Genomic DNA, 143061 nt, shown 5'->3' on the forward strand with positions numbered 1-143061 from the left:
GCTACCCCCAACTGCTGAATTTCTCGTCAAGAACATGAAGGAACAAATCCTGGAAAGCTAAATTGTCATCATTTGTATATTGCAAGGCATTTAAGAGGAAAAAAAAAAACCAGAAAATCAATCGGAAAAGTATCAGAATCAGCAAGTTTAATAATGAGAGGTTATGAAATACAGATGCAGATTTCAGGGCTAAACCTGTTAAACAGTTTCGATTCATTTCAAAGAATTGGCAGTTCCCGTCCTGGAACAGGTTCCAAAAGTTGGTGAATTAGTTGCTTTCTCTACACCGGCACATGCAAGTACACCTCTAGCATTCCTGAAATTTGGTATCATCCTCAAACACCAGCCACGGCACTTTGCAAGGGTTATCAGCAATCCTCTCTTCTGTGTATTCACAAGAGTATGCACCGAGTGTCCTGTGACTGGGGGGAGGTACCAACCCAAGAGCCAAGCAAAGTGGGCAGCCAGATTGGGCCTGTGGAAAGAGGAAGTGGACAGGGCCTGAAGGCAGGGCTAAGTGGAGGAGGGGGGACGAACGCCAGGGTGGGCTTCACAAGCCTGGCACGTCTGATGTCCACGCAGTTTCCGGCAGAGGCTGACTACCTATGTGCTTCCACGGCTGCCTGCGCAGGTGCACGCTGCAGCTGAATGTCCTTTCTCATTTGCTCTGACGGCATGCATGCGTGTCGGCATGTGTGAGCGTAGGGGTGACATATGGGTAGATGTTCAGGATTCATGACCACGGAACACAGGAAGCAAAAAGGCTCCCCTTATTAGAAACTCATAACCCCTTCTCCTTGTTTACTCCATATTTGTTCTTAATGAGCTGTTATTTCCGTGAATGCATTTTGGAAATGGGAGAATTTTTAATAAAAGAGGGCAGAGTGACAGAGAGGGAGGGAGACACAGAGAATTAAATGAAGCTGGTTCTCTCTCCAGACGCCTGTCACAGCTGAGGCTAGGAGGCCAGGTCAAAGCCAGAATCAGCAACTTCATCAGGGTCTCCCACCTGAGTAGCAGGAACCTAAGTACTTGGGTCACCACCTGCTGCCTCCCGGGCACATTGTTCCAGGTGGCAGGCTAACCTGCTATGCCACAACACCTGCACTGGGCACTTGTGGCAAGGCTGCTGGCACTCCTTCAGTGTGTGAGACAACCCTGCACAGTGACCTGTCTTGTACCATTTTCAATGTATTGTCCTTTAATGGAAATATTTTTGTGTGTGTAAAAAATGCAGGCTTGGACTTGAACATCATTTTTGTATTTCACAGAGTAATTCTTAGCACAGTTTAATACACTGGAATTATGGTCCCTAAATACAACTTACTAAGACTATATTCTGTTCTTAGAACTTTATGCAATGTAATTATTTTGCAAAATCATGTTACCAAGAGCTTGGCTGCTTAGGGGGCCTGGTCAGATTTTTTCTTTTTTTTTTTTTTAAATCCTGCTGCTCAGGCCACACTCAGTGTGGGGTCTAGCAGTAGGAGGTTTTTTTTTTCTTTATATATATATATATTTATTTTTTGACAGGCAGAGTGGACAGTGAGAGAGACAGACAGAGAGAAAGGTCTTCCTTTGCCGTTGGTTCACCCTCCAATGACCGCGCTGATCCGATGGCAGGAGCCAGGTACTTATCCTGGTCTCCCATGGGGTGCAGGGCCCAAGCACTTGGGCCATCCTCCACTGCACTCCCTGGCCACAGCAGAGAGCTGGCCTGGAAGAGGGGCAACCGGGACAGAATCCGGTGCCCCGACCGGGACTAGAACCCGGTGTGCTGGCGCCACAAGGCGGAGGATTAGCCTAGTGAGCCGTGGCACCGGCTAGATTTTCTATTTATTGCATTGCTGATGATGCCACATATGGGTTCAAGTATATAACTGCACCACAGGATCTCCTGGGTAGTCCTGCCCCAAATATGTACACACCAGATTTTATCATAAGTTACTTTTATGCTGTATGACATTATATTTGGACTTGTCAGTTTCTTCAAAATTACATAGATAGGTTATTTATAATTTTTCATTTCAGCAGTTAACCACAAACTTTGGAAAAGAGGACTGAGGCAAAGAGGTGGGTGGGGCTGAGGGACAAGGTGGCAGAATTTAAATGGTCTCAAAAGCAATGTTGGTGGCCATTTCAAGGACCATTGAGGCGATAGTTTGCAATCTAAAAAAACGGGCAGCATTACAGCTAGGTGGGTTTAGCTGCCACCTGGAGATTCCAGCATCCCACATGGGAGTCCCTGGGATGGAAGCACTTGCCTCTACTTCTGGTCCAGCTCCCTGCTAATGTGCATTCTGAGAGAGAGCAGATGATGGCCTAAGTATTTGGGTCCCTCACCCAGATGGAGTTCCTGGCTCTTGCCTTTCACCTGGCCCATGCCCCAGCTGTTGTGAGCATTAGGGGAGTGAATCAGCGGATGGAAGAGGTCATGGACACTCTCTCACTCTCGCTCGCTCGCTCTCTCTTTGGGTCTCTCCTCCTCTGTCACTCTTTCAAATAAATAAAAAGCTTTAAAAAAAAGTTCAAAATAAATAACACTACAGTTCTGGTTTAAGTATTTAGAAGATTTTTTTAAAAAAATTCTACTTCCACATCCATCTTTTACCTTTAAGAAGGTGATCAGCAGGAAGAGGAAAATTAATGACTGGGAATAAGCTTCAGTTTCATTTGTTTTAATTTTCTCAGGAGTCCTCCAAAAGAACAAAGAACTTTTTTTAAAGTTCACTTCTACGACCAAAATTAGTTCAAAGCTTTAAAATCTCACATGCATGCTTTGTTGAAATGTATGAAGCACTAAGGCCACAAGACTCTGTGGAAATGCCATTCTTTAGTAAAACACTCACATTCGCTTTCCAGCGCTCTCTAAATGTCAACTCCTAATCCTCATCACTTCTTCTGGAAACTTTTAATTAGGTTATCTTCTCAGGAGCTTATGGCTGTGCTTTCTGTGCCATGTCACTATCTTCTGCACTGACTTTAAGCTCACGGAGGGCAAGGACCATGATCTGGTTCATCCCTGTTCGGCCTTTCCCAGGAGCTGAATAAATATTTAGTGATTCATGAAGAACCAGTATCCCTGGTTTTGCCACTTACTGGCCATATGGTCTTGGGCTAGACAGTTATCCAAGTTCTGTTTCTTGTGTGAACTGGGGTGACAGCACTGATATCACAGAATATCTAAGTTTACCCTCACCTTGTAGCTTCCTCCATGTCCCATTATCCCAGGTCTGTCCTGTTCAATCTGGGCAACTCTCTAAAATCTAGAACCATCCTGTAAATTTGAAACGTCATGGACACCTAATGAATCAATGCATAGGAGTCAATATTAGTTGATATTTTTGCTACTACTAATAATTATTCAGTGTCCAACAGGAATAACCAAAATATCATGCTACCAATAAGGCAATGCTTTGAAACAGATGCAAAATTATGTAAAAAATAAGAGTTAATTTTGAAGGGCCAGGAAAGGCTACAGAAGTGGCTTTCACTCTGCCTAAAGATGGACAGGATCCTACCCCTGGAGAAAGACATTCTAGCACTGAACCAACATCTTCTAACAGATTTGCACTTTAATTACAAGAATGTGGTCCTAATGCCACTGGGAGCTCTTGGTCAGTTCCACCTCTTCCTCCCCAGTGAACTTTCTGTTTTCCGCTCCTCAGCCCCTCCAAGAAACCCCTGTCCCTGCATTTGTAGTAGATGGCTTCCTTCCTTCCTTAGGAAAAAAAAAAAAAAAAAAAAAAAAAAAAAAAAAAAAAAAACCAACAAGATCAGCGGGCATGAACTATGAACTCATGACAAGCAATTTAACTATAATGTTTACTGGAAGTACAATCAAAGCCCAATAAAATGCTCTCATTTTTTGTGTGAACAGCATTTTTCAATGCCCCAGAACTGGTGGATGAAACACTGTGTGGCTCGTCTCCTTGTGGGCAGCTATCCTGCAGAGCAGCCAGGTGGGCCTGCGGCCTGCCTCTACCTTGAGCTCCCCCGGCTTCTTCTCCTCAGAGGACTTGCAGCGGGTGATTTCCTGCAGTTTCTGCTCCAGGGGCTCCAGGCACTTCTGCAGTTTTTCCTGGAGGGTGGAGAAGGAGCGAGAGAGGTGATATCTGGGGTCGGATATTATTCAGAGGTTAACTCATTTGTTTGCTCCCTGTCCACCTTCCATTCTTTCTCCCTGCCTGTCATTTGAGTGTTAACTGCCTACTACTGATTGTTCTTCCTGCCCCCAACCTATCTCCACCATCTTTCCTGATCACTCAACTTCCCTCTCGCTGATCTATGACAGGCGTCCACCTGTCACCACCTCTATGTCCTTCCCCAACTCTGTCCATTTTATTACTCAGGCAATTGCCTATTAGAGTTGAGGATCCCTTTTGTACACTGATACCTTTCTTTACCTCTGTCTTCCCACCCAAATCTAACCATCTACAAATACAAGACACTCCATTACTTATACTGTCAATTACGTGAAATCTGATTCCCAAGATTTCATTAACATTAAGCAAAGTATGTGACAGAGTGGTAAGACATTAAAATCTCTAGTTCCTATTACTCAAACAGGTATCCCATGCCCCAGCAGTGAGTTAAACCAGATGCCACGTTCACTATCTGGGAGATGTGAATGACAGACTGGTTCAGCTTAGTCTGGTGATTTTATTAGTCCCAGCAGATGTCACCTACTCCCAGTATCAATGGAAAACAAACAGCATTCCGAACAGGATGGCAGCACGAAGAAACCAGATTTCTTTTTGGTTTTTCTTAAGTCTGATCTTTCCCACTGGTTTCATGCATTTATGAAAAATATGGCATATTCCAAAACCACATATACTGACATTTACCCGTACAACTCAAATGCGTGGCAAAACTTGGAAAGAAATTTTGGGGTCCTTCTCAAAACTGCTCTGCATGTAAAGGACGACTGACCGGACACTTAAAAAAGCTAACATACAACCCCCAGTCTGTTGTCTCTCCTCTGCAAACTCTTATTAGAAATAGGGGCCAGCACTGTGGTGTAGTGGGCAAAGCTGCCACCTGCAGTACCAGCATCTCCCATATGGGCGCTAGTTCGAGACCCGGATGCTCCACTTCTGATCCAGCTCTCTGCTGCGGCCTGGGAAAGCAGTAGAGGATGGCCCAAGTCCTTGGGCCCCTGCACCCAAGTGGGAGACCCAGAAGAAGCTCCTGGCTCCTGGCTCAGATTGGACCAGCTCTGGCTGTTGTGGCCAGCTGGGGAGTGAACCAGTGGATGGAAGACCTCTCTCTCTCTCTGCCTCTCTGTAGCTCTGCCTTAAAATAATCAATCAATCTTAAAAACAAAAACAAAAAAAGGAAACAGGGCTCCCTGTAACTACTGTCCAGCCTGCTCCTCCTAATAACCCACGCTTCTTGAATCTCAGGACCAGCAGTTGCAGACCCACGTATCCTGGGTATGTAGCTCCGAGGGGAGGGGCAGACACAACCTTGCCCCCAGAAGTGTACAGCTCTCTCCGCAGGGAGGGTCTCACTCTGACACTTCCCTTCCTTTCCCTGCTTCGGCATCAGGGCCGGCTGCCCACCTTGTACTCCTGGGTGGCGTCATCCAGCGGCACAACAGTGTGGGCCCGGTGTGTGTGGGAAATTGCACATATCAAACACACGGCCTCCTGGTCCTCATAGCAGAAAAGGCTGAGGGCCTCATGGTGCTGGGGGCAGAGGCTCTCATCCCGGATCTTCCGCTTGACGGCCTGGAGCTGCTTCGCAATTTCGACCATACTGCCTAGCTGCCGATTGGGCCGCAGACTGCGGTAGCGCGAGGTTTTCCGACACACAGGACAAGGGAAGTCCCTCTCTAGGTCCTCCCACCAGCGGGTAATGCAAGCTTTGCAGAAGTTGTGTCCGCACTCGATGATGACCGGGTCCTTCAGGTACTCCAGGCACACAGAGCAGCTTGCTTCGACCTGCAAGTTCTCCAGAGCTGCAGCTGTGGAGGCTGCAGAGCTCCCGGCCTCCAGCAGACTTGTCTCTGCCATTATTTGACTTGTGGATGCGAAGCCGACAGAGAGAAGAAACATATTAGCTGGAGGTTTAACTTTTTTTTGCATCCCCTACCTTACATCTGCCCTCAGGTTAAAAACTGACTCCAGATTTAGCCCTTTCTATGCAACATCTTCTCCTAAAATTAGCCTTTTGTTTCTCTATTTCTAAAACTCCCAGTCATCAACTTATTTTTTTTTTCTCTTTAGAAAACTGACACAACTCCCGGTGTCTCTTGTCTCTTACCTCTGTATTCTTTCCAGAGACAGAGCTTCCCTTTAATTATAGCCCATCAGACTTGAATCTTAGAACTAATAGCTCCAGTCCAACATATCCCAGTGTGACACATCTTTTCTAACAGATGAGAGGAGTTTCTAGAGTGAAAACTGTCATTTAAATTCAAAGTCTTGGGCCGGCGCCGCGGCTCAATAGGCTAATCCTCCGCCTAGCGGCGCCGGCACACCGGGTTCTAGTCCCGGTCGGGGCGCCGGATTCTGTCCCGGTTGCCCCTCTTCCAGGCCAGCCCTCTGCTGTGGCCAGGGAGTGCAGTGGAGGATGGCCCAGGTGCTTGGGCCCTGCACCCCATGGGAGACCAGGAAAAAGCACCTGGCTCCTGGCTCCTGCCATCGGATCAGCGCGGTGCGCCGGCCGCAGCGCGCCGGCCGCGGCGGCCATTGGAGGGTGAACCAACGGCAAAGGAAGACCTTTCTCTCTGTCTCTCTCTCTCACTGTCCACTCTGCCTGTCAAAAAAATAAAAATAAAAAATAAAAAAAAAAAAAAATAAAATAAAATAAATTCAAAGTCTTAATGAAGACTTTTTTTTTTTTGACAGGCAGAGTGGACAGTGAGAAAGACAGGGAGAAAGGGCTTCCTTTGCCATTGGTTCACCCTCCAATGGCCGCCGCAGCCAGCACACTGCAGCCGGCGCACCACACCTATCCAAAGGCAGGAGCCAGGTGCTTCTCCTGGTCTCCCATGGGGTGCAGGGCCCAGGCACTTGGGCCATCCTCCACTGCACTCCATGGCCACAGCAGAGAGCTGGCCTGGAAGAGGGGCAACTGGGACAGAACCCGGTGTGCCGGCGCCGGTGCCGCAAGGTGGAGGATTAGCCTATTGAGCCCCGGAGCCGGCCATGAAGACTTCTTAAGTTATGTATATTTTAGAGTTTAATGTTACAGAAGTATTTCATAATAGTCCACTGGAGCCCAAGCTTGATTCTTTGCCACTCTCACGGGGTAATAAATTTAATGAGTGAGGCAAATGTGGCAATCTCCTTTTTTCAGGAAAATTTGAAATCATTCTTTTGTCAGACAAGCCCAGAGGAAGTGTGCTCCCTCTTGAAATGTTTCACACATCTCATTGCTATCTGTTTGAATTTGGAATCTGCAACTCCATGAGGTGTATATTACTGAGTCCAGACCTATACGTTCTTGAAACGAGAGCTGACAAGTCTGAATATTCAGCGGGGACTGGAGCCTTTCAAAGTAGCTACTGAGGGGCTGGTGCTGTGGTGAAGCGGGTAAAGCTGCTGCCTGCAGTGCCAGCATCCCATATGGGGGTTAGTTCAAGTCCTGGCTGCTCCACTTCCAATCCAGCTCTCTGCTGTGGCCTGAGAAAGCAGTAGAAGATGGCCCAAGTAGCCCTTGGGCCCCTGCACCTGAGTGGGACTGGGAAGAAGCTCCTGGCTCCCGATTGGCCCAGGTTTGGCTGTCATGACCATCTGGGGAGTGAACCAGCGGATGGGAGACTTTTTCTCTCTGTCTCTCCGTAACTCTGCCTTTCAAATAAATAAAAATAAATCTTTAAAACAAATAGCTACTGATAACTACTTCTTTTGAAGTGGTTAGGAATTAGAGGGGAAAAGAGGCAATCAAGTGATTGCATCCGGGAGATTTACCCCAACAGAAAGCTGCTCCATTCTAGACTTAAGACGGCAACATTTTCATCTACAGGTAAGTTGGTTTCCCTACACCCATAATCCTTTCTACATCCCCCCCAGGCCCCACCCTAAGGGACTTAAGAAATTGGGTAGGCCTGTCTGCTGAGAGAAGTGGCCCTGTAATGGGTTAGGTTAACGATTTTTTCCTGCCTATGCTGATGATAAAAAGTGCTTAATTTGGAGTGGACGCTGGTAACTTATTTGCACCTGAACTTCCTCCCTCCACATGGGGGCGGGGGGAAGTTCCATCAGATTTTTTTTTCTCTACCTATGAGAACGCGACTTTGACCAGTGACCCTGCCCCTTCCCCAGTCTTCGAGAAATTCTGTAGCCTCCTCACCTGTGAAGAGCTGAATTGTATGCACAGTTAGGGACCAGGATGGATCTACACGGGCCAAGAAGTGATGCGAACGAAAAACGGGCAAACGGGTAGGGAAAAATGGAGCCGACTCGGAGCTACAGCCGCAGTGAGGCCTTGGATGCCTCTGAGCATCCTTCCTCTCCCTCCATTCCTCGTGTCTCCGTACAAGGGCAAACTTCAGGGACGTCCGCTTTTCGCTTCCATCGCCGTTCCAGGTCCCACCTGGCGTCCCTCTCCCGAGCGGCGTCCGAAACTCCGTCCCCCTCGCGTCTCCATCTTCTCCCGCCAGATCTGGGGCAGGGGCATCGGCCAGGAGCGGAGAGGAGACGTCGTGGTCGGCGTGGCAGGGAGGGACGCGTGTCCAGGTGAGGAAGAGGTGTGGCGTGGAGGTGGGATGCTGGCCGCTAGGACGCAGCCGAGTTGCGCCCGGGAAGGCGAGAGGCAGCGGGCCGGGGGAACCGCGGGGTAGCCAAGCAACGCCGGACGCGCTGACGTCGCCGGGGCGGCCGGGCGCCCGCCCGGGCCCAGGCGGGCGGAGGCGCGGGGGGCCGGTGACGCAGTCGCGGGGCGCTGGGACGCGGCGTGCGGAGCTGGCCGGCGGGCGCAGGCCCCCGGCCCCCGGCGCGGCGGCGGGGCGGCACCTACCTTCCCGGCTTGCGGGTCCGGGAGTGCGGGGCGCCGAGCCGCCGGAGCGCTTCCTGCCTCCTGCCTCCTCCCCGCGCCCCCGCCCCGCGGCGCGACACACAATACTCGCCGGAAGCGGAAGCCGCTGCGCTCCGGGACGCGAGTCAGCGCCGGTGTCCGGGGGTCGGCGGGCGGCTGCGGGAGGGCCTGGCGGGGCCGGCGCGGAGCACCGGCGGGCGGAGTCCGCGGCACGGAGCCCCCCGCGGCGGCGGCAGGTGGCTGAGGCGGCGGCGGCCGGGTGACCCGGGGAGCCCTTCGCGGGACGAGGGCTGCGCATGCGCGCGGTGCGGCGCCGAGAGCCCATGGCCGGCGGGGTGGCCCGCGCTGCTGTGCGGTCGGGGGCTGCGGGCCCGGGCTGTGCGGGGGCTGTGCGGGTCTGGGAGTCGCCGAGGCGGGCCGTCGGCTTTCAGCCACGCTTTTCCCTCTCTTCGGGCGGCTCGCGGGGAGACGGCGGCTCGCGGAGGCTGCGGCCAGTTACGTGGCGGCCCCGCAAGTCTCCGCCGCACGTCACTTCCGACCGGTCGAGGTGTAGCCTTTGACTGGTGCGAGGGTTAGGTGAGTTCTCGCCGCCGCGGCGGGCCTCAGCGGCTGCTTGCCCTGGCCCTGCCTGCGAGCCCTTTGGACATTCTCCCCCTCCCTCCCCGGGGCGGCGGCCTCGCGAGCTGGCGCCGCGACGCCGCTGCTGGCCTTGCGGTCGGGTAAACACTGGCTAAACAAACCGGGGGACAGCCAAGGAGCCTGCTTTGCGCCTTTGGAGCCGGGACCTTCGCGTCTCTCCGTGGTGCTTGTGTGGGGACTTGAGGGTTTTGTTTCATCGTCCCATGCTCGCCTGCTGCTGGACGCTTTGCAGATGTGCGAGTTTGCAGGGAGGGGGAAGTGAGGTGATGAGTCCGGCCAAGGGACTGGTCAGGGAGGGGTCATGGGACTGGCAGGGCTGTGACCCTGCGGGTAGAACGGGTAGCTCGCCTCCCTCCTGGCCCCCAACACGAGGCATACAGAATGGTGATTGAACGAGATGAGAGGAAGTGGTCTGACACCATGCGGGATTTAAATTCTCATCCCGGGCGCCAGGGACTCTTTTTCTGCAGGAAATGCGATCAAGCATCGGAGAGTTAAGCTGAAGTTTGCAACTCCTGCAGTCCAGGTTGGAGCCCCAGCGTTGGATTCGTTCTGATCCAGCTCCCTGAAAATGTGCCTGGAAAAGCAGAAAGAGATGGCCCAGTCCCTGACCCCTCCCACCCATGTGGGAGAGACTAGGATAGAGTTCCGGGATCCTGGCTTTCCATCAGCTCCGCCCCAGCCTTTGAGGCCACTGGGGGGTTTGAACCAGCAGATGGAAGATCCCTTTCTCTGCCCCGCCTTCCCTCTGTGTCAAAATGTTGCAGGAGTTGCAACAAAATGTTACAGGTTGTCAATGTTGAAGGATTGGCAGTGGGCGTGTGCCTCTTCAATGGCTTGGTAGGTGTCTTGCCCAAGAAATGTGGCAGATTCTTCATTTTGCTGGATTCTTCTTCTTTTTTTTAAGATTTATTTTCCTATTCGAGTGGCAGAATTACAGAGAGAGAGAGACAGAAAAAGGAAGAGGTTCGCTCCCCAAATGGCAGCAACGGCCAGAGCTGGGCCCACGCAAAGCCAGGGCCCAAGCACTTGGGCCATCTTGCACTGCTTTCCCAGGCCCCAGCAGAGAGCTGGATGGGAGGATGAGCAGCCGGGTCGGAAGCGGCGCTGCAGGCAGAGACTTGACCTGTTCCGCCGCAGTGCGGGCGGCTGACTGGGTTCTTCAGACGTGTCAGGGTTCGCCTAGTACAGCGCTCTGTGTTGTAACTCTTCGTGTTGCAGCTCTCTGTGTTACAGCCTCTCCTCTGCAGCTGGGTCACTGCTTGTCTCTGCGGGATGTGTCAAGTGTTGCAGTCTTCTGGGTTACAGCTTCTCTCTGCTGGGTTCTTAGTCTTGTGACCATAAAGAACGAGGCACATGGACAAAGAAGAGTGAGGCAAGAAGCTTTATTGAAAGAAGCAGAGAAACTTGTGTGGCAGCCAGGACGGCCTGCCCTATAAGGGGCTGCCTGCCTTGGGCGGCCATATTTCTGATTTTTGTCTATATTCTAATTCTCTCATCTTTTTCTTGCACTAACATCATAGATTTTCTTTTGTTGACTTCATAGTATTTTCTGAAAGCTAACAAGTCAGATATCTCCATTGTAATTTTTTATGCTTGTTTTTGGGCATGTATATTGTGTAAACTCTGAAATTCCCCCCCCCCTTTTTTTTACTATATTCTCAAAGGAAGAGCCACTATTGTGATTCTAAGTGGGAAAGTATTAAGTAAATAATTTGGGTGGAGTTGGCATTTTTTTTAAAAAGATTTTTTAAATTTATTTGAAAGGGAGAGTTACAGAGAGAAGGATCTTCCATCTGCTGGTTCACTCCCCAAATGGTTGCAATGACTAGAGCTGGGCTGATGTGAAGCCAGGAGCTTCTTCCAGATCTCCCACGTGGGTGCAGGAGCCCAAAGAGTTGGACCATCTTCTGCTTTCCCAGGTGCATTAGCAGGGAGCTGTATCACAAGTGGAGTAGCCAGAACCCTAACTATTGCCCATATGGGGTGCTGGTGCCACAGGTGACGGCTTTACCTGCTATGTCACAACGCCAGCATTTTTAATATTGTCTTCCCATCCAAGAATGGTTTGCATTGTTCAGTTCTTATTCAATAAGATTTTACAATTTTTTCCATATAGACTCTTATCATTTTTGTTTAACTTACATTCATGATACATGTGGGATGAGTTCTCCACATTTAGGATCCCTGTCCCTTTCCTGTAGTGATGATCAATGAAAATTTTTTCCGGGGGCCAGCGCTGTGGCCTAGTAAAGCTAAGCCTGCACCTGCAGTGCTGGCATCCCATAGGGGTACTGGTTCTAGTCCCAGCTGCTCCACTTCCAATCCAGCTCTCTGCTACGTCCTGGGAAAGCTGTGGAAGATGGCCCAAGTCCTTGGGCCCTTGCGCCTGCGTGGGAGACCCAGAAGAAGCTCCTGGCCCCTGGCTTCTGGCTGTGGATTGGCCCAGTCCTGCCATTGCGGCCATTTGGGGAGTGAACCAGCAGATGGAAGGCCTTTCTGTCTCTCCCTCTCTGCCTGTAACTCCACCTCTCAAATCAAGCAGCGGGAGGAGGAATTTTCATTTTACTTCACAGCCTCTTGGCTATGAAACGTGGAGGAAGAGGGTGGGGACGCAGCTTCACAGGGAGAGCAGGCGCAGGCGCAGGCTCGGCAGCCGCTCAGTGTTCCACTGCCGTGCTTTTCTGCCCCTTGTTCTAGAGCCTCTGCTGTTGTATCACACTGATCTTCTAGCACGTCGTGATTTTCTGAGTTGTTCTCTTCCTTTTTCCTCAGCATGTTTCAGTCTTTAATTAACTCATTTATTAAGAGGGTAAGCCACTAACTTTTCAAAAGATAATTTTCATAGTGTCATTTACGGTCCTAAATGTGGACAGACAGATCCTGAGTGTGCATTTTGTTGCTCGTTAATTGAAAGTTGAATTCTCATGTATGGAAGAGATTACTTCTGTTTGTCACTAGCAAGGAGAGGAAACTTGTCTCTGTGCCAATCACTTATTTGTTGGGATTTTAGGGGAGCAATAGATAACATCCCTTTTTCTCCCTGCCACTTTAGAACTAGAAGGAGATACAGGAGTCAAGACAGAGTAGAATCTCACCTGCTTTGTGAGACTATGATCTGAGGAAATAGCCAGAAACCGCTCATTGACCTGTTTGCTTCCCCTTGAATGGAGCTTGCACCAGCCCTCTCCCCAGCCCCATCAGAACTTGCCATCAAGCCCCCGTATGGCTGGGGATGCAGGAGAAATGCAGATTTGAAGAGAAAAAGGGTAAGGAGCCAGGCCAAAATTTTTTTCCTTAAAGATTTATTTATGAGGCTTGTCCTGCAAGGCCACACTGTCGGCAAGAGCAGGGTGATGGTGTTCTTCCCATGGGAAGCATGGGGACAGGCTTCAGTAACATGTCCAACTTTATTCACAGCCACGTACACTGTTAAAGGGCAGGCAGAAGGGGCGTAACTAACTTGGGACAGAACTGACACTGGTGCCGATATGACTTTCTAATCAGCTTGAAGGTAGCTCTCCTGGTGGACCTGGGCCATACCCGGTAGCAGTTTACCTGATTGGCAGAAGGCAGAGGTGGGGTGAAACGTGCCTGGGGGTCCTGCCGCCTGCCAGCAGTCAGGCTAACTGCATGGGCTAGGCAGGCAGCCTCACAGGATCACCCAGTTCTTTACTTGAAAGGCAGAGAGTTACAGAGAGGTAGAGGTGGAAAGAAAGAGGTCTTCCATCCACTGGTTTACTCCCTAAATTGCTTCAATGGCCAGAGCTGCATCGATCCAAAGCCAGGAGCCAGGAGCTGCTTCTGGGTCTCCTATGTGGGTTCAGGGGCCCAAGGACTTGGATCATCCTCCACCACCTTCCCAGGCCATAGCAGAGAGCTGGTTCAGAAGTGGAGCAGCCAGGACTCGAACCAGTGCCCACATGGGATGCTGGCATTGTAGGCGGTGGCTTCTCCACCATGGTGCCGGCCCCTCTTTTAAGTTTTTATGTATTTGAAAGGGAGAGACAGAATCAGATACAAATCTTCCATATGTTGGCTCACTTCTTGAATGCCTGCAACATCCAAGACCTACCTGGACCTCAGTCTGGGTTTCTTTTCTCAACACATAACTGCTGTAACAAATAGCTACTAGTATTAGAAGCCACCACAGATTTACTGTTTACAGCCTGGTCTTTAGTTCAGACAGCAGGCAAACTCAAGTTACTGAATAGTGTTGAGGAAAATATTAAACAGTTGCCTTAATAACACTGGAGATTTTCAGTGTGCATTGCTAAAAGGGAGCTTGTGGTGATCTTGGCCATGGAGTGTGATGCTGAAAGTGGAATTTAGAATGCTTTACTTAGTAATTGATTTCCAAATGGATAGCAGACCAAAAAAAAAAAAAAAAAAAAAAAAGAATAGATGTAGGGATATTGGAGAATAAATAGTTGCTCAATGTGAAATGAAGGAATGCCTGGATTAGATTAATTACACATGAGAAGTCCAGGGAAGCCAGGCCTAATGCTGTGCTAAGCCAGAAGAACCGTGTGGCTGTGAACAGGACCAGGCTCTCCAGAGAGAGATGTTGGAAGGCGGTGGCCCTGTGGGTCCACCCTGCTCTGCCTGTCCTCCCTCCCTGTGGGAGGTGATTGTGTGTAGGGTTGGAGACCAGCTGATAGGCAAGCATTTTATTTAGTCAGAAGCACGGTGAGTGGGAGGGCACATGTAGAATGAGAGGATAAACTATAGACATAAACACCTGTAGAGTAATCTTAATGATGCGAGTACAGAGGATACTCCATGGTGCAATGAAAAATACGAGATTGGAAGTCAGACGTCAAAAGTTCAAATCTAGAAGTCCTACTGTTTACTGGTTATATAGCTTTGGCATTTTTCATCCATAAACTATGTAGAAAGTCATAAAAGTTATTTTCTGTAAAGGGATTGTCTAGTTAATTCCAGGTTTATAATGTGAAAGGTATTTGTAAATAGTTTGATATGAGTTCCTAAGATAACCTGTCACTTTGTTATATGTATTTTATTTCCTTTAGGCTGACTGCAGTGTCCAAGATGCATGAAGGGAATCACTTCCAGGTTATGTCTATTTCTTCTGGAAAATAAGGCTTGAGTACAAAGGTGGCACCAAATAAATCAAGAATGAAAGCCTCAACAAATGTTTAACAAGAGGGGTGGAGTTTTTCTGTGTTGTGTTGAGAATCCATCCTTGTGTTTAGTCAACTGGAGTGTGTACATGGACTTTTTTTTTGGAAAGATTTATTTTATTTATTTAAAAGACAGAGTTACAGAGAGAGGTAGAGCCAGAGAGAGGTCTTCCATCTGCTGGTTCACTCCCCAGTTGGCTGCAACAGCCAGAGCTGTGCTTATCTGAAGCCAGGAGTTTCTTCTGGGTCTCCCACATGGGTGCAGGGGCCCAAGGATTTGGGCCATCTTCTACTTTTCCAGGCCACAGCGGAGAGCTGGATAGGAAGTGGAGCAGCCAAGTCTCAAACCGGCGCCCATATGGGATGCTTGCACTGCAGGCGGCAGCTTTACCTGCTACACCACAGTGCTGGCCCATACATGGACTTTTGATAGTGCTTCCTGCCTTTAGCCAATAGGACAGTTTACTCCTCCAACACCTGACGTAGGTGAAAATTCAGGAATTTGTTGGGGTCGATATTCTGATAAGGTTGTATCTTCTTCCCTCTGAGGATGATTTGTTTACAGTCTTCGCTCCCTGCACATGTGGGTACAAGATATCTGGCAAAGTCAGAAAAGCCTGCTATAGATTTTGTCTCCAAATCCAAGAATTGATCCTTTGCAAGGTTATACTGCTTTTATGAGTATTTGAAAATAAAAAAGAGGTGGTGGTAGAAGAGATTGCAGGTTATCTCTGTTTCTTGTCCTCCTCTTCTCTCATAAAAGAATTTTTAGCTGGGTACATGGCCGACTAAAATAAAAGTTAGCCTGCCGTGGCTGTGTGATTGCCAGTGAGGGTGAGCAGAGATGCTGCGTGCAGCGTCTGGCTCTGGCTCATGCCCCTCCCCACTTTGCTGCTGCCTGGCCTGAACATGTGGTGGGGAGCCATCTGGGACCAAGTGGATGTGGATGTGAGCAATTCCTTGGGTAGGAATTTCCGAACTTTGCTGCACATTAGAATTACCCCAGGGAGCTTTCAAAAGTCCCAGTGCCCAGGCTACCCCCTGTACTGATCAAATGAGAATGTTTGGGAGTGGGAGCCAGGAATCAGTGTTTGTTTGTTTTTTTTTTTTTTTTAAGCTTTATTTGCAAGGCAGAGTTACACATAGTTACACAGAGAGAGGAGAGGCAGAGGCAGAGGGGTGGGGTTTCTTCCATCTGATGGTTCACTCCCCCAATTGGCCACAACGGCTGGAGCTGCACTAGTCTGAAGCCAGGAGTCAGGAGCTTCTTCCAGGTCTCTCACATGGGTGCAGGGGCCCAAGCACTTGTGCCATCTTCTACTGCTTTCCTAGGCCATAGCAGAGAGCTGGATTGGAAGTGGAGCAGCTGGGTCTGGAACCGGTGCCTGTATGGGATGCCAGTGCTTCAGACCAGGGTGTTAACCCACTGTGCCTCAGTGCTGGCCCCAGGATCAGTTTTTTTTTTTTTTTTTTTACAGAGTGGACTGTGAGAGAAAGAGAGAGAGAAAGGGCTTCCTTTTGCTGTTGGTTCACCCTCCAATGGCCGCCACGGCCGGCGTGCTGAGGCCAGCGCACCGCGCTGATCCGATGGCAGGAGCCAGGTACTTATCCTGGTCTCCCATGGGGTGCAGGCCCAAGCACTTGGACCATCCTCCATTGTACTCCCTGGCCACAGCAGAGAGCTGGCCTGGAAGAGGGGCAATCGGGACAGAATCCAGTGCCCTGACCGGGACTAGAACCCGGTGTGCTGGCGCCGCTAGGCGGAGAATTAGCCTATTGAGCCGCGGCGCCGGCCAGGATCAGTGTTTTTAAAAAGTGTCCCAGTGGTTTCATTATGCCGCAGTTTGGGAATCACTGCCTCTGGGATTGCAGGGTGAAAGCATTGAAGAAGTCTGTGTTGCTGACAGTGGACCGGTCTAGGGACTGTGTGCAGCAAGGCCATCACATGTCTGAGAACTGGACTTGAGCTTCTGTAAGCCCATTGTTTGCAGTCTCTCCTCCAGCAACTGAACCTAAATGCCTATCGGTGTATAAATTCATATGTCTGTGTACCAGGGTGAGTTCCTGTCTTCAAAGCTGACCACCTGCAGTTCACAGGATAGTGTTGTTTCCATGTTGTTCTAGTTTCCAGGAGACCATTCACATACGGGCTCAGAAGTTTTTTTTTGAGATGCTCTGGCAGTAACTACTTAGCACTTTAAGTTTACCCACGTTGTTACATGTATCATTAGTTCATTCCTTTTTGTTGCCGAGTAGTTTTCCATTGTAGATATTGCCACAGTGTTTACACATTCACCAGTGGAGGGCTATTATGAGTAAAGCCGTTAGTATTGTGAGCCTGAGTGTTTAGTTCTCTTGCGTAAATGCCTAGGAGTAGAATTGCTGGGTTATCTCAGTATATATTTACATTTAGAAGAAACTGTCCAAAGTGTCTGTCCTGTTTTATGTTCCTGCCAGCAGTGTATGACAGTTCTAGTTTGTTCTATCTATGCCACATGTGGTCATGTCAAGTTTTCTGTTTTACCATTTTAGTTGGTGTGTAGAGTGCTTGTTTACCATTCATATATCTAGTTTGATAAATGTTCAGACTTTTGCCTTTTTTATTTAAAAAATGATTTTTCTTTTTTTTTATGACTGAGTTTTGCGAATGCATATAAATTCTGGATGTGATACATGTTTTGCATATATTGTCCATGGCTTGTCCTTGCATTCTTTTGAGAGTATCTTTCAGAGTATCCCCCTCTCCCCCTCCCCTTCCCCCTCTACCTCTCTCCCTCCCCCTCCCTCCCTTCCTCCCTCCCTCTCTCTCTCTCTCTCTAACTCTGCCTTTCAAATAGAAAAATTAATCTTAAACTATCTTATGAAGAGCAGGTTTTAATTTTGGAAATTTCATTTATGATTTTTTTCTTTTATGAATAATGTTTTTGGTACAGTATCTAAGAAGTTGCTTTCCAGTCTTTTTTTTTTATATATAGATTTATTTATTTATTTGAAACAGACTAAGTGAGCTTCCGTCTGCTGGCTCATTCCCCAGTTGGCTTCAATGGCTAGAGCTGCGCCGATCTGAAGCCAGGAGCCAGGAGCTTCCTCCAGGTCTCCCACATGGGTGTAGGGGCCCAAGAACTTGGGCCATTTTCTACTGCTTTCCCAGGCTATAGTAGAGAGCTGGATCAGAAGTGGAGCAGCCAGGATTCAAACCAGCACCCATTTGGGATGCTGGCTATGCCACAGCACCAGCCCCTGTGAGGGGTATTGATCAGTAGAGCTATCTTTTCTTGCATTTGTCTTGTCCTATTTTGTATCAGGGTAATATGAGGGTCTTTGAGGAAGTTCATAGAAAGTGTCCATTGGGGGCAGTGTTCTGGTGAGGTGGGTTAAGCTGCCACCTGTGATCTGGCATTCCATATGAGCACCAGTTTGAGTCCTGGCAGCTCCCCTTCCAATCCAGCTCCCTGCTAATGCATATGGGAAGGAGCAGAAGATAGCCCTAGTACTTCGGCCCCTGGCACCCACATTGGAGACTCAGATGGAGTTCGAAACTCCTGGCTTCTGTCTGGCCCAGCTCTACCTGTTGGCAGCCATTTGGAGAGTGAGTCAGCAGATGGAAGATCTCCCTCCCTCCCTCCCTCCCTCCCTCTCTCTCTCTCTCTCTCTCTCTCTCTCTCTCTTTTTCTTTGTAACTCTGATTTTCAAATAAATAAATCTTTTAAAAAATGTATACTATGAAAAAACTACATGTGGATTTCAAAACTTTGGGCGCCAAAATAAACTTACCTTTTATTCTATTTTTTTTCCCAGAAACCTTTTATTTAAGGTATACAAACTTCATGCATTTAATAAATACAAATTTAGGAATGTAGTGATTCTTCTCACCCTACCCACCCACCCTTTTTCCTCCTCCCTCTTCTATTCCCATTCTTATTTTTTACTAAGATCTATTTTAAATTAACTTCATATACATAAGATTAATCTTACACCAAGTACAGAGTTCAACAAATAGTATTAAAAATAAGATAAAACAAAACTGTTCCTCTAACGAGTACTCAAACAGTATATTTCACTTTGTGTTTCTATGGGGGTGCAAACAGTTGAAATCTTTACTTAATGTATACTAAACTGATCTTCTGTAAAAAAAAAAAAATTATCAATTCCCAACTTGACTCTCACTGGGATTAAACATGACAATAGGTCTGATCTGATTTCATCATCATTTAAAAAAAATCATCTATTATTTTTCACTTTATGTTTCTGTGTGGGAGCAAACTGTTGAAATCCTTACTTAATGTATACTAAGCTGATCTTCTGTATATTAAGATAATCGAAAATGAATCTTGATGTGAATGGAAGGGGAGAGGGAGTGGGAAAGGGGAGGGTTGTGGGTGGGAGGGACGGTATGGGGGGGAAGCCATTGTAATCCATAAGTCGCACTTTGGAAATTTATATTCATTAAATAAAAGATAAAAAAAAAAGAAAATCATATGATCAAAATCAATAAATGCAAAAAAGTAAAAAAAAACCAAAAAAAACAAAAAACAAAAAAAACACTGTTCCTCAACAGTCCAGACAAGGGCTGCTCAAAGTCATCCCATGTCAAAGTGTCAATTTCACCTCTATAGATTACCTCTTAGGTTCTCTGTTAGTTACCACAGGTCAGGGAGAACATATGGTATTTGTCCTTTTGGGACTGGCTTATTTCACTAAGTATAATGTTTTCCAGTTGCATCCATTTTGTTGCAAATGATGAGATTTCTATCTCTCTTTTTTTTAACAGCTGTGTAGTATTCCAGGTGTACATATCCCATAATTTCTTTATCCAGTCTTCAGTTGATGGACATCTGGGTTGAATTCAGTCTTTTTTTTTTTTTTTTTTTGACAGGCAGAGTGGACAGTGAGAGAGAGAGACAGAGAGAAAGGGCTTCCTTTGCCATTGGTTCACCCTCCAGTGGCTGCTGCCCCTGCGCACCGCGCTGATCTGAAGGCAGGAGCCAGGTTCTTATCCTGGTCTCCCATGGGGTGCAGGGCCCAAGCACTTGGGCCATCCTCCACTGCACTCCCTGGCCACAGCAAAGAGCTGGCCTGGAAGAGGGGCAACCGGGACAGAATCCGGCACCCCGACTGAGACTAGAACCCAGGGTGCCGGTGCCGCAGGTGGAGGATTAGCCTATTGAGCTGCGGCGCAGGCCTGAATTCAATCTTAGCTATTGTGAATTGAGCTGCAATCAACATGGGAGTACAGATAACTCATATGGTGATTTCATTTCCCTTGGGTAAATTCCCAGGAGTGGGATGGGTGGGTCATATGATAGGTCTATATTCAGATTTCTGAGGTATCTCCATACTGTCTTCCACAGTGGCTGTACCAGTTTATGTTCCCATACACTTAACTTTTAAATACATTTTTTTTCCATAAAAATTTTTGAAGAACCTTAGTATTACCTCCATTTTCTGGAGGAGATTGTGTAGACTTGGTATTACTTCTTCCTTCAGCCTTAGAATTCAAAGGGAAACCTCTTCCGTCTATTATGTTGCCATCTCCTCTCCTTTAGCTCTGTGTCACAGGGCGGTGTTCTTTCGTCTTCTGCCCTGTCCCTCCCCCACCTGAGTGTGCTGTGGAGCAAAGTGCAAGTAGGAAGTAGCTCCCCTTTTATCTGTGGCTGGTGTGCTGTCCTTCAGCAGTTCACAGATAATTTCAGCCTGGTGCGTCTGACCCCTCTGCTTGGTGGTGCCGCGTTCCGCAGTGCTTCGCCTCCGGTGACTTGGTGCTGAAGTTGTGCCTCTGGCAGTGTGTGTCTGTCTATCTGGATTTCAGATTGCTTGGATAGCTTTCTGATGGGGTTAAGGAGAGTAATGATTATGAGGATAATTTGGCTTTTTCTTATTAGGACCTTATCAGTGATCTTTCCAGCACTTTCTACATCAAAAGTAGAAGCCAAAAGTCAAAACTGGTGTGTTCTGCCATATTTATCATGTTTATCAGTAAAGGGCTTTACTCCATGGAAACAGATATTTCCGAGTCTGAATGATGAAGAGTGTCTTCATATTCTAAGACATGGTGGCTGTGGAGTTACCAGTGCTGCCAGCTTTCTTGAGTGATAGACATTGTACCTTTTATTTATGTTCTCTGAGGCTTTAGTGTCATGAGTCAGACATTGCCTCAGGCAGTTATTTTAAGGTTTCTTGCAAGGTTTATGCCTCATTTTAAATTCCTTGGTCCTTGGCTAGACAGGTTTTCTCATTCCTGGGCTAATCTTGTGGCTGAATTTGAATCAGTCTCCAAATGACGAGTTTTCAGATGCCCTCTGCTGACTTCCCAGACCTTGAGTAGGGATGTGGCCCTTGGGAGTGTGTGTCATGGTGATGACGTCCTTATCCTTAGTTTTTGTTCTAGTCCCAAAGAGGCTCTACTGGGACACATTCCCAAGCTGGTCTTTACCTTGTTAGTCTCTCATGCTCTGACGTCTTCTAAATGACTGAGAAGTTGCAAGGTTTGATCTCAGTGGCGGGAGGGGCCAGCATGTCGGCACTCTTTACTGTTCTGGAAAGAACATGTGAGACCAGAGTGAGAGATCTGTGACAGGAGGCAGTGAAGTGGTTATGGGGAAAAACATGAGCTGTTCCTGATTTGGTCCTATCAGGGTGAGCCGTTGTCTGACAGTTTTCAGAATTGCTCCTCTGAGCTTCCTCATTTCCCAGTCTTTGCTGGTTAAACTGGAGGCTTGATGCTTAGGTACTCACAGTACTGTGGTCCTTTATGCAGCCCAGACCAATTTATCCTTGACAGTGTAGTTTGCTTTCTCTCTGGTTTGGTCAACAATGTGGGGAGTCATCCTGGTAGATATCCTACTTCTAGTTGCTAGCTTCTCCTATCCTAGTTGATCTTCCATATTTAAACCAGAAATAACACCCTATAATTGCTGCTTAACAGCCTTAATAACTGCTTTTTGTCTGGTAAGCCCAAATATAGTCTTTCATCATTCTGATTAAAGGACCACTACTTGCTTTGCCATGGTGATGGCCAACATTACTATTATTACATTTATTCCTGTTGAATCCAGATGCAGCTTTAGATATTTTCATTATGCTGTGTTCCAAGCAGCCACAAATAATTAGGAGTTGGCTGGTAACATGAAACCTGTGTTGGTTTGGGTTCCCCAAGAAGCAGAGTCTGAGACAAGCATATGAGTGCAGATAGTTTATTTTGGAAGTTATCCCAGAAAATGTCCCAGTTGTTACTGTGGATACCCACATGTGTGTCCCACTAGAGGACTGAAGACCAAGATACTCAGAGGTGCAGCAACCAAGAGATGAGGAAGCTGGAGTCTTTGCGTACCACTCGTTGGCTGAGGTCTGCTTGTTGGGGGTATGAAGCATTTCCTGTTTGTTCTTGGTGCAGGCTAAGGTTGTGGTGTCAGCCAGTGAGACGGTTGCAGGGAGAGCAGTCTGCAGCAGAGGTGCATGCCCAAGGCGGGCCATGCTCCATGGGCAGATGCCTTGTGCAGTTAGCTGGTTTAATGCCCTGCCACCACCTTCCTGAAGTGTTGAGTAATTTTGAACAAGGGACCCCCAAGTTCTGTTTTTCACTAGATTCTACAAAAAATAGCTAGACCGCGCTGTAGCAGGTAGGGAACATTTGGCCCACAGGCCGTATAAGACCCACAAAATCACTCAGTTGGTCTGGCCCTGCCAAGGCAACCACAGGTGGGACCTACAATTCACTAAATCTGTAGCAGGCTGATTTTTATTGATAATTTTTTATGACCCATGATTGATGTCATAAATATCCAAATGGCCTTTGGCAGAAAAAAGGTTCCTCACCCTGCTTGGTAAGGGAATGTGAGTAGGGCTTCAGTTGCTTCTGTTAAAAACCAGTATCATATTTATCATACTTGTAAATTTTAAAATAGAGGCTATTCGTTTTTTTTTTTTTTTGTTTGTTTGTTTTTTTGTTTTTTTGACAGGCAGAGTTAGAGAGAGAGAGACAGAGAGAAAGGTCTTCCTTCCATTAGTTCACCCCCCAAATGGCCACCATGGCTGGCGCACCACGCCAATCCAAAGCCAGGAGCCAGGTGCTTCCTCCTGGTCTCCCATGCAGGTGCAGGGCCCAAGCACTTGGGCCATCCTCCACTGCCTTCCTGGGCCACAGCAGAGAGCTGGCCTGGAAGAGGAGCAACCGGGACTAGAACCGGCACCCCAACCAGGACTAGAACCTGGAGTGCCAGTGCTGCAGGATTAGCCTAGTGAGCCAGCCAAAATAGAGGCTATTCTATGCCTGTTGTCCAGGACTACACTTACCATGGGATGTGCTCAATGAATGTTTTAAATGATTACATTTTGTTTCCTGTTTTTGTTTTTGACAAATGAAAGTCTCATTGAAGTGAGAACCCCAGGGTCCTCATCTCCAGTCCTTCCTCCTAGCTACCCATCCTCACTGGGTTCTACTCCTGCTTCTGTCTCCCTTCATGTACTTGTGACGTGGGTGTCACAACCTTTGAGCTGGAAGGGAACAAAGGCAGACATGTCCTAGTGTGGGTAAAGGATTGGAATTGAACTTGCTGCCGAAGGATGGTGGAGGCAGGAAGAAATCTTTCATAGGGAGTATATTGTAGGCAGGAACGTGGCAGGTAGAAGAATACTTGGGATTTGTGGGCTATGTTAAAGGGTCTTATGTTAGTTGCTTCTTGCTCTGTTTTCCTTGAAGATTGGTGATTGAAAACAGTGAACATTTCTCTCACAGTCTGTGAGTTAGCAATCTGGAAGTGGCTTAGATGAGTAGCTCAAGCTCAGTGTCTTTATGGCATGGCGGTGGCATCTCCAGAGTAGTGACTTAAAGAGAGAGCATAAAGAAAGCGACAGTGTTCTCTCTCTCTCTCTCTCTCTCTCTCTCTCGTGTGTGTGTGTGTGTGTTTACTTATGTGAAAGGCAGAGTTACAGAGCTGGGCTGATCCAAAGCCAGGAGCTTCTTATGGGTCTCCTGTGTAGGTGCAGGGCCCCAAGGAGTTGAGCTGCCTTCTGCTGCTTTCCCAGTTGCATCAGCAGGGAGCTAGATCAGAAGTAGAGCAGCTGGGATTTGAACCGGTGCCCATGTGGGACTCTGGCATTGCATGCAGTGGCTCTTCCTACTACGCCACAACACGGGCCTGCTACGATGTTCTTTATAACCTAGTCTCAGAGATCACATACCATCATTTCTGCCTTATTCTGTTTGTTAGAAGTGTGTCATTAAGAGCCCACCTCAAAGGGAGGGAAATTAGGCTCTGTTTATTTCAAGGGAAGAGCACCAAAGAATTTGTAGATATATGGGAAGATGGCCACTGAGTTTAAAAGATTACACTTGGTATGTGTGCGGCCTTTGGAAGTAAATTCCCATGCACTTTACCTGTGAAGTTGCTGATTTGATTTGCATTGTTTAGTCACCCTTTCCATTTGATGATACAGTAAGCAGGGTTAATAACTATCCTTTTTTGTCTGAGAAGATAAAAAAGGACCCCAAACCTTAGAGTGGACAAATATGGAAGGAAAATATGTGAGTGTACTATCAAGGGGATATGGTAGTAGTTTTCACTTTTTTTGTTTTTAAAGGTTTATTTATTTGAAAGTCAGTTACAGAGAGGGAAGGATAAACAGATCCAGGGCCAATGCTGGCATCCATGTGGATGCTAGTTCAAGCCTCTAAGGCTAGCTTTTCACCAGGACTGACACAGGTCTTTACGAATGCTGTGTTCAATGCCCAGCAAATTACGAGACTTCTAGTCTGGCTACCACTGACTATATCACATGCAGACACCACCCCCGTGCAGTGTATCTCTGGATGCCGTTCCCTATGGTCCTTCGGCTCACTGTTTCTCTGTTCTTGGATGGTTTTCTTACACTAAGGAGCCGCAGAGATGAGAGTTACAGACTTCCAGTGCTCCCCCCACCCCGGCTGTCTTCTCTGTGTGTCTCTACCTTGCGTGTTCTCACTGTCCCACCTTCTCCCCTTTCACTTTGTCCCCTCCACTCAGTGAAACTGCTGGGCCATGTTAGAGCTCCTTCTCCCCGGGCTGTGTCCCAGGAGCAGTGTCCAGAAGGAAGCTGGGCTCTTTGCATACATCATTTATGTGGACCATTACATTCCTTGGTTGCCAGCTTTTTTCATTCTGTTTCCCAATTCAGTTTAATCACTTGTTAATAATTTATTTGGTACCAAAGAAGTACAGTGTAATAAGAAAAGAAGCATCTGTTAGAAAAACAGCTCAAGGGGCTGGAGCTGTGGTGTAGCAATGCTGGCATCCCATCCCATGTGGGCACTGGTTCGAGTCCTGGCTGCTCCACTTTGATCCAGCTCTCTACTATGGCCTGGGAAAGCAGTGAAAGATGGCTCAAGTCCTTGGATCCCTGCACCTGCATGGGAAACCCCGAAGAAGCTCCTGGCTCCTTGCTTTGGATCAGTGCAATTCTGGCTGTTGGCTCCATCTGGGGAATGAACCAGTGGTTGGAAGACCTCTCTCTCTGTCTCTTTGTAACTCTGCCTTTCAAATAAGTAAATAAGCATTTTTTATAAAAGAAAGGTATCACCAAAAAGAAGCCAGACAACTTGGCCTCGCCGCTTTCATTGCCCTTCTTCTCTTGGGGAGCACAGTCTCTGGGACTCTGAGTTCAGTGTCTGAGTATCTTTTTTTTAATATGATTATCTGAATTTGTAGTGGTTAAGGCACAAGAATAAATCTACTCTATGTTATTCTGTCATGGCCCCAAAGCAAAAGTCAGTAGACTGAATTCTTTTTTTTTTTTAATTTATTTTTATTTTTTTTTATTTTTGACAGGCAGAGTGGACAGTGAGAGAGAGAGAGAGAGAGAGAGAAAGGTCTTCCTTTGCCGTTGGTTCACCCTGCAATGGGCGCCACGGCCGGCGCGCTGCGGCCGGCGCACCGCACTGATCCGATGGCAGGAGCCAGGAGCCAGGTGCTTTTCCTGGTCTCCCATGGGGTGCAGGGCCCAAGCACTTGGGCCATCCTCCACTGCACTCCCTGGCCACAGCAGAGAGCTGGCCTGGAAGAGGGGCAACCGGGACAGAATCCGGCACCCCGACCGGGACTAGAACCCGGTGTGCCAGCACCGCAAGGTGGAGGATTAGCCTAGTGAGCCGCGGCGCCGGCAGTAGACTGAATTCTTAATTCAAATTGTTATAATTTTACTTTCTAAAATTAAATTTGATTCTTGAAAAATAACTAGAAAATTTTTAGTTTCCTGTGTTTTGTAACCATTTTCAAATTTTGTCATATTTTCTTTATACATAGTACTGGTTATGTAATTTTCTCTTTCATGATGCAAATATTGATGTTTTATGAAATTCTTCACTGTTCCATCAGTGTGAGAACTGGTAGAAACAACAGTGAAATATTGGCTATTTTACACTTCGTATCCACTTACTGCTCTGAACTGCTCTTTCTGCATTTACAGTGCTTTGTGTTAATCCTTTGACATGGGTTAAATATGGATTTTTGTTTCTTCCAATTTTTGGGCTATAAATCCAGGACAATTGTAAAGCAAAATCATAGTTTAAGGTTACTTTGGGCCCAACCAAATTATAAAACCAGTTTGGGCAACATATCTGCGTGATTGCTGACTGGTGTTTGGAAATTCTCAAAAAACAGTTGTTTGCTTTTTTTCCTCTTTCAGAGTAACTTTCCTGACGGTCTTGTGTGTGGTATGAAACATCCCTTTTCTGACTGTAAAGAAATGCCCCGGGTTTGTTGGGCACAGAATCTCTCCCAGGTTCTCCCTACAGAAACTGTCTCTGAAGACTGTCCTGTGTGTGCTGGACCCCACACACCTAAGAAAACCGAGACTGACGTGTCTGCAGATTTAGCAGATGCCCCAGGGTAAAGGCAAGTTTCTTCCCCGGAGTCCTGCCTGTGTTTGTATTTTGGCTTAGAGGATTATACTCTTGCTTGTACTTTTATACTTTTGGATACATTTTACATTTTTTTTTTAAAAAAGATTTATTTGACAGGAAGAGTTACAGAGAGAGAGAAAGAACAAGAACTTCCATCCACTGGTTTACTCCCCAAATGGCTGCAGCGGCCAGAGCTGGGCCCATGCTGAAGCCAGGAGCCAGGAGCTTCTTCCAGGTCTACCATACAGGTGCAAGGGCCCAAGGACTTGGGCCACCTTCTGCTGCTTTCCCAGGTACATTAGCAGGAAGCTGAATCAGAAGTGAAGCATTTGGGGGCCGGCGCTGTGGCGCAGAGGGTTAATGCCCTGGCCTGAAGCACTGGCATCCCGTATGGGCGCCAATTCTAGTCCCAGCTGCTCCTCTTCCGATCCAGCTCTCTGCTATGGCCTGGGAAAGCAGTAGAAGATGGCCCAAGTCCTTGGGCCCTGCACCTACATGGGAGACCTGGAAGAAGCTCCTGGCTCCTGGCTTTGGATCAGCACAGCTCCATCCGTTGCGGCCTTCTGGGGAGTGAACCAGTGGATGGAAGACATCTCTCTCTATCTCTACCTCTTTCTGTAACTCTATCTTTCAAATAAATAAATTAAAAAAAAAAAAAAAAGTGAAGCGGTTGGGTCTTGAACTGGTGCCCATTTGGGATGCCAGCACTGTAGGTGGAGGCTTAACCTGCTGTGCCTCAGTGCTGGCCCCACTTTTTTACATTTTATCTCAGAATTTTCCAAGTTGTTTTTATTAGGAGTCCTACGACTCAGTCTCCCACATTACTGGAAATGGAATCCCCATTAACTCCTGATTAATTCCTGCATTTAACCTGACACTAGGATCGCTGCTGGGATGCAGCACCATCTACTTGGCCAGTGCTGCTCTAAGTGTACTCTGTGGGCTAATGGTGGTCTGTGGCCCGGTTCTAACCATTCCTCAGTAAGATCCATACAGAAACTGGGAGTGAGGGTGAGCCAGTGAACTCTGCCTTTTCTCGGACTGGTAATAAGCAGAGATGCTCCATTTTGTGTCATGTCCTTTGGTCATCAACTGTTGATTAATGAGTTTGAATATCATGGCCTCTAAATTAGGATGGTTTTCATTTTTATTTTTAAAATTTCTATTTGAAAGGCAGAGGGAAAAGAGAAGAGGGGGAGAGAGAGAGATTCTCTGGTTCACTTCCCTGTAACAGCTGGGGCTGGGCCAGACCAAAGCCAGGAGCTGGGAACTTAATGCATGTCTCCCATGTGGATGGCAGGGACCTAAGTACTTGAGCCATTAGCTTCCAGCTCCTAGGATGTGTGTATTAGTGGGAAGCTGGAATTTGGAGTACAGCTAGGGCTCAGACCTTGGTACTCTGATAGGGGATGTGGGCACTGCACAAAATGCCCATCCCAAAGATGGCTTTTTAGAGTTTTGTGGGCAGTTAGATAAAACTGATGAAGTCATAGATGCTCTGCCTAGAAATATGTGCATGTATAGCAAAATATAAAGGTATGTGTTACACAGATTTTCTTAATTATTATAAACCAGTGTGTTTTTAAAAAATTTATTTTATTTGAAATAGAAGATATTCCATCCATTGGTTCACTCTTCAAATGGCCACAACATTCAGGACTAGGCTAGGCTGAAGTCAGAACGTAGGAACTCTTATCAGGGTCTCCCACGTAGGGAGTAGGGACCCAAGTATTTGGGCCATCACCTTCTGCCTCCTGGTGCATAAACTGAAGTAAACAAAGGCTGGACTGAAAAAAACACAAGGGAGTAAGTTGAGTCATTTGTTAATCATTCAACCAGTCTCAGATCACTATTCCAGGAATTGTGTTATTTTTCTGTCCCTCAGCACCTGAACTGCTTCCTGCATTAAGGATATTCCACACTTGCATAGCCTTGGTGGGAGGCAGGAACCAGTTCTGTCCATGGAAAAGGAAAGTTCTCTTTCCCCAGCATTAGTGCAGTTGCCACTACATGAGGCTTGGGCTCTCCCAGTCACATGATCCATCACCTGCCAGGCTCTGATCAGGATGGGATGCAAAATGCCTCTTAAGATGGCGCTGAATGGGGCTGGTGCTATGGTGTAATGGGTTGAGCCTTTGCGTGCTGCACCGGCATCTCATATGGATGCTAGTTTGAGTCCTGGTTGCTCCACTTCTGATCCAACTCTCCTGCTAATGGATGGACTGGGAAGGCAGTGGAAGATGGCCCAAGTGCTTGGGCCCTTGCACTCATATGGGAGACCCGGAAGAAGCTCCTGGCTCCTGGCTTCAGATCATTCCAGCTCTGGTTGTTGCAGCTATTTGGGGGTGTGAACCAGTGGATGGAAGACTTCTCTCTCTATCTCTCCCTCTCTCTCTAACTCTGCTTCTCAAATAAATGAAATTTTTTTTTTTAATGGCATAAACGTTGGGGCCAGTGTTGTGGCATAGAAGGTTAAGCCTCTGCCATCCCATGTGGGTGCTGGTTCAAGTCCAGCTGCTTTACTTCTGATTCAGCTCCCTGCTAGTGGCCTGGGAAAGCAGTGGAAGATGGCCTAAGAGCTTGGGCCCCAAACCTGAATGGGATACCCAGAGGAAGTTCCTGGTGTCAGATTGGCCCAGCTCCAGCTGTTGCGGCCATTTGGGGGGTGAGCCAGCAGATGGAGGACATGTCATTCTAACTCTGCCTCTCAAGTTTCAAATAAATGAGTGTCAGTAGTGACTGCGTGCCAAGCCACAGGGTCCATGTCCAGCTTTATGGTGTCAGCCGTAGGGGAAGTAGTACCTGTGTGGGACTTGATCTAGGGTAGACTTGTGGATTCTGTTCCTGGCTGTGTAGCCAGTCTTGAGCTTAGTCCTGTGTGACATATATGCACACATGTGTATGTAAATTCCTTATGTTTGGGGCCGGTGCTGTGGCACAGCAGGTTAACGTCCTGGCCTGAAGTGCCAGTATCCCATAAGGGTGCTGGTTCTAGTCCCGGCTGCTCCTCTTCTGATCCAGCTCTCTGCTATGGCCTGGAATAGCAGTGAAAGATGGCCCAAGTCTTTGGGCTCGTGCACCCACATGGGAGACCTAGAAGAAGCTCCTGGGTCCTGGCTTCAGATCAGTGCATCTTCTATCTGCTGGCTCACTCCCCAAATGGCTGTTGCGACCAATTGGAAAGTGAACCACCAGATGGAAGACCTCTCTCTCTCTGCCTCTCCTCTCTCTGTGTAACTCTTTCAAATAAATAAATAAATCTTTAAAAAAATTCCTTTATGTTTAAATTAGAAAACCTTGCATTCCATCATTTAAGAAGTGAGTGATAAATCTGTGTGGGGAGTAGATTCAGAAAGCAGCATTGAGAGTTTTATACTGAGCTGAGAGTCCTGTCCTATATCTTCCATCTGACTAAATCTGTCTCTCAGTAGAGGAAGTGATACGTATCTCCCAGCGTCATGCCTCATAATCAGCTAAATAGACTCTCCCTTTCCCTGGAACAAACAAGACTGTAATGTGGATTTAAGACCCGTCTTCCCCTGGGCATTTGGTGGTCACTGACCTCAGTGGTTCCCAATCTGGTGGGGCACCAGGATTGCTGCTGCATTTGTTATAAAGCATCCAGGTCTCTAAGCAGATCCACCATCTCAAGTATTGCACACAAGACCAAGGACTGCTTATTTACAGGCCTTATGGGGGAGGCTGACGCACAGATATGGGAGTTCTGGTCACTGTTCTTGCTACCTAACCATGTGGTCTGAAGACCAGCAGCGTCAGCAGCAGTCATGTCCTAGATGCAGAATCTCCTGTTCAATTACAGACCGTCTGAGCCTTACGTACCGTCCAGACGTACCAGCTCTGCAGCAACACTGGAGGTCCAGGGCTCATTCCTTGTTCTTTTTCTCTGACAGCCAGTCACTCCGTTTTTGTGGCATCACCCCTCATTTATTTCCCTGGCTCACACATTTCTCCTCGATGTCCCCAAACTTCTCTGTCCAGCTGCCAGTCCAACCACTTCAGCTGCAGTTCTGTAGACGTCTTGGCGTCCGCGTCTCTGCACTGAAGGCTGGCACTGTGCCCTCCTCACCTGTGCACCTGCTGCAGCCTTCCACCTCTCCACTCAGGGCAACTCTGCCTTCCTGATGACACAGTGTCACTTTTCACACCTGTATCTCAAACCCTTGGTTCAGTCTGTTAGAAAACTCATCTCAGAGTCTGTAGAATACCACTTCCTGGTGTGTCCAGTGCTCACAGCCCAGCTGAAGTACCTGACATCTCCAGCCTGGAGCTGGAGTCCTGAACTGCTTCCTTATCATTTCCCTCCTGCCTCACCCCCCACTATTCCTGTGGGGAGCAATTCGGACTAGACTAAGTTACTGGAATTAAGACTTATTCTATGCATCTGCTCTCCCACAATATGGCGCTGGGAGAGAAGAAAACAGCTTTTACACAGCTGCCTCCAGTTCAACCAATAAACTGTAGGACTTGCTCCTGATTGGAGAGCAGCGTACTCGGCGTGTGGGCAGCCGAGTTGGGATTGGCAGAGGAGGACTATAAAGGAGGAGAGAGACAACATGCACCAGGAACATCTAAGGGGAACATCTAAGGGAACACCTGTGCAGCCCCCGAGAGAACCGGCCGGCGGTGTGCCGCTCCCCTGCGGAAGTGGGGAATGTGGCCAGGGGGAACTGCCCTTCCACGGAGGTGGAAGGGACAGTAGCCAACCCGGGAAGAATCAGCAGCAAACCCGGGGAGGGCCGAGCAGACGAAAGAACAGCGCAGGGTCCTGTGTCGTTCCTCCACGAAGAGGGGGAGCGACAATTCCCACAGCACGTAATTCTAACAAGTATTTTATTTACTCTGAGTTTATCTGTCTCTTCACATTGGCAGACATAATCCCCAAGACTGGCCTGTTTTTAGTTCACTGATCTAGAGATAAATAGTGTGGTGCACATAGTGCTCAACAGATATACTTGAATGATCAGTTTAGAGCACCCCCACCACCACCACCACACACTGTCAGAATTTTTTAAGATTGATTTGAGAGGCAGAGTTAGGGAGAGACAGAGGTCTTCCATCTGCTGGTTCACTCCCCAAATGGCCGCAACAACCAGAGCTGGACTGATTTGAAACTAGGATCCAGGAGCTTCTTTTGGGTCTCCCATGCAGGTGCAGGGGCCCAAGGACTTGAACCATCAAATACTGCTTTCCCAGGCAATCAGCAGGGAACTGGTTCAGAAGTGGAGCAGCCAGGACTTGAACTGATGCCCATATGGGGAGCTGGTGCCACAGGCGGAGGCTTAGCCTACATGTCACAGCGTTTCTTGATGGAAGTAACCTCAGAGCAAATGCTTTGTGGCAGCTACAGAACAGTGTGCTGTCACATAGACGACTGCTCTCACATGGGAGTCCGTGCCGCCTGTACTTTACTCATAAGTGCTGTGCTCCCTTTTTCTCTCGGCTTTTGGTTTCCAGTCCTGCACAGCTCAACACATGATGACATTTCTGTCTTGGGAAAAGATATCCTAGCCTTATGAGCTCCATCTTCCAACCAAATATAAATAAAGATTGGAGTCTGCTGTATAAGTCCATGATTTTTGATTTGAACTGTATGGGTGTGAAGAGGGCATAGGTGAACAAACAAAATAGAAACTTAACAGCAGTTTATTAAGGTGAGAAGTTATGGGATCTTTCCTCTTTGCTATCCTACAGTCTGGATCCTTGAAAAAGATTGGGGAAGAAACAGAATAACAGTTGAGCGAATGGTCCAGAAGGAGGGCAAGAGTTTGATGGGTCTGAAAATCCATCTCGTGGTATCACAGACCCTCCCTCTGCAGGGGCAGACTGGGCCGCGGCCGGCGTGCTCGGAGTCGGCCATGCTCCCCAGTTCTTCCCATTATGCTGGTAGAACGCAGACATTCAGATGCTGACTGCAGAAAGGAATCAGGAGCTCCTGAGGTCAACGGTGGTGTCTTGAACAGATCTTGCCATGCTGAGTCTCGTACAAAGCAGCTGTCACACTGAGGAATAGTCAGGAAAGAACTCAGATCAGCTGCTCCAAGTGGTGACCTGAGAATGTCCTGACCCGGAGACTCCCCAGGGCCCCTCTCCCACCTAGACCCTCCAGGGTCTCACCTGTAGAAGCTGTGAGAGACCCATCAGAGTCCTGGGTACTGTCGCTGCCTGGGGCAGAACAAACAAGACCTGGTCAGAGGCCACGGGAAGTGTGGATGCAGGAGGAGTGGTGGGGTGCATGGACTCCCCCATGGCTCTGTCCACACTGCCCCAGGGCCTCAGGGGTCACCCCCTTCATCCTTACTTGCAGCCTGAGTGTAGCTCCCCCCTTCTCCACCTGTGAGAAGAAAATAGCCGGTCAGAGGCCAGCGAGCAGCAAGGGTTACGAGACCCTAAGGAAGCTTCCCGGCCCGTGACTGCAGACCTTGGGCAAGAGGGGGACACAGGGGAGGAGGTCTGCCGGAGGCAGGTAGCTCCCCTTCTGGAGGGTTCTCAGCCGGGCCCTTCCGCTCTGGCCGACCAGGTTCAGGCCCCCATCACTGCAGTCCCCAAGGTGGTAACTTGGTCCTTTATTTTCACACGTGGGCTACAGTAGCGTAAGTGTTCCAGTACCTGTGTGTGGACTGTGCTTCCTGTAAGCGAGGCAGGGCACACTTCTACCTGGCACTTCAGTCCATCAGTGAGACAAGAAAACCCCATCCTTCACCCTTCCCTACCTGAGCTCTTCTTCCTCTTTATCACAGCAATGAGCATTGCTGCGGTGACCACAGCTCCAAGAATGAGGCCAGCGATGGTTCCCACGATTAGTGCTGTGGGCTGGGATGACCGCTCTGGGAAAGGGAGGGAAGACGAGGGGCTCTGCTGTGGTTTGGGTATAGTTTGTTCTGCATGGTTTCTATGGCAGAAGTTCGTTCCCCAGCATGGCAGTGTTGAGCTGGGGTACCTTTAAGAAGTGGGTCCTGGGACACTGCCTGTGCTGCCTTTGGAAAGAATTAAGGTAAGACCCTGAGTTAGGGAAGAGCCCCTCCCTGTCTCACGATGGGGCTCTCTGCGCCCAGTCCCCTGCCACTGTGGTGCCATTTGCCACAAGGCTCTCACCAGAGCTGAGCTGAGCTGATACTGGCACCATGCCCTTGAACCATTAGAACTGAAATAATAAACCTCAGGTATTTCACTACCATGATGGACAAATTATAAAAACCAAGTCTCAACCCTGACCCTGCTGACAACTTCATGTTTTCCCTGACAAGAGGCCCCGCCCCCCTGCCCTCCTCACCCCATGTCAGGGTGAGGGGCTCGGGCAGCCCCTCGTGCTGCACACGGCACGTGTATCTCTGCTCCTCCCCAGAAGGCACCACCACAGCCGCCCACTTCTGGAAGGTTCCGTCGCCCCCAGGCCTGGTCTCCACGAGCTCCGTGTCCTGGGTCTGGTCCTCCCCATCCTGCTGCCAGGTCAGCGAGATCTCCTTAGGGTAGAAGCCCAGGGCCCAGCACCTCAGGGTGGCCTCTTGGTCAGAGATGGGGTGGTGGGTCACACGTGTTTCTGGGGGGACTGAGGGGGAAAATAGGGAAATTCAGACATTTTGCATTACCTCCCAAGGACCACGGAAGCAGTTCTCATGTGACCATCTGGGAAGGGACAGGGCGGCTGCAGAGGAGGAAAGTACAAACTGACACCACCCTGGGCTCAGCTCACGGTAGGGGGCCCCAGGTCTCTCAGGTTCTGGCCTGGGGGAAAGACCCTGAGACCTGGAAAAGCTGCACTCAGCCCCTGAAAGACATTGGGTGCAGGGCCGAGAAAGCCAGAGAACGTGACCCATGAAACCCAAGAGTAGTGCGGGTCAAAGGGAACTGACCAGTTATTTTAGGAATTATCTTAAAAAAAATTTTTTTTTGACAGGCAGAGTTAGACAGTGAGAGAGAGAGAGAGGGAGAGAGAGACAGAGACAGAGAGAGAGAGAGAGAGAGAGAGAGAGAGAGAGAGAGAAATGTCTTCCTTTTTCTGTTGGTTCACCACCTAAGTGGCCACTACGGCTGGTGTGTTGCAGCCGGTGCGCTGCACCAATCCGAAGCCAGGAGCCAGGTGCTTCCTCCTGGTCTCCCATGCGGGTGCAGGGCCCAAGCACTTGGGCCATCTTCCACTACACTCCTGGGCCATAGCAGAGAGCTGGACTGGAAGAGGAGCAACCGGGACAGAATCCGGCGCCCCGACCGGGACTAGAACCAGGGGTGAATCCACCGCAGGTGGAGGATTGTCCTAGTGAGCCACGGCGCCGGCCAGGAATTAGCTTTATCTTTCGATCCTGGAGAGGCTTGACCCCTTACTGTCCTGAGAGAAGGGCTGGCTTCAGTGACTCTCTAGTACAGGACCTGGGTTCCCTCTGGACCCAAGGGAGAGCAGTGTTCTGGTTGGCACCACTTTCCTCTCCTCTCGGGAGGCAGGTGACGAGACGGGAGGTCCGGAGGTGCCTTACGTACCTGGGCTCTGCAGCGTCTCCTTCCCCATCTCCAGGTATCTGCGCAGCCACTCCACGCACTCCCCCTCCAGGTAGCTTCTGCGGAGCTCAGCTTGACCGCACGCCTCCCACTGGCGCTGGGTGATCTGAGCCGCCGTGTGGGCTGCGGTCCAGGAGCGCAGGTCCTCGTTCAGGGTGATGTAGTCGGCGCCGTCGTAGGCGAACTGTTCGTACCCGCGGAGGAGGCGCCCGTCTGGCCCCAGATGGCAGCCGCACATAGACTGGTAGGTGTGAGACCCTGGCCCCGGCCCCGCCCCGTGGTCAGTCTTGGCCCCAGGGCGACACCGACGCGAGGTGACGGTCAGAGCCTCCTCCCACCCCGCCCTGAAGTCCCTCAGGTTCCTCTGGGGTCACAGGAGACTGGCGCCGTCTCAGCCTCGTGCGCGGCCCGGGCGCACGGACGCCGGGGACAGGCCGTGTGCGCCTCCTGGTCACGTACCGGCCTCGCTCTGGTTGTAGTAGCCGCGCAGGTTGTCGAGCATAACTCGGTAGTTCTGTGCGCTGCGCTTGACGAACCGCGTGTTCCGGTCCCAGTACCCCGGCTCCACCTGCCGCATCCACGGCGCCCGCGGCTCCACCCTCGGGTTCTCGGCGTCGCTGTCGAAGCGCGCGAACGGCGTGTCGTCCACGTAGCCCACGGTGATGTACCGGGCTTCCCCGCGGCCCGGCCGGGACACGGCGGTGGTGAAGAACTGCAGGGAGTGGGAACCTGCGGTCCGAGGGCGCGGCGCTGAGCTCGTGTCCTGGGTCTGGTCCTCCCCATCCCGCTGCCAGGTCAGTGAGATCTCCGCGGGTAGAAGCCCAGGGCCTAGCACCCCAGGGTGGCCTCCCGGTCAGAGCCGGGGTGGTGGGAGGAGCGTGCCGGGAACCGGAGAGACGGAGCCCGGGCTGGGGGCCTGTGGCAGAGCGCAGGACTTGCCGGTCAGCAGGGGTCGCAGGGCACGGAGAGGTTGCGGGAGGGGTCAGGACAATGGGTATGTTGGGGGACACTGGGCCGGGACGGCGGCTTCCCCGGGTTCCTGAGCCCCTGTCCCGTGGCGTCTACTCTTCTACCCCGCTGAGGCCGTCTCCGCACCCCGACCTCATACTCACCTGCCCGGGTCTCTGCCAGCACCAGGGCCCCCGAGAGCAGCAGGAGGGGCCGGAGCCCCAGGGTCCCCATCCTCGAGTTCAGGGGCAAAGACTGAGTCCCGACCAATCAGCTAGGACTTTAGGCTCAGGAACGGGCGAGGCTGATCTAGAAACCAATGGGAGTGAGACCCGAGCTCGCGTCACCGGCGTCCGGGCAGAAGAACCAGAGCCGGGTTGTGGGAGGGGAAGTGAAAGTGCCAGTCCTGGGACCCTGACCCCACGCGGCGCACAGCGGCTCCCAGAGTTCTCTTCCCGCAGTGCTCCAAAGTTTTCTATTCCAGGGTCTCTCCATGCGCTCAGGAATCAGTGAGGACCCCGAAGGTAATTTATTTTTCTGGATTATATTTAGCAATATTAAAATTAAGACCGTTTAAAAATACTTCGTTCAGAAGGATAATAACCATTGTATGTTAAATTATTTTTAAATGTGAGAAGTGGCTATTTTCCAAAGTAAACAGAACAGTGAGAAGAGTGGCATTTTTACAGTCCATATTTTTGCAGGTGCTTTTCTATATGACATCTAGATTTTTGTATCTACTTCTGCATTTTACCTGGTATTTTGATCAAAGCATATTAAAAAAAATCTAGTTTTACAAAAATATACAGGAAAATATTTTTAAAAAAGGATTTCTTTATTTGAGAGGCGGAGTTAGAGAGAGAGAGAGAGAGAGAGAGAGAGAGAGAGATATCTTCCATCCACTAGTTCACTCCCTAAATTGCCTCAATGGCCTGGAGCTGGGCCGATCAGGAGCCAGAAGCCAGGAGCCAGGAAGTTCTTCTGGGTCTCCCATGTGGGTGCAGGGACCCAAGCACTTGGGCCACCTTCTGCTTTCCCAGGTCATTAGTAGAGAACTGGATTGGAAGTGGAGCAGCTGGGACTTGAACCAGTGCCCATATGGGATGTTGGTGCTGCAGGTGGAGGCTTAACCTACGCCATAGGGTCGGCCCCTTGATTGTATTTTTTTTTAATTTCTCAAACAGATTTTTATTAAGCAGCAAAGCAGAATTGCAACACAATTTAAATATTTGTCAATTATTTTAACAACAGGTATGCAAATGTTTGCAGTAATTACATATTTATATAGCTAATGCCATCCATCAAATCTTACATTAATACATAAGATTATTTCATGATAAAAAGTAGGAAAACTTAATCATCATAAACTATATTAGTTGATCTCTTTTCCTAGAATATTTTAATATTATTTCTGACTTTGATTATTCCCTTACCAATCTATAAACTAAATTTTAAAAATTGTTAAAGGATGGTGAAACTCTGCAAACCAAGTTGAGTTTACAGAAAATTCTTGGAGAACAAATAAGAAAAAAAATACTTGGGCCAGCACTGTGGCACAGCTGGTTAAGTCTGCAGTGCTGGCATCCCATATAGACACCAGTTCAAGTCTCAGCTGCTCTACTTCCAATCCAGCTCCCTGCTAACACACCTGGGAAGGCAATGGAGGATGGCCAAGTGCTTGGGTCTGGAAGAAGCTCCTGGCTCCTGGCTCCTGGCTTAGGCCTTGCCAACCCTAGCTATTGTGGCCTTTGGGGAGTGAACCAGCAGGTGGAAGATCTGTGTCTCCTTCTCTCTCTATAACTCTGCCTTTCAAATAAATAAATCTTTTTAAAAAAATACTGAGCAAGATAATCAATTAGTACATATGTAAAGCTCTCCCAATTTATTCATGATTCTGATACTAATATACTCAAGGAATCTTGCAGTTGATTTTGTGTATACTACAAATAAACCCTGAGACCAAACTCTTTGTAACTATTCTCTTCCAGTGATGTCTTACATAAGATTAAATAATTCATTTTCATATATATTCCCCCAAATATATACCCCCAAATATATACTCTGTTCCAGAGGTAACACAAACCCGGAGTGAAAACATTTGGAGTTGTTTTACTACTGTTTACCAAGTATTTTTATATCTTATTTTATTTTTCCACAAGATTTTCTAAAAATGCATTTTTTAAAAAAAATTTCTGCATAGTTTTTAAACACACATGACTAGAACCAAGTGGATTATTTTGTACAAAAGGAAGCTTTTTATTTATTTATTTATTTAATTTGAAAGGTAGAGTTACAGAGAGACAGAGGGAGAAGGAGAGGGAGAGGGAGAGGGAAGGGGAAGGGGAGAGGGAGAGATATCTTCTATCCGCTGGTTCACTCTCCAGATAGCTACAATGACCAGAGCTGGGCTGATCCAAAGCCAGGAGACAGGAGTTTCTTCCCAGTCTCCCACATGGGTGCAGAGCCCAAGGACTTGGGCCATCTTCTACTGCTTCTTCTGGTTCTCCCATGGAGCAGCAGGGACTTGAACTGGTGCCCATATGGGATGCCCGCATTACAGGCGGTGGCTTTACCTGCTACATCACAAAGCCAGCCCCAAGGAAATTTTCTTTCTTTTTTTTTTTGACTATTTATTCTTTCTTTTTTGTTAAAGATTTATTTATTTATTTGAAAGTGAGAGTTACACAGAGAGAGAATGAGAAGCAGAGAGAAAGAGAGAGGGGTCTTCTCTCTGCTGGTTCATTCCCTAGTCAGCCTCAATGGCTGGAGCTGTGCCAATCCGAAGCCATGAGGCAGGAGCTTCTTCTAGGTCTCCCATGTGGGTGCAGGGGCCCAAGGACCTGGGTCATCTATTGCTTTCCCAGGCCATAGCAGAGAGCTGGATGGGAAGAGGAGCAGCTGGAACTCGAACCTGTGCCCATACGGGATGCTGGCACTGCAGGCAGCAGCTTTACTCACTACACCACAGCGCTGTCCCCTATTTACTCTCAAGGAAAAGAAAAATTTTTTTAAATCCTCCATCTGTTTTCAATTGATGAAAGAGAAACCAGCAATCCTATCTCATTACTAAACATCACAAATGACAAGCTCTAGCTGAGAAAGTGTCTTATTTTTGTTAAGTTTCAACAATTAGGGTTCAGGTTACATCATAGATGATTACTAAAATTACTTTTACAAATGTTAAACTGTTTTCTTTGGGGAATGGGTTGGGAAGGAAGAGGCAGATGGGGCAGAGGCATGGCACGGTGCACAGGTGCATCAAGCCATGCATTCGGCACATGAGCTTGGCCACTTTTTCACAACATGCTGGGTTTTCCTTGTATATCTTGCCAGTCATAAAAGATAACTCTAAGCCTATAAATGAAAGCAAATTCAATAAAACATTCATCTTTGAGTGTCATAAAGTTATAACACTGGGATGTTATAAAGTCTCTACAGTACATTTGCACATTTTCATCATAGACTAACATAATACACAAACTTGTGGAAACATCCCGTTAAGTAGTCCATTTTGCCTACATCTGACATTATCTTTGTAATTATTCAGTTAAGCCACAATAAAAGTACTGTAATTTTGGGAATCTATGGAAGTTTTATAGGGGAAAAAAATAAGGGTCAGCAGCCACTCCATGAGAGAAGGGACTTCAGTCCTCTACTTCCTTTTGCTTTTTGTGTCAGTTGTTTGAAAAACACCAGAAGCTGACATGAGGCTTTCTGTATATTGTCCAAGAACTTGGTTTTCTGATTCTAACTTCAGAGTTTCTTCCTTAACTGCATGTACTTTTGTAGACAGATCTTCAAGTGTGTGCTGAGTGCAAACACTTGGTTAGTAAGTTGTGTATTTTCTTCCAGTTCCACCTGATTTCCAGCACCAGCTGCATCCGTCAGCGTTCATCATCTTGGATCAAGAACTTTTTGGGCCTTGGATGCCAAATCCTTGATGAATGTTCTTCCATCTGAGGCACAGAGAAAGGGAGGGATTGAGAGGTTGCTTCAGGCCAGGGGACTCAGATCAACTGTGGAATGAGAATGTTTTCAATAATGTTTTCAAATAACTGAGGATATTAATGTTTGATACTACACTGGGATGATGCGAGTGTTAACTGCTGCTGCTGCTGCTACTTCTTTTTAAAGATTTATTTATTTATTTATTTGAGAGGCAGAGGCAGAGGCAGAGAGAAAGAGAGAGAGAGAGAGAGAGAGAGAGAGAGAGAGAGAGATATCTTCCATCTGCTGGCTGCAACAGCCAAAGCTGGGCTGATCTAAAGCCAGGAGCTAGGAGCCCCCTTAGTTCTCCCACACAGGTACAGGGGCCCAAGCACTTCAGCCATCTTCCATCTGCCTTCCCAGGCCATCAGCAGGATGCTGGATTGGAAGTGGAGCAGCCAGGGATGGGATGCTGGCACTGCAAGAGGCAGCTTTACCTGCTACACCACAGCGCCAGCCCCCAGTGTTAGTTTTTTGAATGTTCCTTGCAGTGTAGAACCTGCAATATTATTATTGAATATTTCATATTCTGTTACGTTAAAACCCACAGGTCTTCCTTACACGTTGAGTGGATCCTGTTTTAATGCTTGAGTTTTTAAAAAGTATTGCCTTATTTCATCAAGTTGTGTAGATCTTCCAGTGTCAACACATGGAATTATAAATTGTAAAACAAAACAAAACAAACAATGTGTGTTAATATTACCACAGATTCCTCCAGAGAAGGTTTTAAGAATTGACAGGCTGTGAGTAGTGGGTATAAGTTCTTCAAAATTATAATTTTCTCTTGAGAGCTTACATTTTATTATTGGCAAAAATACTGTCAGTGGATTATCTTGAAGGGACAGGCTGATGGTATTCTCAGAAAGTGTTGGCTAAATGTCTAAATAATCGTTGTTTCTCTGTCATTCATTCTTTCAAGTAAAAATAGTATTCCGTAAAAGAATGCTAGGAGTCACGAGCATCATCTGGTTCTTCCACATGGGTGCAGGGGCCCACGCACTTGGACTATCTTCTGCTGCCTTCCCAGTCACACCAGCAGGGAACTGGATCAGAAGTGGAGCAGCTGGGACTGGAACTGGGATCCATATGGGATGCAGGCATTGCAGACATTTGAGGAGTAAATCAGCAGGTGGAAGATTCTCTCTGTCTCTCCTTCTTTCTTGCTCTGCATTTCAAATAAATAAATAAACAAATAAATAATTTTTTAAAGAAAATAGTTCTTGCAATAATAGGCCTAGGACAATGGTGTTGGAGATGGAGAAGAAAGACAGGAATGTGGGGAAGAGGGGTTGATCTGCTTTTTACTTTGAGGATCTGAGCTGCTGAGGGAGAGTGCTTCTTCCCCACCATTCCTACCAGCCTGGCAAGCAAGGTCAGTTCCCTGAATGTTTTGCTGACCTACTCGGCTTTCCCACTGGTGCTGTCTTTCCTCAGTGCCTCTATTTCGGTCAAGAAGAGGCACTCCTGGGCCTGGAGAGCTCCCAAGTCCATCTGTCCTTAGACACAATCCAGTGATTCTTGGTTTGCGTCTTGTGCTAGAGAAATAAGCAGGAATTGATGAGCTGGAACCTGGAGTCCCACTGAACAGGATGTATCAAGGACTATCAATGACTTGTTGCTTAGAGCTTTGTGGAATTCTGTATTTGTTTCTCTGGAGCTAATGTGGGGTATATAAGTGTGTAGGAAAATTTACACAGAAGATGCCTGCAGTGCTGGCATCCCACATGGGAGCTAGTTCAAGTCCTGGCTGTTCTACTTCTGATCCAGCTTTCTGATATGGCCTGGGAAGGCAGTGGAGGATGTCCCAAGTCCTTGGGCCCCTGCAGCCATGTGGGAGACCCAGAAGAAGCTCCTGGCTCCTGGCTTCAGATTGGCACAGCTCCGGCCATTGCAGCCATCTGGGGAGAAATCAGTGGATGGAAGACCTCTCCCTCTGTTTCTACCTCTCTGTAACTCTGCCTTTCAAATAAATAAATCTTACCTATTAGGCCACAGCACCGTCCTCAAAATAAATAAATACACCTTAAAAAAAATGGTGTGAATGGGGCTGGTGCTGTGGCATAATGGGTTGAGCCTCTGTCTGTAGCACCAGCATCCCATATGGGTGCTAGGTTGAGTCCTGGCTCCTCCACTTCTGATCCAGCTCCCTGCTGATGGCCTGGGAATGCAGGAGCTTCCCACATGGGAGAAAGGATGGGGGTTTCAGGTTCCTGGATTTGGCTTGGCTCAGATCCAGCAGGTGTGGCTATTTGAGGAGTGAACCAGCAGATGGAAGATCTTTCGCTCTCCGTCCCTGCCCCTGATACTCTGCCCCTTAAATAAATAAGCAAACACATTAATTAATTATAAATAGATCTTTTAAAAAGTGAGAATCAAGCACTTGCTCTTGGTCCTATACACAGAAAGTTGACTGTCAGCATGAGGGAGTCCACTTCCTCACTGAGGTTGTCCTCTTAGATGGAGCTCTGGGCTGCGGGAAGAGGGGGACCTGGCTTAACCTGTGTGGTTAAGAGTGAGCCAGTTAGAATCTTCTTCCTACAGCATCTGAGCAGGTTCACAGCTTTTTAATGGATCAATCTAGATATCACTTGTAAATCCTTGCTTTGTGTGTTTCCTTGTTGCTGTTAAGGTTTTTCTTCATCTCATTTCCCAAAAGATTCACATCAATATTACAGCAACAAAGATATTTTTCAAGTGCCTAACACAACAATCATGTTTCCCCTCTGTTCTCTCTCTCTCTCTCTCTCTTTTTTTTTTTTTTTTTTGGACAGGCAGAGTGGACAGTGAGAAAGAGAGACATAGAGAAAGGTCTTCCTTTTTCTGTTGGTTCACCCCGCAATGGCCGCCGCGGCCGGCGCACTGCAGCCGTTGCACCACGCTGATCAGAAGCCAGGAGCTGGGCGCCTTCTCCTGGTCTCCCATGCAGGTGCAGGGCTCAAGCACTTGGGCCATCCTCCACTGCACTCCCTGGCCACAGCAGAGAGCTGGACTGGAAGAGGAGCAACCAGGACAGAATCCGGCACCCTGACCAGGACTAGAACCCGGTGTGCGAGTGCTGCAGCCAGAGGATTAGCCTATTGAGCCGCGGCGCCGGCCTCCCTTCTGTTCTCTTGCAGTGCGCTCAGGGATGGCTTTGGGCACTAACACGAGGCATCGCTTCACTTAGTGCTGTGCTGAGCTCAGCCAACACTGAGCTGCTTTCCACTCCCAGGTGCTAAAATAAGGTGCTTGCTGTGGAGGATTGGAGGGAAAAGCCGAGTGGAAGTTGGAATTGAGGAAGAGACTGGTAGCAGTCTGTCTCCTTTCTCCATGCACCAAGCAATGGTTAATTGCCACCACATGCCCTGCACTGTTTACCTGTGTCCTCAGGTGCTTGATGCTGAGATGTGGTTGAGGCCCATGTCAAGTGCTGTCTGCCCTTTTCCTCATCCAAAAGTCAATACCAAGAGAATTCATCCTGAACACACACTTGGTGAAGAAGAAAGGAAGGAGGGTAGGAGCAAAAACCTGGGTTTTCCCAGAGAGCTCCCTCTCCTGTGACCTGGAGTAGTTAGCTTGAGGGAGGAGATTAGGAGAAATCCAGGAAAAAAAAAAAAAAAGGATAAGGAAGGAGTAAAATTACCCACTGTCAGAGTGAGTCATCCCCTAAGGAACTGAAATAGACCTGTTCCATTTAGAAAAATATATGTATTTTATTTATTTGAAAGGCAGAGTGACACAGAGAGGCAGAGACAGAAAGAGTTCTTCCATCCACTGGTTCACTCCCCAAATGGCTGGGAAAGTTGAGTCTGGGCCAGGCTGAAGCCAGGAGCTCTGTCCAGGTTTCCCATGTGGTTGCAGAGGCCCAAACACTTGGACCTTCTGCTGCTTTCCCAGGCACATCAGCAGAGAGCTGGCTCAGAAGTGGAGCTGCCAGGACTCAAACCAGCACCCATTTGAGATGCCGGCGTTGCAGGCATCAGCTTAACCTCATGCGCACCGCAACAGCCTGATGCTGCTCCATTTCAGTGTTCTTAAGGAAGAACACCTTCCTCCTAAGGAGGAACACCTGGTGTTTTAGGCAAAGATTTGAGTGAAAGAGGTTGACCCACCTTCTGCTTCCAGGTCCTGCTACAACGTTGCTGTTCTATGTACTTTGTCTTTTCTTTATATACTAAATAAGTAAAATAGTTCATTTGATCCATTGTCAATATGTTCTATATGCATGATGGGACTTCAGCAAGTTTGTGGAAAAATGACTTAAAAGGTTAGTTTATTATGGTGTCAATTATTTTTATAATTCATGAACACTGTTTTCTTTTTAAAGATTTATTTATTTGAGAGGCAGAGTTACAGGGAGTGACAGAGAGAGAGAGAGAGAGAGGTCTTCCATCGCTGGTTCGCTCTCCAAATGGCCACAATGGCTGGACCTGGGCTGATCCGAAGGCAAGAGCCAGGAGCCAGGAGCTTCTTCCAGATCTCCCACGTGGGTGCAGAGGCCCAAGGTCTTGGCCATCTTCTACTGCTTTCCCAGGCCATAGCAGAGAGCTGGATCGCAAGTGGAGCAGCCAGGACTCGAACCAGCACCCATATGGGATGCCGGCGCTGCAGGCTTAGCCTACTACGCCACGGCACTGGCCCCCACAGTGTTTTTATAACACATTCATTCCATGAATCTTTTGAAGACCCCTCTTGTATTTTTTTTTCTGTCAATGACTTTCAACTCTGCTGTGCTTATCTCTTATTGCCTACTGGATCGTAATTCCTTTAACAATTTCCTGGCCATAGTCTGTGATTTTACAGGTATTTAATGTTTTTAGAATTATCTCGTGGGATCTGTGTTGTAGCATAGTACTTTAAACTAATGATTGCAATGCCAGCATTCCATATCAGAGTACTGGTTTGAGTCCTGGTTGCTTCATTTCTGATCCCGCTTCCTGCTAATGCACCTGAGAAAGCTTTGGATGATGGACCAAGTACTTGGATCCCTGATACTCACATGGGAGACCCAGATGGAGTTGCTGGCTCCTGACTTGTGGCATTTGGGGAGTGAGCTACCAGATGAAAAACTCTCCTTCTCTGTCTCTCTCCCCTTCCCTAAGTCTGCCTTTCAAATGAATGAATGAATGAATAAGTAAATCTTAAAATAATTAGGGGCAAGTGTTGTGGTGCAGTGGGTTAAGCTGTCACCTACAACACCAATATCCCATATGAATGCAAGATTTGAGTTGTGACTGCTTCACTTCCTATCTAGCTCCCTGCTAATATACCTGGGAAAGCAGTGGAACATAGTCCAGGTACTGGGCTTTTGCCACCCATGTGGGAGACCTGTATGGAGTTGCTGACTCTGGGCTTTAGTATGGCCCAATCCTGACCATTGTGGCCATCTGGGGCATGAACCAGTGGATAGAAGATCTCTCTTGCTCTGTCTCTCCTCTTTGTAACTCTGCTCTTGAATAATTAAATAAATCTTAAAAATTATCTCATCACAGTATTTCAAAAAGCAATCCTTTTGAAATCTCAAGTTGACTTCATAAACCCCCAAATTCCAATGTCTCAACACCAGGGAAGACTGTTTTTTGGTAAATCTACTGCCCAGTGTGGTTCTAATTAAACAGTGTGTTCAAAGGCTGGGAGGTAGTACTGTCTGCTCCTTGCAGTCACTCAGGGCTTCAGGCTGACAGCATGTTCTGTGTGGCTCTGAAGGCCATCATGTCTATCCAGAAGCAGGTAAATCAAGCATGTAGAAAATGTATATGGAGCTTTTCTAATTGATTTATGAATCTTTATAGATAACATGGATAATTATACTTTTCCTATTTTTGTTTCCCACTCCTAAATTTCTTTTTTTTAAAAAATTTATTTGAAATAGTTAGAGAGAGAGGTAGAGACAGAGAGAGGTCTTCCATCCCATGGTTCACTCTCCAGATGGCAGCAATGACCAAAGCCAGGAGATCCAAAGCCAGGAGACAGGAGCTTCTTCCTGGTCTCCCATGTGGGTGCAGGGCCCAAGGACTTGGGCCATCCTCCACTGCCCTCCCTGGCCACAGCAGAGAGCTGGACTGGAAGAGGAGCAACGGGACAGAATCCGGCCCCCTAACGGGGACTAGAACCTGGGGTGCCAGCGCCACAGGCAGAGGATTAGCCAAGTGAGCTGAGGGGCCGGCCTAATACTTTTCATTTTCTAGATGGAGAGAAGGTGAGGAGGGCAGAGGCAGAGGGGAGGTGGTGAAGAGAACTGTGAAGAGGATTGTGGGGAGCAACTCAGACTAGACTGTTACTGGAATTAAGACTTATTCTGGGCCGGCGCCGCGGCTCACTAGGCTAATCCTCCGCCTAGCGGCGCCGGCACACCGGGTTCTAGTCCCGGTTGGGGCGCCGGATTCTGTCCCGGTTGCCCCTCTTCCAGGCCAGCTCTCTGCTGTGGCCAGGGAGTGCAGTGGAGGATGGCCCAGGTGCTTGGGCCCTGCACCCCATGGGAGACCAGGAAAAGCACCTGGCTCCTGGCTCCTGCCATCGGATCAGCGCGGTGCGCCAGCCGCAGCGCGCCAGCCGCGGCGGCCATTGGAGGGTGAACCAACGGCAAAGGAAGACCTTTCTCTCTGTCTCTCTCTCTCACTGTCCACTCTGCCTGTCAAAAAAAAAAAAAAAAAAAAGACTTATTCTATGCATCTGCTCTCCCACAATATGGCGCTGGGAGAGGAGGAAACAGCTTCTACACAGCTGCCTCCAGTTCAACCAATAAACAGCAGGACCTGCTCCTGATTGGAGGAGGGCAGCGTACTCGGCATGTGGGTAGCAGAGTTGGGATTGGCGGAAGAGGACTATAAAGGAGGAGAGAGACAACATGCACCAGGAACATCTATCTGAAGGAACACCTGTGCAGCCCCCGAGAGAGCCGGCCATTGGTGTGCCGCTCCCCCGCAGAAGTGGGGAAAAGTGGCAGGGGGAACCGCCCTTCCACGGAGGTGGAAGGGACGGTAGCCAACCCGGGAAGAACCAGCAGCAAACCCGGGGAGGGCCGAGCAGATGAAAGAACAACGCAGGGTCCTGTGTCGTTCCTCCACGAAGACGGGGAGCGACAAGGATGAGGCAAGAGAGGTGCAGAGAGGAGGAGAGGTGCAGTATGGTTCAGACGTGCAGCACTTAGAACTGTCGTTTAATGACTGAAACATCCATAGTTCACAGGCCAGGGCTTGGTGTTGTGTAGACACTGAAGGGTATGGTTCTCCTGCAGCTTCCAGGGGGGTAGGCAACCACTAGAGAATGTCTTACTGTAGGTTTCCTCCATGTGGTGGGCCACAGTTTCAAGGGAACTTTCTAGGGGATGATGAGGACCATCAGTGCAAGAAAGGAAAGCCCTCCTTGCTGCACTTGGTTCCAGACAGCAATTCAGCTCCTCTGCACCATCATTCCATGTTCTCTTCAAGCCCAGACCACACCTGTGCTCGTCCTGGTGCTCTGCCTGGTGATTCCACCCCAGTCCTCCTCCCTCCTGAGGCCCTGGCTTCTTGGCCTTTATTACCTGTGGTTGCCACAGCTGCTCACATGCAGTCTTAAGTGGATGTGAGGGGTCCAAGAGATGATGCTCCCACTGTGCTCCCCATGATGGTCAGGAGCTGTTATCCCTACCCTCACAGTGGCTCCCGCCTTTGCCTGCTGCTGACTGGCAGGTGGAGCCCAAAGTAAACAGGTGGTAGTCACACCTTAGCTCTGGGTTTAAGGGGACTCTTAGTGTGTTCCTTGTTGGGAGCATCCTGCTCTGGAACCCAAACTTCTAGACCAGAAGAGTCTGCTGAGGGCATGGGAAGCACAAACATCCAATGTGGGCTACTGGACTTAGGTGTAAGAGTTATTCTTTCTTACACCCATGAGTGTCAGAGATCCACTTAGCCCACCTTTTGTAAAATTAGTACCCAATCAAAGCTGTTGCTTTCAATCTTGGTGCATTCTTCATTGTGAAGGATAACCCCATTGTTGCAGGTGTCATCTTTGAAATAATAGTATTGGTGCATCCTCAAGGCCATTCCAGTGCCATATGAGCTGCCACAGTCTGTGTGCAGCACTGTGGGATAGCCCTAATAGAGCTCTTCTGCTGCTTTCCTAGGTGCATTAGTAGGGAGGTGGATCGGAAGTGGAGTAGCTGGGACTTGAACTGACGTCCATATGCGATGCTGACCCAGAAAGCTCCAGGTTCCTGGCTTCTGCTTGGCCCAGCTGTGGCCATTGCTGCCCATTGGGAAGTGAACCAGCAGATGGAATATTTCTCTCTCTCTGCCTCTCTGAACTCTGCCTTTCAAATAAATAAATGAATATTAAAAAAAATCAAAGCCTGTGATGGTCTGAACAGCAATGGACACAATCCCAAACCCCATCCACACTGGGCTTTTCCTGTCTTTATGTACAACACAGCCTAGCAAATACATGGATTCTGGAAGATGCTCAGGTATTCTATTTATTTATTCTCAAATTTTAGGAATACTCTAAATAGAAGATGTGTGTGTGTGTGTGTGTGTGTGTGTGTGTGTGTGTGAATATAAAACATTTAAATTGGGGCCAGTGCTGTGGCATAGTGGGTAAAGCCATTGCCTGCAGTGCCGGCATCCTGTGTGGGTGCTGGTTTGAGTCCTGACTACTCCATTTCCAATCCAGCTTCCTACTAATGTGCCTGGGAAGGCAGTGTTTGATAGCTCAAGTGCTTGAGTCCCTGAACCCATGTGGGAGACCAGGAAGAAGCTCCTGGCTTCTGGCTTTGGATCAGCCCAGCTTTGGCAGTTGCAACCATTTGGGCAGATGGAAGTGCTCTATCTACTCTCTCTCTCTCTGTCTATGCCTCTCTGTAATTCTGCCTTTCAAATAAATAAATAAATAAATCTTAAAAAATCATTTAAATTGAAAATGTTGACACTACAATACATCCAATAGTTGTTACAGATGCAATTAGTATATTCTATAACTGCCAGGGTAATGTTATTTTTTCCTTTAAGGAAACTGTAAGTGACACTCTGGTTTAGACGTGTATCCTCACTCTTCAGAAAGCCCATGTTCTATCATGGTGACGTATGGTCAGACTTCACAGCCACAATTGTTAAACACTTGGATCCACTTGGATCGAGTTATAACAAAGCTTTTTTTTTTTTTTTTTCAAAAGGACGCTGTACACATTTATTTATCAATTCTGGTACCTTAATCATTAACATACAGAAACATGCATCATGAGACGCAAAAAGCATCGGCCATCCCTGCTGCCTGTTAGCAACTTGTCACTCCTGAGCAACCTCAGCTCACTGAGGTCTGTGGTCATTTTTCCCATTCATCCTGACAGAGGGAGTGATCTCAGTACAAATGCAACATATTACACAATTCCTTACAAAAGCGTCACACGTTAAACCGAAGTATTCCACAGACTTGCTACAGGCTATAAGCTCTGTCTCCGTCTCCAGCGATCCAACTCGACGTCTGGGCATAATGGTGCCTCTCTCAGCATGGCTGGCACGCCGATGAGTATCTTCAAACAGGAGGCGCCTCCCACGCGTCCTGAGGGCTGCACTCTGAGCCGGGTCGGTCCTGGACCCCTGGGCGGGCTTCCTCTCTCACGCCGAGGTCCGGGCCTGCAGCGGCGAGGCCTCTGCGTCCCGCCGGTAGAGGGAGCGCGCTCCCCGGCACCTTTGGTGGCCGGCTGTTCGCAGGGTCTTCCCGCCAGGGAACTTGGGCGCACCTGGCCTAGGTCAGGCTGCTTTCTTTCACCAAACGTTCTCCAACCGCCCTGCCGCTTCCCGCTGTCCAGGGGAAGAGCCACAGTGGCCAAGCAAAAAAAAAAAAAAAAAAAAAAAAAAGCAAGCAAACAAACAGAAAACCAGAAAACCCCATGGCCTCTTGCTCTGCCAGGAAAAGACCAAGCCGCTGTGCTAGGGTTTCATCATCCCTTCATTAATCCATCATACTCTCATGGTAGAAATTAAAAAAATAAAATCAGCCCCGACCCGCGGGAGGCCGGCGGCGATGACCCGTGAGAGCCTTTTCCACAGGGACTGGGGCGAGCCCCGTCTCTCCCGGGTCCACGAGACGGGTGCAGCCCGTCCGTAGAAGAAGCGGAGGGGGCACTCACCGGCCGCGCCCTGGCTGTGGTAGCACAGCGCGGTGTGCGGGTTCCCGCGGGAAATCTGTGCGTGTCCCGGACCCAGTGCCCCGGGTCCACCTGCCGCATCCATGGCGCCCGCGGCTCCATCCTCGGACTCGCGGCGTCGTTGTCGGGGAGTCAGCGCCAGGTGGGTTCGAGTTGGGTGCTGGATGGGCCGGGGGCGACGGAGACGCGGCTCTCTCCGCGGTCCAGTGTCCTGGCGGTGCGGTCTCCCGGCTCCTGCTCTCCTGCCCCGCACTCACCCCCGCACTCACCTGTCAGGGTCTCGGGCAAGGCCAGGGCCCCAGAGAGCGGCAGGAGGAGGGTCCCGTAACCCCACGGCACCCACCCTGGGCGTCTGCGGAGAATCTCAGGCTTGCTGGTTCCGGGTTTGATAACCTGGGTCCGGCGGCCCTGATTGGCTTTTCTGAAAGCGGACGCGCAATGGGAGTGGGAACTGATGACAGAAGGATCTGACCTGGATTGAGAGAGGAGTGGGATTGGGGAGACCCGAAGTCTGCCCGCTGGGCTCCGCCACTGCAGACGCAGCGCTCGGGACTAAGCCTGGAGCCACGCTGGACCTGGGGCTGCGTGGATTCTTTTCCCGCGCCGAGCGCTCGCCATCACGCCACCTCCGAGAGCTTGCCCAGGAGCTAGTCAGCGGTTCGGAAGCGTTTTGGTTTCCGAGTCTCTAGATTCTCTGAGAAATTAGTGCGGATTAAAAAAAAAAAAATAGTGGGAGGGTTGTTTGGCCGCATCTATGAATCTTACAGTGTTGACTCATTTAATTTCAAGTTACTAGATAAACAGTGGGTACTGTTAGGGTAACTCCCACCAGAAAAGACTGTAAGTATTGGGAAACGGTTGGTCTAGTGGATACATGCGCCCTGATATCCTAACCTTGAGAACTTACATTTTTTTCTCCATTGGCAAAAATATCATCAGTGGGTACTGTCGAACGAACCAACTCCTGTTCGGTTTTGAGAAAGTGTTGGCGAAATAGCTAGGTCCAGGTGATCATGGTTTCTCTGTCTTTGCTGCTGCTTCTTTTTTATATAGAAAGCTTTTATTTATCACTTCTTGGCTTTTTGGGTAAGATCAAATGTAGAAAGTTTTTATTTAATAAATATAAATTTCATAAGTACAACTTTGGATTATAGCGGTTCTTCCCCCCATACCTGCCCTCCCACCCCCACATCCCACCTCCTACTCAATCTCCCATCCCATTCTTCATTAAGATTCATTTTAATTATCTTTATATATGCAAGATTTAACAATTGACACTCGTATATATGATGTGAGTGATCACCCGAGGCTCTTGTCATGAGCTACCAAGGCTGTGGAAGACTCTTGAGTCCACAAACTCCGAAGTTTTTTAGTCAAGGCCATAGTCAAAGTGGAAGTTCTCTCCTCCCTTCAGAGAAAGGTACCGCCTTCTTTGATGGCCCCTTTTTCCACTGGGATCTCACTCACAGAGATCTTTCATGTAGGTCATTTTTTGCCAAAGTGTCTTGGCCTTCCATGCCTGAAATGCTCTCATGGGCTTTTTAGCCAGATCTGAATACCTTAAGGGCTGATTCTGAGGCCAGAGTGCTGTTTAGGGCATTTGTCATTCTATGCGTCTGCTGTGTGGTCTGCTTCTCATGTTGGGTGGTTTTCTCCTTTTTAATTATTTTTTTCAAAATACTTACTTTAATTTGAAATTCAGAGTTACACAGAGTAGAGGCAGAGAGAAAGAGAGAGAGAGAGAGAGAGAGAGAGAGAGAGAGAGGTCTTCCATCCGATGGTTCAGTCCCCTTTGGCCACAATGGCCAGAGCTGTGCTGATCTGAAGCCAGGAGTCAAGAGTCTCTTCCAGGTCTCCCATGCGGGTAATGGGGCCCAAGGACTTGGGCCATCTTCTACTGCTTTCCCAGGCCACATCAGGGAGCTGGATCGGAAGTGGAGCAGCTGGGTCTTGAACTGGTGCCCATATGGGATGCTGGCGCTTCAGGCCAGGGCATTAATCCACTGCACCACAGCGCCGGCCCCTCTCCTTTTTTATTCTATCAATTATTATTAACTGACACCTGGTCTTATTTATGTGATCCCTTTGACACTTAATCCTATCTTTATGATCAGTTATGAACTTAAATTGATCACTTTAACTAGTAAGATGGCATTGGTACCTGCTAACTTAATGGGATTTGGAGTCCCATGGCAAGGTTTTAGCTTTACCCTCAGGTGTAAGTCTGTGGGAATGTGTGTCGAGCTGTACATCTCCTCCCTCTCTTATTCCCACTCTTATTTTTAACAGGAAGGGATCACTTTTCAATTGGATTTAGACACCTAAGAATAATTCTGTGTTAAGTAAAGAGTTTTACCAATGGTCTTAAGTAGAAAAAGAGGATACTGAAAAGAATAAAATAGTAAGTTATTCCTCGACAGTCAAGAAGGGCTGATCAAGTCATTGCTTCTCATAATGTCAGTTTCACTTCTACAGGTTTTCTTTTAAGTGCTCAGTTAGTTGTCACAGATCAGGAAGAATATATGATATTTTCCCTTTGAGACTGGCTTATTTCACTCAGCATGATGCTTTCCAGGTTCCTCCATTTTGTTGCAAATGACCAGATTTCAATTTTTTTATCATTGTGTAGTTTTCTATAGGGTACATATCCCATAATTTCTTTATCCAGTCTTCCATTGGTGGGCATTTAGGTTGATTCCATGGGATATGCACTCTGTCCTTGATTCTTTCTTTCTTTATTTTTTAAAATTTATTTGACAGAGTTAGACAGTGAGAGAGAGAGAGACAGAGAGAAAGGTCTTTTTTCCATTGGTTCACTCCCCAAATGACTGTTACGGCCAGAACTATGCCCATCTGAAGCCAGGAGCCAGGTGTTTCCTCCTGGTCTCCCACACGGGTGCAGGTGCCCAGGCAGTTGGGCCATCCTCCACTGCATTCCCAGGCCACAGCTGTGAGCTGGATTGGAAGAGGAGCAACTGGGAGTAGAACCTGGCACCCACATGGGATGCTGGCGCCGCAGGCAGAAGATTAACCAAGCGAGCCACGGTTCTGGCCTCTGTCCTTGCTTCTTTCAGGCATAAAGGTATTCCATAGAAAGGAAGGGTCTAGTACAGCTAACAACATGATTGTCATTGGCACAAAATCCTACTTTGGATGTAGCCTAATTGCTTAGTTGTATTTTCATTTGGTTACATAAGAAGATGTCTTGATAATGTAAACTTCAGAATGCAGACTTAATAAAATTAATATTTTTGAAAACTTCAGCTTTTTAAATAAAATTCAACTAATGTAATAAAATTAGTATTTTTGAGAACTTCAACTTTACAAAACAGGACATGTTTTAGTGAAACTGGCTTTATCCCTTCAGCAGTTTAGAGGTGGTGAAGATTGTAATTACTGCTGCCGTTTGGTCTCCTGGCGTCCATCCTTGCTGAATTTGCTTTTAGTGAAATAATGTATTAGTGGTATCTTAAAGTAGTTTTCACTCTTGGATCATGTGAATGGATCTCAGCAACTCCGAGGATTCCATAGAACACTGGAGAAGGCTGCAGAAACGTAGCTTTTTTTTTTAATTAATTTTTTTATTTAATAAATGTGAATTTATAAAGTGCAACTTTTGTATTGTTGTGCCCCCCCCACCTCCCTTCCTCCTGCGGCCCTCCCCTCTCCCACTCCCTCTCCCATCCCACCCTTCATCGAGTTTCATTTTCAATTACCTTCATATACAGAAGATCAACTTAGTATATACTAAGTAAGGATTTCAACAGGCTGCGCTCACACAACTGCACAAGGTATAGGGTATTGTTCGACTATTAGTGTTGTCTTTAAGTTTCATAGTAAAACACATTAAGGACAGAGATCCTACGTGGGGAGCCTGTACCCAGTGACTCCCATTGTTGATTTAACAATTGGCACTCTTATTTATGATGTCAGCAATCACCCAAGGCTCTTGCTATGAGCTGTCTAGGCTGTGGAAGTCCCTTGAGTTCACCAGCTCTGAACTTGTTTAGTTAAGGCCGTATCACAGTGGAGGTTCCTTCTTCCCTTCGGAGAAAGGCGCCTCCCTCCTTGATGGCCTGAGAAACGTAGCTTTGAGATCTGCTGTTCCGAATAGACAATGGACACTTCCTGTCTGACTCTGTCCTGTTTGCTTCTTCATTTCCCAGCATTCTGGTACCTGAGCAGGACTCCCTGCCTCCCCAAGCTTGGCTAGTGCTCGGCTTCTAAGAGAAGAGACCCCCTCTGTTGCCTGATGGTGTGCTGCCTTGGAACAGAGGTGGCCGCATGAATTTCCCCCTTTGGAGCTGGGAAAAGTTTGTGAGGTCAGGTGGAGATTCACTCAGGACACATCTTGCTTTCAAGTATCCATGTCCGTGACAGCCATCTGATGCAATCTCTAGCTTTCACACAGAGGTGACAAAGTGTGGTCTTTTTTTTTTTTTTTCTGTGTCTGATTTGTTTCACGTAATGGTGTATTCTCCAGTTCCATCTATTTTGCTGTGAATGCCAGGATTTCATTTCTCACGTGACTGTCTAGTGTTTCACTACATATATTTACCCCATGTTCTCTTTGTATTCATCCATCAATGGATACCTAGGTTGACTCCATATCTTGGCTATTGTGAACAATGTTGCATTGAACATGGGAGAACAGCTATCTCTGATAAGCCAATTTCATTCCCTTCATATATATATCCAGAAGTGGGATAGCCAAGTCTGATAGTAGTTCTATTTTCAGCTTTTTGAGGAACATCCATATTGCTTTAATGGCAGCTAGCAGGTGGGATGAGGGAGAGATCTTTAGGTCTTTGGGGCCCTGCCCTAGGAAGCTAGTTCTTGAGGGTTGGTTATTTAAGCTGAGTTCAGTCCAGCTTCACTCTGTGTTTCCTGGATCACCATGTGATAATTCCTGTGTACCTGCTATGCCATGTCGGGTTTCCCCAAGATGAAGGCATGAGGCTGCCTGATCTGAGCTGTGAGCTCCAAGCTGAAACATGACCAATCTTTCCCAAGATGCTCCTGTCCCTGTCTGGTCTTTTAGTTTAAGAAAGGTTGATCGATACATTAACATTTCTTGGTGTCAGAAATTGTATCTAAAGCAAGCTCTCACGTTCTCCCTGGCAGCCTTCTGGACCAAGGCACTGAAGGCCGACACTGCCTCATGCCCTCTCCTCTCCGCACAGATGCTCGGTGCACCAGGAGGTCCCCTGGTTCCAGATTACAGTGCTGCAGGTTGGGATTTGGAAGTCAGGAGGGTTCTCCTTTGCTTAGGGCATCAGACTTAGTCCATATGGGTGTGGTGCAGACTCCAGTAATTGTTTTTGGTTGCATGGGAAGGGACACCATTTGGTTGCTACAAAACAGTCATCCCACGTGCTCAATCTTTTTCTGCTGTCCAGCTGTCTCCTGGCACTCTAACTATTTTCATGACTAAATTGGTTAGGTCTCTGGACCAAACAACCTGAATGACTTAAAGCTTTGATGGCCAGAATGAGTTCTATGGAAATTGTACAACTTGTTTATTATCATGTGTGGTTAGAACAGAGGGAAGAATGAACCTCCCAGAGACAGTGGAGGGAATCTTTTAAGTGATATTTTCAGGAATCCAATGTCCCAAGAATACGTTTTTGTTTCTTGAAAGAAAATAACCCAAATAAATTAGAAAAGAAACTAGCACTTGTGATAATAAAACAAAATCAGCTGGTGCTTCCCTGGCAAGTGCTGCTGTCACTTCTCCTATTGCTTTGTGTCTGCCCCTCTCCTGCCACCTCCTCCAGAGCTCACTCTTCCTCTTCCTCTGAGTCCTGCCCCCCCCCTTCTTCCCTGACATCCTGTACTTTCCAACACTTCTAAGTTTCCTATTTCTTCTTGATAGCTCCTTTTAAAATCCTAACAACAGTGAATGGGAGCAAACACAATGGGAGCCTACAGTCCTGGGTAAAATCAGAACTTTTAGCTTATGGGCTTCCCCCATCCACAAAGGAACTCCTGGAATTCAAACACTGTAGTGTAATCATTAGCACCTGCCAACCTGGCTTTTCAGATCTTTGCAAACCTGTTCTCAGGCTCCCAGGAAATGTCCTGGCCTAGGGATGGATGTTACACGCTGGAGGGAAGGAATCCCTTGAGAATATTAACCTGGCTGTTAGCCAAGTGTTCAAAAAAGCAGGAAAACAGGCAGCTGAATTATGAAAGAGCAGTCTCTTGACTTTCCCCCACCAGGTAAACTGGATAAACTACCCAGTGTTGCACCCAAGGAAAGAACCCATCCTTGGTTACTTTACTGATTTGCAAAGAACCTGTATTTTACATAACCCGTTTACACTGGTCCTTCTCTGCCAATAACAGCAAAGCAACACAGTTCAGGGAAAACCCTTTCTGTTTCATTGTAATCAGATCCAGGGAGCCCCACAGATAAGCCTCAATCACCATGAATTGGAAACACCCACAGGAACAAGTATCCAAGGCACATTTAATTGCTGGCAAATCTCCTAGCACAGGGGACTTTTTGCCAACCAAGATCTCCTTCTGCCTCTACTCTAAGCCAAGCCACTAAAAAGTGTTGTGGGCTCCCCTCTCACCATCCATGTTCCCCAGTCGGTGGAAGCCCAGTTCTTTCCTCCACACTCATCACTTCTGCACCAGCTGCCTGACTGTGAGCTCACCTTCCTTCTCTGATTTCACTTCCTCTCAGTGTCACCCAGTGCAGGCTGCTGAGTCTGGCAGCCCTGCTGCCCCTTCCAGAGGATGCCACTCCTCATGACTGTCTTGCTCTGTCTGATCAGCTTCTCCCACCCTGTGCTGGTGCTGTGGATGTGCCTGGCACAGAGTCCCAGTCAGTATCCAAGCCAGGAGCTGGAGTTATGGGATCAGTGCTGGCTCCAGGAGCTGGTAGTCTTAGAGACTCCCAGCTATTGCCCAGATCCAGAGCTCTAAGAGTAGTGGTAATGCTGGGTGGAGGAGGCAGGTCCCACAGATGCTGTCTGTGTGGGTGGCTGGGTCTCTGAGAGTGCTTTTGACTCTATGACAGCAGACAAGCTGTCTTGGGCCACTCTGTGGGGCTGTTTGCTGTGGTGCATTGAGTGCAGTGATCTCAGGCCCAAGCAACAGGTGAACAGCTGTGCTCAAAGTCCTGGAGCTTCTATGGGAAGGACTAGGGCCCTGAGCCTGATGTTGGGCCTCGCAGAGCCCAGGAACTCTCCCAGCGATCCCAGCAAGCAGTAGAGTTGTTGTGTTGTACACAGCCCAGTTCTGTGTCCCAGTGTGCAAGGTTTTGCTGGGCGAGGCAGAGCTCACAGGCATAAGCCAGAGTTCCCTGGGCGTGTGCTGGGTGGGGTCACTGTGCATGGGTGGGGCAGGAGCTCAGAGTGACAGTTGAGGTGGGTGCGATGCAGCACTCTGGCTACTGTCAGTGAGGGGAAGGTGATCCTGGAGGCGACTGAGGTGGAGTTCATATCCCTGCCTTTCACTGTTCCGAGTGAACTGATTGATTCATTGCTCAGAGGGAGCACATGGTCCCAGGGAACTTCACCCCTCCCCCACCCCGATGTGCACACCGTCCAGAGTGCCTGCACACTCTGTCCTGCACCTGCGTCCTCTGTCTGATCCCATGACAAATCGATTCTAGTGTGCAGGGAGCTCTGAGCCTCCCTAGGCAGACTGGACAAGTGCATGGGAACCCAGACAGAACCAGTGATATTTCAAGTAGTGGAGGAGGAGAGGTATGGGGAAGAACATGATATCCAAATCAGACAGGTCAGGCACCTAATTCTAGAGTCCTAAGGGATATCATTCCAAAAGCCCTGCTCCCACTGTCTACTGCAGTGCAGAGTGCTGGGTGGGCTGGGGCACTGGCTGCTGGCCTATTGGGCCCAGTAGGACCTGGGGAGCTCAGTTGGCCTTGCTCCCAGGCAGGACTGTCTTTGGGGTCCCTGGAAGAAGAAGAAGATAGCAAGGGCTTCTGTCTCCCAGCACAGCATGCATTGCACCAGTGACTCCTCTCTCAATATGGTGTCACACCAGCACTGCCCTGGCTTTGAGTGGTGGCAGAGTGAAGACCGAGTGAGTTCTTTCTTTGAAGCAAAGTTGAGTCTTGCAGGGACCCTCCTCACTGGGCTTCTGTCTGTGGTGAGTGGATTCCTCCTGGGGAGGGGGGTGCCTGGCTGAGGGATCCGTGCTGATGGGCTCCACCTCCGCTCTCCTGCTCACCGATTCCCTACACCAAGGACCCCTCAGGCTGTGTGGCTGGAGCTGCAGACACCACTGGCTTGGCTTTGTTCTGCTTTGTCCTCTCTCTGTGCTGCTACACCTTCTATCAGTGTCCTGCTGTGTTATGTTACTGCATTCAGGGGCTCTTCCTCAGGTGCTTTGAATTTTCTTGGAAAAGGTAGAAGTGAAAGTTGAATTTCCCTGTACAGTCATCTTAATCACCCAGATAAGTGCTATTAAAACCACTTAAATTTACATGCCATCTTTTATTTCTTAAAAAAGATTTATTTGTTTCTTCTAGTTATATCTGAATCCCATTTTCTATGCTCAGTAATGTCCCAGGCCCTGATGGTCCCAGGGTCTTTATTATCCTCTCAGGTTGGCTCCCAATTTTCTGGCTGGAAAATATCCCAGGATCTCTCCTGTGAGTCAGAGATTTCCACAGAGGATGACTGAATTCTGAGAACAGGTTTCCATGTACGTTCAGAGTGCCTTCTTATGAACACGGCCTCCTAGAGTTTCACTTTATCTGAAAGCCTGGAAAAGATGCTGGGATTCATTCTAATAGAAGAAAGAGGAAATTTATGGGTAAATAACCGAAATAATATTTAACCCAATCTCTTTGACTAAGGGTGGCTTTGGGAACTAACACGAGGAATCATTTCGCTTAAAAGTGTGTTTACACAACTCTGGAATCACTGAGCCTTTTGCTCCCCCCAAGGAGATCCTTGTGATAACCAACAGTATTGTGGTTGCCTTGGAGGGTTGGAGGGAAAGGCGAAGTGAAGTTGGATTCAGAAAGATAAAAATGAATGGGAATCATGTTGTATCTGTCTCCATCCCACTTGAGCCATGGTGATTTCCCCATCTTGTGCTATTCACCTATGTCCTCAGGTATTCTGTGCAGAGATGTGGTTTGGGTCCATGTGAGAACCTGTCTGTCCTTTCCTCCATCTGAAAATTAACACCAAGAAAATTCATCCTGAACACACACATGGTGAAGAAGGAGGGAAGGGACAGTGGGAGAAAAAGTCCGATTTTTCCTAGAGATATTCTGTCTCCTGCAGCATGGAGTGCTTAGCCTCGGGGAGGCAAAAGGGCTGACTTCAGAGAAGGAAGGAAGGAAGGAAGGAAGGCAGGCAGGAAGGAAGGGCTGGGATTGTGGCACGGTGGGCTAAGCCAGCATCTGCCATGCTGGCATTCCATATGAGCACTGATTTCAGTCCCACCCAGTTGCTCCACTTCAGATCCAACTCCCTGCTAATGTGCCTGGGAGAGCAGCAGTGGATAGCCCACACATGGACAGCCCCACAGCAGAGCTAGGGGTGGACACCAAAGTGAGCAAAGAGAGCTGGCTTCAAGGAGAGATGGGCAGTGTTGCAGTATAATTACGCAACCTTTCAGGTCTTGTCCCCATATGGAGGTGGACTCATGGACAAGCAGCGGGGTCTGGATGGGGAAGCACCAACCTGAGAAAGCCATCCTGGTCCTGGAGAAGCAGCTCCTCAACATGTACCAGATACAATTCAAGGGGTGCAAGCACACACCCCACATGGTACCCTGTGAAGCAGCTTTATCAGGGAACACCCATAAGCAGAGAGGGAGCAGAAACCATTGTCCCGGTGTCTCATTGTCCTAGGCAGGGAGTTTGAGCCCAGCATAGCAGATTGTGTTCCTGTGGCCACCGTCCCAGAACTGAGGATGCCCCAAATGCCCTGCCCTGACCTGGGACAGCCACGAGAACCGTCCGTGGTCTGTGGCCCAATGGCAGGCCCTGTTTGGGAAGGGATCTGTTAGAGTGGGCAAGTCTGACCTCAGGGGTGGCTGGTGGTACCTGCTCTTCTGTGGACTGAGCTCAGACCCTCAGACCTGCTGTGCTGTTCAACAGCGTGCCTCATCGTCCAGGCTCTGCCGCCACTGCTCCCCAGCCTCCAGACCCACACACACCCTCCGAGGAGTCTCCCAGAGAGCCAAGAGACGGACTCCACTGAGCTGCCCCCAACCCCACCGTCTTCCAGATCCTGCTGCAACACTGCCATTCTTCTGGGCGCTGTGCCTTCTCTGCTTCTCTACATCAAATAAGCAAAACAGTTTATTCACGGCATTCTCAGCATGGGAACCTCAGGCATACATGAGGGGACTTCACTGAGTTTATGGAAAAATGATTTAAACTATAAATTATTTGTTACCCAGTGTTTTTGAAATTACGCACAGTATTTCATGATAGTTGCTTTCCTTGAATTTTCAGAAGACTCCTGTATTTTTTGTTAATGACTTCCAACTCTGCAGTGTTTAGCTCTTATTTCCTACTGGATACTGGTTTTTTCAACAATTCATGGACATATACTGTAAGTTCTACAGGTAGACTTTATGATTAGAGTTATCTCATTCAGTATTTCACAACTTTCTTCTCAAATTTGACTTAATACAATGGTGGACATTTGTTCTCCTCCAAGTAAGTCGTGATTAGTAAAAGGCTATTATCAATTAGTGTCTCCACTCAGTGGAAGACTGCTTTTGGTTGATCAGCTGCCCAGTATTTCCTTTTTTAAAAAATTATTTAAACTTATTTCATATATATATATATATATATACACACACATCTATATATATCACACAGAGAAAGAGGGAGAGGGAGAGGGAGAGAGAAAGAGAGGGAGAGGGAAAGAGAGAGAAGGAAGAGACAGATTTCCCAGGGTTGGGACAGGCCAAAGCTAGGAGCTAGGAGCTACGAGCTTCTTCTGGATATTCCACATGGGTGCAGGGTTCCAAGCACTTGGGACATCTGCTAATCTCAGACACATTGGCAGGGAGCTGGAATGGAAGTGGAGCAACCAGGACTTGACAAGTGCAGATACGGGTGCCTGTGCTGCAGGCAGCAGTTTTACATCCATGCCACAATGCCAGCCCCTGCCCAGTGTGTTTCTAATTCAGCAGTGTGTGGAGAGGCTGGGAGGTGGCACTGTCTGCTCCATGCATTCAGGGTTTCAGGCTGACAGATTGTACTGTGGTCTATGGAGTTCCTAAGGTTACTATCATTTTCCAAAAGAAGGATGAAAGCAAACAGAGCAGCATGCAAAATGATCTTTTCTTATTGATTTAGAATCCTCCTGATAGAGAGTAAAGATACCTATACTTCTCCGATTTTTTTTCTACCAAACCAAAATTTCAAATAGAAATGATCATCTATTTTACTTTGTGGCTTCTGGGTTTGGATTATACTTAGAAATTCCTTTGTGATCCGAAGGTTATAAATTGTTGAGCATGAGTTGTTTCAGCAGCGAGGAAGTGGAGAGGAGGAGCAATGTGGAAGTGAGGAAGGAGACAAGGGCAGGTGTGCAGAGGAAGAGGCGGTAAGGAGAACAGCTCTAGCACCCAGCACCACAGGCCACAGGCCAGGGCTTGGTGTGCTCTGTGCTGTGGTTGTGGAGTCTGGTTCTTTGTAACCGACCACATGGTAATGAGTTATTTCCAGGTCATTTGCAGAATGGGCAGCAGTCCTCAGTGGCATCATGCCCAGGGGCTGAGGCATACATGACTCTGCCTGAGACAGGGAATGCAGATGCGGTCCAAAAGCACCTGCTACAGTTTCTGCCTCCATCCACTCAGTTCTGCTTTGTTCTTACATTAGGTTTCCTCCATGTGGTGGGTCACAGTTTCAAAGGAACGCTATCAAGCCCAGACGACACCTGTGCTCGTCCTGGTGCTCTGCCTGGTGATTCCACCCCAGTCCTCATCCCTGCAGTCTGAGGCCCTGGCTTCTTGGCCTTTATTACCTGTGATTGCCACAGCTGCTCACATGCAGTCTTAAGTGGATGTGAGAGATCCAAGAGATGTTCCTGAGACTCACCTGATGCTCCCACTGTGCTCCCCATGATGGTCAGGAGCTGTTATCCCGCCTTTGCCGGCTGCTTGACTGGCAGGAGGAGCCCAAAATGAACTGATGGCAGTCACACCTTAGCTCCTGGTCTAAGGAGACACTAACTGTGTTCCCTGTTGGGAGCATCCTCCTCTGGAACCCAAACTTCTAGACCAGAAGAGTCTGCTGAGGGCATGGGAAACAAACTCCATGTGGGCTACTGGGTTTAGAGTTTGTAGAACTATTCGTTCTTCTTCTTCTTTCCATTTTTAAGGGTTTATTTTTTTTAACTTTTATTTAATGAATATAAATTTCCGAAGTACGACTTATGGATTACAATGGCTTCCCCCCCATACCGTCCCTCCCACCCACAACCCTCCCCTTTCCCACTCCCTCTCCCCTTCCATTCACATCAAGATTCATTTTCAATTATCTTAATATACAGAAGATCAGCTTAGTATACATTAAGTAAGGATTTCAACAGTTTGCTCCCACACAGGAACATAAAGTGAAAAATAATAGATGATTTTTTTTTTTTTGCATTCAAGGGCTCATGGCTTTTTTTTTTCTTTTTTTTTTTAACTTTTATTTAATGAATATACGTTTCCAAAGTACGAATAATGGATTACTATGGCTTCCTCCCCATACCGTCCCTCCCACCCACAACCCTCCCCTTTCCCACTCCCTCTCCCCTTCCATTCACATCAAGATTCATTTTCGATTATCTTAATATACAGAAGATCAGCTTAGTATACATTAAGTAAGGATTTCAACAGTTTGCTCCCACACAGAAACATAAAGTGAAAAATAATAGATGATTTTTTTAAAATGATGATTAAATCAGATCAGACCTATTGTCATGTTTAATCCCAGTGAGAGTCAAGTTGGGAATCGATAATTTCTTTCTTTCTTTCTTTCTTTCTTTTTTCTTTCTTTCTTTTTTTTTTTACAGAAGATCAGTTTAGTATGCATTAAGTAAAGATTTCAACAGTTTGCACCCCCATAGAAACACAAAGTGAAATATATTGTTTGAGTACTCGTTATAGCATTAAATCTCAATGTACAGCACATTAAGGACAGAGATCCTACATGAGGAGTAAGTGCACAGTGACTCCTGTTGTTGACTTCACAAACTGACACTCCTGTTTATGGCATCAGTAATCTCCCTATGCTCCAGTCATGAGTTTCCAAGGCTATGGAAGCCCTCTGAGTTCTCCGACTCTTATCTTGTTTAGACAAGGTCATAGTCAAAGTGGAGGTTCTCTCCTCCCTTCAGAGAAAGGTACCTCCTTCTTTGAAGACCTGTTCTTTCCACTGGGATCTCACTCACAGAGATCTTTTGCCAGAGTGTCTTGGCTTTCCATGCCTGAAATACTCTCATGGGCTTTTCAGGCGGATCCGAATGCCTTTAGGGCTGATTCTGAGGCCAGAGTGCTATTTAGGACATCTGCCATTCTATGAGTCTGCTGAGTATCTCACTTCCCATGTTGGATCAGTCTCCTAAGGGTTTATTTTTTATTTGAGAGGCAGAGTTAGAGAGAGGCAGAGGAAGAGAGAGACAGAGAGATCTTCCATCGGCTGGTTCGTTTTCCAAATGGCCACAACAGCTAGAGCTGCGCCGATCCCAAGCCAAGAGCCAGGATCTTTTCCCAGGTCTCCCAGGTGGGTGCAGGCATCTGAGAACTTGGACCATCTTCTGTTGCTTCACCAGGCACTGCAGTAGGGAGCTGGAACAGAAGTGTAGCAGCTAGGACTTGAACTGGTGCCCATAGGGAATCCAGCATCATAGGCAGTGGTTTCACCTGCTATGCCACAGTGATGGCTCCAGCTGTTCTTTCTCATTGTCAGAGACTCTGTGTCCTCTCATGCTGTTACTTTCACCCTTGGCGCATTCTTCACCTGAAAGACAACCGCATCGTTGCGAGGTGTTGTGGTTGACCTACTGGCATAGCTGCACCCTCATGAGGCCGTTCTGCCGCTGTATCAGCTGGCAGAGTCTGTGTTGCAGGGTGAAGCAGGCCCAGTAGCTCTCAAGGCCCTGTGCTCACTGCTGGATGCTCTTGGTGGAAAGCAGTTCCCACAGGCTGGGGCACTATTGTGTGGGAGCCCTTATTGGAAGATCATACCCATGTGAGCCCTTAGTTCCGAATATGACACTGTGGGAAGGAAGAGCAAACCCATATCTGGGATACTAAGGAATCCTGATTTTTCCAGAGTGAAAGAGTACACATGTACACTTGTTATCAACTATGATTGGTTTCCACAAAGGGTGGTGACCTATTGGAATGGATTTCTTACAGGAAGATCAGCTGTGGCTGTAAGCAAACCAGGCTTGTTGAAGGGAGCCCAAGCCCTTGGTCCTTGAGTGGCTGCATCTCTGCCACCCTGGACACTCCCTTCCTGAGCCTGTTATCCAAGCACCAGTGTAGCTAAGGATGGAGGCTGGCTCACGTCTTCTGACTGAGCAACTGTTTGCTTGGTGGTTAGTCTACTTATAAAATTGGTTATTTAGTGCTGATTTTGAGGATAAGTTTCCTGGGAAATGATTGGTATTCTTTGGTAATATCAGTTTTTTTTTTTTTAAGCTTCGTGTTTCTTCTTGCCTTGCACTGAAGTTTGATAGTTGGTGGGAATCCCCTCTTCCAGACTTGCTGGACTGGTCTCACTGATGAAAGCCCTTCACACCAGTAGGTGGGTGTGACAGTCCTGGCTGAATGGGGTGCAGCAGTTCTGTTGAAGTGTAAGCACAGCAGTGTAGCTTCCATACAGCTCTGTCAAGTGAGGTTGTCAGAGTCGACAAATATTTCAGGATTCCCCAGTGGCCAAGGATGTGGGTGTTCCTAGCTACTATGAGTGCTGATGACATTATCTGTGGGACTAAGGTAGATGGTTTTCTCCTGAACTCTCGTTTTCCTTCATGGTGAAGTCAAGGTGCTTGGGACCCCTCTTCACACCCAGTTCAGCTCACAGGGCCTCTTGTGGTGGTGTCTTGGGTTTCTGATACATAGTGCATCTCTGGAGACAGACCTGAAGTTCTAGCATGTATCGATGGACCATGGCTCTAGGTCTGGGGTGGTGGTGGCACTGTTGTCTGTGTCACTGGTATTTCCACTGCCACATTGTTGATTGTGTGAGTCTGAGTTGTTTATGGACAGTCTGGAAGCAGAATCCAGGTTGTGGGGCCCCACTACAGGGACTGCTCCAACATCTGGGCTTGGCAGCTTGTGGAGAGGAACAAAACCAGAATCTAGAACGTGGTCACTGTGCAGCCACCTCCTGTCCAGGACCAGGATGGACGTGCCTGCTGCAGTGGTTTTTCTGGTGTCCACTGTGCAGGTGTTCATGGAGCAGTTGTATCCAGAGTGGCTCTGGTTTCTGAGGGGCAGACACATACAAGGAACTGAAGTTGGAAGGCAGAAATGAGTGGAGATACAGTGGCCTTTTGCCTGTGAGGTAGTTGCTGTGAGCAGAGTGCCTGTGGTGTGGGTGTTTGTGGGGAAGCCATGGCTCACAGGTCTCTGGTGGGTTGGAAGAACAGTAGCCCCAGTCCTGTGGTGACACAATGGTATCTCCCTCTCTGGGGATTCCGAGGCAGCACTGGCCACTGGTCAGCTCAGCTGCTGATGTCTTTTGCAGAGGAAACCACCGGTGGCTCTGGGCAGCCTCTGCCACATGACTGTCATTCATGGTGGCTGCCCTTTGTCTTTGTCTTTGTTCCTGTCCCTTCTCTGGTGTCTCAAGGGTGTGATTCCCCAGTGATCCTTCTGTGTGGTTATTCTCGTTTTTTTTTTTTTTTTTTTTTTTTTTTTGTGGCTGCTGCTTCTTCACTGTAAGCCTGTGCCTACTCAAAGATATTTGTGTTCATGAATAGTGGTGATGAGGGGAATGAAGGCTCTGCCTACTTAATAGTATCCATATTTTATTCTTTTGAAGGCTCTCCAAATGGAATGGATTTCTTAGTATCATTTTAAGGTTGCTCACTACAAATATATCAAACTATTGGTTTGTATCTGAATTTATTTATTTTTGACATGCAGAGTTAGACAGTGAGAGAGAGAGCCAGAGAGAAAGGTCTTGCTTCCATTGGTTCACCCCCAAATGGCTGCTATGTCCAGCGCGCTGCACCGATCCAAAGCCAGGAGCCAGGTGCTTCCTCCTGGTCTCCCATGCTGGTACAGGGCCTAAGGGCTTGGGCCATCTTCCACTGCCTTCCCGGGCCCCAGCAGAGAGGTGGAGTGGAAGAGGACAGAATCCGGCACCCCAACTGAGAGTAGAACCTGGAGTGCCAGCGCCGCAGGTGGAGGATTAGCCTAGTGAGCCAGGGCACTGGCCTGTATCTGAATTTTGTGTCCTGGAACTTTGATGAATTCCTTCGTTCTGAATTTTTTACTGGATTCCTATATACAAGATCAGGTTACCCACAAATGGAGATGGTCTCACGCTTTCCCATATGCATGGATATTACTTGTAGGAAATAATTTTCCTGTGCTCATTAAAATGATACAACGGTTTTTGTTCTATTGATACATTATATTACTTGAATTTCAGATGTTAAGGCAACCTTGTTTTCCTAGATAAAATTTACCTCATCATGGTGTCTATCTCTTCAATATGGTGCTGTTTTTGGTTAGCTAGGATTTTTTGAGAATTTTGAATATATATCCATAAGAGATATTTGTGTGTAGCTTTTTCTCATGAGCAGTAGTGACCTAAAAGAATGAGCTGAAAAATGTGACTATTTTCTTCTCTTCCATTAATTGGAAGAGTTTGTGCAGAATTAGAATTCATTCTTAAAAACTGAGCTTTAAAAATTCTTTCCAGCTGGCACCGCAGCTCACTAGGCTAATCCTTCACCTGCGGTTCTGGCACTATGGGTTCTAGTCCCGGTGGGGGTGCTGGTTCTGTCCCAGTTGCTTCTCTTCCAGTCCAGCTCTCTGTTGTGTCCCAGGAAGGCAGTGGAGGATGGCCCAAGTCCTTGGGCCCTGCACCCGCATGGGAGACCAGGAGAAGCACCTGGCTCCTGGCTTCAGATCGGCGCAGCGCACCGGCCGTAGTGGCCATTTGGGTGGGTGGGTGAACCAATGGAAGGAAGACCTTTCACTCTGTCTCTCTCTCTCACTGTCTAACCCTGCCTGTCAAAAAAAAATTATTTCCTTGATTATCAAACATTTTTTGTGGTGTTTATTATATACCTAGTGTGTCCTAAACACTTTGCAAATGCTCACTATTCTAAACCTCATGTGATCCTATAAGGTGAAAACTATTATCGTTGCCCCCATTTACAAATGAAGCAGACACAGAAGATTGAGCCACCTCCCACATGTCTGACACCCAGTAGGAGACAGAGCCATGATTCAAATCCAGGCAGTCAAACTCCTCAGTTCCCACAGAAAGCCAGTTGGCAGGATTGCTGCCCAATTCTTTAACTATTTGGTAGAACTCACCAAGAAAGCCATTTGGACCATCAGTTTGATCTCTGGGAGTTTTACAAAAGTATGACTGATTCAGTGACTTCACTTGTTCCAGATATTTTCAGCATGTTTGCTGCTTCTTGGGAAGGAAGAATTCAAACTATCCCTCTTTGCAGATGATATGATTCTTTATTTAGAGGATCCAAAGAACTCTACTAAGAGACTATTAGAACTCATAGAGGAGTTTGGCAAAGTGGCAGGATATAAAATCAATGCACAAAAATCAACAGCCTTTGTATACACAGGCAATGCCACGGCTGAGAAAGAACTGCTAAGATCAATCCCATTCACAAAGCCACAAAAACAATCGAATACCTTGGAATAAACAACCAAGGACGTTAAAAATCTCTACAATGAAAATTACAAAACCTTAAAGAAAGAAATAGAAGAGGATACCAAAAAATGGAAAAATCTTCCATGCTCATGGATTGGAAGAATCAACATCATCAAAATGTCCATTTTCCCAAAAGCAATTTATAGATTCAATGCAATACCAATCAAAATACCGAAGACATTCTTCTCAGATCTGGAAAAAATGATGCTGAAATTCATATGGACACACAGGAGACCTCGAATAGCTAAAGCAATCTTGTCCAACAAAAACAAAGCCGGAGGCATCAAAATACCAGATTTCAGGACATACTACAGGGCAGTTGTAATCAAAACAGCATGGTACTGGTATAGAAAGGGGTGTATAGACCAATGGAACAGAATAGAAACACCAGAAATCAATCCAAACATTTACAGCCAACTTATATTTGATCAAAGATCCAAAACCAATCCCTGGAGTAAGGACAGTCTATTCAATAAATGGTGCTGGGAAAATTGGATTTCCACGTGCAGAATCATGAAGCAAGACCCCTACCTTTCACCTTACACAAAAATTCACTCAACATGGATTAAAGACTTAAATCTATGATAACCTGACACCATCAAATCGTTAGAGAACATTGGAGAAACCCTTCAAGATATAGGCACAGGAAAAGACTCCTTGGAAAAGACCCCAGAAGCACAGGCAGTCAAAGCCAAAATTAGCATTTGGGATTGCATCAAATTGAGGTTTCTGTACTTCAAAAGAAACAGTCAGGAAAGTGAAGAGGCAACTGACAGAATGGGAAAAAATATTTGCAAATATGCAACAGATAAAGGCTTAATAACCAGAATCTACAAAGAGATCAAGAAACTCCACAACAACAAACAAACAACCCACTTAAGAGATGGCAAAGGACCTCAATAGACATCTTTCAAAAGAGGAAATCCAAATGGCCAACAGACACATGAAAAAATATTCTGGATAACTAGCAATCAGGGAAATGCAAATCAAAACCACAATGAGGTTTCACCTCACTCCGGTTAGAATGGCTCACATTCAGAAATCTACCAACATCAGATGCTGGCGAGGATGTGGGGAAAAAGGGACACTAACCCACTGTTGGTGGGAATGCAAACTGGTAAAGCTACTATGGAAGACAGTTTGGTGATACCTCAAAAACCTGAATATAACCCTACCACGTGACCCAGCCATCCCACTCCTTGGAATTTACCAAAAGGAAATTAAATTGGCAAATAAAAGAGCTGTCTGCACCTCAATGTTTATTGCAGCTCAATTCACTATAGCTAAGACATAGAATCAACATAATGCCCATCAACAGAAGACTGATAAAGAAATGATGGGATATGTACTCTATAGAATACTATACAGCAGTAAAAAATGAAATCTGGTCATTTGCAATGAAATAGAGGAATCTGGAAAACATCATGCTGAGTGAAATAAGCCAGTCTCAAAGGGACAAATATCATATGTTCTCCCTGATTGGTGAAAGCTAACTGAACACCTAAAAGGAAACCTGTTGAAGTGAAACGGACACTATGAGAAACAATTACTTGTTCAGCCCTTGTCCTGACTGTGGAGGAACAGCTTACTATTTTATTCCTTTTAGTATTTTTTTGTTCTACTTAATACCATTGGTTGAACTCTTCAATTAACACACAATTATTCTTAGGTGTTTAAAATTAACTGAAAAGTGATCACAGTTAAATATAAGACCGGGCATAAGAGAAGGAGATGTACTGTTCGGTACATGCTCACTTGGACTTACCCCTAATGTTAGAGCTAGAAACGTGCCAGGGGATTACAATTCAATCCCATAAAGGTGGCATGTACCAATGCCATCTTACTTGTTAAAGTGATCAGTTTAAGTTCATAATTGATCAAAAAGATAGGATTAAGTGTCAACGGGATTACATAAATAAGACCAGTGTCTGCAAATAATAATTGGTAGAATTAAAAAGGCTAGAATGATCCTACATGGGAAGCAGGATACACAGCAGACTCATAGAATGGCAGATGTCCTAAACTGCACTCTGGCCTCAAAATCAGCCCTTAAGGTATTCAGATCTGGTTAAAAAGCCCATGAGAGTTTCTAAGGCATGGAAAGCCAAGACACTGTGGCAAAAAATGACCTACATGAAAGATCTCTGTGAGATCCTGGTAGAAAGAAGGGGCCGTCCAAGAAGGAGGTACCTTTCTCTGAAGAGAGGAGCGAACTTCTACTTTGAATATGGCCTTGTTTAAATAATGTCAGAGTTTGTGGACTTAAGAGGCTTCCATAGCCTTGGCAGTTCATGAACAGCCTCCAGTGATCACTGACATCATAAATAAAGGTGTCAATTGTTAACAACAGGGGTCATTGTACACTTGCTCACCATGTAGGAAGTCTGACCTTAATTTGTTGTACTATGAGAATTAATGGTAAAACGAGTCTTCAAACAGTGCTTTATACTTTGTATGTCTGTGTGGGTTCAAACTGTTGAAATCTTTATTCAGCATAGAGTTGTTCTTCTATATATAGAGATAATTAAAAATGAATCTTAATGAAGAATGGGATGGGAGACGGGGTAGGAGATGGGATTGTTTGGGGTTGGGAGGGCGGGTATGGGGGATGAAGCAGTATAATCCAAAAGTTGTACTTATGAAATTTATGTTTATTAAATAAAAGCTTTCTATTAAATATCAACAAAACAAAGAGCTTCTTCTTGGAAAGGATGAACAAAATTGACAAATCATTAGCTATACTAGTAAAAAGAATATTCACATAAATAAAATAAGAAATGACTAGGGAGATGTTACAATTAATACCATTGATATAATCAGGTTATTAATATAATTATTGAGTACATGGCAATATATTTGATAACTTACAAGAAAAACACAAATTTTTCGCCACATAATTAATCTTACCAAGATTAATTCATGGGCCGGCGCCGTGGCTCATTAGGCTAATCCTCCGCCTAGCGGCGCCGGCACACCGGATTCTGTCCCGGTTGCCCCTCTTCCAGGCCAGCCCTCTGCTGTGGCCAGAGAGTGCAGTGGAGGATGGCCCAGGTGCTTGGGCCCTGCACCCCATGGGGAGACCAGGAAAAGCACCTGGCTCCTGGCTCCTGCCATCGGATCAGCGCGGTGCGCCGGCCGCAGCGCGCCGGCCGCGGCGGCCATTGGAGGGTGAACCAACGGCAAAAGGAAGACCTTTCTCTCTGTCTCTCTCTCTCACTATCCACTCTGCCTGTCAAAAAAAAAAAAAAAAAAAAAAAAAAAAAAAAAAAAAAAGATTAATTCATGAAGAAACAGGATATCTAAGCAGGCCAATCATGAGTAGTGAGGTGGAGTCAGTAATTAAAATTTCTTTAAAAAGTCCCAACAATGAACAGCCCAGGGTGAGATGGCTTCACTACTGAGTGCTACCAAAATATTTTTTTATTTTCTAAAAAGATTTATTTTATTTATTTGAAAGTCAAGAGTTACAGAGAAAATGGAGAGAGAGATTTTCCATCCAGTGGTTCATTCTCCAAATGGGTACAATGGCCTGGGCTGGGCCAGGCCAAAGCCAGGAGCCAGAAGCTTCATCTGGGTCTCCCCTGTGGGTTTGGGGACTCATCCATTTGGTCCATTTTGTGCTGATTTCCCAGGCCATTAGCAGGGAAGTGGATCGAAGTGCAACAGGCAGGTCTCAAAACCGTACCCATGCTATCTCTTTTTTGAGCATGCCCACACTCCTTCCTGGGTCTGTCCTTTTGCTTTGTATGGAAATAAATCTTGCTTTTCTGCTGCCCTTTACCTTGTTTCATCCTTGAATTCACTCCTGTGCTAAAGGCAAGAACCTGGACCCAGCCACCCCACAGTGCTGCTTGAATGAGTACAGAAATATAGAAAGGACCTGGGAACTAATAATCAGTAGACACTGGAAGAATTCTGAGGTACAGACCAGAGAAGCCTAGATTTCCTTGAAGGGATTGTTGCTTTAAATGCAAGTATGGATGTGGAATGTAATGCTATATGTACGGCCTCTGTCATCTTAGAAAACACATGTATCATCATGAGCAGAGCAAGGCTCAACACATGGACACCAAAGGCCATTGTGGTGAGGTCTCCAGTGGAAATAAGGCACATGTGACTGGAGACTGGTGGGAAGGTAAGCCTTGTGACAAAGACGGCAAGGTGGGAACCCAGCACCTGGCACCTTGGTCTGGCATCTCTAGCCTCCAGAAGTGCATGGAAGTGAATGTGTGTGTTTTAAGACCCCATTGATGTGATTTCCTTTATGGCCACACAAGCTGAATAAGGTGCATCTAATGAAGGGAATGCTTAAGTATGTATTGTGCTCTAGGTTATACAAAATAACAAAACAAGAATTGTGTCACAGAGTGAAGTGAGAGAGGCCTGGAATGTTCATAAAGGTAGAGAAAATTAGGCTGAGGGTGAACGGGCTGTGTATGAACAATACACACAACAGTGCTAATAAAGAAAGCAATGCAGTATAGCTCAACACTGAAATGGTCTTCACTGACCAGTTGTGCTGGGGCGAGGACTGACAGCCTACAGTGTTGGTAATGGAGGCAGGAAATTGACACTCATACACACCACCAATGGCAATGTATTCTAGTTCAGTTCACCTGGAGCACACTCTGGTTGTTTCTATTAATGTACAAATGTTCATGATCATTGGCTTCATCTTCCTTCCAGGACTTTATTCTCAGAAATGGTCTTAGGACTCTGCAAAGACATTATACACCCACAAGAGATATCAGATAGTATCAATGGCTCCAGCCGCTCAAATGAAATTGATGTTGTAATTAAAGCTTTTTCACCCTGGTGAATGGATAAATAAAATGAAGTATATCCATACCCTAGGGTAATATTCAACAATAAAAGGGACAAAATGTGTAAACCTCAGACATTATTATAAGTGAAAGAAGCCAGATACAAAGGACCATATATTGTTTGATTCCACGTATATGAAATGTTTGGAAAAATAAATGTATATATATTACAAAAGCAAATTGATGTTTGCCTGGAACTGAGAGTGTGAAGACAAGTGACTGCAAATTGGCACAAGGAATCTTTCAAGGGGATGGACCATTTCTATGATGGGACTGTTGTGATGGTTTTGCAAATCTGTAAACTTAGTACAAATTAGAGCTTTTCATGAAAAAAAGGAAACTTCAGACGAACATGTCTCATGAATCCTTAACCAAGTACCAGCAAATGGAATAGAATATATTATGGCCACAACAATTTTATTCAAGGATGCAACATTGAATGAGTATATAAAAATCAATCTAATTTCCCAATTAATGGAAACAAACATAGGATCATCTTCTTGTCGAGAAAGTATTATAAAAATAAACATTTACCTATTCATGATAAAACAATCTTAGCAAATCAAGAATAAAAGACAACTCTTTTACTCTAAAAGGGAAGGAGTGGGCGTTGTGGTGCAGTGAGTTAAACCATGCTTCCAAAACCATCATCCCCTATCAGAGTACAGGTTTAAGTCCTGGTGCTCCACCTGCAATCTGGCTTCCTGCTGATGTACCTGAGGATGACTCCAGTACACGGACCCCTTCTAACCATGTAGGAGACCCAGATGGAGTTCTGAGTTCCTGGCTTCAGCTTGGCCTGACCTTGGCTATTGTGGGCATTTAGGGAGTGAACCAGCAGATGGAAGAGCGCTCTCTCTCTCTCTCTCTCTCTCTCTCTCTCTTTCTCTTTCTCTCCTCTCCCTACGCTCTCAGTGCCATTCTGCCTACTGAAAGAAAGATCTATTAAAAAAAAGACCAAGACAAGGATGCTCTTTTTCACTACTCTTTAGAGCAATTAAACAAGAAAAAGAAATAAAAGGCAATAATAATGGAAATTAGGAAATCAAACTGTCTCTGTTTACAGATCACATCATATATATATATATATTAAAATTTGAAAGACTCTAGCAAAAACAGAATCAGCAAATTATGTTATTAGAGTTGCCAAGACAAAAAATCAACATGCTAAAAAAAATCAGCAGTATTTCTAGAAAGCAATGAAAACTTTCTGAACAAGAAATCAAGAAATTAATTCCACTTACAACTGCTACAAAAATAATATTAAATACTCAGAATAAACTTAGCCAAGGAGGAGAAAGTTCTTTACAATGAAAACTGTAAAACATTGATCACGTAAATTGAAGAGTACAGAAATAAATGGAGACACACACCACCTTCATGGAGAGGAAAAATTGGCATTTTTAATGTATCTTTAACACCTGTAAAACTTGCTGTGCTGTTAGGGCTCCTCCTCCCTCACTGCATCCTGCAAAACCTGTCCAGGAGGGAGCTGGATAACTGTAGCCCTTCCCTCTTTTTTTTTATTTTATTTTATTTTTATTTTTTTTTATTTTTGACAGGCAGAGTGGACAGTGAGAAAGAGAGACAGAGAGAGAAAGGTCTTCCTTTTGCCGTTGGTTCACCCTCCAATGGCCGCCGCTGCAGCCGGTGCACCGCGCTGATCCGATGGCAGGAGCCAGGATCCAGGTGCTTTTCCTGGTCTCCCATGGGGTGCAGGGCCCAAGCACCTGGGCCATCCTCCACTGCACTCCCTGGCCATAGCAGAGAGCTGGCCTGGAAGAGGGGCAACCGGGACAGAATCCGGCGCCCCAACCGGGACTAGAACCCGGTGTGCCGGCGCCGCAAGGTGGAGGATTAGCCTAGTGAGCCACGGCGCCGGCCCGCCCTTCCCTCTTTCAATGCCTTCTCTCAGAGATCAGAATTCCTGTTGCCCAGTGTCTGGATACTTGAATGGTTTTTCCTATGTCTGTCTGAGTTTGTAGTGTTTAAGGCACAAAAATAAATCCAATTCTTGTTATTCTATCATGTCACAAAGCAAAAACCAATGAACTTAATTTTTATAGCCAATTATTTTTGATAAAGATTTATTTAATTTTAAAGCAGAGCAACAGAGACAGGGACACACACACAAACACAAAACAGCTGACTCACTGAGTGGAGGGGACAGAGGTGTGAATTAGGAGAAGCCTCAACAGTGGGAACATGCAAGATGAAGGCACACAGAAAAGACAGAAAAAAGGAAAGGAAGTTGCATAGGGCCTCCCTGGGGTCTTCAGCTCATTATTTCATGCACGTAAGGGAACTAGTCTAGTACAGGGGAAGAATCACCTGAGGTCTGTAGGTAACAGTGCCCAGTGCTACACAGAGCTGGAAATAGTGCCTGTTCCCAGCAGCCAGAATGAGCCTCATAAATCGCTGGGATTCAACAAGCTATTCTGAAGAGTTTTGAGTCAGGAGGGGTGACTATTTAGCCCAGGAATAAATAGTTTCTACTTTGTCCTTCAACTATTAAAAGTAAAACCCCTGGCAGGCGCTGCATCTCAATAGGCTAATCCTCCGCCTGTGGTGCTGGCACAAGGGGTTCTAGTCCAGGTCGGGGCACCAGATTCTGTCCCGGTCACTCCTCTTCCTGTCCAGCTCTCTGCTGTGGCCAGGGAGTGCAGTGGAGGATGGCCCAAGTGCTTGGGCCCTGCACCCACATGGGAGACCAGGAGAAGCACCTGGCTCCTGGCTTCGGATCAGCGCAGCACGCCAGCTGCAGCAGCCGCTAGGGGGTGAATCAATGGAACAGGAAGACCTTTCTCTCTGTCTTTCTCTCACTGTCTACTCCGCCTGTCAAAAAAAAAAAAAAAAAAAAAAAAGTAAAACCCCAAAGTCTCAAACATCTCCGGAATAACTTAAATTTTGCCAATAAGAGGTGTTAAAGAATATTCATGGTACATAAATATCTCTTGCACATAACCTTGTAAAGTAGCAATGTCTAGTATCAAAATAATCAGGCAGGAATAAAAACAGGGAAATACCACTCATAAGACAGAGAAATCAATCTAAGCTAAAACTGACACTGTGGTTAGAATGAGTAGAAAAGAAATTTTAAAAGTTACTATAAATATATTCCATAAGTTCAAAATTTACAAAATAGAAATGAAAGTTACATAAAAGATGAAAATCAAACCTGTATGGATAAAAATGGTGAGGTGTAAACAATGGATGTCTGGTGCAGTATTGGTAGACTGAATCATGGAAAAAAAGTCATATTGTACACAGTTCAATATTTTTGAATGATTTATTTATTTACTAATTTTTTAATTTGAAAGGCAGAGTTACAGAGAGAGAGAGAGAGATGGAGAGACAGAGAGAAAACGCTTCCATCCAATGGTTCACTCCCTTAATGGGCACAATAGCTGGAGCTAGACCTATCTGAATCAGGGGCGTGGAGCTGATTCTGAGTCTCACACGTGGTTGCAGGACCCAAAGTACTTGGGCCATCTTCCACTGCTTTCCCAAGTGCATTAGCAGGGAGCAGGATTGGAAGTAAGCATCAGGGACTCGAACTGGCACCCATATGGGATGTGGACACCACAAGCGGCCACTTTACCTCTACATACAGGGCCATCCCTATAAATATTTTTTTTATAAAAATAAAAGCAAGCAAGAAAAAAGGGTACTTGTCATCCCTAACCCTGTTCCAGGAAGCCCAGTGTGGAGAAAAACATTTTGTTTCCCTTACTTAAGTACAGTCCTTGGACTTGAAATCCAGCACAAGGCCCGCCATGATAAAAACCAGTGTCTAACAGGGACCCACGGCTCTGCTCCTGGGTTCTTATCCACAGACTAAGATTTTGGACTTGCATTAACCAAGAGACCAAGGGATCAACTCCACCACCCTTCCCCCAGTCTCTGGAACAAAGCAGAGCAAGACACAAGCCAAACAGGAGTAGGGTAGGAGAGGGAACTTAGGACCTTGCCTTACAGCTCAGAGCCAGGTGGCAGCAATGAGACCCAGCACCTGGTGAAGCCCAAAGGCTTCTACCTACAGGTCAGAACTTGCAAATGAAGCCTCAAGAGTTCCCTTGGCATTGGAGCTCTGTGTTGCAGTGAGACAGACTTGTTTCAGCATGTATTACTACCAGCTTCATAGGGGTCTAGCCTGCACCCCAAAGACTACCCAGCCCAGGAACTGTGAAACCCACTTGTGATGTGGCTGAGTGACAACCTGCTTGGCTAAAAGGTTGTCTTTAGTGCCCCTCCCCTGACCTTGGGCAGAAGGCAAGGAGCTACAGGACTCTGAATTGGAACTCAGTGCTGAGCTGATAAAATCCACACTGGCCAGATCCTAATGGTCTCCGTCTATACATTAGTGGTTGCAGGCAGAGCTTCTAAGACCTGCTCCAGCACCAGGCAAAGACTTGTGCCCCACAGGGATGGGCTTATCTCAGTGTATATCACTGCCAGCCTCATGTGTGTCGGGCATACACCCCTGGGATTACACAGGGTCTGCTGACCGTGTGTCCCAGGTCAGCATCAGGTAGTCCCAGCTCCGGAGTGTGCCAGCTCAGTATCAGCCTGACTACCCACGAGGATGCTCTTATCACCCTTTCCCCACCCTTGGGCAGATAGCAAGGAACCACAGGGCTGTGTTTGGGAAGGCAATGGAAGATGGCTCAAGTATGTGGGCCCCTGCCACCTATATTTGAGACCAGGATGGAATTCCTGGCTCCTGGCCTGGCTACTGCATGAATTTGGAAAGCTAATCAACAGATGGAACCCTCTCTGTCACTGTGCCTTTCAAATAAATAAATCATTTCTTAGAAATTTCAAGGGAAAGAAACAACACAAAGGAATCCCAGTACACCTGATTGCAGACTTCTCAGCAGAGACAGTACAGGCCAGCAGGGAGGGGATGAGACACTGTCACAGTTAAAGGAATAATACTGCCACCAAGAACACTGCACCCAGAAAAGCTATCCTTTAGATATGAAGGAGAGATAAAGACATTGCCAGACAACAAAAGCTGAGAGAATTTGTCACCACCAGACCTGTTCTACAAGAAATGCAAAGTTTCTAAACTGAAGTGAAGGAATGCTAATGAGGAGGATTAAGATAAAAAAAGAACTCACGGGGGGGGGGGGGGGGGGGGGCGGAGCCAAGATGGCAGAATAGTGAGGATGCGCACTGATAGTCCGGGAAAAGATAGGTTGATAAAAGAGGAATTACAGTAATCACAGGGAAAGGCTGGGGGGGGGGGGAAATGCAGAGGAAACCCTTCTGGATCTAGTGGATGTGACACAGATGACCAGCGGGGAGAGCAGGGATGCCCACGGCTCTGAGTCCACATTTTGGCGCTGGAAGGGGAGGTGAGCTCAGTAACCCGAGACATTGGCGGGAAATGGCAGACAGATTCTAGAGGGAAGCAGGCTTGAGGTGGGAAAATTCACCAGACTGACTACAGGAGAAAAGGAAGAAAAACAAAAGTGGGGGGGTGTGGGGAGCAACTCGGACTAGACTGTTACTGGAATTAAGACTTATTCTATGCATCTGCTCTCCCACAATATGGCGCTGGGAGAGGAGTAAACAGCTTCTACGCAGCTGTCTCAAGTTCAACCAATAACCTGCAGGAGCTGATCCTGCTCCTGATTGGAGGAGAGCAGCATACTCGGCGTGTGGGTAGCAGAGTTGGGATTGGTGGAAGAGGACTATAAAGGAGGAACATCTAAGGGGAACATCCGAATAACATCTGAGCAGCCCCCGAGAGAGCCGGCCGGCGGTGTGCCGCTCCCCCGCGCAAGTGGGGAAAGTGGCAGGGGGGCCCGCCCCTCTACGGAGGTGGAGGGATGGCAGCCAACCCGGGAAGAACCAGCAGCAAACCCAGGAAGGGCCGAGCAGACAAAAGAACAGCGCAGGGTCCTGTGTCGTTCCTCCGCGAAGAGGGGGAGCGACAGGGGGGGTACTGGTACGGGCAAGTTTCTCTCTCTGCCAACTTTGCAAAGGGGAGTAAGAGACAAAGAGCAGGTGCCATTCTGGATATACATAACAAAAGGGTAGAGCTAATGAACTGAGGCGGGGTGGGGTGGGGGCAAGAGACAGCGGGTGAGAGAACTCACAGAGGTCACATGAGTACTCTCCAGAGATGCTACAATTCAGTAACCTAGGCGACCTGGTGGGAGACCGCAGGTGAAACTGAGCCCACACAGATTCTTTGGGTGGTCTGTTGGAAAAAGCAGATGAATGATATACACATAGAAGCCAGAGATCGGAAGTTAAATACCATCAGTTCTGCTCAGCTGTGCAGTATTACTTACCTCCTGAATAAAAATATTAAATAAATAAATAATAAATAAAAAGAGATTTACCATGCATAACCTGAGGATGTCACCTTTGCACACCCTTAACCTTGAAGAACCAAGCAGAGCTCTCTGGTGACACCCATCTCAAGCCTCCAAGGCTCCTCCAACAGCAGACAGTCCACTTAACACAGACACAGTATATATATATATATATATAAACCTTACAGTGAGGGAAGAAGAATTAACTATGCCAAGCAACAAACACAAAAATCGAGGGAACAAGATCAACGAAGACACTATGATGCCTCCAAATAAACAAAACACCCCAAGCCAAGATTATGAAGATGATGAGATAGAAGAAATGCAAGATACGGATTTCAAGAAATTTATGATAAGAACATTTAGAGGTTTTCAAAAGCAAATTCTTGAACTACAGAAATCCTTATTGGACAGGATAGAAAATCTCTCTCGTGAAAATGAAATTTTAAGGAAGAATCAAAATGAAATGCAGAAACTAGTAGAACAGGAAAGTGTGATAGTGAAGAGAAATCAAAATGAAATGAAGAACTCAATAGATCAAATGACAAACACATTAGAGAGTCTAAAAAACAGAGTCAGTGAAACAGAAGAGAGAATATCGGACTTAGAAGACAGAGCACAGGAAAACATACAGTCAAACCAAAGAAAAGAAGAGGAAATCAGAAATCTAAAAAATATTGTTGGGAATCTACAGGATACTATTAAAAAAAACCAACATTCGAGTTCTAGGAGTTCCTGAAGGCATGGAGAGAGAGAAAGGATTAGAAGGCCTTTTTAGTGAGATACTAGCAGAGAACTTTCCGGGTTTGGAGAAGGACAGAGACATCCTAGTACAGGAAGCTCAGATCTAGAAAAAATGATGCTGAAATTCATATGGACACACAGGAGACCTCGAATAGCTAAAGCAATCTGTACAACAAAAACAAAGCTGGAGGCATCACAATACCAGATTTCAGGACATACTACAGGGCAGTTGTAATCAAAACAGCATGGTACTGGTACAGAAACAGATGGATAGACCAATGGAACAGAATTGAAACACCAGAAACCAACCCAAACATCTACAGCCAACTTATTTTTGATCAAGGATCTAAAACCAATTCCTGGAGCAAGGACAGTCTATTCAATAAATGGTGCTGGGAAAACAGGATTTCCACGTGCAGAAGCATGAAGCAAAACCCCTACCTTTCACCTTACACAAAAATCCACTCAACATGGATTAAAGACCTAAATCTACGACCCGACACCATCAACTTATTAGAGAACATTGGAGAAACCCTTCAAGATATAGGCACCGGCAAAGAGTTCCTGGAAAAGACCCAGGAGGTGCAGGCAGTCAAAGCCAAAATCAACTATTGGGATTGCATCAAATTGAGAAGTTTCTGTACTGCAAAAGAAACAGTCAGGAGAGTGAAGAGACAACCGACAGAATGGGAAAAAATATTTGCAAACTATGCAACAGATAAAGGGTTAATAACCAGAATCTACAAAGAGATCAAGAAACTCCACAACAACAAAACAAACAACCCACTTAAGAGATGGGCCAAGGACCTCAACAGACATTTTTCAAAAGAGGAAATCTAAATGGCCAACAGACACTTGAAAAAATGTTCAAGGTCACTAGCAATCAGGGAAATGCAAATCAAAACCACAATGAGGTTTCACCTCACTCCGGTTAGAATGGCTCACATTCAGAAATCTACCAACATCAGATGCTGGCGAGGATGTGGGGAAAAAGGGACACTAACCCACTGTTGGTGGGAATGCAAACTGGTCAAGCCACTATGGAAGTCAGTCTGGAGATTCCTCAGAAACCGGAACATATCCCTTCCATACGACCCAGCCATCCCACTCCTTGGAATTTACCCAAAGGAAATTGAATTGGCAAACAAATAAGTGGTCTGCACCTTAATGTTTATTGCAGCACAATTCACAATAGCTAAGACCTGGAATCAACCTAAATGCCCATCAACAGTAGACTGGATAAAGAAATTATGGGATATGTACTCTTTAGATTACCATACTGCAGTAAAAAACAATGAAATCCGGTCATTTGCAACAAAATGGAGGAATCTGGAACACATCATGCTGAGTGAAATAAGCCAGTCCCAAAGGGACAAATATCATATGTTCTCCCTGATTGGTAACAACTGACTGAACACCAAAAAGGAAACCTCCTGAAGTGAAATGGACACTATGAGAAACGGTGACTTGATCAGCCATAGCCCTGACTGTTGATGAACAACTTAATACGTTATCCCTCTTAGTGTTTTTTTTTTTTGTCTGTTCTATTTAATACTATTAGTTTAATTCTGTAATTAATACACAGTTATTCTTAAGTGTTGAAATTTAACTGAAATGTGATCCCTGTTAAATGTAAGAGAGGGAATAAGAGAGCGAAGAGATGTACAATTTGGGACATGCTCAAGCTGATTTGCCCGAAACAGTAGAGTTAGAAACATACCAGAGGATTCCAATTCAATCCCATCAAGGTGGAATGTACCAATGCCATCTCACTCGTCCAAGTGATCAGTTTCTGTTCACAATTGATCATAATGAAAGGACTAAGAGTCAAAGGGATCACATGAACAAGGCTAGTGTCTGCTAATACTAACCGATAGAATAAAAAAGGGAGAGAACGATCCAACATGGGAAGCGAGATACACAGCAGACTCATAGAATGGCAGATGTCCTAAAGAGCACTCTGGCCTCAGAATCAGCCCTAAAGGCATTCGGATCTGGCTGAAAAGCCCATGAGAGTATTTCAGGCATGGAAAGCCAAGACACTCTGGCAAAAAAAACAAAAACAAAAACAAAAACAAAAACAAAAACAACAACAACAAAAAAACAAAACCTAAATGAAAGATCTCCGTGAGTGAGATCCCAGTGGAAAGAACAGGTCTTCAAAGAAGGAGGTACTTTTCTCTGAAGGGAGGAGAGAACCTCCACTTTGACTATGACCTTGTCTAAACAAGATAAGAGTCGGAGAACTCAGAGGGCTTCCATAGCCTTGGAAACTCATGACTGGTGCATAGGGAGATTACTGATGCCATAAACAGGAGTGTCAGTTTGTAAAGTCAACAACAGGAGTCACTGTGCACTTACTCCTCATGTAGGATCTCTGTCCTTAATGTGCTGTACATTGTGATTTAATGCTATAATGAGTACTCAAACAGTATTTTTCACTTTGTGTTTCTACATGGGTGCAAACTGTTGAAATATTTACTTAATGCATACTAAACTGATCTTCTGTATATAAGGAAAATTGAAAATGAATCTTGATGTGAATGGAAGGGGAGAGGGAGTGGGAAAGTGGAGGGTTGTGGGTGGGAGGGAAGTCATTGGGGCGGGGGGAAGCCATTGTAATCCATAAGCTGTACTTTGGAAATTTATATTCATTAAATAAAAGTTAAAAAAAATAAAAAAAAGAAAGGTTGATCAATACATTAACATTTCTTGGTGTCAGAAATTGGATCTAAAGCAAGATCCCACATTCTCCCTGGCAGCATTCTGGACCAAGGCACTGAAGGCCGACACTGCCTCATGCCCTCTGCTCTCCGCACAGATGCTCGGTGCACCAGGAGGTCCCCTGGTTCCAGATTCCAGTGCTGCAGGTTGGGATTTGGAAGTCAGGAGGGTTCTCCTTTGCTTAGGGTATCAGACTTAGTCCATATGGGTGTGGTGCAGACTCCAGTAGCTTTTTTCTGTTGCACGGGAAGGGATACCATTTGGTGGCTATGAAACAGTCAGCCTGCCGTCACCATAGCTCACTTGGCTAATCCTCTGCCTGCGGTTCCAGCACACCGGGTTCTAGTCCCGGTCCGGGTGCCGGATTCTGTCCCGGCTGCTCCTCTTCCAGTCCAGCTCTCTGCTGTGGCCCAGGAAGGCAGTGGAGGATGGACCAAGTGCTTGGGCCCTGCACCTGCATGGGAGACCAGGAGTAAATACCTGGCTCCTGGCTTTGGTTAGGTGCAGTGTGCCGACGTATCAACCATTTGGGGGGTGAACCAATGGAAGGAAGACCTTTATCTCTCTCTCTCTGTCTAACTGTGCCTGTCAAACAACAACAAGAACAACAAAAACAGCCTACATGACTAAATTGGTTAGGTTTCTGGACAAAACAACCTGAATGACTTAAAGCCTTATTGGCCAGAATGAGTTCTATGGAAATTGCACAACTTGTTTATTTGCATGTGCAGTCAGAACAGAGGGAAGAATGAACCTCCCAGAGACAGTGGGAGGAATCTTTTTAGTGATATATCCAGGAATCCAAGGATCCCAAGAATACGTTTTTTTTCTTGAAAGAAAATATTCACAAATAAATCAGCGGTCAACAAGTTAGAAAAGAATCTAGCACTTGTGATAATAAAACAAAATCAGCTGGTGCTTCCCTGGCAAGTGCTGCTGTCACTTCTTCCTGTTGCTTTGCGTCTGCCCCTCCCCTGCCACCTCCTCCAGAGCTCACTCTTCCTCTTCCTCTGAGTCCCGCCCCCCCCTTCTTCCCTGACATCCTGTACTTTCCAACACTTCTAAGTTTCCTGTTTCTTCTTGATAGCTCCTTTTAAAATCCTAACAACAGTGAATGGGAGCAAACACAATGGGAGCCTACAGTCCTGCATAAAATCAAAACTTTTAGCTTTTGGGCTTCCCCCATCCACAAAGGAACTCCTGGAATTCAAACACTGTAGTGTAATCATTAGCACCTGCCAACCTGGCTTTTCAGATCTTTGCAAACCTGTTCTCAGGCTCCCAGGAAATGTTTTGGCCTGGGGATGGTTGCTACCTGCTGGAGGGAAGGAATCCCTTGAGAATGTTAACCTGGCTGTTAGCCAAGTGTTCAAAAAAGCAGAAAAACAGGCAGCTGAATTACGAAAGAGCAGTCTCTTGATTTTCCTCCACCAGGTAAACTGGATAAACCACCCAGTGTTGCACCCAAGGAAAGAACCCATCCTTGATTACTTTGACCAATTTGCACAGACCTTGTATATTTACATAACCTGTTTACACTGGTCCTTCTCTGCCAATAATAAAGCAACACAGTTCAGGGAAAACCCTTTCTGTTTCATTGTAATCAGATCCAGAGAGCCCCACAGATTAAATCTCAATCACTGGGAATTGGAAACACCCTTGGGAACAAGTATCCAAGGCACATTTAATTGCTGGCAAATCTCCTAGCACTTTTTGCCAACCAACATCTCCTTCTGCCTCTACTCTAAGCCAAGCCACTGAAAAAGTGTTGTGGGCTCCCCTCTCACCATCCATGTTCCCCAGTCGGTGGAAGCCCAGTTCTTTCCTCCACACTCATCACTTCTGCACCAGCTGCCTGACTGTGAGCTCACCTTCCTTCTCTGATTTCACTTCCTCTCAGTCACCCAGTGCAGGCTGCTGAGTCTGGCAGCCCTGCTGCCCCTTCCAGAAGATGCCACTCCTTATGACTGTCTTGCTCTGTCTGATCAGCTTCTCCCACCCTGTGCTGGTGCTGTGGATGTGCCTGGCACAGAGACCTAGGCAGTATCTAAGCTAGGAGGTGGAGTTCCTAGCTACTATGAGTGCTGATGGCATTGTCTGTGGGACTAAGGTAGATGGTTTTCTCCTGAACTCTTGTTTTCCTTCATGGTGAAGTCAAGGTGCTTGGGACCCCTCTTCAGACCCAGTTCAGCTCACAGTCCCTCTTGTGGTGGTGGTGCCATGGGTTTCTGATACATAGCGCGTCTCTGGAGACAGACCTGAAGTTCTAGCATGTATCGATGGACCATGGCTCTAGGTCTGGGGTGGTGGCGGCACTGTTGTCTGTGTCACTGGTATTTCCACTGCCACATTGTTGATTGTGTGAGTCTGAGTTGTTTATGGACAGTCTGAGAAGCAGAATCCAGGTTGTGGGGCCCCACTACAGGGACTGCTCCAACATCTGGGCTTGGCAGCTTGTGGAGAGGAACAAAACCAGAATCTAGAACGTGGTCACTGTGCAGCCACCTCCTGTCCAGGACCAGGATGGACGTGCCTGCTGCAGTGGTTTTTCTGGTGTCCACCATGCAGGTGTTCATGGAGCAGTCGTATCCAGAGTGGCTCTGGTTTCTGAGGGGCAGACACATACAAGGAACTGAAGTTGGAGGGCAGAAATGAGTGGAGATACAGTGGCCTTTTGCCTGTGAGGTAGTTGCTGTGAGCAGAGTGCCTGTGGTGTGGGTGTTTGTGGGGAAGCCATGGCTCACAGGTCTCTGGTGGGTTGGAGGAACAGTAGCCCCAGTCCTGTGGTGACACAATGGTATCTCCCTCTCTGGGGATTTCGAGGCAGCACTGGCCACTGGTCAGCTCAGCTGCTGACGTCTTCTGCAGAGGAATCTGCTGGCGGCTCTGGGCAGCCTTTGCCACATGACTACCATTCATGGTGGCTGCCCTTTGTCTTTGTTCCTGTCCTTTCTCTGGTGTCTCAAAGTTGTGGTTCCCCAGTGGTCCTTCTGTGTGGTTATTCTCTGATTTTTGTGGCTGCTGGTTCTTCATTGTAAGCCTGTGCCTTCTCAAAGATATTTGTGTTCATGAATAGTGGGGATGAGGGGGACGATATCTATATTTTATTCTTTTGAAGGCTCTCCAAATGGAATGGAATATTAATAACATTTTAAGGTTGTTCATTATAAATATATCAAAGTATTGGTTTTTGTGTCTGAATTTTGTGTCCTGGAACTTTGATGAATTCCTTCGTTCTGAATTTTTTACTGGATTCCTATATACAAGGTCAAGTTACCCACAAATGGAGATGGTTTCAATATGCATGGATTTTACTTGTAGCAAATAAATTCCTGTGTGCATTAAAATGATAAAATGGGTTTTGTTCTATTGATATATTATATTACTTGAATTTTGGATATTACTTCAACCTTGTATTCCTGGGATAAAATCTACCTCATCATGGTGTCTATCTCTTTTAATATGGTGCTGTTTTTGGTTAGCTAGGATTTGTTTAGAAATTTTGAATATATATTCATAAGAGATATTTGTGTGTAGCTTTTTTTCATGAGTTTTAGTGGCCTCAAAGAATGAGCTGAAGAATGTGACTATTTTCTTCTCTTCCATTAATTTGAAGTTTGTACAGAATTAGAATTCATTTTTAAAAACTCATCTTTAAAAATTATTTCCTTGCTTATCAAACATTTCTCGTGGTGTTTAGTATATACCTAGTATGTCCTAAACACTTTGCGAATGCTCACTATTCCTTTTTTTTTTTTTTTTTTTTTTTTTGAAAGGCAGAGTAGACAGTGAGAGAAAGACAGAGAGAAAGGTCTTTCTTTTCTGTTGGTTCACCCCCTAATGGCCGGCGCACCACGCTGATCTGAAGCCAGGAGCCAGGTGCTTCTCCTGGTCTCCCATGCGGGTGCAGGGCCCAAGCACTTGGGCCATCCTCCACTGCACTCCCTGGCCACAGCAGAGAGTTGGACAGGAAGAGGAGCGACTGGGACAGAATCTGTCGCACCGACCGGGACTAGAACCCCATGGGCCGGTGCCGCAGGCAGAGGATTAGCCTATTGAGCCGCGGCGCTGGACGTGAATGCTCACTATTCTAAACCTCATGTGATCCTATAAGGTGAAAATTATTATTGTCACCCCCATTTTACAAATGAAGCAGACACAGAAGATTGAGCCACCTCCCACATGTCTGACACCCAGTAGGAGACAGAGTCAAGATTCAAATCCAGGCAGTCAAACTCCTCAGTTCCCACAGAAAGCCAGTTGGCAGGATTGCTGCCCAATTCTTTAACTATTTGGTAGAACTCACCAAGAAAGCCATTTGGACCATCAGTTTGATCTCTGGGAGTTTTACAAAAGTATGACTGATTCAGTGACTTCACTTGTTCCAGACATTTTCAGCATGTTTACTGCTTCTTGGCTGGCTTCAGTAGTTGGTCCATAAAGGCACTTGTCCATGCTATCATCTAAGTTATCTATTTTTTTGGCATACAGTTGTTCATAGTACATTTAAAAATCCTTTTTATAGTTGTAAGGTTAGTAATAATGCCCCATCTTTTCTGATCCCGATTATTTGAGTTTATTTAGCTTTTTATGAGTCCACGTGATAATTTTTCAGCTTTGTTCTTTTCATAGAATCCTATTGGGTTTCATGGATTTTCATTCTTGCTTCTCTATTCTCTAATCATAATTTCCACTCTGGTCTACTATTTCCTTCCTTGTGCTTGCTTTGGGTTTGGTTTTCTGTTCTCCTTTCCTTGTCTTAAGGTGGAAAGTGTGGTTACTGATTTCAAATTTTTTTTTCCTTTTTACCATAGGCATTTACAGGAATACATTTACTGTAAGTACACTTTTAGTAGCAAGCCACAAGTTCTGGCATGTCATCCCTTCATTTTCATTAATCTGAAAGTATTTTATAATTTCTGTTTTGACTTGACCCACTGATTATCTAGGAGTGAGTTAGTTTCCATCTATTAGTAAATCTCCAAATTTCTTTCATTCCATTGATGTCAGATAACATGTTTCGCATTATTTCTATTAATTTAAATTTATTTTTATCCTTTTAGTGTATTTCATATTATTTTAAGTGAGACATAAAACTGTACACATTTATGGGCACATTGTGATGTTCACTACACACTACATTTTCCTCATCTATCATCAGTAGATGAACACTCCATTATTGGGCTGTGAATAGTGCTGTGACACACACAGCAGTGATCATGTCTCTTCAACGGACTGATTTCATTTCCCTCTATAAAGCCCAGTCATGGGACTTCTGGGTCATATGGTAGTTCTGGTCTCATTTTTTCAATGAAATCCCTAGACTGCTTCCCCCTGTGAGTTGACTAATTCACGTTTCTACTAGTGGTATGCAAGTGTCCCTTTCTCTGCACTAGCACTTGGTATTTTGACTTTTGATAATGTCCATTCTAGTTGCAGTGAGGTGATATATCAGTGCGGTTTTATTTTGCATTTCCCTGACAATGAATGATGTTGAATGTTTTCTGAGGTATTGCTTGGTCATTTGTGTGTCTTCCTTTTAGAAATGTTTAAATTTACTACTCATTTCCTAATTGGAGTATCTGTTCTGTTGCTATTGAGTCCTGTATATTAACCATTTGTCAGATGTATCACTTATAAGTATTTTCTTCATCGTGCAACTGTCTCCTGACTTTGTTGATTGTTTCCTTTGTTGTGCAAAAGCTCTTTCATTTGATGAGGTCAAGTTTGTCTATTTTTTTTGCTTTGTTTTTGTTTCCTGTGCTTTTGAGGCCTTAGCCAAAAAATCCTGGTGGATTCCAATGTGCTAAAGTATCCCCCCATCTTACTCTACTTAACCTCAAATTTTAGGTTTCTCATTAGGTCTGTGATCTGTGTTGAGCTGATGTTGTACCTGGTGAGAGTTAGGGGCCTGGCTTCATTTCTAAGCATGTGGATATCCTGTTTCCTCAGTACCAGTTATTGGAAAGGATTTCTGATCTGATGGCAGGAGCCAGGTGCTTCTCTTGGTCTCCCATGGGGTGCAGGGCCCAAGCACTTGGGCCATCCTCAACTGCACTCCCTGGCCACAGCAGAGAGCTGGCCTGGAAGAGGGGCAACCGGGACAGAACCCGGTCCCCTGACCGGGACTAGAACCCGGTGTGCCGGCGCTGCAAGGCGGAGGATTAGCCTACTGAGACACGGCGCCGGCCGGAAAGGATTTCTTTTTCCAATGTATGGCTTTAGCACCTTTGTCAAAGATTAGTTGTCAGTAGATGTTTGGTATATGTTTAGGTTCTCTGTTTTGTTCCATTGCTCCAAGTATCTTTTTTAATGCTAATACCATCATGTTTTAATTACAATAGCTTTTTAAAAATATTTATTTATTTATTTGAAAGTTGGAGTTACAGAGGCAAAGGCAGATAGAAAGAGGTCTTCCTTCTGAGGTTCATTACCCCCAATGCCTACAATGGTGGATTGGACCAATCTTAAGCCAGGAGCCTGGAGCTTCTTCCAGGTCTCCTGCTTGGGTGCAGGGATCCAAGCACTTGGACCATGTTCTACTGCTTCCTCTGGCCAAAGCACAGAACTGGATCAGAAGTAGAGCAACAGGGATTTGAACCGGCGTCCATATGGAATGTCAGTGCTGCAGGCAACGGCTTTACACCTACACCACAGTACTGTCCCCACAATGGATTTTTTAAAAAGTTTATTTGTTCATTTTTGTTTAGTTGAGACAGAGGGAGGGAGAGATAGCTAGACACAAACACACACCCACCCATGTGCGCGCGCGCGCACACACACACACACACACACACAGAATGTTCTTCCATCCACTGGTTCACTCTCCACATGCCCTGCAGTAGCTGGGCCTGGCACAAGCTGAAGGCAGGAGCCAGGAGCTCCATCTGAGTCTCCCAGGTGAGTGACAGGGACCTAAGGGCTTGACTCATTCTCTTCTGCCTCCAAGGTGCATTAGTAGGATGATGGATCAGAAGCAGGGGTGTGAGAATCCCAGGCACTCCAATACGGGGTGCAGATGTCCCAAGTGGTGGCTTAACCTGCTGCACTATGATGCTCACCTCTCTCTATGACTGTATTTTGAAATCAGTTAATATAATGCCAACTACTTTGATCTTTTCGCTCAGGATTGCCTTGACTACAATTAGTGTGGTTTCATACTAATTGTAGTAGTGTTTTTCTAGCCCTTGTTATTTTGATAGGGACTGCATTCAATCTATAAATTTCTCTGAGTAGTATGGAGATTTTAATAATACTGATTCTTCCAATCCATGTCCATGGTATGACTTTCCATTTGTTTATGTCCTCTTCAATTTCTTACACCAAAGTTTGGACAGTAGTCAGGACTGGTCCAGGCAAAAGCCAGAAGCCAGAAATGAATCCTGAGTCTCTCACAAGGGTGTCAAGGAGCCAAATATTTGAGTCATCATCTGCTGTCTCCCAGGGATGCACCAGTGGGAAGCTGGATCAGAAGCAGAGTAGTGGGCACTCCAGTCCAGGTACCGCAATACGAGATGTGGATGATGCGTGTGGTGATCTAAGTACTGCATCACATACCTGCCCCAGTTTTATAACTTTCCTTGTAGAGATCTTTCACCTTGCTGGTGAAATTATTTCTAGGGTTTTTTTGGTAGCTATTGGAAATTGGATTTCTTTTTTTATTTCTTTCTGTAATTGGTGTTTAGCAATGCTGCTAATATTTCTAAGTTGACTTTATATCCTGCAACATTTCTGAATTAATTAATTAACTAAGTAATTAATTCTATTTGAAAGGCTGAGTTACAAGGAGGCAAAGGCAGAGGCAGAGGCAGAGAGAGAGAGCTTCCATTCTCTGGTTCACTCCTCAAATGGCTGCAACAGCCAGAGCTGGGCTGATGAGTGCTAGCACTGGATGTCGCGGCTCCACTGGCCATGCGATAGCACCAGCCCCTGCTGAATTCATTTATTACTCCTAATAATTTTTCCAAAATTTATTTATTCATTTGAAACTAGATTACATAGAGAGAGGAGAGGCAGAGATGAGAGAGGTCTTCCATCTGCTGGTTCACTCCCCAATTGGCTACAACAGCTGGAGCTACGCCAAGGGAAAGCCAGGAGCCATGAGCTTCCTCCGGAGCTCCCATGCAGGTGCAGGGCCCACGGGCTTAGGCCATCTTGCACTGCTTTACCTGGCCATAGCAGACAGTTGGATTGGAAGTGGAGCATTAGCTCTTGAGCAGGCACCCATATGGGAAGCTGGCACTGCAGGCAGTGGCTTTACTGGCTACCCCACAGAGCCGGTCCCTGTAGGTTTTTAAAAAAGATTGATTTACTTAGCAACAGAGAGAGGAGAGACAGAGACAGAGATTGATCTTCCATCCACTGGGTCACTCCACAAATGGCTTCGACATCCACATCTAGGTCAGGGCAATGTCAGTGCCAGAACTCCATCCTGGTCTCCCACATGGGTGACAGGGGCCCAAGTACTTGAGCCATCCCCTGCTGCCTTCCCAGGCACAGTGGCCACAGTAGCAGGAAGCTGATTTGGAAGCAGAGCATCTGGGACTGGAACTGGTGCTCTGAGAGATATGCCAGCATCAGAAGCAGCAGTTTAACCTGTTGTGGCACAACACTATGCCCAGTTCTAGTAGTTGCTTGTGGAGTCTTTGGGATTTTCTATATGTAAGAGTATATCATCAGAGAGCAGCGGCAATTTGACTTCTTCTTTTCTTTGTGCACTTGCCCTGTTTAGGACTTCTAGTACTATGTCGAATAAAAGTGGTAGAAGTTGGCATCCCTTAGCTTTTCCCCATTTAATATTATGTTAGCTATTGGCTTGTTATGTGTAGTTTTTATTATGTTGAGTTATGTTCTTGGGAGACTTAATTTGTTCTATTTTTATAATGGAGGGATGATGGATTTTATCATATGCCCATTCTGCATCTATGGAGATGATCATATGACTTTCATCCTTCACTCTGTTAGTAAGATGTATCATGTTTATTGATTTGTGTATGTTGAATCCTTGTATCCCTGCGTTGAACACCAACTGATCCTGGTGAATCATCTTTTTAATATTGTATTAGATTTGGTTTGCTTGTATTGTGTTGAGGAGTGTTGTATCTATGCCCAGCAGATTTTTTTAAACTTTTATTTAGTAAATATAAATTTCCAAAGTACAGTTTATAGATTACAATGGCTTTGCTCCCATTATTTCCCTCCCACTCGCACCCCTCCCATCTCCCGCTCCCTCTCCCCTTCCATTCACATCAAGATTCATTTCAATTCTCTTTATATACAGAAGATCAGTTTAGCATATATTAAGCAAAGATTTCATCAGTTTGCACCCACACAGAAACACAAAGTATAAAATACTGTTTCAGTACTAGTTATAACATTACTTCACATTGGACAACACATTAAGGACAGATCCCACATGAGAATTAAGTACACAGTGACTCCTGTTGTTGGCTTAACAATTTGACGCTCTTGTTTATGGCATCAGTAATCTCCCTATGCTCCAGTCATGAGTTGCCAAGGCTATGGAAGCCTTTTGAATTCGCCGACTTTGATCTTATTCCGACAGGGTCATAGTTAAAGTGGAAGTTCTCTCCTCCCTTCAGAGAAAGGTACCTCCTTCTTTGATGGCCCTTTCTTTCCACTGGGATCTCACTCACAGAGATCTTTCATTTAGCTCCTCCTCCTCCTCCTCCTCCTCCTCCTCCTCCTCCTCCTCCTCCTCCTCCTCTTCTTCTTCTTCTTCTTCTTCTTCTTCTTCTTCTTCTTCTTCTTCTTCTTCTTTTTTTCCAGAGAGTCTTGGCTTTCCATTGCCCAGCAGATTTTGACATCAAGGTAATGTTGGTCTCTCAGAATGAGTTTGGAGCAATTACGTCATTGTATATATTTTGAATAATTTATGGATAATTGTTTTTAGTTCTTTGAAAGATAGAATTTGGCACTGTAGCCAAATGATCTTGAGCTTTTCCTTGAGGGGATACTTTCTCGTACTGATTGAGTCCCATTACTCATTTTTGATTTGTTTCACTCTCAATTAGGTGTGTCCAGAAAGATGTCTATTTCTTCTTAGTTATCAAATTTATTTCTGTATCGTTTATAGTAACCTATAATGATTTTTTTGTATTTCTGTGATGTCATTTGTTTTGTCTCCCTTTGCATCTTTAATGTATTTATCTGAACCTACTCTCTTTGTTAGCCTTAGCTAAGTTTATGAATTCTTGGATAACTTTATCAATTTTTCAAAGAATCAGCTCTTCATTTGATTTGTTATGTTTATTTGCTCTTCATTTATTCTGTTTTTAGTTGTACTGTTTCTTTCCTTCTACTAATTTTGGATTTGATTTGTTCTTGTTTTTGTAAGTCCTTAAGAGACCAGGGTAAGTTGTTTGAGATCTTTCTGCTATTTTGATGTAGGCATTGATTACTATTAACTTCCCTCTTAGTACTGCTTTGATATCTCAAAGATTTTGGAATGTTTCCATTTTCATTCATTTCAAGAATATTTTTTAATGTTTCCTTTTTTCCCTGATCCAGTCATTGCTCAGGAGTAAGTTGTTTAATTTCCATGTATTGAGGTAGTTTCCAAAGTTTTTTGTTTGTTTATTTGTTATTGGTTTCTAGTTTTATGACTTGTGGACAGAAAATATATTCAGTATTATCTGTATTTTAAACATGTTAGAAACTTGTTTTGTGACTAAGTATATGCTCTATCTTGGAGAATGTTGCATGTGCTGCTGAGAAGAATGTGAATCTGCAGTTGTTTGATGCAAAATCTGTAGATGCTTGTTAGGTGCAATCAAACCAGGATGCAATTTAACTCTCTTGTTTTTTTTTTTTTTTTTTTTTGTTGATTTTCCTTTTTAAAAAAAGACCTATTAATTGGTCCAAGATGGCAGAATAGGAAGGGAGCTTACTGTTTTAGCCCAGGAGAAGATAGCTTAAAAAAAGTGGAGAGAGTGTAGTCTCAGGTAAGAGTTAGGGAAAAAACGGCAGAGGGAACTCTACCAAAATTAGAGGGACAGGGTAGACCTATGTGGAGGACATGGGTGCCCATGCTCAGGACCCAACAGCCAAGAACATACTCACCAGCACTGAAAAGTGAGGTGAGGCAAGCCCACAGAAGCCCAAGCCACTGGCAAAAAAGGGGCAGGAAGAGCCTAGAGGGGACGAGGCTTGAAGCCCCGTGGGGGAAAAACATACGAGACAAACTAGAGGAGTGAGAGAGAAAAAATAAAAGGATTTTAGGGACACGTTTCTCTCTCTCCGATCACCTCACAGAGAGGTACAAGCCAATAGAACAGGTGCCACTTTGAACATATGTAATAGCTGCACCAGCTCATGTCTGCACCTGGCAATCAGCCGAGCAGAGACTCCTGTCTCTTGTGGGGAGAAATAACAGGAGGCTAGGAGCTTGTGACTCTGTGAAACTACTGAACCAGGACTCTGAAAAAAAAAAAAAAAGACTGAGGGTGTGTGGGAGAACTCACGATGTGGCTGGGGCCTTGAGCAGTCTCAGTGGGAGACGCCACAAGCTTGGGGGTTCCTGGTTACCCAGTGAGAGACATTTCTGAGGAATTTGAACTTACACTGAGGATTGCACAGATCCTTTGTGTTGTCCTGGGGACAGAGCAGATGAATATTATACCCACTGGGGCTAATGCTCAGGCACTGGTCTCCATTGAGGAGAAGAGCTCAGCTGAGCAGAATATACTTCCTTCCCGATTAAAAAAAAAAGGGAGAGAAGATTACCACACCAAAGTTGGGTGTGTCACTTAGGCACGCCCTTAACCCTGGAGAACTGAACAGAACTCTCTGGCCACACCCACTACAAGTCTCTAGAGATTCATTGAAAGCAGACAGTCCAATAAACTAGAGTCATAGTACAACGATAAATGCTGATATTTTGAAAAACTAAGCAAAACTTACACACCATTGGCCCAACTAACCAAAAAAAGGAGTGTGAAGACCAAGATCAACAACATGAGAGATGAATAGGGTATGCAACTGTTACCAAAGAAGCAAAGGGTCCTTGTCTTCATGCAAGAAAGAATTCAGGTGTGAGACAGAGAGCAGAGAAAAGCAAAATAGCAAGGTTTATTAGGGTAGGGACATCTGTAAGAACGGATGGGCAACTTTCCAGACAGAACCTGAGAGAGCGTGCGTAGTTCACATTTAGTCTGGGATTTTTTAGGGGATGGGTCTTGCCTTCCTGCCCTTTCCCTCCTCCTCTCCTTCTTCTTCTCCCAAACAAAGGACTTGTTGGGTGTAAATATGAAAAATTGCTTTCTGAGTTTTTCCCCCTGAAGTTATCAGACAGGGGAAGCCTGGCTGGTATCACCCCACCTTAGATAAAGGGTGTTTATCAGGCCAGGTAGAAGGGGCAGGACCCCCTGGAAGGTCATCAGGATCTGGGTGGGACTCTGAAGTGCTTATACTAGTCAGTACCTGGAAGGTTCTTGGGTAGAAGGGGCAGGACTCCCTGGAAGGTCATCAGGATCCGGGCAGGACTTTGAAGTGCAAGATGCTGGGCTTCTGGAGCTTCTGCAGTAGGTGCTGGTCTTCAGGTCTTTCTCATACACATATAGGCTCAATTTCTGACTTCCTACCTAACATAACAACAGACCACAAAAATAAAGAGTCATCTGAAATTATTACAAAGAGTTGTATGCAGCAAACTGAGAAATCTAGCAGAAAAGGATAGATTCCTGGACACATACAACCTACCTTAATGAAACCATGAAGACATAGAAAACCTAAACAGACCCATAACCGAGTCAGAAATTGCATCAGTAATAAAGGCCCTCCCAACAAAGAAAAGTCCAGGACCATATGGATTCACTGCTGAATTCTACCAGACATTTAAAGAAGAACTAACTCCAGTTCTTCTCAAGCTATTCAAAACAATTGAAAGACATAGAATCCTCCCAAATTCTTTGTGAAAAGCCAGGATTGACCACATATTAGGCCATAAAGCAAGTCTCAGCAAATTCAAAAGAATCGAAATCATACTATGCAGCTTCTCAGACCACAGTGGAAGGAAGCTGGAAATCAGCAATTCAGGAATCCCTAGAGTATATACAAACACATGGAGACTGAACAACATGCTCCTGAATGAACAGTGGGTCATAGAAGAAATCAAAAGAGAAATCAAAAAATTTCTGGAAGTAAATGGAGATAACAACATGACATATCAAAACTTATGGGAAACATGAAAAGCAGTGTTAAGAGGAAAGTTTATAGCATTAGGTGCCTACATCAAGAAATTGGAAAGACACCAAAGAAATGAACTATCAATGCATCTCAAGGATCTAGAAAAACTGCAGCAAACCAAACCCAAAACCAGTAAGAGAAGAGAAATAATTAAAATTAGAGAAGAAATCAACAAAATTGATTACAAAAAACATTACAAAAGATCAGCAAAACAAAGAGCTGGTTTTGTGAAAAAATAAAAAAATTTGACACACCATTGGCCCAACTAACTAAAAAAAGGAGAGAAATGATGCAAATCAATAAGATCAGATGAAAAAGGGAATGTAACAACAGACACCACAGAAATAAAAAGAGTCATCAGAAATTACTACAAAGAGTTGAACGCCATCAAACAGGAAAATCTATCAGAAATGGATAGATTCCTGGACACATACAACCTACCTCAATTGAAGCATGAAGACATAGAAAACCTAAACAGACTCATAACTTAGTCAGAAATTGAATCAGTAATAAAGGCCCTACCAACAAAGAAAAGTCCAGGACCAGATATATTCACTGCAGAATTCTACCAGGCATTAAAGAAGAACTAACTCCAATTCTTCTCAAACTATTCAGAACAATTGAAATAGAGGGAATCCTCCCAAACTTTTCCTATGAAGCCAGCATTACCTTAATTCCTAAACCTGAAAAAGATGTAGCAGTCTAAGAGAATCACAGACCAATTTCCCTGATGAACATAGACACAAAAATCCTCAATAAAATACTGGCCAATAGAATGCAACAACCCATCAGAAAGATCATCCACCCAGACCAAGTGGGATTTATCCCTGGTATGCACGGATGGTTCAATGTTCACAAATCAATCAATGTGATACACCACATTAACAGACTGCAGAAGAAAAACAATATGATTATCTCAATAGATGCAGAGAAAGCATCTGATAAAAAACAACACCCTTTCATGATGAAAACTCTAAGCAAACTGGGTATGGAAAGAACATTCCTCAACACAATCAAAGCAATTTATGAAAAACCCACGGCCAACATCCTATTGAATGGGGAAAACTTGGAAGATGGCTTCACTACTGAGTGCTACCAAAATATTTCTTTATTTTCTAAAAAGATTTATTTTATTTATTTGAAAGTCAAGAGTTACAGAGAGAAATGGAGAGATAGAGATTTTCCATCAGTGGTTCATTCTGCAAATGGCTACAAGGGCCTGGGCTGGGCCAGGCCAAAGCCAGGAGCCAGGAGCTTCATCTGGGTCTCCCCCGTGGGTTTGGGGGCCCAGCCACTTGGTCCATTTTGTGCTGCTTTCCCAGGCCATTAGCAGGGAAGTGGATGAAGTGCAGCAGGCTGGTTTTAAAACTGTACCCATGCTCGCTCACTCTCTCTCTCTCTCTCTCTCGCATGCCCACATTCCTTCCTGAGCGTGTCCTTTTGCTTTGTACGGAAATAAATCTTGCTTTTCTGCTGCCCTTTACCTATGTTTCATCCTTGAATTCCTTCCTGTGCTAAAGGCAAGAACCTGGACAGCCGCCCCACAATGCTACTTTAATGAGTACAAGAAAGATAGAAAAGACCTGGGAACTGGTAATGAGTAGACACTGGAAGAGTTCTGAGGTGCAGACCAGAAAAGCCAAGATTTCCTTGAAGGGATTGTTGCTGAAAGTGCAAGTATGGATGTGAGAGGTGATGCTATAGGTTATGCCTCTGTCATCTTAGAAAACACATCATGAGCAGAGCAAGGCTCAACACATGGACACCAAAGGCCACTGTGGTGAGGTCTCCAGTGGAAATAAGGCACATGTGACTGGAGACTGGTGGGAAGGCAAGCCTTGTGACAAAGACGGCAAGGTGGGAACCCAGCACCTGGCACCTTGGTCTGGCACCTCTAGCCTCCAGAAGCGCATGGAAGTGAATGTGTGTGTTTTAAGACCCCATTGATGTGATTTCCTTTATGGCCACACAAGCTGAATAAGGTGCATCTAATGAAGGGAATGCTTAAATATGTATTGTGCTCTAGGTTATACAAAATAACAAAACAAGAATTGTGTCACAGAGTGAAGTGAGAGAGGCCTGGAATGTTCATAAAGGTAGAGAAAATTAGGCTGAGGGTGAACGGGCTGTGTATGAACAATACACACAACAGTGCTAATAAAGAAAGCAATGCAGTATAGCTCAACACTGAAATGGTCTTCACTGACCAGTTGTGCTGGGGCGAGGACTGACAGCCTACAGTGTTGGTAATGGAGGCAGGCAACTGACATTCATACACATCACCGATGGCAATGTATTCTATTTCAGTTCACCTGGAGCACACTCTGGTTGTTTCTATTAATGTACAAATGTTCATGATCATTGGCTTCATCTTCCTTCCAGGACTTTATTCTCAGAAATGGTCTTAGGACTCTGCAAAGACATTATACACCCACAAGAGATATCAGATAGTATCAATGGCTCCAGCCGCTCAAATGAAATTGATGTTGTAATTAAAGCTTTTTCACCCTGGTGAATGGATAAATAAAATGAAGTATATCCATACCCTAGGGTAATATTCAACAATAAAAGGGACAAAATGTGTAAACCTCAGACATTATTATAAGTGAAAGAAGCCAGATACAAAGGACCATATATTGTTTGATTCCACGTATATGAAATGTCCAGAAAAACAAATGTATATATATTACAAAAGCAAATTGATGTTTGCCTGGAACTGAGAGTGTGAAGACAAGTGACTGCAAATTGGCACAAGGAATCTTTCAAGGGGATGGACCATTTCTATGATGGGACTGTGGTGATGGTTTTGCAAATTTGTAAACTTAGTAAAAATTTGAGCTTTTCATGAAAAAAGGAAACTTCAGACAAACATCTCTCATGAATCCTTAACCAAGTACCAGCAAATGGAATAGAATATACTATGACCACATCAATTTTATTCAAGGATGCAACATTGAATGAGTATATAAAAATCAATCTAATTTACCCAATTAATAGAATAAAGGCAAACAAACATAGGATCATCTTCTTGTCGAGAAAGTATTATAAAAATAAATATTTACCTATTCATGATAAAACAATCTTGGTAAATCAGGAATAAAAGACAACTCTTACTCTAAAAGGGAAGGGGTGGGCGTTGTGGTGCAGTGAGTTAAACCATGCTTCCAACACCAACATCCCCTATTATAGTATGGGTTTAAGTCCTGGTGCTCCACCTGCAATCTGGCTTCCTGCTAATGCACCTGGAAAAGCAACAGAGGATGACTCACTCAAGTACATGGACCCCTTCTAACCATGTAGGAGACCCAGATGGAGTTCTGAGTTCCTGGCTTCAGCTTGGCCTGACCTTGGCTATTGTGGGCATTTAGGGAGTGAACCAGCAGATGGAAGAGCGCTCTCTCTCTCTCTCTCTCTCTCTCTCTCTCCTCTCCCTCCACTCTCAGTGCCACTCTGCCTATTGAAAGAAAGAACGAAAGATAAATCTTTATTAAAAAAGAAAGACCAAGACAAGGATGCTCTTTTTCACCACTTGTTAGAGCAATTAAACAAGAGAAAGAAATAAAAGGCAAAGAAAATGGAAATTAGGAAATCAAACTGTCTCTGTTTACAGATCACATCATATATATATATATTAATAATTCTAACTCCAGCAAAAACAGAATCAGCAAATGATGTCATTAGAGTTGCCAAGACAGAAAATCAACATGCTAAAAAAAATCAGCAGTATTTCTATAGAGCAATGGAAAACTTTCTGAACAAGAAATCAAGAAATTAATTCCACTTACAACTGCTACAAAAAATAAAATTAACTACCTCAGAATAAACTTAGCCAAGGAGGAGAAAATTCTTTACAAAATGAAAACTGTAAAAACATTGATGAAATAAATTGAAGTGTACAGAAATGAATGGAGACACACACCCCCTTCATGGACAGGAAGATTTGGCATTTTTAATGTATCTGTAACACCTGTAATTCTTGTTTTCTGTTGGTAATAAGGAAACATTACCGACTAGGTAAGTTATAAAGAAATCAGTTTTGTCCTGGCTCTAGGTTCTGGTTCCTGGCTTGGGGCTGCATCAGGTGATGGCCTTGCTGGCAAGAAGTGACAGATGTGGGGAGCAACTGGGAGCAACTCGGACTAGACTAAGTTACTGGAATTAAGACTTATTCTATGCATCTGCTCTCCCACAATATGGCGCTGAGAAGGGAGAAACAGCTTCTACACAGCTGCCTCCAGTTCAACCAATAAACTGTAGGACCTGCTCCTGATTGGAGGAGAGCAGTGTACTCGGCATGTGGGTAGCAGAGTTGGGATTGGTGGAAGAGGACTATAAAGGAGGAGAGAGACAACATGCACCAGGAACATCTAAGGGGAACATCTGAGGGAACACCTGTGCAGCCCCCGAGAGAGCCGGCCGGCGGTGTGCCGCTTCCCTGCGGAAGTGGGGAAAGTGGCAGGGGGCCCGCCCCTCCACGGAGGTGGAGGGACGGTAGCCAACCCGGGAAGAACCAGCAGCAAACCTGGGGAGGGCCGAGCAGACGAAAGAACAGCGCAGGGTCCTGTGTCGTTCCTCCGCGAAGACGGGGAGCGACATAATGGTGCCGTGACTCGGATATGAAGCCTAGGCAGGGTTTGTGTCGTTCCTCCATGAAGAGGGGGAGCGACAACAGATACTTGAGATGATGGAAAATCTAAATATCCTCAATTGTGTGATATTTAATGTACTGAAACATGATAAAGATGTACAGCTATTATCTGTCAATGGAAAAGTAAATAAAAATATTGAATCCTTTTAAATGGACCTAGGGACATGGTCACAAAGTCAAATCCTGCTGCAGGCTTCCTGTGAGGCCAGGAATCTCCATGCTCTGGGGACTCCAGGGCTGACCCCAGAGGCATTCTGTGCCATTTCTTTCACTGCTCCTTTTCTTGCTACTTCTGTGCTTTGAAACGGCATGCTACAGTTCTCCTCCTTTGTATTTCAGTTTTATGTGTCATTTTTATTGGATAGTTCCCTTTCCCAATATACTTATTTTATAATTTTGGTCAGCTCAGGATTCAGTGTCTACATTCTTATAACCATGTAAATGCTAGGAACAAGCAGACTAGTAGCTGTAATTACTTATCTTTTGTTAATTGACTTTTTCATTTCCCTGGATTTAAGCAATGTCTGTTCCTTCACTTGGTTAGTTTCTTTCATACTCATTACTAAATTTCTCCCAAACTCACTTCTAGCATCTCCTCCATGGTTAGAATTTGTCTATCAAGGTTCGTGTGTTGGAAACATGATCCCTGATGTGGTGGCGTTTGTAGATGGGGCTGATGGGAGTTGTGTGGGTCTAGAGGATTCCACACTTGCTAACGTTGAACGCCATCAGGCCAGGAGCAGTTTGCCCACTCTGGCCTCTGCGGCCCCCTCACTTGCCCTCTCACCCCCAGGCCTGTGAGAGTGCAGGAGGAAGGACATTGCCAGAGCCTTGACCTTGATCTTGGACTTCACAGCATGCAAAACTGTGACAATAAACCTCTGTTCTGTATCATTTACCCCATCAGTGGCGTCCTACTAGAGTAACACAAATGCACTTTATTCTCATGAAGACATCCAAGCAAGTCCAGTGCCCACCACGTCATCTTTGTGAAGGTGCCTGTCCCACAGCTCTGGCCGGGCCAGGCATGGCCTCTGTGCTTACACACCTGGGAAGGGCTGACATCACGGACCTCCTTCACTCTCCCTGAACAGCCCTTGGCTTCTCCCTTATGCAGGCTCCCTGGTTGCCTTCATCCTGTTGGCTCCCCCTTAGGTTTTCTCCACCATTTTCATTTCCCATCATCCAGCATGAGGAGGTCTAAGGGACACGGAAAATAAGACACTGACACCATAGCCTCTGAAAATGTCTGTAGGCTATCCTTGACTTACTCCAATTTTGCTCCATGTACTGAGTGGTTTTTAATCCCAAGAGGAAACACCTGAGGCAGGGTAACTCTGTAAAGAGGAGAGGTTATTTTACTCACAGCCCTGGAGGCTCATGCACCAGGCCCTGGCACTGGTCCTCTGGCAAGACCTCATGGTGGAACACGATGACGGGCTGCCTGCAAGAGAGAGGAGAGACTATTTGAATGTGCCATGGGATATTCTAACGAGTTAAATCTTTTAAATGATTGTCGCTTCTAAGTTGGAAGATATAAGGCTAAACAAAATTATCCTTGGGGTCATCATTAATTCCAAAGAACACACAGAGATCCTAGAGCCAAAACTTCTGAGACCTACTGACTTACCCCCGAGCCTGGACTCGGGAAGACGGTGTGGAAGGAGCCTCGGTTCCGGGTCCTACAGAAACCTGGAGTCAAATCTCAGATGCCGCGTGGCTCTCAGGGTCTGGGTCCGAGGGCGGGGTGTGTGTGTGGGGGGGACTGGGCCAAGAAGCCAAGAGGCAGGGAGTCTCTCATCCTGGAGTTGCATTTCCCCTCTCAGGATTCCAGACAGATCCTTCTGCCTGGACACTCGTGACGCAGGCCCGCTTCTCACTCTCATTGGTCGACTAGTTTCTAAAGGAGCCAATCAGTGCCGCCGGTCCGATTATAAAATCCTCAAGGAGCAGCAGTGACTCAGATTCTCCCAAGACTCAGATGATGGGATCCATGGCGCCTGGGACCCTCCTCCCGCTGCTCGCTGGAGCCCTGACCCTGACCGAGACCTGGGCGGGTGAGTGCGGGGTTGGGAGGGAGATGACCTCTGCGAGACAGGAGCGGGAGTCGGCACCGCAGGACCTCGGATCCCGGGGTAGCTTCTCCTCCCCGCCCCCCGCACTCCCCCCTCCCACCTTGGCTGCCCCGGTCCCGCCCCCTCCCCTTCCCAGGCCCTTGTGCAGTCACCTTGTGCAGCCTCACCACCTTTAGTCCTGTGCACCTCGGACCCAGGAGTCCCGCGCAGGACCCCAGCCCCTGTCGCCCGCAGGCTCGCACTCCATGAGGCATTTCTTCACTTCGGTGTCCCGGCCTGGCCTGGGAGAGCCGCGATTCCTCGCCGTGGGCTACGTGGATGACACGCAGTTCGCGCGCTTCGACAGCGACGCCGCGGCTGCGGGTATGGAGCCTCGGGCGCCGTGGATGCGGCAGGTGGAGCCTAGGTACTGGGACATGCACAGGCAGAGATTCGAATGGGGCACACTGAGTTTCCGGGAGTACCTGAGCAACCTGCGCATCTACTACAACCAGAGCGAGGAAGGTGAGTGACCCGGGCAGATTGCAGTCCGCGGCCCCTTCCAGTCCCAGGTCTCCTCAGAGCTTCACCCTGTGGCCTTGGGACACGCGCATCTCCTTAACCAGCAAGAGCGGGGGGAGGGGGGGGACTCGCTGTGGCTGGGTTTCAGTTGAGGTGGTAAAAGGCGCTGACCTTGGAGGGGCCTTGGCTCAATAGGCTAATCCTCCACCTGCGGCGCCGGCACACCGGGTTCTAGTCCCGGTCAGGGTGCCGGATTCTGTCCTGGTTGCTCCTCTTCCTGTCCAGCTCTCTGCTGTGGCCTGGGAGTGCAGTGGAGAATGGCCCAAGTGCTTGGGCCCTGCACCGGCAAGGGAGACCAGGAGAAACAGTTGGCTCCTGGGCTGCAGCGGCCATTGGAGGGTGAACCAACGGAGAAAGGAAGACCTTTCTCTCTCTCACTGCCCGCTCTGCCTGTCAAAAAAAAAAAAAAAAAAAAAAAAAAAAAAAAAAAAAGGCGCTGACCATTATATCGCTGCACGGACTCTGGGAACACTGGGCAGTACTGGGTGCATTTGTTCTGGGAGCGGGGGAGTTCTTGAGGTGCCAGGGCTGAGTACTGGGCACGGCGGGGCCAGGGTCTCACACCATCCAGGGGATGTATGGCTGCGAAGTGGGGCCAGACGGGCGCTTCCTCCGGGGATACAGTATCTTAGCCTACGACGGCGCCGACTACCTCGTCCTGAATGAACACCTGCACTCCTGGACCGCGGTGGACACCAGGCCTAACATCTGGAAGCCCGAGTGGGATGGGAAGCAGTGCACGTCCTACCTGGAGGGCGCGTGTGTGGAGTGGCTCCGTGGGTTCCTGGAGATGGGGAAGGAGACCCTGCAGCGCGTAGGTACGTGGGACCATGGGGCACCTCCTTATCACGGGTCAGTCTCCCAGCCCGAGTCTCACAAGAGAGAGAACAAGAGAGTATCCAGGTTAGAGCACTGCCTCCCTCAGCTCCGGAGGCGGAAGAATCCTGCTGGGTTTCCAGATCCTGTGTGAAGCAGTGAATCTGAGGGCCTGTGCTTCTCTCTGGCATCATTAAGGGATCCAGTCTCTGCCGTGTTGAAAAGTAAGAGGATCCCCGAAATTACTGAGCCGTATGACCTTCAACCGTGGGTGTCAGGGCCCCCACCCGAGGTCTCCAGAGGACTGATTTCCCTTTTCAGTCTTTGACCTCCACTCAGGTCAGACATGAACTCTCTGAGACCTGAGCTTCATACCTGGGCTCACTCTGATTCTAGAACTTTACAGGAATGGGCGATTATTCCAGATATCTGAGTCCAGCCTGGTGTCTGAGGTCTGCACTCACTGCCCCACTCCAAGTGTCCTGTCCATTCTTAGGATGGTCCTGGGGCTACTTCAGTGGTCCATGGGAGATCCAGAAAAACCTCTGAATTTCTTGAATCTTCCCTTCAGATCCCCCCAAGACACATGTGGCCCACCACCCCATCTCTGACAAGGAGGCCACCCTGAGGTGCTGGGCCCTGGGCTTCTACCCTAAGGAGATCTCGCTGACCTGGCAGCGGGATGGAGAGGACCAGACCCAGGACATGGAGCTCGTGGAGACCAGGCCTGGGGGCGACGGAAGCTTCCAGAAGTGGGCGGCTGTGGTGGTGCCTTCTGGGGAGGAGCAGAGATACACGTGCCGTGTGCAGCACGAGGGGCTGCCCGAGCCCCTCACCCTGAGATGGGGTGAGGAGGACAGGAGGGGCGGGGCCTCTGAGGGGAGGGCAGAGCCCTGCTGGGGCCTTTAGCAGGGGCAGGGCTGAGCCCTGGGGTCAGAGCCCTCACCTCCCCTTCCTTCCCTCTCAGAGCCTCCTGCTCAGCCCACCACGCTCAGTGTGGGAGTAGTTGCTGGCCTGGTCCTCGGAGCTGTGGTCACAGCAGCTGTGGTTGCATTTGTGATGAGGAAGAGGAAGAGCTCAGGTAGGGAGGGGTGAGGGCTGCAGTCTGAGTTTTCCTTGTCCCACTGGGAGCTGCTGCCTGCTTACTGGGAAGTACCAGTCATACATGTGCTTACATGCACGCACATGCTTATCAGGCTAGGGGCCCTGTTAGCTGGTGCTCTCTTACAAAGTGTGTATGAGAATGAAGGTGAAGCATCACCCTGATGACTGCCGTGATGGGGACCTGATTCCCGGCATTGGAGGTCGCTGGGGAAAGCCCCTTACTGAGGACAGACCTCCAGGGAGGTGGTTGCTCCATTCCTTCTCTTCTCCTGTCCTCCTGTTTCCTGATCTTGCCCTGGGCCTGCAGTCATGTTCTGGAAACATCCTTGGGGTCCAGGACCTCATGGCCTTGCCTTATCCTTGGCCTCATGCATAGTATTTTCATTCTACAGTTAATAATGGAAGGAGGTATGCTGAGTCTACAGGTGAGTGTGACGTGGGGAGGTCCCTGAGACCCCCATGATTCCTCCTTCAGCCACACCCCTTTTGGCTCTGACCAGATCCTGTTTTATTCTATCGCAGACAGCAAGAATTCCCAGGATTCTCATATGTCTCTCACGGCTTCTACAGGTGAGACCTGGGAGAGGGGACTGGGCAGAGAGGAATTTTTTTTATTTGAATGTTGAGTATATGGTGGGCTGTTCAAAGTGTCACCACATAAGGTGACTGATCTGAGTTGTTCCTCATTGTTTACAGCCACAGCATGAGACGTGCCTTGAGTGGCACTGCGTGACGCAAGCTTTGTTCAAGACCTCTCCTCCCGGAGCATCCACTTTAAGAGTTCCTGACTTCTCCTTCTCAGCTTGCATCTGAATGTGTCTGTGTGATGATGCCATGAAGTAGGATGCTGGGAGGCTGGCCTTACATGCCCACCAAGGCCTCCCCCACTCTGACCTGTATTCTCTTCCCAACCAACTTCCTGTTCCAGCTACATGGGGCTGGGATGTCTCCATCGTTTTAACCACGAACTGCAACAATGGACTCCAACTTCTTACTTCCCTATTGGGAGTAAGAGTCTGGAAAGAAATAATTTTTTAAAATTCTTCCCTGAGATTTTGATTGTTTAATTAGAGAATAATAAGAGCTTTCCAATTTGAGAGGTGAAATAAATGGAAGGTGACCTGAGCACCTCTGGGAATCCATGTGTTTGCTAGGTTGAGTCTGTTACAGGCAGGGACAGAAACTGAGGACTTTCCATGAGGGGCCCAGTGTTGTGCAGCCGGGCCCAGTTATGCTCACTCCATCGTGGGCTTTGATAATCGCTTTGTAGCTGGCTCCTGGTTTCAGCCTGTTCCAGCCAGCACTGTTGCTGCCAATCAAGTAGTGAAGCAGTGAATGGAAAAATATCTCTCTCCTCATCTTTTTAATAAATGTTTATTTATTTAAAAAATGACTTGATAAAATTCAGTTCATTGGCTTTTGCTTGGGGCCACAAAAGGATAACCAAGTCTGTATGTATTCTTTTTACTTAAATTCTACCAATTCAGATAGACATATGAAAAAATAGACAGCTATCCACACGGTGGACAACAGGTATCCCAGGGTCACCTTGGCTGCCCCTTTGATCTTGTGCCACAGTAGTAGTTGTCCAGCCAGGATCTTTGATCTTAGAACTAGGATAAAGCCCAAGCCTTATCCTAACACTAGCACCATGGGCAGTGAGAGCTTGTGTGGGCAAGCCCTCAGCTCTAACCTTTTCAGTATTGGGTTCCATGGAGGACTATGCCTGCTCTTGTTATGAGCTAGGTTCCTTTCTTCTCCAGCAGTCTGCTGTCTCTGACAGCAGGGTGACTTGTCTTTCCTGTCTCACAAGGCCCAGAGCAGCCCCTGCTGACAGCAGTCCCTGTGGTGCAAGACAGGACTTTTCAGACCTATTCAGACCTATTCAGCCCTGCCCTTATTCTGGGGCTGTTTTCTAGGTTGTTATTTCTGTGTTTTTTTTTTTTTTTTTTTTCCAGTCTTTTTAAAGGAACAAGATTCCTAGGCAGGCACCAGCAGCATAAGCCTCCCATGTGGCACCGGTTTGAGTCCAGGCTGTTCATCTTCCAATCCAGCTCCCTGCTAAGGCCTAAGAAAAGCAGAGAGGATGGTCCAGGTACTTGGGCTGCTGCTGCCACCCCTGTGGAGGATCCAGAGGGAATCCTGGTTCCTGGTTTCATCCTGGCCCATCCCCAGCTATTGCAGCCATTTTGGGAGTGAACCCATGGATGAAAATCTCCCTCCCTCCCTCTCTCTCTCTCTCTTTGTGTGTGTCTCTCTCTTTGTACCTGTCGCTCTGCCTTTAAAATAAATAAATCTTTGTATAAAATAATTGGCTATAAAAATTCAGTTCATTGGCTTTTGCTTTGTGACATGATAGAATAAGAAGAATTGGATTTATTCTTGTGCCTTAAACACTAGACTCACATTGACATAGGAAAAAACAGACAAGTATCCAGACACTGGGCAACAGAAATTCTGATCTCTGAGAGAAGGAATTGAAAGAGGGAAGGGCTACAGTTATCCAGCTCCCTCCTGGACAGGTTTTGCAGGATGCAGTGAGGGAGGAGGAGCCCTAACAGCACAGCTGACTCACTGAGTGGAGGGGACAGAGGTGTGAATTTGGAGAAGCCTCAACAGTGAGAACATGCAAGATGAAGGCACAAAGAAAAGATAGAATACAGGAAAGGAAGTTGCATAGGGCCTCCCTGGGGTCTTCAGCTCATTATTTCATGCACGTAAGGGAACTAGTCTAGTACAGGGGAAGAATCACCTGAGGTCTGTAGGTAACAGTGCCCAGTGCTACACAGAGCTGGAAATAGTGCCTGTTCCCAGCAGCCAGAATGAAGCTCATAAATCGCTGGGATTCGACAGACTATTTGGAAGAGTTTTGAGTCAGGAGGGGTGACTATTTAGCCCGGGAATAAATAGTTTCTACTTTGTCCAGCAAATACTAAAAGTAAAGCCCCAAAATCTCAAACATCTCCTGAATAACTTAAATTTTGCCTATAAGAAAAGTTCAAGAATATTTATGGTACATACAAGTATCTTGCACATAACCTTGTAAAGTAACAATGTCTAGTATCAAAAATATTCAGGCATGAAATGAAAGCAAAAAAATACCATTCATAAGACAGCAAAATCAATCTAAGCTAAAACTGACACAAAGGTTAGAATGAACCAAAATGAAATTTAAAAGTTACTGTAAATATATTTCATAAGTTCAAAAGTTAAAATAGACATGAAAGATACATAAAAGATCACAATCAAACTTGCACAGATGAAAATCCTGAGATGTAAACACTGGATCAGGTGCACTTATTGGTAGACTGAATCATGGAAGAAAAGATCCCTGACCTTAAAGACGAACACATTGAAACTTTCCAAAACTACATGAAAATTTTTGCAATGCAAGTTGTTTATGATATTCACATACGATCTGTATAATAATAACAGTACTAAGTGGAAGAGGAGGAAATAGAGTTAAATGGAGTATAATTTTTGTATCTCACTAAAATTAAGATAGTATAAATCTGAAGTTGTTTCATATGAGACATGTTGTACACAGTTCAAGAGCAATTGTCAAGAAAATTGTAGCATACATCCCTAAGGGAATTAACATATTATAATAGAAAATATCTGCTTAATGGCTGGTGTTGTGGCATAGCAGGTAAAGCCATCTCCTGCAATGCTTTCATCCTATATCAGGGTCATTTCTTGTCCCAGCTGCTGCACTTCCAATCCAGCTCCCTGCTAATGGCCTGGGGAAAGTAATGAAAGATGGCCCAAGTGTTTGGGCTCCTGCTACCCACGCAGGAAACCTGGATGAAGCTCCTGGCTCCTGGCTCCAACCTGACCTGGCACTGCCCATTTTGGCAATCTGGGGAGTGAACCAGCAGATGGAAGATTCTCTCCCTCCCTCCTTCCCTCCCTAAATCTGACTTTCAAGTAAATAAATAAATCTGTTTTTAAAATGCAACTCCTTAACAATGCAGAATCAGAAAACAGGGACTATCAGAGGAAAACAGACGTGAAATAGAATAAACAAGCCCCTCAAGGTCCAGAGATGAACACACTGGGTAAGAGTGAGGTCAGACTCTGTAGTCTATAGGAGGGGGACAAGTTTCAGATTCAAAGTTTAAAACAGACTGACATTTTAAAGGCGAAAAAAAGGATATATTAGGAGCATCCACAAGAAAGCTGGAGTGGGTCACAAATATCAGACAAAACAGACTTTGTAAATTATAGCAGAGATAAACAGGGGCATTTTGTAATGATAAAAGTGTCAGCCCATCACAAAGAAACAATAATTATATATGTGCCTAAGGACCAAGAACCAAAATATAGTCTCACATAACACAATTATGTTTTGATAAGTGACAGATCACAGAGAGAGAGAGGTGATCCCATAAGATTTTATCTCTTGATGAAATCATAGCTGTTTTAAGCTGTATTAGTAGATCCTATGATGTCATATTCAAGAAAATCACCTAACCATGCATCTCTCAGAATGTACCCTTGTCATTAAGCAATACATAACTGTGCATGAAGACAAAACTGATAGAAAGGAAGACAGAAATGCAAAAATAGTAGTTCGAGACTTCACCTAAACACTCCACACTCAATAGTGGATATAACAACTAAGCACAAGATCAAAAAAGGAACAGAAGAACTGAACAGCAATGTAAACAATCAAGACCTAACAGGCATCTATAAATACCACACTCAACAACAGCAGAATATACATTGCTCTCAAGTGCATATGGAACATTCTTCAGGATAGACCATATGTTAGACCATAAGGCAAACATTAATAAATGTAGGCTTCTAGCAAGATGACGGCTGAGAAAGAAGACACTGGGGTGATCCATTTGCCACAGAGTCACTAATTTGAGTATCTATTTGTGCATCAACTCAGCGTTGTGGTGCAGCAGGTTAAGCCACGCAGGTTATGCCGCCACCTGCAAAGCTGGCTTCCCATGTGGACACAGGTTCAAGTCCTGGGTGCCTCACTTCCAATCCAGCACCTTGCTTATGTGCCTGGCAAAGCAGTGGGAGATGTCCCTTGTGTTTCAGCTCCTGCCACCCACATGGGAAACCTAGCCACAGTTTCTAACTTTGGCCTGGCCTGACCCAGCCCTAGGTTTTGTGGCTGTTTGGAAAGGGAGCCAGAGGATGGAAGATATCTCTCTTTATCTCTCCCTACATTCCTCCTTCTCTCCCTCCCTACCTCGCTACCTCCCTCCCTCCTTATAACTGAGCCTTTCAAATTAATAAATAAATCTTTTAAAATATTTATTTATTTATTTATTTAAGTGAAAGGCAGGGTTACACAGAGAGACAGAGAGAAGTCTTCCATCCACTGCTTCACTCCCCTAATGGGTACAACAGCTGGAGCTTTGCCAATCCAAAGCCAGGAGCCCGGAGCTTCTTCCGGGTCTTCCATGAGGATGCAGGAGCCAAAGTGCTTGGTCCATTTTCCACTGCTTTTCCAAGTGCATTAGCAGGGACTGGATTGGAAGTGGAGCAGCTGGGACTTGAACTGCCAGCCATATGGGATGCTGGCACTGTAGGCGGCCACTATACCTCTATGCACAGTGCTGTCCCCATAAATACTTTTTATAAAAATGAAAGCAAGAAAGGAAGAATTGCCATTGTCACTGCTCACCATGCTCTCAGGATAGGAAGAGTGAATTAAGCCCAGTCCTTGGACTTGAAATCCAGCACAAGGCCCGCCATGATAAAAATCAGTGTCTAAAAGGGACCTACAGCCCTGCGCCCAGGCCCCTATCCACAGACTAAGATTTTGGACTTGCATTAACCCAGAGGTCAAGGGACCAGCTCCAATACCACTACCCACCAATCTCTGGAACAAAGCAGAGCAAGACACAAGCCAAACAGGAGTAGGGTAGAAGAGGCAACTTAGGACCTTGCCTTACAGCTCAGAGCCAGGTGGCAGCAATGAGACCCAGCACCTGGCGAAGCCCAAAGGCTTCTACCTACAGGTCAGAACTTGCAAATGAAGCCTCAAGATTTCCCCTGGCATTGGAGCTCTGTGTTGCAGCGAGACAGACTTGTTTCAGCATATATTACTACCAGCTTCATAGGGGTCTAGCCTGCACCCCAAAGACTACCCAGCCCAGGAACTGTGAAACCCACTTGTGATGTGGCTGAGTGACAACCTGCTTGGCTAAAAGGTTGTCTTTAGTGCCCCTCCCCTGACCTTGGGCAGAAGGCAAGGAGCTACAGGACTCTGAATTGGAACTCAGTGCTGGGCTGGTAAAATCCACACTGGCCAGATCCTAATGGTTGTCGCTCCCCCTCTTCATGGAGGAACGACACTAAACCCTGCCTAGGCTTCATATCCGAGTCATGGCACCATTATGTCGCTCCCCCTCTTCACGGAGGAACGACACAGGACCCTGCCTAGGCTTCATATCCGAGTCATGGCACCATTATGTCGCTCCCCCTCTTCGCGGAGGAACAACACAGGACCCTGCGCTGTTCTTTTGTCTGCTCGGCCCTTCCCGGGTTTGCTGCTGGTCCTTCCCGGGTTGGCTACCGACCCTTCCACCTCCGTGGAAGGGCGGTTCCCCCTGCCACTTTCCCCACTTCCGCGGGGGAGCGGCACACCGCCGGCCGGCTCTCTCGGGGGCTGCTCAGATGTTCCTCAGGTGTTCCCTTCAGATGTTCCTGGTGCATGGTGTCTCTCTCCTCCTTTATAGTCCTCTTCCACCAATCCCAACTCTGCTACCCACATGCCGAGTACGCTGCTCTCCTCCAATCAGGAGCAGGATCAGCTCCTGCAGGTCATCACTCAAGTTGGCGAGAGGCAGCTGTGTAGAAGTTGTTACTCCCTTCTCAGAGCTATATTGTGGGAGAGCAGATGCATAGAATAAGTCTTAATTCCAGTAACAGTCTAGTCCGAGTTGCTCCCCACAAATGGTCTCTGTCTATACATTAGTGGCTGCAGGCAGAGCTTCTAAGACCTGCTCCAGCACCAGGCAAAGACTTGTGCCCCACTGGGATGGGCTTATCTCAGTGTATATCACTGCCAGCCTCATGTGTGTCGGGCATACACCCCTGGGATTACACAGGGTCTGTTGACCGTGTGTCCTAGCTTAGCATCAGGTAGTCCCAGCTCCGGAGTGTGCCAGCTCAGTATCAGCCTGACTACCCACGAGGATGCTCTTATCACCCTTTCCCCACCCTTGGGCAGATAGCAAGGAACCACAGGGCTGTGTTTGGGAAGGCAATGGAAGATGGCTCAAGTATTTGGCCCCTGTACTTGAGCCATCTTTATATTTGAGACCAGGATGGAATTCCTGGCTTCTGGCTTCAGCCTGCCACACCCTGGCTACTGCATGCATTTGGAGAACTAACCAGCAGATGGAACTCTCTCAGTCACTGTGCCTTTCGAATAAATAAATATAAGTATTTATATATTTGGGGTGGTTCCAAGATGGTGGAATAGGGAGGGAGCTTATTGATCTAGTCCAGGAGAAGATAGTTTAATAAAAGTGGAGATATGTTGTCTCAGGAAAGAATTAGGGAAAAAAACATTAGATGAAACTCTTCTGTATTTAGAGGGACATGGTGAGCCTATGTGGAGGGTGTGGGTGCCCATGGATCAGGACTCCAGCTGCCGAGAGCCTCCTCACCAGTGCTTGAAAGTGAGGTGAGACAAGACCACAGTAGCCAGATGCACTGTGGGAAAAGTGGCAGGAAGAGCCTAGAGGGAACGAGGCTTGAAGCCCTATGGGAGAGAGTACACCAGTCTAACTGAGGAGAGAAAAAAAGAAAATGGACAGTACAGACACGTTTCTCTTTCTCCAATCACCTTACAAAGGTGCACAAGTTGATAGAACAGGTGCCATTTTGGACATACATAACAGCTATGCCAGCTTGGGGCTGCGCCCAGCAATCAGCCAAGCAGAGAAACTTGACAATGGTGGGGAGTAATTCAGGAGATAAGACCTAGTAACTGTGTGGAGCTTGAACTGGGACTGTGAAAAAAAAAAAAAAACAAACAGAGGGTGTGTGGGAGAACTCACGGTGTGGCCGACACTTTGAGTAGTCTCAGGGGAGGTGCCACAAGCTTTGGTGGTCCTAGCTAGCTGGTGAGAAACATTGCAGTGGAATCTGAGTTTATACTGAGGACTGCACAGATCCTTTGTGTGGTCTTTGGGCCAGAGCAGATGAATATTTTACACACTGGGGCTAGCACTCAGGCACTGATTGCCATTGAGGAGAAGAGTTCAGCTGAGCAGAATTACTTCCCTTCTGATAAAAAAAAAAGAGATAGAGAGGGAAGAGGGAAGATTTACCATGCCAAACCTGGGTGTGTCACCTTAGGCACACCCTTAACCCTGAAGAATTGAACAGAGCTCTCTGGCCACACCTACCGCAAGCCTCTAGAGAGTCACTGGAAGCAGGCAGTCCAATTACAAATGCCATACAACAAACGCAACAATCCAAGAAACAAGAACAAGGAAAACAAGACACTCAAAGGACATGACACATAAGTACAAGATTATGAAGACGATGAGATAGAAGAAATGCAAAAAATGGAACTCAAAAAATTGATGATAAGAATATTTAGAAGTAACTAAAAACAAATTCATGAACTACTGGAATATATGCAGGACATGAAAGAAAATCTCTCTCATAAAAATGAAATCTTAAGGAGGAATCAAAATGAATGAGGAATTTAGTAGCACATGAAATTGAGATCTTGAAGAGAAAGCAAAATGAAATGAAGAATTCAATAGAACAAATAAAACACACAGTTGAGAGCCTTAAAAACAGAATCAGTGAGGCAGAAGAGAGAATATCAGACTTAGAAGACAGAGCACAGGAAAATATACAGTCAAACCAAAGAAAAGAAGAGGAAATTAGAGATCTAAAAAATATTATTGGGAATCTATAGGATACTATTAAAAAACCCAACATTTGGGTTTTAGGAGTTCCTGAAGGCATGGAGAGAGAGAAAGGATTAGAAGGCCTTTTTAGTGAGATACTAGCAGAAAACTTCCCGGGTTTGGAGAAAGAAAGTTTCATCCAAGTGTAGGAAGCACACGGAACTCACAATAAACATGATAAGAAGAGATCCTCGCCATGACACATTGTAATCAAACTCTCCACAGAAAAACATAAAGAAAAGATTCTAAAATGTGCAAGAGAAATGCCATATTACTTTCAGAGGATCTCCAATCAGACTCACAGCAGATTTCTCATCAGAAACCTTACAGGCTAGCAGGGAATGGCAAGATATAGCCCAAGTACTAAGAGAAGAAAACTGCCATCCCAGAATATTATATTGCAAAGCTCCCATTTGTGAATGAAGGTGAAATAAAGACTTTTCATATCTTCTGTATATAAAGAGAATTGAAAATGAATCTTGATGTGAATGGAATGGGAGAGGGAGTGGGAAGGGGGAGGGTTGCAGGTGAGAGGGAAGTTATGGGGGGAAAGGCATTGTAATCCATAAGCTGTACTTTGGAAATTTATATTAATTAAATAAAAGTTAAAAAAAGATAAAAATATAAAAAAAGACTTTTCATAGCAAACAGAAATTGAAAGAATTTGTCACCACTCGTCCAGCCCTGCAAAAGATGTTTAAAGATGTGTTACACACAGAAACACAGAAACATGGCCATCAATATGAAAGACAGTAAAGGAAGAAAATCTCTCAGTAAAAGATCACAGGAAGTTCAAACTATACACTAGAAACATCTGGAAAAATAGCAGGGCAATGTCACCACTTATCAACAGTCACATTGAATGTAAATGGCCTTAACTCTCCAATTAAAAGGCACAGACTGGCTGAATGGATTAAAAAAAACCCCATCTATTTGCTGCTTACAAAAAACACATCTTCTGACAAAGGTACATGCAAACTTGAAGAAAAAAGTTGGAAAAAGATATTATATGCGGCCGGCGCCGTGGCTCAATAGGTTAATCCTCCGCCTTGTGGCGCCGGCACACCGGGTTCTAGTCCCAGTTGGGGCGCCGGATTCTGTCCTGGTTGCTCCTCTTCCAGGCCAGCTCTCTGCTATGGCCCAGGAGTGCAGTGGAGGATGGCCCAAGTGCTTGGGCCCTGCACCCCATGGGAGACCAGGAGAAGCACCTGGCTCCTGCCTTCGGATCAGTGTGGTGCGCCAGCCACGGCGTGCCAGCCACAGTGCGCCAGCCGTGGCAGCCATTGGAGGGTGAACCAACGGCAAAGGAAGACCTTTCTCTCTGTTTCTCTCTCTCACTGTCCACTCTGCCTGCCAAAAAAAAAAAAAAAAAAGATATTACATGCAATCAGAAACCAAAAAAAAAAAAAAAAAAAAAAAAAGCTGGCATAGCCATCTTAATATCAAACTTTTAAAAGATGTAAAGAAAGGCTATATAAAATGATTAAGATATCAATTCAACAGGAAGAAGTAACTATTATAAATGTATATGTACCTAATTACAGGGAACTATGCTATTTAAAAGATATCGTAGGGGCCTTAAAGGGAGACTTAGTCAACACTATATATTAAATGGACCTAACAGATATCTACAGAGCTTTTCATCCTACAGTTGCAGAATACACATTTTTCTCAGCAGTACATGGAACTTTCTCTAGATTTGACCACATACTAGGCCATAAAGCAAGTCTCAGCAAATTTAAAAGAATCGAAATCATACTATGCATCTTCTCAGACCACAGTGGAATGAAGCTGGAAATCAGCAACTCAGGAATCTGTAGAGCATATGCAAACACATGGAAACTGAACAACATGCTCCTGAATGAACAGTGGGTCATAGAAGAAATCAAAAGAGAAATCAAAAACTTTCTGGAAGCAAATGAGGATAACAACACAACATATCAAAGCTTATGGGGAACAGGAAAAGCAGGGTTAAGAGGAAAGTTTATAGCAATAGGCGCCTACATCAAGAAATTCGAAAGGCACCAAATAAATGAGCTATCCATGCATCTCTAGGATCTAGATAAACTACAGCAAACCAAACAAAAAACTAGTAAGAGAAGGGAAATAATTAAAATTAGAGAAGAAATCAACAAAATTAAATCCAAAACAATACAAAAAATCAGCCAAACGAAGAGCTTGTTTTTTGAAAAAAAATAAATAAAATTGACACAGCATTATCCCAACTAACCAAAAAAAGGAGAGTGAAGACCCAAATCAATAAAATTGGAGATGAAAAAGGGAATGTAACAACAGACACCACAGAAATAAAGAGAGTCATCAGAAATTACTACAAACAGTTGTATGCCAGGAAACTGGAAAATCTATCAGAAATGGATAGATTCCTGGACACACAACCTACCTAAATTGAACCATGAAGACATAGAAAACCTAAACAGACCCATAACTGATTCAGAAAATGAGTCAGTAATAAAGGCCTCCCAAACAAAGAAAAGCCCAGGGCCGGATGAATTCACTGACGGTTTCTGCAAGATATTTAAAGAAGAGTTAACTCCAATTCTTCTCAAATATTTGAAATACAGGGAATTCCCTTGAAATACAGGAAATCCTTTCAAATTCTTTCTACAAAGCCAGCATCACCTTAATTCTTAAACATGAGAAAGATGCAGCAGAGAAAGAGAATTACAGACCAATTTTCCTGATGAACATAGATGCAAAAGTCCTCCATAAAATTCTGGCCAATGAAATTCAACAACACATCAAAAAGATCATCCACCCAGAGCAGGTGGGATTTATTTCTGGTATGCAGGGATGGTTCAGCGTTGCAAATCAATCAATGTGATACACCACATTAACAGACTGCAGAAGAAAAACCATATGATTATCTCAATAGATTCAGAGAAAGCATTTGATAAAATACAACACCCTTTCATGATGAAAACTCTAAGCAAATTGGGTATAGAAGGAACATTCCTCAACACAATCAAAGCAATTTTTGCAAAACCCACGGCCAGCATCCTATTGAATGGGGAAAAGTTGGAAGCATTTCCACTGAGATCTGGTACCAGACAGGGATGCTCACTCTCACCATTGCTATTCAATATAGTCCTGGAAGTTTGCCAGAGTCATTAGGCAAGAAAAAGAAATCAAAAGGATACAAATTGGGAAGGAAGAAGTCAAACTATCCCTCTTTGCAGATGATATGATTATTTAGAGGATCCAAAGAACTCTACTAAGAGACTACTGGAACTCATAGAAGAGTTGGGCAAAGTAGCAGGATATAAAATCAATGCACAAAAATCAACAGCCTTTGTATACACAAACAATGCCACGGCTGAGAAAAAACTTCTAAGATCAATCCCATTCTCAATAGCTACAAAAACAATCAAATACCATGGAATAAACTTAACTAATGATGTCAAACATCTCTATGATGAGAATTACAAAACCTTAAAGAAAGAAATAGAAGAGGATACCAAAAAAATGGAAAAATCTTCCATGCTCATGGATTGGAGGAATCAATATCATCAAAATGTCCATTCTCCTAAAAGCTATTTATAGATTCAATGCAAAACTAATTAAAATACCAAAGACATTCTTAGATCTGGAAAAAATGATGATGCTGAAATTCATATGGAGGCACAAGAGACCTCGAATAGCTAAAGCAATCTTGTACAACAAAAACAAAGCCAGAGGCATCACAATAGCAGATTAAAAAAAAAAAAACTGCAGGGTAGTTATAAACAAAACAGCATGGTGCCGGTACAGAAACAGATTGATAGACCAATGGAACAGAATGGAAACACACCAGAAATCAATCTAAACATCTACAATCTACTTATATTTGATCAAGGAGCTCAAACCAATTCCTGGAGCAAGTACAGTCTATACAACAAATAGTGCTGGAAAAACTGTATTTCCATCATGACGAAGTATGAAGTAAGACCCCTACCTTATACCTTACACAAAAGTCCACTCAACATGGATTAGAGATCTAAATCTATGACCCAACACCATCAAATTATTAGAAAACATTGGAGAAACCCTGTAAAATATAGGCACAGAAAAGACTCCTCGGAAAAGACGCCTTAGGTATAGGCAGTCAAAGCCAGAATTAACAATTGCAATTACATCAAATTGAGAAGTTTCTGTACTGCAAAAGAAACAGGAAAGTGAAGGGCAACTGACAGATCGGGAGAAATATTTGCAAATTATGCAACTGATAAGGATTAATAACCAGGATCTACAAAGAGATCAAGAAACTCTACAACAACAAAAGAAACAACCCACTTAAGAGATGGGCCAAGGAACTAAATAGACATTTTTCAAAGAGGAAATCCAATCAGCCAACAGACACATAAAGAAATGCTCAGGATCACTAGCCATCAGGGAAATGCAAATAAAAACCACAAAGAAGTTTCACCTCACCCTGGTTAGAATGGTCCTCATACAAAATCAAGAGACAAATGCTGGTGAGGATGTGGAGAAAAAGGCACACTAATCCACTGTTGGTGAGAATGCAAACTGGTAAAGCCACTATGGAAGTCAGTTTGGATATTCCCCAGAGACCGGAACATATCCCTTCCATACGACCCAGCCATCTCACTCCTCGGAATTTACCCAAATGAAATTAAATTGGCAAACAAATAAGTGGTCTGCACCTTAATGTTTATTGCAGCTCAATTCACAATAGCTAAGACATGGATTAAATCTAAATGCCCATCAACGGAAGACTAGATAAAGAAATTATGGGATATGTACTCTATAGAATACTATGCAGCAGTAAAAAAAAAATGAAATCCGGTCATTTACAACAAAATGGAGGAATCTGGAACACATCATGCTGAGTTTAATAATCCAGTCCTAAAGGGACAAATATCCTATGTTCTCCCTGATCTCTTACAACTAACTGAGCACCTAAAAGGAAACTTGTAGAAGTGAAACTGATACTATGAAAACAATGACTTGATCAGCCCTTGTCCTGACTGTAGAGGAACAGCTACCTATTTTATTCTTTTTAGTATTTTCTTGTTCTACTTAAACCATTGGTTAACTCTTTACTTAACATGGAATTATTCTTAGGTGTTTAAATTTAACTGAAAATTTATCCCTGTTAAAAATAAGAGAGGGCATAAGAGAGGGAGGAGACGTACAGTTTGGCACATGCTCAATCGGATGTACCCCTAAGGGTAAAGCTAGAAACATGCCATGGACTCCAAATCCCATTAAGTTGGCAGGTACCAATGCCATCTTACTAGTTAACATGATCAGTTTAAGTTCATAACTGAATATAAAGATAGGATTAAGCAGTGTCTGCTAATAATAATTTATAGAATTAAAAATGAGAGAATGATCCAACATGAGAAGTGGGATATACAGCAGACTCATAAAATGACAAATGCCCTAAACAGCACTGTGGCCTCAGAATCAGCCCTTAAGGCATTTGGATCTGGCTAAAAAGCCCATGAGAATTTCTCAGGCATGGAAAGCCAAGACATTGTGGCAAAAAATGAAATGACCTAATGACCTAAATGAAATGACCTAAATGAAATGACCTAAATGAAATATATCTGTGAGTGAGATCCCATAGGAAAGAACGGGCCACCAAAGAAGGAGGTACCTTCCTCTGAATGGAGGAGAGAATTGCAACTTTGATTATGGCCTTGTCTTTATAAGGTCAGTGTTTTTGAACTCAAGAGACTTTCTTAGCCTTGGCAGCTCATGACAAGAGTCTCAGGTGAGGCCGACGCCGCGGCTCAACAGGCTAATCCTCCGCCTAGCGGCGCCGGCACACCGGGTTCTAGTCCTGGTCAGGGTGCTGGATTCTGTCCCAGTTACCCCGCTTCCAGGCCAGCTCTCTGCTGTGGCCAGGGTGTGCAGTGGAGGATGGCCCAAGTGCTTGGGCCCTGCACCCCATGGGAGACCAGGATAAGTACCTGGCTCCTGCCTTCAGATCAGCGTGGTGAGCCGGCCGCAGCGGCCATTGGAGGGTGAACCAACGGCAAAGGAAGACCTTTCTCTCTGTCTGTCTCTTTCACTGTCCACTCTGCCTGTCCAAAAAGAAAAAAAAAAAAGAAAAAAAAAGAGTCTCGGGTGATTACTGACGTCATAAATAAGAGTGTCAATTGTTAAATCAACAATGGGAATCACTGTGCAACTACTCCCCATCTCCCCATGTAGGATCTCTGTTCTTTTTTTTTTTTTTTTTTTTTTTTTTTTACAGGTAGAGTGGACAGTGAGAGAGAGACAGAGAGAAAGGTCTTCCTTTACTTTTGGTTCACCCTCCAGTGGCCGCTGCGGCCGGCGCGCTGTGGCCAGTGCACTGCGCTGATCTGAAGGCAGGAGCGAGGTGCTTCTCCTGGTCTCCCATGTGGGTGCAGGGCCCAAGGACTCGGACCATCCTCCACTGCACTCCCTGGCCACAGCAGAGAGCTGGACAGGAAGAGGAGTGACCGGGACAGAATCTGGCGCCCTGACCGGGACTAGAACCTGGTGTGCCAGCGCCACAGGCAGAGGATTAGCCTAGTGAGCGGTGGCACTGGCCGGATCTCTGTTCTTAATGTGTTTTACTGTGCAAATTAATGTAAAACTAGTATTCAAGCAGTACTCTATACTTTGTGTGTCTGTGTGGGTGCAATCTGTTGAAATCTTTACTTAGTATATACTAAGTTGATCTTCTGTATATAAAGATAATTATAAAAGAATCTTGATGAAGAATGGGATGGGAGAGGGTGTAGGAGATGGGATGGTTTGCAGGTGGGAGGGTGGTTATGGAGGGGAAGAAATGCTATAATAGAAATCTTGTACTTTTGAAATTTATGTTTATTAAATAATAGTTTAAAAAATTAAAAAAATCATCCAAGAAAGATTTATCTATTTATTTGAAGGTCAGTGTTACAAAGAGTGAAGAAGTGCTGGTTCACTCCCCAGTTGGCTGCAACAACTGGAGCTGCAACGAGCTAAGCCAGGAGCCAGGAGCCAGGAGCCAGGAGCTTCTTCCGGGTGTCCCACCTGGGTTCAGGGGTCCAAGGTCTTCGTCCACCTTCCACTTATTTCCCAGGTCATACCAGAGAGCTGTGTGGGAAGTGGAGGAGCCGGGACCAGTACTGGCGCACAAATGAGACTCCAGCACTGTAGGCGACGGCTTCACCTGCTATGCTACAGAACTGGCCCCAATAAATCTCTTCTTTTCTTAGAAGCTGCAAGAGAAAGAACAACACAAGGGGACCCCAATGCACCTGATTGCAGACTTCTCAGCAGAGACCGTACAGGCCAGCAGGGAGGGGATGAGACACTTGCAGAGTTAAAGGAAAAATACTGCCACCAAGAACACTGCTCCCAGAAAAGCTGTCCTTTAGATATGAAGGAGAGATAAAGACATTGCCAGACAAACAAAAGCTGAGAGAATTTGTCACCACCAGACCTGTCCTACAAGAAATGCAAAGTTTCCAAACTGAAGTGAAGAACCACTAATGAGTAGGATTATGGTAAAAAAAAAAATCTCACTGGTGGGAGTATTAATCAAATATAGAAATTCAGATGCTCTGGCGCAATGCTTTTCATGCTGTGTAAGCTATTGACATCTTTAGTATGAAGATAAAAAATGTAATAGTATGTTATGACAGGCAATACAGAAAAATGACAGCACAAACATTCAAACTGTTAGGGAAAATGAAGTGCATTGAATAGTCCTTTATATTTCTAATCTCTCTTTATTTTCCTATATTTATAAGCACTAAGTTTCTATCATTTAAAATAGTTTATATAACCAGTACATGATTCTGTAAGCCTTGTTCGTACCACAAAGCAAAATTCTATAATAAACTTAAAAAACAATAAGCAAAGAACCCAAATGTAGTACTAGAGAACATCACTTTACCACAAAAGAAGATTATGAGACAGGGAGAAAGTGAGGGGATGGGATGGAGGGAGGAAGGAGGGGAGTTACAAAAGGAGGAAAGAAGAGAGGAAAGCTGGGGCCAGCGCTGTGGCGTAGTGGGTAAAGCCACCGCCTGCAGTGCCGACATCCTATATGGGCGCCAGTTCGAGTCCCAGCTGCTCCACTTCCAATCCAGCTCTCTGCTGTGGCCTGGGAAAGCAATAGAAGATGGTCCAAGTCCTTGGGCCCCTGTACCAACATGGGAGAGCTGGAAGAAGCTCCTGGCTCCTGGCTTCAGATCACCACAGCTCTGGCCGTTGTGGCCATCTGGGGAGTGAACAAGCACATGGAAGACCTCTCTCTGCCTCTGTGTCTGACTGTTTCTCTCTTTTCCTCTGCTTCTTCTCTCTTTGTGTAACACCAACTTTCAAGTAAATATATCTTTTTTTTTTTAACAGGCAGAGTGGACAGTGAGAGAGAGAGACAGAGAGAAAGGTCTTCCTTTGCCGTTGGTTCACCCTCCAATGGCCACCGCGGCCGGCACGCTGCGGCCGGCGTACCGCGCTGATCCGATGGCAGGAGCCAGGAGCCAGGTGCTTTTCCTGGTCTCCCATGGGGTGCAGGGCCCAAGCACCCGGGCCATCCTCCACTGCACTCCCTGGCCACAGCAGAGAGCTGGCCTGGAAGAGGGGCAACCGGGACAGAATCCGGCGCCCCGACCGGGACTAGAACCTGGTGTGCCGGTGCCGCTAGGCGGAGGATTAGCCTAGTGAGCCGCGGCGCCGGCTCAAGTAAATATATCTTTAAAAAAAAGAAGAAAGGAAAGCTAAAAGGAAAGGAGAGAGAGAAAGAAGGAGGAAGAAAACTAACAAGAAAACAATTATAAAACTGCAGTATAAGACCTTACTTATCAATATTTACCTTAAATGTAAATGGATTAAATTCTCCAATTAAAAGGTATAGAATGACTGAATCAATAACAATAGTAAAAATTACAACTATATTCTTTTTACACAGATAGACTGAAAAATGAAAGAACAGAATAAGATATTCCATGCAAGTGGAATCCAAAAGAAACCACAAACAGCCTTACTTATATCAGACAAAAAAGATTTTACATGCAAAGCAGTAAAACAGGACAAGAAAGATTCATTATATAACAATAAAGTGCTAATCCAGCAATAATACATATGCACTCAACATGAAAGCATCCAGATACATAAAACAAATATTAATAGGCCTAGAGAGAGAGAAAGAGAGAGAGAGAGAGACTCCAATATGATAATAGTAGGGGGCTTCAGTGCTCCACCTTCAGCAACGGACAGATCGTCCACACAGATAACCAACAAAGAGGTGTGAGCCTGTAGTTCAGCAGTTAAGCTGCCTCTTGTGACACAGGCATCCCAGAACGCTGACTCCAGTCCCGTCTGCCCTGCTTCTGTTCCGTCTCCCTGACAATCCCCAGGGAAGGCAGCAGAAGATGGCCTAAGTCCTGGGTCCCTGCCACCGGGAATTCAGCCCAGCCCAGCCTGCCCCTGCAGCTGTTTGCAGAGTGAATCAGGGGACAGAAGATTTCTCTCTGTCTCTCTTTTTCCCTGTTGCTTTCACTCTCTCTCTAGCTTTTTCAAATAAATAAGTCTTTTTTAAAAAGAAAATTATCAAAGAAACAACATCCTGGTTTGATTGCACCTAACAAGCATCCACAGATCTTTGCATCCAACAGCTGTGGATACACGTTTTTCTCAGCAGCATATGCAACATATGCAACATTTTCCAAGACAGATCACACAGTTCGTACAAAACAAGTCCCAAACATTTTTAAAATACAGATAATACTGAATATATTTTCTGACTACAAGTCAGAAAACCAGAAACCGATACCACACACACAACAAAAAACATTGGAAACTACCTCGATCTATGGAAATTAAACAATTTACTCCCAAACAATAATTGAATCAAGGAAAAAAAGGAAATATTAAAAATATTCTTGAAATGAATGAAAAAGGAAATATTGCAAAACCTTTGAATTATCAAAAGCAGTAATAAGAGGGAAGTTGATAGTAACCAATGCCTACATCAAAAAAGCAGAAAGATCTCAAACAACTTACTGCTGCATCTTACAAAACAAGAACAAATCAAATCCAAAATTAGTAGAATGAAAGAAACAGTACAACTCAAAACAGAATAAATGAAGAGCAAATAAACAAAACAAATAAAATGAAGAGCTGGTTCTTTGAAAAATTGATGAACTTAGCTAAGAATTAATCAATTTTTGTAAGAATTGATAAACTTAGCTAATGCTAAAAAAGAGAGATTCAGATAAATAAAATTAGAGATGAAAAGGGAAACAACTAACAACACAGAAATAGAAATAATCATTATAGGTTATTATAAATAATGATACAGAAAAAATTTGATAACTAAGAATAGACATCTTTCTGGACACACCTAATCGAGAGTGAGACATGAAGTAATAGAACACTGATACAGATCAACAAAGAGTAGTGGGACCAAACTGCTACTAGAAAGTCTCCCTCAAGGAAAAGCTCAAGACCACTTGGCTATAGTGCCAAATTCTATCTTTTAAAAATTAACACAATTATCCATAAATTACTCAAAAATATATACAATGATGTAATTTCTCCAAACTCATTCTGAGAGAAAAACATTACCTGATGTCAAAACCTGACAAGGACACACAGAAAAAGAAAGCTATACATCAATATCCATGATGGGTATAGATAAAAAACTCCTCAACACAATACAAGCAAACCAAGTCTAATAGCATATTAAAATGATTACTCACCAGGATCAATTGGTATTCAACCCAGGGATGCAAGGATTCAACATACACAAATCAATAAACATGATGTATTTCACAGAGTGAAGGATAAAATAATATGATCATCTCAGTAGATGTAGAAAGGGCATATGATAAAATCCATCATCCCTGCATTATGAAAACAGAATAAATTAAGTCTGCCAAGAACATACTCAACATAATAAAAACCACACATAACAAGCCAAAAGCTAACATAATATTGAATGGAGAAAAGCTGAAGGATGCCTTCTTTTACCACTTTTATTTGACATAGTACTAGAAGTCGTAAACAGGGTAAGTTGACAAAAGAAAGGAGGAAGTCAAATTGTCACTGCTCTCTGATGATATACTCTTACATAGAGAAAATCCAAAAGACTCCACAAGAAACTACTAGAACTGGACATAGTGTTGTGCCACAACAGGTTAAACTGCTGCTTCTGATGCTGGCATATCTCTCAGAGCACCAGTTCCAGTCCCAGATGCTCTGCTTCCAAATCAGCTTCCTGCTACTGTGGCCACTGTGCCTGGGAAGGCAGCAGGGGATGGCTCAAGTACCTGGGCCCCTATCACCCATGTGGGAGACCAGGATGGAGTTCTGGCTCCTGACATTTGCCTGACCCAGATTCTGCTGTTGCAGCCATTTGTGGAGTGACCCAGTGGATGGAAGATCAATCTCTGTCTCTGTCTCTGTCTCTCCTTTTTCTCTGTTGCTAAAAAAAATCAATCTTTTTTAAAAAGCCTATTGGTGCCAGTGCTGTGGCATAGCCGGTAAAGCCACTGCTGGCATTGCCAGCTTCCCATATAGGTGCTAGTTCTAGATCCAGCTGCGCCACTTCTAATCCAACTGTCTGCTATGGCCAGGTAAAGCAGTGGAAGATGGCCTAAGCCCTTGGGCTCTGCACCAGCATGGGAGCCCCAGAAGAAGCTCCTGGCTCCTGGCTTTCAATTGGCACAGCCCCGGCTGTTGTAGCCAATTGGGGAGTGAACCAATGGATGGAAGATTTCTCTCTCTCTCTCTCTCTCTCTCTCTCTCTCTGCCTGTCCTACTCTCTCTGTGTAACACTGGATTTCAAATAAAAAATAAATCCTTAAAAAAACCAATTAGGGGTAATAAATGAATTCATCAGGGGCTGCTGCTGGGGCGTGGCCAGTAGAGCCACCACCTGCAGGGCCAGCATGCCATATGGGTGCCTGTTCAAGTCCTGGCGGCTCTGCTTCTGATCCAGGTCCCTGCTGATGTGCATGGGAAAGCAGTAGAAGATGGCCCAAGTCATTGAGAGCCCTGTGCACACATGGGAGACCAGAATGAAGCTCCAGGCTCCTGGCTTTGGCTCAGTCTAGCTCTGGCTGTTGCAGCCATTTGAGGAGTGAACCAGAGAATGGAAGCTCTCTCTCTCTGCCTCTGCCTCTGCCTTTGCCTCCTTGTAACTCAGCCTTTCAAATAGAATTAATTACTTAGTTAATTGATTAATTCAGAAATGTTGCAGGATATAAAGTCAACTTAGAAATATTAGCAACATTGCTAAACACCAATTACAGAAAGAAATAAAAAAAGAAATCCAATTTCCAATAGCTACCAAAAAACCCTAGAAATAATTTCACCAGCAAGGTGAAAGATCTCTACAAGGAAAGTTATAAAACTGGGGCAGGTATGTGATGCAGTACTTAGATCACCACACGCATCATCCACATCTCGTATTGCGGTACCTGGACTGGAGTGCCCACTACTCTGCTTCTGATCCAGCTTCCCACTGGTGCATCCCTGGGAGACAGCAGATGATGACTCAAATATTTGGCTCCTTGACACCCTTGTGAGAGACTCAGGATTCATTTCTGGCTTCTGGCTTTTGCCTGGACCAGTCCTGACTACTGTGCAAACTTTGGTGTAAGAAATTGAAGAGGACATAAACAAATGGAAAGTCATACCATGGACATGGATTGGAAGAATCAGTATTATTAAAATCTCCATACTACTCAGAGAAATTCATAGATTGAATGCAATCCCTATCAAAATAACAAGGGCTAGAAAAACACTACTACAATTAGTGTGAAACCACACTAATTGTAGTCAAGGCAATCCTGAGCGAAAAGATCAAAGTAGTTGGCATTATATTAACTGATTTCAAAATACAGTCATAGAGAGAGGTGAGCATCATGGTGCAGCAGGTTAAGCCACCACTTGGGACATCTGCACCCCGTATTGGAGTGCCTGGGATTCTCACACCCCTGCTTCTGATCCATCATCCTACTAATGCACCTTGGAGGCAGAAGACAATGAGTCAAGCCCTTGGCTCCCTGTCACTCACCTGGGAGACTCAGATGGAGCTCCTGGCTCCTGCCTTCAGCTTGTGCCAGCCCCAGCTACTGCAAGGCATGTGGAGAGTGAACCAGTGGATGGAAGAACAGTCTCTCTCTCTGTGTGTGTATGTGTGTGTCTTGCTATCTTCCTCCCTCTCTCTGTCTCAACTGAACAAAAATGAACAAATAAACTTTTTAAAATATCCATTGTGGGGTCAGCATTGTGGTGTAGGGTTAAAGCTGCTGCCTGCAGCACCGATATCCAATATGGACGCCAGTTCAAGTCCTGGTTGTTCTACTTCTGATCCAGCTCTCTGGTATGGTCTGGGAAAGCAGTAGAACATGGTCTAAGTTCTTGGGTCCCACACCTAAGTGGGAGACCTGGAAGAATATCTAGGCTCCAGACTTAAGATCAGTCCAGCTCTAGCCATTGTTTCCATTTGTGGAGTGAACCAGTAGTTGGAACACCTCTTTATGCGTCTCTGCCTCTGCTTCTTTGACATCACATTTCAACTAATAAATAAATGTTTTTTTAAAAAGCTATTGTACTTTTTTAAACTTTTATTTAATGAATATAAATTTCCAAAGTACAGCTTATGGATTACAATGGCTTCCCCCCCATAACGTCCCTCCTACCCGCAGCCCTCACCTTTCCCACTCCCTCTCCCCTTCCATTCACAACAAGATTCATTTTCGATTCTCTTTATATACAGAAGATCAATTTAGCATACATTAAGTAAAGATTTCAACAGTTTGCTCCCACACAGAAACATAAAGTGAAAAATAATAGATGATTTTTAAAATGATGATGAAATCAGATCAGACCTATTGTCATGTTTAATCCCAGCGAGAGTCAAGTTGGGAATTGGTAATTTCTTTTCTTTTTTCTTTTCTTTTTTTTTTTTTTTTTACAGAAGATCAGTTTAGTATACATTAAGTAAAGATTTCAACAGTTTGCACCCCCATAGAAACACAAAGTGAAATATACGGTTTGAGTACTCGTTATAGCATTAAGTCTCAATACACAGCACATTAAGGACAGAGATCCTACATGAGGAGTAAGTGCACAGTGACTCCTGTTGTTGACTTCACAAACTGACACTCCTGTTTATGGCATCAGTAATCTCCCTATGCTCCAGTCATGAGTTTCCAAGGCTATGGAAGCCCTCTGAGTTCTCCGACTCTTATCTTGTTTAGACAAGGTCATAGTCAAAGTGGAGGTTCTCTCCTCCCTTCAGAGAAGGGTACCTCCTTCTTTGAAGACCTGTTCTTTCCACTGGGATCTCACTCACAGAGATCTTTTGCCAGAGTGTCTTGGCTTTCCATGCCTGAAATACTCTCATGGGCTTTTCAGCCAGATCCGAATGCCTTTAGGGCTGATTCTGAGGCCAGAGTGCTCTTTAGGACATCTGCCATTCTATGAGTCTGCTGTGTATCTCGCTTCCCATGTTGGATTGTTCTCTCCCTTTTTTTTATTCTATTGGTTAGTATTAGCAGGTACTAGACTTGTTTATGTGCTCCCTTTGACTCTTAGTCCTTTCATTATGATCAATTGTGAACAGAAATTGATCACTGGGACTAGTGAGATGGCATTGGTACATGCCACCTTGATGGGATTGAATTGGAGTCCCCTGGTATGTTTCTAACTCTACTGTTTGGGGCAAGTCAGCTTGAGCATGTCCCAAATTGTACATCTCTTCCCTCTCTTATTCCCACTCTTACATTTAACAGGGATCACATTTCAGTTAAATTTCAACACTTAAGAATAACTGTGTATTAATTACAGAATAAACCAGTCATATTAAGTAGAACAGACAAAAAAAAAACTACTAAGAGGGATAATGTATTAAGTTGTTCATTAACAGTCAGGGCTATGCTGATCAAGTCACCATTTTTCATAGTGCCCATTTCACTTCAGGAGGTTTCCTTTTTGGTGTTCAGTCAGTTGTCACCAATCATGGAGAACATATGATATTTGTCCCTTTGGGACTGGCTTATTTCACTCAGCATGATGTGTTCCAGATTCCTCCATTTTGTTGTAAATGACTGGATTTCATTGTTTCTTACTGCGGTATAGTATTCTAAAGAATACATAGCCCATAATTTTTTTATCCAGTCTACCGTTGATGGACATTTAGGTTGGTTCCAGGTCTTAGCTATTGTGAATTGTGCTGCAATAAACATTAGGGTGCAGACCGCTTTTTTGTTTGACAATTTAAATTCCTTTGGGTAAATTCCAAGGAGTGGGATGGCTGGGTGGAACGGTAGGGTTATCTTCAGGTTTCTGAGGAATCTCCAGACTGACTTCCATAATAGGGTTATATTCAGGTTTCTGAGCAATCTCCAGACTGACTTCCATAGTGGCTTGACCAGCTTGCATTCCCACCAACAGTGGGTTAGTGTCCCTTTTTCCCCACATCCTCGCCACATCTGTTGTTGGTAGATTTCTGTATGTGAGCCATTCTAACTGGCGTGAGGTGAAACCTTATTGTGGTTTTGATTTGCATTTCCCTGATTGCTAGTGATCTTGAACATTTTTTCATGTGCCTGTTGGTCATTTGGATTTTCTCTTTTGAAAAACGTCTATTGAGGTACTTGGCCCATCTCTTAAGTGGGTTGTTTGTTTTGTTGTTTTGAAGTTTCCTGATCTCTTTGTAGATTCTGGTTATTAACCCTTTATCTGTTGCATAGTTTGCAAATATTTTTTCCCATTCTGTCGGTTGTCTCTTCACTCTCCTGACTGTTTCTTTTGCAGTACAGAAACTTCTCAATTTGATGCAATCCCAATAGTTGATTTTGGCTTTGACTGCCTGTGCCTCCCGGGTCTTTTCCAGAAATTCTTTGCCTGTGCCAATATCTTGAAGGGTTTCTCCAATGTTCTCTAGTAACTTGATGGTGTCAGGTCATAGATTTAGGTCTTTAATCCATGTTGAGTGGATTTTTGTGTAAGGTGTAAGGTAGGGGTTTTGCTTCATGCTTCTGCACGTGGAAATCCAGTTTTCCCAGCACCATTTATTGAATAGACTGTCCTTGCTCCAGGAATTAGTTTTAGATCCTTGATCAAATATAAGTTGGCTGTAGATGTTTGGGTTGATTTCTGGTGTTTCAATTCTGTTCCATTGGTCTATCCATCTGTTTCTGTACCAGTACCATGCTGTTTTGATTACAACTGCCCTGTAGTATGTCCTGAAATCTGGTATTGTGATGCCTCCGGCTTTGTTTTTGTTGTACAAGATTGCTTTAGCTATTCGAGGTCTCTTGTGCCTCCATATGAATTTCAGCATCATTTTTTTCTAGATCTGAGAAGAGTGTCTTTGGTATCCTGATTGGAATTGCATTGAATCTATATATTGCTTTTGGGAGAATGGACATTTTGATGATGTTGATTCTTCCAATGCATGAGCATGGAAGATTTTTCCATTTTTTGGTATCCTCTTCTATTTCTTTCTTTAAGGTTTTGTAATTTTCATCGTACAGATCTTTAACGTCCTTGGTTAAGTTTATTCCAAGGTATGTGATTGTTTTTGTAGCTATTGTGAATGGGATTGATCTTAGCAGTTCTTTCTCAGCTGTGGCATTGCCTGTGTATACAAAGACTGTTGATTTTTGTGCATTGATTTTATATCCTGCCACTTTGTCAAACTCCTCTATGAGTTCCAATAGTCTCTTAGTAGAGTTCTTTGGATCCTCTAAATAATCATATTGTCTGCAAAGAGGGATAGTTTGACTTCTTCCTTCTCAATTTGTATTCCTTTGAGTTCTTTTTCTTGCCTGATGGCTCTGGCTAAAACTTCCAGAACTATGTTAAATAGCAGTGGTGAGAGTGGGCATCCCTGTCAGGTGCCAGATCTCAGTGGAAATGCTTCCAACTTTTCCCCATTCAATAGGATGCTGGCCATGGGTTTTGCAAAAATTGCTTTGATTATATTGAGGAATGTTCCTTCTATACCCAATTTGCTTAGAGTTTTCATCATGAAAGGGAGTTGAATTTTATCGAATGCTTTCTCTGCATCAATTGAGATAAGCATATGGTTTTTCTTTTGCAGTCTGTTAATGTGGTGAATCACTTGATTGATTTGAGAATGCTGAACCATCCCTGCATACCAGGGATAAATCCCACTTGGTCTGGGTGTATGATCTTTCTGATGTGTTGTTGTATTCTATTGGCGAGAATTTTATTGAGGATTTTTGCGTCTATTTTCATCAGGGATATTGGTCTATAATTTTCTTTCAGTGCTGCATCTTTCTCTGGCTTAGGGATTAAGGTGATGCTGGCTTCATAGAAAGAATTTGGGAGGATTCCATCTTTTTCGATTGTTCTGAATAGCTTGAGAAGAAATGGAATTAGTTCTTCTTTAAATGTCTGGTAGAGTTCAGCAGTGAATCCATCTGGTCCTGGGCTTTTCTTTGTTGGGTGGGCCTTTATTACTGTTTCAATTTCTGTTTCAGTTTTGGGTCTATTTAGGTTTTCTATGTCTTCATGGTTCAATTTTGGTAGATTGCATGTGTCCAGGAATCTATCCATTTCTGATAGATTTTCCTGTTTGCTGGCATACAAGTCCTTGTAGTAATTTCTGATGATTCTTTTTATTTCTGTGGTGTCTGTTGTTACGTTTTCTTTTTCATCTCTGATTTTATTGATTTGGGTCTTTTCTCTTCTTTTTTTAGTTAGTTGGGCCAATGGAGTGTCAATTTTGTTTATTTTTTCAAAAAACCAGCTCTTCGCTTGGCTGATTTTTTGTAATTTTTTTTGGATTCAATCCTGTTAATTTCTTCTCTGATTTTAATTATTTCTCTTCTCCTACTAGATTTGGGTTTGGTTTGCTGCAGTTTTTCTAGGTCCTTGAGATGCGCTGAAAGCTCATTTATTTGGTACCTTTCCAATTTCTTGATGTAGGCACCTATTGCTATAAACTTGCCTCTCAATACTGCTTTTGCTGTATCCCATAAGTTTTGATATGTTGTGTTGTTATCCTCATTGACTTCCAGAAAGTTTTTTATTTCTCTTTTGATTTCTTGAATGACCCAGTGTTCATTCAATAGCATGTTGTTCAGTCTCCATGTGTTTGCATATTTTCTTGGATTTCCTGAGTTGCTAATTACCAGCTTCATTCTGCTGTGGTCTGAGAAGCTGCCTGGTATGATTCCAATTCTTTTGAATTTGCTGAGACTTGCTTTATGGCCTAGTATGTGATCAATCCTAGAGAAGGTTCCATGCACTGCTGAGAAGAATGTAAAGTCTTTAGATGTAGGATTGAAAGTTCTGTAGATATCTGTTAGATCCATTTGGGCAATAGTGTCAATTAAATCTGCTGTTTCTTTGTTGATCTTCTGTCCTATTGATCTGTCTATTACTGAGAGTGGAGTATTGAAGTCCCCCAGTACTATTGTATTGGAATCTAAATCTCCCTTTAAGTCCCTTAACATATCTTTTAAATAGACCGGTGCCCTGTAATTAGGTGCATATACATTTATAATAGTTACATCTTCCTGTTGAATTGAACCCTTAATCATTATATAGTGCCCCTCTTTGTCTTAACAGTTTTTGTATTAAAGTTTATTTTGTCTGATATTAATATGGCTACACCTGCTTTTTTTGGTTTCTGTTGGCATGGAATATCTTTTACCAACCTTTCACTTTCAGTCTGCATGCATCTTTGTTAGAGAGATGTGTTTCTTGTAGGCAACAAATAGTTGGGTTGTGTTCCTTGAGCCAATCTGCCAATCAGTGTCTTTTAACTGAAGAGTTAAGACCATTAATGTTTAATGTGACTATTGATATGTAGTGACTTTGCCCTGCCATTTTCCCGGAGATATTTTCTAGTATATGCTTTGAGCTTCCCATGCTCTTTTACTGGTGATTTTTCTTCCTTTACCTTCTTTCATATTGATGGCCATGTTTCCGTGTTTCTGAGTGTAGCACATCTTTAAGTATCTTTTGCAGGGCTGGACGAGTGGCGGCAAACTCTTTCAATTTCTGTTTGCTATGAAAGGTCTTTATTTCACCTTCATTCACAAATGAGAGCTTAGCAGGATATAATATTCTGGGCTGGCAATTTTTCTCTCTTAGCACCTGTGCTATGTCTCGCCATTCCCTCCTAGCCTGTAGTGTTTCTGATGAGAAGTCTGCTGTGAGTCTAATTGGAGATTCTCTGAGAGTAATCTGACGTTTCTCTCTTGCACATTTTAGGATCTTTTCTTTATGTTTCACTGTGGTGAGTTTAATTACCACGTGTCGTGGTGAGGATCTCTTTTGGTCATGTTTATTGGGGGTTCTATGAGCTTCCTGTACTAGGATTTCTCTGTCCTTCTCCAAACCCAGAAAGTTCTCTGCTAGTATCTCACTAAAAAGGCCTTCTAATCCTTTCTCTCTCTCCATGCCTTCAGGAACTCCTAGAACTCGAATGTTGGTTTTTTTAATAGTATCCTGTAGATTCCCAACAACATTTTTTAGATTTCTAATTTCCTCTTCTTTTCTTTGGTTTGACTGTATGTTTTCCTGTGCTCTGTCTTCTAAGTCTGATATTCTCTCTTCTGTTTCACTGACTCTGTTTTTTAGACTCTCTAATGTGTTTGTCATTTGATCTATTGAGTTCTTCATTTCATTTTGATTTTTCTTCACTATCACACTTTCCTGTTCTACTAGTTTCTGCGTTTCATTTTGATTCTTCCTTAAAATTTCATTTTCACGAGAGAGATTTTCTATCCTGTCCAATAAGGATTTCTGTAGTTTAAGGATTTGCTTTTGAAAACTTCTAAATGTTCTTATCATAAATTTTTTGAAATCCGTATCTTGCATTTCTTCTATCTCATCATCTTCATAATCTTGGCTTGGGGTGTTTTGTTTATTTGGAGGCATCATAGTGTCATCGTTGAATTGTTCCCTCGATTTTTGTGTTTGTTTCTTGGCATAGTTAATTCTTCTTTCGTCACTGTGTGTTTGTTTGTTTGTTTATTTTTTAATTTTTTTATTTTATACTGTGTCTGTGTTAAGTGGACTGCCTTCTGTTGGAGGAGCCTTGGAGGCATGAGTTGGGTGTGGCCTGAGAACTATGCTTGGTTCTTCCAGGTTACGGGTGTGCAAAGGTGACACCCTCAGGTTATGCGTGGTAAATCTCTCTCTTTTTATTTATTTATTTATTTATTTATTTAATTTATTCAGGAGGTAAGTAATACCGCACTGCACGGCTGTGCAGAATTGATGGTATTTAGCTTCCGAACTCTGGCTTCTACCCAAAGAGTCTGTGCAGGCTCTGTTTCTCCTCTGGACTCCCACTGGGTTGCCTAGGCTACTGAATTGTAGTGACTCAGTTCCTTAGCTCTCCCCTTTTGTTATGTAAATCCAGAGAGGGGGCCTGCTGTTTGTCTCTTGCTCGCCTTTTGCAAGGTTGGCGGAGAGAGAAACTCGTCTGTACCAGTACCCCCCCCCCACCTTTTTTTCTTCTTTCCTGTAGTCAGTCTGGTGAACTTTCCCGCTCCCCTCTGGATTCTGACCACCGTTTCCCCGCCAATGTCTAGGGTTACTGAGCTCACCTCCCCTTCCAGCGCCGATGTGTGGACTCGGAGCCCTGGGCATCCCTGCTGTCCCCGCTGGTGTCTGTGTGACATCCACTCCCCTTCCTGCACTGGTGCGCAGACCCTGCGGCTCCCGCGGCTCGGCTTCCACGCGGTGGGCGACCTTGTTCTCCCAGTAGGTCCTCCGAGTCACAGCCACTCGATCCAGAAGAGTTTCCTCTGCAGTTTTTTCCTGATCCTTTTTCTGAGGCTACCGTAACTCCACTTTTATTAAACTAAATTTTCCCGGACTATCGGTGCGCGCCCTCACTATTCCGCCATCTTGGCTCCGCCTTCAAAAGCTATTGTACTTAAAACATGATGGTATTAGCATAAAAAAGATACTTGGAGCAATGGAACAAAACAGAGAGCCTAATCATATACCAAACTTCCACTGACAAATAATCCTTGACAAAGGTGCTAAAACCATACATTGGAAAAGGAAATCCTTTCCAATAACTGGTACTGAGGAAACAGGATATCCACATGCTTAGAAATGAAGCCAGGCCCCTAACTCTCACCAGGTACAACATCAGCTCAACACAGATCACAGACCTAATGAGAAACCTAAACTTTGAGGTTAAGTAGAGTAAGATAGGGGAAATGCTTTAGGACATTGGAATCCACCAGGATTTTTTGGCTAAGGCCTCAAAAGCACAGAAACAAAAGCAAAAAAAAAAAATAGACAAATGGGGTCTCATCAAATGAAAGCTTCTGCACAGTAAAGGAAACAATCAACAAAGCAAGGAGACAGCTGCACGATGGATTCAACACTTATAATGATACATCTGACAAAGGGTTAATATCCATTAGCAACTCAAAAGCAAAAGAACAGATACTCCAATTAGGAAATGAGTAGTAAATTTAAACATTTCTAAAAGAAAGACACACAAATGACCAAGCAATACCTCAGAAAACATTCAACATCATTCATTGTCAGGGAAATGCAAATAAAACCACACTGATAGATCACTTCACTGCAACTAGAATGGACGTTATCAAAAGTCAAAAGATGGGGCCGGTGCTGTAACACAGTGGGTTAAAGCCCTGGCCTGAATTGCCGGCATCCCATATAGGTGCTGGTTTGAGTCCCGACTACTCCTCTTCTGATTCAGCTCTCTGCTATGGTGTGGGATAGCAGTAGAAGATCGCCCAAGCCCTTGGGCCCCTGTACCCATGTGGGAGACCTGGAGGAGGGTCCTGGCTCCTGGCTTTGGATCGGTGCAGCTCAGGCTGTTGCAGCCATCTGAGGAGTAACCTTGCAGATAGAAGACCTCTCTCTTTGTCTCTACCTCTCTCTGTAACTCTGTCTTTCAAATGAATAAAATAAATATTTCATATATATATATATACACGTATATATAAAGTCAAATGATACCGAGTGCTAGTGGTGATGCAGAGAAATGGGACACTTGCACACTGCTAGTAGAATTGTAAATTTGTCAACTCATTGGGGGAAACAGTCTAGGGACTTCACTGGAAAAATGAGACCAGAACTACCATATGATCCAGCAGTCCCATGACTGGGCTTTATAGAGGGAAATGAAATCAGTTAAAGAGACATCATCACTGCTGTGTGTATTGTAGCACTATTCACAGTCCAAAAACGGAGTGTCCATCTACTGATGATATATGAGGAAAATGCGATACATAAACACAATGAAAGACTATCCAGTCATAGAAAGGATGAAATCTTGTCATTTGCAACAACATGGATAGAAAAATTTTCATTATGGTAAGTGAAGTAAGCCAAGCATAGAAAGACAAGCACCGCATGATCTCACTCATATGTGGAATGTTATAAAGTTGATCTCATAAACTGTAAGAGTATAATGGTGATTATTGAAGGCTGGGGAGAGTAGACATGAGGGAGAAATAATAGGGAAAGTTTGATTAATAAGCACAAAGTTATAGTAAGCAGTAATGAGATTAGTGTTCTATTGTGAAATAGGGTGACTACACATAATGATCATGAAATGCATATTTCTTTTTTAAAAAAAACCTAGAAGAAAGTATTTTGAATGCTTATACCATAAAAAATTGTTGAACATTCGAGGGAATAGATGTGTTTACCCCGATTGAACATTATAGAGTGTGTGTGTGTAGTGAACATCACGTGGTACCCATAAACATGTACAGTTTTTGTGTCACTTAAAATGACATGAAATGCACTAAAAAGATAAAATAAATTTAAATGAATAGAAATAATGTGAAACATGTCTCCTGACCACAATGGAATGAAATGAATAGCTGAAAGAAATTTGGAGATTTACAAATATATGGAAACTAACACACACCTAGATAATCAGTGGGTCAAATCAAAACAGAAATTATAAAATACTTTCAGATTAATTAAAATGAAGGGATGACATGCCAGAACTTGTGGCTTGCTACTAAAAGTGTACTTACAGTAAATGTATTCCTGTAAATGCCTATGGTAAAAAGGAAGAAAAATTTGAAATCAGTAACCACACTTTCCACCTTAAGACAAGGAAAGGAGAACAGAAAACCAAACCCAAAGCAAGCACAAGGAAGGAAATAGTAGACCAGAGTGGAAATTATGATTAGAGAATAGAGAAGCAAGAATGAAAATCCATGAAACCCAATAGGACTCTATGAAAAGAACAAAACTGACAAATTATCACGTGGACTCATAAAAAGCTAAATAAACTCAAATAATCAGGATCAGAAAAGAAGGGGCATTATTACTAACCTTACAACTATAAAAATGATTTTTAAATGTACTATGAATAACTGTATGCCAAAAAAATAGATAACTTAGATGATAGCATGGACAAGTGCCTTTACGGACCAAGTACTAAAGCCAGCCAAGAAGCAGTAAACATGCTGAAAATGTCTGGAACAAGTGAAGTCATTGAATCAGTCATACTTTTTTAAAACTCCCAGAGATCAAACTGATGGTCCAAATGGCTTTCTTGGTGAGTTCTACCAAATAGTTAAAGAACTGGGTAGCAATCCTGCCAACTGGCTTACTGTGGGAACTGAGGAGTTTTCCTGCCTGGACTTGAATCTTGGCTCTGTCTCCTACTGGGTGTCAGACATGTGGGAGGTGGCTCAATCTTCTGTGGCTGCTTCATTTGTAAAATGGTGACAATAATAGTTTTCACCTATGGGAATCACATGAGGTTTAGAATAGTGAGCATTGCACAGTGTTTAGGAAAACACCAGGTATATACTAAACACCACAAGAAATGTTTGATAAACAAGGAAATAATTTTTAAAGCTCCCTAAGGCTTCATTCGGGTCTCTGGGCTCCATCCGGGTCCCTAAGGCTCGATCTGAGTCTATGGGCTCCATTCGAGTCTCTGGGCTCCATCCGGGTTTCTGGGCTTCATCCTGGTCTCTGGGCTCCATCCCGATCCCTAAGGCTCCATCCGGGTCCCTAAGGCTCCAACCGGGTCCGTAAGGCTCTATCCGGGTCCCTAAGGCACCATCTGGGTATCTGGGCTCCATCCCGGATGGAGCCCAGAGACTCGGATGGAGCCTTAGGAACCCGGATGGATCCTAGGGACCTTGCTGGTGCCCAGAGACTCGGTTGGAGCCCAGACTCGGATGGAGCCTTATGGACACGGATGTAGCTCAGAGACCTGGAGAGAGCCCAGAGACTCGGAGAGAGCCCAGACACCCAGATGTTGCCCAGAGACCCGGATGGAGCCCAGAGACACAGATAGAGTCCAGTGACCCGGATGGAGCCCAGAGACCCAGATGGAGCCCAGGGACCAGGATGGAGCCCAGAGAACCGAATGGAGCCTTAGGGACTGGATGGAGCCTTAGGGACCCGGATGGAGCCCAGAGACTTGGATGGAGCCCAGAGACCCGGATGGTGCCTTAGGGACCCGGATAGAGCCTTACGGACCCGGTTGGAGCCTTAGGGACCCGGATGGAGCCTTAGGGATCGGGATGGAGCCCAGATACCAGGATGAAGCCCAGAAACCCGGATGGAGCCCAGAGACTCGAATGGAGCCCATAGACTCAGATCGAGCCTTAGGGACCCGGATGGAGCCCAGAGACCCGAATGAAGCCTTAGGGACTGGATGGAACCTTAGGGACCCGGATGTGGCCCAGAGACCCGGATGGAGCCCAGAGACTCGGATGGAGCCCAGAGACCCAGATGTATCCCAGAGAACTGGATGTGGTCCTGAAGACCCAGATGTGGCCCTGGGGACCTGGAAGTGGCCCTGGAGAACCGGAAAGTGGCTATGGGGACTCGGATGTGGCCCTTGGGCCCCGGGTGGAGCTCTGGGACCCAGATATGGCCCTGGAGGGAGCCCTGGAGATCCGGATGTGCCCTGGACGCTGGTGTGGTCCTGGAGACCCGGGTGTGGCCCTGGAGACCTGGGTGTGGCTCTGGGGACCCAGATGTGGCCCTGGGAAACCCAGGTGGAGCCCTGGGAGACCGATGTGGCCCTGGGGACCCAGATGTGGCCATGGAGACCTGGATGTGGCTCTGGGGACCCGGATGTAGCCCTGGACCTGGGTGGAGCCCTGGGACGCAGATGTGGCCCTGGAGGGAGCCCTGGAGACCCAGATGTGGTCATGGAGACCCGGAGGTTGCCCTAGACACCACGATGTGGCCCTGGGGGACCCGGATGTGGCCTGGAGGCCCGGATGGAGCCCTGGGGAACCGGATGTGGCCCTGGAGACCCGGATGTGGCCCTGGACACCCGTATGTGGCCCTGGAGACCTGATTGTGGCCCTGGGATACCCAGATGTGGCCCTGGAGACCCGGATGTGGCCCTGCGGACCCGGATGGAGCCTTAGGGATCGGGATGGAGCCCAGAGACCCGGATTGAGCCCAGAGACCTGGATGGAGTCCAGAGATTTGGATGGAGCCCTGGGACCCAGTTTTAGCGCTGGAGGGAGCCCTGGAGACCTGGATGTGGCTGTGGAGAGCCGGGTGGAGCCCTGGGGAGCCAGATGTGGCCCTGGCGACTCGGATGTGGCCCTGGGAAACCCGGATGCGGTCCTGGAGACCCAGATGTGGCCCTGGAGACCCAGGTGTAGCCCTGGGATTCAGATGTGGCCCTGGAGACCCGGATTTTTACATGGGGACCAGGATGTGGCCCTGGAAACCTGGATGGAGCCCTGGGGACCTGATATGACCGTGGAGACCCGGATGTGGCCCTGGAGATCCGGATGTGGCCCTGGAGACCCTGATGTGGCCCCAGAGACCCGGGTTTGCCCCTGAGACCCCTATGTGGCCCTAGAGACCTGGGTGTGCCCCTGAGACCCCTATGTGGCCCTGGAGACACGGGTGGGGCCCTGGAGGGAGCCCTGGAGACCCAGCTGTGGCCCTAGAGACCCGGATGTGGCACTGGAGACCCGGATGTGGTCCTGGAGATCCGGATGGTGCCCTAGGGACATGGATGTGACTCTGGGGACCGAATGTGGCCCTTGGAGACCCAGATGTGGCCCTGGAGACCTGGATGTGCCCCTGGAGATCTGGATGTGGCCCGGAGACCCGGGTTGAGCCCAGAGACCCGGATGTGGCCCAGAGACCTGGATGGAGCCCAGAGACCTAAATGGAGCCCAGACCCAGATGGAGCCCAGAGACTCGGATGGAGCCCAGAGACTCGGATGGAGCCCAGAAACCCGGATGGAGCCCAGAGACCCAGATGTGGCCCTGAGGAACTGGATATGGCCCTAAGACCCCGATGTGTCCCTGGAGACTCAGATCTGGCCATGGAGACGTGGATGTGGCCCTGGACACCCAGATGGAACCCTGGGGACTCGGATGCTGCCCTGGGGACCCGGATGTGGCCCTAGATACATGGATGTGGCCCTAGAGATGGGGATGTGGCCCTGGAGACCCAGAAGGAGCCCTGGGTACCTGGATGTGTCCCTAGAGACCCGGGTGGAGCCCTGGGAGACCCGAATATGGCCCTGCGGACTCGGGTGTGGCCAGGGGACCCGGATGTGGCCCTGGGGACCCGATGGGGCACTGGAGACCCCGATGTGGCCCTGGAGACCCAGGTGGGGCGCTGGGGACGTGGATGTGGCCCTGGGGACCCGGTTGGAGCCGTGAGAGACCTGGATGTGGCCCTGGGGACCCAGATGTGGCCTTGGAGACCCGGATGTGGCCCTGGAGACACAAATGTGCCCCTGGAGAACCGGTTGGAGCCCTGGGACACAGAAGTGGCCCTGGATGGCGCCCTGAAGACCCGGATGTGGCCCTGGAGACCAGGACGTGGCCCTGAAGCACCAGATATGGCCCTAAGACATTGATGTGTCCCTGGAGACTCGGATATTGCCATGGAGACCTGGATGTGGCCCTGGACACCCAGATGGAGCCCTGGGGACCCGGATGCAGCCCTGGGGACCCGGATGTGGCCCTAGAGACGGGGATGTGGCCCTGGAGACCCGGAAGGAGCTCTGGGGACCTGGATGTGGCCCTGGAGACCCGGATGTGGCCCTGAGGACCCGATGGGGCACTGGAGACCTGGGTGTGGCCCTGGAGACTCAGGTGTGGCCCTGGGGACGCGGATGTGGACCTGGGGATCCGGATGTGTCCCTAGAAACCCGGGTGGAGCCCTAGGAGACCCGGATGTGGCCCTAGAGACCCGGATGTGGCCCTGGGGTCCCGGATGTGGCCCTGTAGGGATCCCTAAAGACCCGGATGTGGCCCTGGGGGATCGAGATGTGTCCCTGGAGACCCGGGTGGAGCCCTGGGATCGAGATGTGGCCCTGGAGACCTGGATGTTTCCCTGGGGATCCGGATGTGACACTAGACATCCGGATGTGGCCCTGGGGACCCGGATGTGGCCCTGGAGACCCGAGTGTGCCCCTGAGACCCCGATGTGGCCCTGGAGACCCGGGTGGGGCCCTGGAGGGAGCCTTGGTGACTCGGATGTGGCCCTAGAGAGACCCAGATGTGTTCCTGGAGACCCGGATGGAGCCCTAGAGACCCGGATGTGGCCCTGAGACCCGGATGTGGCCCTGGAGATCCGGGTTTGGCCCTGGAGACACGGGTGGGGCCCTGGAGACCCCGATGTGGCCCTGGAGACCCCGATGTGGCCCTGGTTACATGGGTGGGGACCTGGAGGGAACCCTAGAGAACCGGCTGTGGTCCTGGAGACCAGGATGGTACCCTAGAGACCCGGATGCGGCCCTGGAGATCCGGATGTGGCCCTAGTCACCCAGATGTGACCCTGGGATCCCTGATGTGGCTCTACACAATCAGATATTGCCCTGGGGCCGGAAGTGGCCCTGGAGACCCGGGTGTGGCCCTGGAGAGCCGGATGGTGCCCTAGGGACATGGATGTGGCCCTGGAGACCTGGATGTGTCCCTGGGAGACCCAGATGTGGCCCTGGGGACCTGGATGTGGCCCTGGAGTCCTGGATGTGGCCCTGGGAGACCTGGATGTGGCCCTGGAGTCCTGGATGTGGCCCTAGACACCTGGATATGAACCTGGGAGACCTGGATGTCGCCCTGGATACCCGGATGTGGCCCTGGGGATACGGATGTGGCCTTGGGGATCTAGGTATGGCCCTGGAGACCCGGGTGTGGCCCTGGAGGCAAGGTTGGGGCCCTGGAAGGAGCCCTGGAGACCCGGAGGTGGACCTAGAGACCTGTATGTGGCCCTGGAGACCCTGACGGAGCCCTGGGTCCCAGATGTGGTCTTGGAAACCCGGATGTGGTCCAGGGGAAACAGATGTGGCCCTGGAGACCCGGATGTGGCCCTGGAGAAGCGGATGTGGCCCTGGGGACCCGGATGTGGCCCTGGAGACCCGAATGTGGCCCTGGAGACCCAGGTGGAGCCCTGAGAAACAGATGTGGCCCTGGAGGGAGCCTTGGAGACCTGGATGCGCCTGGAAACTGGATGTGGCCCTAGAGACCCGGATGTGCCCTGAAGACCCGAATGGAGCCCTGGAGACACAGATGTGGCCCTAGAGACCCGGATGTGGCCCTGGAGACTCGGGTGGAGCCCTGGGACACAGATGTGGCCCTGGAGGGAGCCCTGGAGGCTCGGATGAGGCCTGGAGACCAGGATGTAGCCCTAAAGAATCGGATTTGGCCCTAAAGACCCAGATGTGGCCCTAGAGACCCAGAAGTGGCCCTGGAGACCCGGAATTGGCCCTGGAGACCCGGAATTGGCCTTGTGGACCTGGATGTGGCCCTGGAGACTCGGATATGGCCCTAGACACCAGGATGTGGCCCTGGGCACACGGATGTGGTCCTGCGGACCCGGATGTGGCCCTGAAGACCTGGGTGTGGCCCTTGAAATCCGGTTGTGGCCCTGGAAACCCGGATGTGGCCCTGGGATGCCACAATGTGGCCCTGGAGACCCGGATGTGGCCCTGGATACCCCAATGTGGCCCTGGAGACCGGGGTGGGGCCCTGCATGGAGCTCTGGAGACCCAGATGTGTCCCTAGAAACCCGGATGTGGACCTAGAGACCCAGAATTGGCCCTGGAGACCCAGAAGTGGCTCTGCAGACCTGGATGTGGCCCATGAGACCCAGATGTCGCCCTGGAGACCTGGATGTGGC

The 143061-nt window shown here is 46.0% G+C and overlaps 3 protein-coding genes, 1 long non-coding RNA gene and 1 pseudogene across 9 annotated transcripts in view; 1 reads left to right on the plus strand and 4 right to left on the minus strand.

The window, feature by feature from the left end:
* Window positions 1-9058, minus strand: part of TRIM39 (tripartite motif containing 39) — a 14269-nt gene extending 5211 nt beyond the window's left edge. For both annotated transcript variants that reach the window (XM_002714348.5, XM_051855775.2), the window contains exons 1-3: window positions 8302-9058; window positions 5565-6024; window positions 3986-4081 (exon numbers count right to left, since the gene is read on the minus strand). In XM_002714348.5, the coding sequence (XP_002714394.2) occupies window positions 3986-4081; window positions 5565-6017 (549 nt within the window). In that variant the 5' untranslated portion in view covers window positions 6018-6024; window positions 8302-9058. The remainder of the gene's footprint in view (window positions 1-3985; window positions 4082-5564; window positions 6025-8301) is intronic.
* A 23233-nt stretch (window positions 9059-32291) lies between these two features.
* Window positions 32292-36421, minus strand: LOC100349247 (HLA class I histocompatibility antigen, B alpha chain). Of its 4 annotated transcripts, none has more exons than XR_011388738.1 (8): window positions 36267-36421; window positions 35614-35883; window positions 35137-35412; window positions 33935-34210; window positions 33083-33488; window positions 32963-32995; window positions 32779-32826; window positions 32292-32663 (listed from the first exon to the last, which is right to left on the minus strand). XR_011388738.1 is itself a non-coding variant. In XM_008262668.4 (8 exons), the coding sequence occupies exons 1-8, from the start codon at window positions 36334-36336 to the stop codon at window positions 32659-32661; spliced, it is 1092 nt and encodes a 363-aa protein (XP_008260890.2). In that variant the 5' UTR covers window positions 36337-36421; the 3' UTR covers window positions 32292-32658. The 4 variants fall into 4 exon arrangements, 3 of the variants coding, with proteins under 3 accessions (XP_008260890.2, XP_069930394.1, XP_008260892.2); XM_008262668.4 differs by having other exon boundaries at window positions 33375-33488; XM_070074293.1 differs by lacking the exon at window positions 33935-34210 and having other exon boundaries at window positions 33375-33488.
* Window positions 36422-36500: 79 nt separating this feature from the next.
* LOC100355380 (patr class I histocompatibility antigen, A-2 alpha chain) lies at window positions 36501-106489 on the plus strand. 2 transcript variants are annotated; one of them, XM_070074295.1, is made up of 8 exons: window positions 36501-36626; window positions 102438-102597; window positions 102850-103119; window positions 103731-103994; window positions 104564-104839; window positions 104960-105073; window positions 105619-105666; window positions 105793-106489. In XM_070074295.1, the coding sequence occupies exons 2-8, from the start codon at window positions 102522-102524 to the stop codon at window positions 105801-105803; spliced, it is 1059 nt and encodes a 352-aa protein (XP_069930396.1). In that variant the 5' UTR covers window positions 36501-36626; window positions 102438-102521; the 3' UTR covers window positions 105804-106489. The 2 variants fall into 2 exon arrangements, with proteins under 2 accessions (XP_069930396.1, XP_008260893.3); XM_008262671.4 differs by lacking the exon at window positions 36501-36626 and adding an exon at window positions 105489-105521.
* LOC127493270 (short coiled-coil protein pseudogene) lies at window positions 39755-40000 on the minus strand (annotated as a pseudogene).
* Window positions 46370-54181, minus strand: LOC138849691 (uncharacterized). The gene is made up of 3 exons (XR_011388739.1): window positions 53911-54181; window positions 51102-51272; window positions 46370-50888 (listed from the first exon to the last, which is right to left on the minus strand). It is a non-coding gene; the product is annotated as an uncharacterized lncRNA (long non-coding RNA).
* Window positions 106490-143061: the final 36572 nt, after the last annotated feature.

Source organism: Oryctolagus cuniculus, chromosome 5, assembly GCF_964237555.1.
Source record: "Oryctolagus cuniculus chromosome 5, mOryCun1.1, whole genome shotgun sequence".
Taxonomy (NCBI): Eukaryota; Metazoa; Chordata; class Mammalia; order Lagomorpha; family Leporidae; genus Oryctolagus; species Oryctolagus cuniculus.

Coding starts and splice junctions, on each gene's coding strand:
- LOC100349247 (XM_008262668.4), bottom strand. CDS start 36,336: ATGGGGACCCTGGGGCTCCGGCCCCTCCTGCTGCTCTCGGGGGCCCTG. Junction 34,211..35,136: donor GGAGACGCTGCAGAGCCCAG/GTACGTAAGGCA, acceptor TTTCCCCCTCAG/TCCCCCCAGAAACACGTGTG. Junction 32,827..32,962: donor GAGCTACACTCAGGCTGCAA/GTAAGGATGAAG, acceptor GTTCTGCCCCAG/GCAGCGACAGTACCCAGGAC.
- LOC100355380 (XM_008262671.4), top strand. CDS start 102,522: ATGATGGGATCCATGGCGCCTGGGACCCTCCTCCCGCTGCTCGCTGGA. Junction 102,598..102,849: donor CCTGACCGAGACCTGGGCGG/GTGAGTGCGGGG, acceptor TGTCGCCCGCAG/GCTCGCACTCCATGAGGCAT. Junction 105,074..105,488: donor GAGGAAGAGGAAGAGCTCAG/GTAGGGAGGGGT, acceptor TTCATTCTACAG/TTAATAATGGAAGGAGGTAT.